At 52.1% G+C, this 130,613-nt stretch overlaps 7 protein-coding genes across 11 annotated transcripts in view; 4 read left to right on the top strand and 3 right to left on the bottom strand.

Moving 5' to 3' along the window:
* Positions 1-9,046: 9,046 nt before the first annotated feature.
* MAU2 (MAU2 sister chromatid cohesion factor) lies at positions 9,047-43,532 on the bottom strand. Of its 3 annotated transcripts, none has more exons than XM_082650892.1 (19): positions 43,243-43,532; positions 29,396-29,413; positions 28,744-28,809; positions 27,943-28,038; positions 26,356-26,450; positions 24,218-24,245; positions 23,694-23,849; positions 22,407-22,553; positions 22,229-22,319; positions 20,994-21,097; positions 20,327-20,404; positions 19,956-20,021; positions 18,531-18,617; positions 17,104-17,153; positions 16,826-16,903; positions 16,501-16,612; positions 13,517-13,607; positions 12,511-12,638; positions 9,047-12,133 (listed from the first exon to the last, which is right to left on the bottom strand). In XM_082650892.1, exons 1-19 carry the CDS (start codon positions 43,516-43,518, stop codon positions 12,059-12,061), a joined length of 1,842 nt encoding a protein of 613 aa, XP_082507018.1. In that variant the 5' UTR covers positions 43,519-43,532; the 3' UTR covers positions 9,047-12,058. The 3 variants fall into 3 exon arrangements, with proteins under 3 accessions (XP_082507018.1, XP_082507020.1, XP_082507019.1); XM_082650894.1 differs by having other exon boundaries at positions 9,047-12,126; XM_082650893.1 differs by having other exon boundaries at positions 18,534-18,617.
* Positions 43,533-43,814: 282 nt separating this feature from the next.
* On the top strand, positions 43,815-73,370 carry SUGP1 (SURP and G-patch domain containing 1). The gene is made up of 14 exons (XM_082651244.1): positions 43,815-43,930; positions 45,679-45,850; positions 49,623-49,723; positions 50,743-50,943; positions 53,204-53,327; positions 53,656-53,756; positions 54,703-54,826; positions 63,179-63,534; positions 69,846-69,952; positions 70,772-70,949; positions 71,333-71,439; positions 72,270-72,415; positions 72,761-72,890; positions 73,189-73,370. Exons 1-14 carry the CDS (start codon positions 43,822-43,824, stop codon positions 73,213-73,215), a joined length of 1,983 nt encoding a protein of 660 aa, XP_082507370.1. The 5' UTR covers positions 43,815-43,821; the 3' UTR covers positions 73,216-73,370.
* Positions 73,371-76,303: 2,933 nt separating this feature from the next.
* TM6SF2 (transmembrane 6 superfamily member 2) lies at positions 76,304-84,695 on the top strand. Its single transcript, XM_082651251.1, has 10 exons — positions 76,304-76,476; positions 78,108-78,211; positions 78,619-78,716; positions 78,786-78,889; positions 79,293-79,375; positions 80,018-80,142; positions 80,325-80,426; positions 80,757-80,849; positions 81,502-81,621; positions 84,158-84,695. The coding sequence occupies exons 1-10, from the start codon at positions 76,382-76,384 to the stop codon at positions 84,362-84,364; spliced, it is 1,131 nt and encodes a 376-aa protein (XP_082507377.1). The 5' UTR covers positions 76,304-76,381; the 3' UTR covers positions 84,365-84,695.
* On the top strand, positions 84,483-90,397 carry HAPLN4 (hyaluronan and proteoglycan link protein 4; the record flags this gene model as incomplete). The annotated part of the gene is made up of 7 exons (XM_082650386.1): positions 84,483-84,496; positions 85,808-85,920; positions 86,609-86,667; positions 86,933-87,053; positions 87,331-87,693; positions 89,283-89,615; positions 90,006-90,397. 7 exons carry the CDS (start codon positions 84,483-84,485, stop codon positions 90,395-90,397), a joined length of 1,395 nt encoding a protein of 464 aa, XP_082506512.1.
* A 7,889-nt stretch (positions 90,398-98,286) lies between these two features.
* On the bottom strand, positions 98,287-116,783 carry NCAN (neurocan; the record flags this gene model as incomplete). Its single annotated transcript, XM_082650682.1, has 14 exons — positions 98,287-98,432; positions 98,685-98,867; positions 99,621-99,765; positions 100,492-100,574; positions 101,706-101,864; positions 103,202-103,315; positions 104,325-104,441; positions 108,489-109,949; positions 110,147-110,743; positions 111,654-111,947; positions 112,499-112,626; positions 112,737-112,911; positions 115,422-115,829; positions 116,711-116,783. 14 exons carry the CDS (start codon positions 116,781-116,783, stop codon positions 98,287-98,289), a joined length of 4,083 nt encoding a protein of 1,360 aa, XP_082506808.1.
* Positions 116,784-126,624: 9,841 nt separating this feature from the next.
* On the top strand, positions 126,625-128,158 carry NR2C2AP (nuclear receptor 2C2 associated protein). The gene is made up of 5 exons (XM_082650722.1): positions 126,625-127,017; positions 127,211-127,301; positions 127,525-127,630; positions 127,703-127,771; positions 128,026-128,158. Exons 1-5 carry the CDS (start codon positions 126,980-126,982, stop codon positions 128,142-128,144), a joined length of 423 nt encoding a protein of 140 aa, XP_082506848.1. The 5' UTR covers positions 126,625-126,979; the 3' UTR covers positions 128,145-128,158.
* Positions 128,159-128,293: 135 nt separating this feature from the next.
* RFXANK (regulatory factor X associated ankyrin containing protein) overlaps positions 128,294-130,613 on the bottom strand; it is a 4,752-nt gene continuing 2,432 nt past the window's right edge. For 2 of the 3 annotated variants that reach the window (XM_082650719.1, XM_082650720.1), the window contains exons 5-9: positions 130,322-130,422; positions 130,016-130,141; positions 129,552-129,618; positions 129,060-129,140; positions 128,302-128,424 (exon numbers count right to left, since the gene is read on the bottom strand). In XM_082650719.1, the coding sequence (XP_082506845.1) occupies positions 128,354-128,424; positions 129,060-129,140; positions 129,552-129,618; positions 130,016-130,141; positions 130,322-130,422 (446 nt within the window). In that variant the 3' untranslated portion in view covers positions 128,302-128,353. Of the gene's footprint in view, positions 128,425-129,059; positions 129,141-129,551; positions 129,619-130,015; positions 130,142-130,321; positions 130,423-130,613 lie in introns of all 3 variants that reach the window. The other variant, XM_082650721.1, reaches the window with a different exon arrangement.

Here is a 130,613-nt window from a genome sequence, read left to right as displayed (position 1 = left end):
TTTCCTTCTTTTTTTCCTTGCACCAATGTCACTTTCCCAGTGTTCCAGGATGAAAGCTCTTAAATCTTTGGAAGTTTTAACATCATTCTTCAAGCTCAAACTTAGTTGCTAAATGTTGTGATTCGCCTGCTCACTTTTCTATCTACTCTTTTCAATTTCCATTGCTACCACCCATGCCTGGACTATTATGTGCAAATATCAGACTGATTTCTCTTAAATCATGGACCATGTGACACCCCTACACAAAAAAACTTCAATTTTTATGGAGGCTGTATTGTATTGCTTTTGTAATCAGGAAGAAAAAAAAAAAGAATTCCATCACCAAAATGTAAAGACTGAATCTTGGCCTAACGTTTGAAGCCTTCTCCTTGCCCCTCCCTTCGCTACAGTTTCTTCCTGGGATGCTTTCTTCAGGAATGATACCTTATGTTGATTAGTGCAAAATTTCCTACACTGAATTCCACAAGGCATCAGAATGACTCAAGATATCAGTAGAGATTCTGTGATGAGCTTCCCTGCTTAAAAAAATTTTTTTCAGGACTTCCCTGGTGGTCCAGTGGTTAAGACTCCGTACTTCCAGTGCAGGGGGTGCAGTTTCGATCCCTGGTCAGGAAACTAAGATCCCACATGCCACATGGCATGGCCAAAAAAAAAAAGTTTTCAACCAGAAGATTTCGCTAAACCTTTAATATTGATAATACATGTTGTTATGTTATATTACAATTCCCCTCCCTTGAGCACATGATGTTTCCTTTTTTTCTAAGAACACCCATCAATATCCTGGCGCGACTGTATAGCACAGGGAACTCTACTCAGTTCTCTGTGGTGACCTAAATGGGAAGGAAATCCAAAAAAGAGGGGATATATGTATACATAAAACTGATTCACTTTGCTGTACAGCGGAAACTAACACAACATTGTAAAGCAATTGTATTCCAATAAAAATTAGTTAAAAAGAAAAAATCCTGGTAAACTCACATTCAGTAGAATGTGGTTCATGGCTTGATTGGGGCTGGCTTGGCATGTTGCCCCTGTCTAAGCCAGCTTCTGCCTCCCTTATTGCATCTCCCTCTCTCAGGAGTTCTGTGAGATCAAGGTACATTGCCCCATTTTGGAGGGGAGACAGTTGAGGCTCAGGGTGTTTTATTCAGCTAGGGTCACAAATAAATAAAACCAGAACCTAGGTTTCAATTCCAATTCTGAACAAAATCCGACTCCCGTACAGCCTTTCCACCTGCTGGGGCTACGAGCATGTTGGTAACTAACATTTTCTGTTTATAATCCTCATTTTTGTGCATTTTGTATTAAGTCACCACACAAAGTGGGTAGGCTGGATTGTTTTTCTTTCCTTCTTTCCTTCTTCCCTTCCTCCTTTCCTTTCCCTCTTCCTCCCTCCCTCCTTCTCTCTTCCTTTTCTTTTTTCTTTCTTTTTCTTTCTCTTCCTTCCTTTCTTTCTTTCTTTCCTCTTTTTCTTTCTTTCCCTTCCTTCCTTCCTTTCTTACTTTCTTCCTTCCTTCCTTCCTCCCTCCCTTTCTCCCCTGTTCCTCCACTAGATAATACACTCCCAGAGGATAGAACTACATTCTTCAGTATACACATAGTAGATACACACACACATTCAATATATACACAGCGGACTACATTTAAACCATAAATGCCTGGGTCATCCGCCTTTTCTGAATGCCTGCTCATCTCTCCCCTTCACATCCCCTCTTCTTTTAGATAATAGCGTGTTAAGGACTGTCAGAACCGAGAGGAAGTTAAGCAATCAGCTAGTCCATCTTCAACATTTCCCAAATGCAGAGAGGGTATGACTGAGCAAGCCCAGCATCAAGGCGAGAGCCGAGCTGGTCTCTTGGCAAAGCCAGCCCGAATCTCAAAGGCCACAGAGACTCATTGCACTTTCGTGGTTGTTAAACCCCAGTGGCAGAGCAGGCAGCATCCTGTCTCCTGTCTTGAGTGGAATTCAGGAGTCCCCAGGGAGCTCTGGGCAGTCGCGGGCCGCGCCCCGTGGGTCACTCGTGTGCCTTTGTGAGGGCAGTTTCCTTGTCACTGCCCAGCTGCTTCCTGCCTCCATGTTAAGGCCTCCAGGCCAGTCTGTGGGGAAGCAGCCATCAGGGCTCTCTGCCTTTGCCTTCCACGCAGACCAGACCAGGCTCGTCCTTCCTGCTGCTGTTCAACCTCTCACGCATCTGCTCACCAAGACCCTGGTCCTCTTTATGAGAATTTTCTCCTGGATTGTTGCCAAAGCATAGACAAGTGAGCCAGGAGAGAAGGACATCCCCCCAGACATATAGAAACTATAGAAATGTGTCTGATCAGCACCATTCTCCCCTCTTCCTCCCCTGTGGTGGGCATGGGGCTGGCACTGGGTGGGTAGCAGGGTGAGTGGTGAGGATGGAATGAAAGAGGATACTTAGTGCTTCCATCTTATTTTGTTCTTTTGTACGAGTAACCTTTCAAAACTTCCCTCATTCATTGATATATTCATTTATTCCACAAATATTTAATGGGCCTCTAAGGAGGGCTGGGCACTGTGGGGTAGAGCGCCGTGGGCGAAGGTGCCGGGGATGAGGCATCTCTCTCTCACCTTGACCCTCAGGTCTGCTGTTCCCTTCCCCACAGGCAGCCACCATCACCAGACTCTCAAATGTCCCTCTATTAGAGAGGTTCTATTCCATGTGCAGATGCATGGGGTCCACTTTGATTTTGTGCACACACAGAGTCATGGCGCACGTGCTCTCATCTTTTAAACTGAAAGCAAATGTTCTGGTGGGCAATTCTCACCATGGAGGCAAGTTGCCACCCACAATCAGTGACCGGGACTGTTCTAGAATGTTCCTAAGAATGGAGCATCCTTAGCCCAACATGGCTGTTTGGTATAGAAAGCCCTAGAAACACCCGCATTGGGGCCTGAGGGGAAAAGGTCCTTGGATCCTTGGAGTAGGCATATTTCTACGTGTCTTGGGTTAGGAAAGGCTGAATCACTACTTTTGCTTAGATCTGGAAACTAACTTATCTTCTTCCTAGTGCAGGAGTCACTAGTGCCCCTGGGTCTGGAAACCTTCACTCCTGCTCCAAATGATGCTGAGAGCTAGGGGTCTGCAGCTTAGGGGGAGATGGGGCTGTCGCGGGAATTTCAGTGCAAGGGCCCAGGTTCTCCACTGGAGCCGTCAGAGACCTGTGGTCATAGTGACCGTTCTGGATGCTGCGGTGAGCAAGTCGAATGGAGAGGGACAGACTGACAACAAAGTGACCAAGGTGATTTCAACCCCTGGTGATGTTGATGAAGAAAAGTAACCAGGGATGTGACACAGTGACTGGAAAGGACTCCGGCCAGGGCAGGAGTTGGCAGCTCGCGAGCAGGTGGATTTGAGGAGAGAACTGAATCTTAACAAGGACTCAGCCTGGGGATGAGCATTCTGGGCAGAGGGGAGCAGTGGATGCCACAGCCCTGAGCGCACTGACCATGGGGCAGAGAGCAACTGGAGAGCTGGTGGGCAAGGATGAAGTGGGAGAGCTGATGTTGCAGGCCTGGGAGGAAGCTGGATTTTATTCCAATGGGAAGAAGTAAGCACGCTACAAAGCTCTGTGAGCTCTGTTTCCCACTGGTAAAATTCCTTGTTTGGATTCGGTAATCTTCCAGCTCTCTGGTTTCATGCCTGTGTTCTTTTATTCAAAGATGTTATTGAGCCTCCAGGGTGGCCAGATTTAGCAAATGAAAACAAAGGATGGGGCTTTCCTGGTGGCGCAGTGGTTAAGAATCCGCCTGCCAATGCAGGGGAAACGGGTTTGAGCCCTGGGCCAGGAAGATCCCACATGCTGCGGAGCAACTAAGCCCGTGTGCCACAACTACTGAGCCTGCGTTCTAGAGCCCGCGAGCCACAACTACTGAGCTTGCGTGCTACAACTACTGAAGCCCTCGTGCCTAGAGTCCGTGCTCCGCAACGAGAAGCCACTGCAATGAGAAGCCTGTGCACCACAACAAGGAGTAGCCCCCTCTCGCTGCACTAGAGAAAGCCCATGTGCGGCAATGAAGACCCAACTCAGCCAAAAATAAAATAAAATAAAATTTATTAAAAAAAAAAAAAAGAAAAAGAAAACCTAGGATGCCCAGTTAGGGTGAATTTCAGGTTAATGACCAATTCTCATGTAGTATAAGCCTATCCCACAGCGTCAGAGTATCTTCCATGTGCCACGGCCCGCTAGGAGTCAGCTCAGCTTTGAACGATTTTCTTCACACAACCCCACAGCCTACTGCCTTCGGCGGAACTGGTCAGACATGAAGGCTAGAGTCTGGTGTGACTTGGGAGAGAGAGATTAACCGGCTTCAAAAATCCATCTTGGCCCCAAATTGTGACCTTGAACTGGCGATTCCTTTGGGTGCCCCAACTCTTGTTAGATGCCCACATGGCATTGATGAAAATGCCTTTTCGACGTCCCCTGCATCACAAACATGTATTGTGTTGTGTGGGGAGGTTATTTGGGTGGCCAGATATAGGTTCTGGCCTTTTTCATGAGAATTATGAGAAGGGAGGGTAACGTGTTCGGCACTCACCCATTATCCTCACCGAGGGTGTGGCTGTGAGAGACCTGAGGTGAAATTTGAACGTTGGAAGGATCCAGAGAGAGATGATGTGGCCATGGGCTCCTCGTCCCATCACGGGGACTGAGTTGACACTGCCAGGGGGTCTGTCGGTGTGCAAAGCCCACCTGGCCCTGTACTCTGCAGACAAGGCATGTGGGTGTTTCCACAGGGCAACCCCGGGCATGGCCTTTGGCCTTTCCAGAACACAGTCAGGCAGGGGCAAATAATCCCTGGAAAACCACCTCCCTAAGTCAAAGTTTTGGGTCTCAGGAAAACTAGATGCTGTGAGAGAAACAGATCCTGTGAATGAGGGTTTCAGGTGTGGCCCTGGTCCTGCGGGGACTTCCTTCTGTTGGCGCCAGAAGACAGAACTTTCTGGAGGCAGGAAGGACTTCTTGGAGAGATGAAGTCCCTTTTCCTGGGGTGGGGGTGCCTCAGGAAACATCGTGGTGGCTGCTGGGTAGGGGGTACAGTACTCGGACTGGGGACCCAGCTCTGAGGGATCTACTCTGGTTAGTTCGTGGTGGTGTCAGGAGGGATCTGGCCCTTGGTCACCTGCTGTTGGAGTCCATGTTATCCAAGGGGGTTAGTGACCCCACCTCTGTCATTGTCACCTTCTGACCTGTGCCCTTGCCTCACTTCAGCCCTGTCTGCATCACCGCCACCCGAGTTCACTTCTGGGATGTAGGCCTAAGTGTGGTAGGGGGAGAAGAACCTGAGGAGACCGGGAGACTTTGATCCTTCCCCTGGATTAGGGGGGCTCAGTCACTTTCCCCATCCATCAATGTCCTCCTGGACATGACCCAGGTGTCAGCTGTGCTTGAGGTGGTGGTGGACACAGGTGGCAGCCGCTGCCCTCCAGAATGCCACAGGCAGCCCAGATGCCCACCCAGCATCCTCTCTGGGGTGGCCAGACATGAGGGCTGCCCATTCCCTTCCCACAGTCTTGGTGGCCACGTAAGCAGAAGTTGGAAACGCCGTCTAGCTGCCCAGCTCTGATTGGCTTGGCTGAGGGAGTTCTCCCCTGTGTCCTGTCACAGAGCTCCCCCACCCCCCAGGTCCCCTGGTTGTCCCATCCTACAGTGCACTCCTCCTCCCTCGCAGGCAGGACAGCAATCACTCCTATTTGAGGTCCATCATAGAGTTCCTGGTACAATGTCCACTCCCTGAGGGCAGGAACTTTATCTGGTGTGGTTCCTGCTGTGTTCCCAGCACCCAGTACGTGCCAAATAAATGTCTGGCAAGTAAATGAGGGAATGAATGGTGCAGCCCTGACACCTAGAGAACCATGGGGATCAGCGTCTCTGACCTACATGTTACAGGAGGGGAATTGAGAGGCCCTGAGGTAAAGGTCAGCCCACATACTTGCAGATAAGGACAGAGCCAGGGTACACTGGGGTCTGGTGACATCCAGTCCAGCCCTCCCCGCCTGCTTGCCCTGCCTGATGGGAACACTGCCCGGGGTGTCTGCGCCCCCTGGCGGCTGAGGAGCAGGCTGGGCCACCGGCAGCTGCTGGTGACACACAGATGACAGAGTGGGAGATTTACTTCCGGTTCACTTTACTTCTGAGCAGTTTGTACTTAACCCTTTAGGGGAGCGTTTGTGTTCAGAACCCTGCAGTAGCAGGACATCCTCCAAGGGCCACACAGACACTCGCTCTGGGTGGAGCATGCCTAACTGCAGATGGAGCCTGAACTCCAAGCTGCACAGACACATGATGCTCAGAATTGTGGTTAGAAACAACACGCAAAGCAAAACAAACACATGTTGACAAAGTGGTCCTCTTCTAAGGATCTGTCTTAGAGAGCTTTTCTGCACACACAACAGGGATAGGACGAACGAGTGCTGATCTCTCCCACAAACTCCTAATTTAGTGTAAGAATGTTGTGATTTTTAAAATGACATTTGTTGGACTTCCCTGGTGGTGCAGTGGTTAAGAATCCTCCTGTCGATGCAGGGGACACGGGTTCGGGCCCTGACCCAGGAAGATCCCACATGCCGCGGAGCAACTAAGCCCATGAGCCACAACTACTGAGCCTGCACTCTAGAGCCTGCGCACCACAACGAAGAGTAGTGCCCCGCTCGCTTCAACTAGAGAAAGCCTGCGTGCAGCAACGAAGACTCAACGCAGCCAAAAATAAATTAATTTAAAAACATCAAGCCCCCAATAAAAAAAAAAGACATTTGTTGTAGCAGCCATAATGCATTGAGAGTATCATATTTTTCACAAAGGGACTGTAATACTCCCTTTATTTTCGAGTCCTTGAAAAAAGTATCAAAAAATATCCCTTGAAAAAAAGTATCAAAAAATATCAAAGTGCTAAGAAAATCAAATTCACATAGAAACAAATCTTTTCCTTTTTTTTTCCCAACGAACTGCATTGTAATCTCACCAAGTGAGCATGAATTTGTGGTGAAATACTTTTTAAATTGTCGGCAATCCCCCCTTCCCCTCTCAGATCCTCTGAGGACCAGCAGAGAGGGCGGTGGGGAGTGGAGAGGGTTGGGAGGGAGGGGCCTCCACTGACCTGGGGTCAGCCTCCACTGGGCACCTCTGAGCTGACTGGGATTTTATTAGGGGAAGAAGCCACCGTGGTTCAAATGGAAGAAGCGATGCAAGGTGCTGCACAGACTAAACATGGCAGGAATCTCCCTGAATAGCTTTCTTTGTGGGGAATTGTAAACCCAAAGAGCTCAAGGAAGCCAAGGGGGAAGCCAATACACACGGGGAATACTTTAAATTCCCAGGCCCCCAGGAGCCCATCAGCCTGGGGGTGTAGGGTCCAGGCTCCCCTGCAGGACAGCAGGGACCCGCTGTTGGCATTTTGGTGGTGGAGGGGTGGGACTGGCCACAGTGACTGGGTGTTCTGACACAGGCACATTGTGGGCAGGTGTCCACAGTGGCATCTGCTGGACCTGTCTGGGGTTGGCCCATGCGCTCTTCCCTCTGGGATGCCCCATGGACCTACACACCCTATGTCAGGCTTAGGCCAGGACGTTTCCCCAGTGAAACCCAGCAGCCATAAGGAGAGTGCCCCTGGCAGGGGGACAGGTGGGAGTGAGCACACAATGTTCTGAGACCATTCAGGGAGGAGGCTGGGCAGCAGCCAAGTGGGAGACATGACTGGGCCTCAGACAGACGGAGAAGATGGCCAGGAATAGGCAGAGTGACCGGCAGGATTTCTGAGGATTGGGGATGTAGGTGTCAAAGGCTAGTAACAACCCCTTCCCCAGGCATTTGATGCTCGGGCCAGCTGCCCTGGCCACCTGCTAGCCTCTGTGAGGCCCATTCCTGTCTTCCCCTCAGTCCTGTGGCTGCCTCCTGGCTGAGTTCCTGTCATCTACTTCCCAGGTATGTTCCCTGCACTGTGTCACTGTGTGGAATCGCTCACACATCCAGTGGCCAGCAGTTCTGCCCTGGGATGACGGCCCAAAGGAGCCTTCAGAAGTGCCCCTGGAAGGCAGCAGTCAAGGCTACATGGGCATCACCTCGGGTCACAGGGACAAGAGCAACACGAGGGCCTTCATGCAGCATGAGTGGCAGCCCGTGCACCTTAAAAGCACCTTAAAGCACGGCACAAACCAAGAGAATTGAAAACACGTGTTCAAACAAAATGCACAGGCACATCCATAACAGCACTGCTCACGACAGCCACAAGGGAGAAGCAACCCAAAGCCCGTCAATGGATGACTAGATAAAATGTGGTCCATCCATTATCCAACAGAACGTTATTTAGCCATAAAAATGAAGCACTGACACACGCTACAATGTGGAAGAACCTTGAAGACGTCAGGCTGAGTGAAAGAAAGCAGACACAAAAGGACACATGATACGTGATTCCATTTATATGAAATACCCAGAAGAGGTAAATCCAAGAGTAACAGAAAGTAGATTAGTGGTTTTCTGGGGCTGGGGTAATGGGAATGGGGAGTGACTGCTAATGGAGATGGGGTCTCCTTTTGGGGTGATGAAAAAGTTCTGGAACTAGACAGAGGTGCTGGTTGTACATAGTGAATGTATTTAGTGCCACTGAATTGTAGATGTTTAAATGTTAATTTTATGTTATGTGACTTTCACCTCAAAAAGGAAGAAAAAAAAAAAACCTAGGCACATGAAGGCTGACCCATGAGTTTTCTAAGAACACAGGGAACAGAACACCAGGCAAGCAAGAAAGTCTGCCTGTAGTGAGGGCCAAGACAGACAGTGCTGTGGGCCTCGCATGCCATGTCTCAGGGGTTTCCTCCCCTCTAGGCAGGGCTGGACTGAGGAACATCATCATTAGAGGGGAAAAGATGCAGGTTTCCACCAGGTCCTCCAGTCCAGGGCATCGAGTTCTGCATCCTCACACTCTGTAGTCTATAGCAGAAGTCTCTGTGGCCCCACTGGCTGGGCGGGGAAGGTTAGTCTTTGGGATGGCACATGTGAGGGGCAGACGGCACAACAAAGACACAGTGAGTGATGGTTCCCACAAGTTATTTTACTTTGAATATATAGGAAAAGAAATCTACAAACGAGAAGCTATGTTCTACGGTTATGTCTTTTAAACAATTCTTGTATTTATAGAATTTTTTTTCCTGATTAAAAGCACCAGCTGAAGATACAGGCTGCTAAAAACATAAGACACTGCAAACCCATTAAAAGACGGTATGCCAAACATACTTACTGAAAACCCTTTAAGGAAACAAAGACAATGCAACCAACAAATTTACCAACTGTGCCAGGCAGCCCTTTCCGATTTCCCTGCCTGTGCTCCCAATAAATGGGATGGGGAGTGCTTACCCAAGGGGGAGGACCCTGGCCTCACCCATGGGCGACTGGGGGGATCCAACAGGGGAAGGCAGCTGGCAACTCCTGGACCAACGTCCCCAGAACCGTAGGCCCTGAGGGCCACCACTGCTCATAGGAGGAAGTGGGAGGCGCACACAAGGGGTTTGACCAGCTTTTTTGTTTTTTTGGCGGTACGCGTGCCTCTCACTGTTGTGGCCTCTCCCGTTGCGGAGTACAGGCGCCGGACGCACAGGCTCAGGGGCCATGGCTCACAGGCCTAGCCGCTCTGTGGCATGTGGGATCTGCCCGGACCGGGGCACGAACCCGTGACCCCTGCATCGACAGGCGGACTCCCAACCACTGCGCCACCAGGGAAGCCCTGGAGTTTTATTTATCTGTTTTTTCCTGAACACTTAGCTATATGACACTAGCTATAATGTCTCCCTGGGGGCTTGTTTCCGCTGTCTTGAGTTCTTATGATTGAGAAACTGTGAGGCACTGAATTTGGACTCACAGGAAGGTATTTATGACAGCTTTATGTAATTGAAAGGTGCTGCAGTAAAGGGGACATTCAAAGCTCACACACACGCACACAAGCAGTACACACGGGTTGGCTTCCATAAAGCTAGAGTGGAATATTAAACATCGAGTACTGAATTCTTAACTGTAAACTTAAGAACTTAACCTTAACTTTACATATACATAGATAACAAAGTGGTCACTAAAAGCACTTTAACATCAGGACAGATGTTAAGTCTTGAGGTTCTTATTTCAACTGCTCTACATACAAAATGTTCTAGAAGCAAAGAAAGGTTTAAATAAATACACAGAGACAAGCATGATGTAAAGTGTGATTGAAGAAATGTGGGTCTGGAGAGGTTCGACAGTGTGGGGTCCTGGCCTGCAGGCGCAGCTTGTAGCAAGACAGGTGCTCTGTCCCGCGGGTGGAGGGGAGGACCTGGGGGGCACCCTTGAGGGGGGAGGAAGACAGGATGTGGACAGCTTATGACCAGATGTCAGACCCACATTTGCAGACCTCACTGGCCCAGTGGTGTCATCAAGGGGGCAGCCCCAGGGAGCATGGGAGAGGACCAGACTCTTTCGAGTGACCCAGGATGACACAGAGAGGACGGGTCCTCTTAGGACAAAACTCTGCCAGCCCGTCCCTTCAACCAGCCTGTCCCTTCAACCAGTAGCTCACTTGCATGCCTGCTGCGGGCCCCCAAGAGGGCAGTGGCCCACAGCAGGGAGGTCTACTGACAGGCCTGCTTATGGCTAAGGCACACCCAGGCCTCAGGGCCCAGGCAGCTGACCTGAGCGATCCCAACATTCCTTCCTTCACGGACACCAAGGCTTTGAGAAGCAGCCTTCACGGTGCTGGGTGACTAGACTTGAACCAACAAGCAGGTGTGACTAGCAAAACCACTCACCACCCCTCATCAGGGGGATGATCCCAGGTGCCGGAAGCTAAAGGCGGCAGCTGCTTTGACTACCCCCAACGTCACCATCACCTGGGGCACCTCCTCAACTATCCAAGAGGAGCACAGAACCAAGAATGGCTGGTTGGGCCTGGCAGAGCCTCCTGGGGTCCAGCTCAGGAAAAGTTTTCAATGCTGTTCTGAGACCCAAGGCAGGTAGGTTTCCCCCTCCTTCCCTCTGAAAACAGGGCAGGGGGCCAAGGGAATGGCTGCCTGCAGGCTGGTGGAGCTTCAGGTGTCTGCAAACATTCTCCGCCAAGGAGGCTGCAGAGCTGCCAGGAAGCAAGCCCCTATGATCCGGCACCCCGAGTTGGGCTGAGGAAGGTCCCTCTCCCCTGCTTCTTGCCCCGCGCTATGGATGCTGACAGGGGGAGGGTGGCTGGTGCAAACACAGGAGTTTCTGCTCTGGGCGCCAGCTCTGTGAAGCCACACACACACACACACACACACACACACACACACACACACACACACGCACGCGCGCACGCACACACGTGCTCCCCCACGGCTGGACAGTGAATCCAGTCAAGGCTCAGATGTTTGGAAGCCAAGTTCCTGGGTCCCCCAGGGCCCCTAGCTAGAGGCCCCAGCTGCCAAAAGGATGGATGCTGGACAGAAAGGCAAGCTGAGAAAAGCATTGTGGCAGGACGTGCATTTTTTGTCCCTGACATGAGCAACAACTTCTTCCCTCTAATTTTGGGCCAGAAACTGGTGTCTTGCCTCTGGGCACTGGAAGCTGCCATGAGCAGAGGAAACACTCCAGCGCAGCATAGAGGCCCAGGCGATGGAAGTCATGTGGCACCTCGGTGGTAAGGACCACCCCTGCATGCAGAATCAGGAGCTGGCCGGTGGCTGGCACTCCACTCCCCGCCCAGACACACTCTCTTGAAGATGTGACTCAGTCATGGAAGCAGGACTGGCAGCTCAAGTCCACTTTGAAGGATGGCTCTGGAAAGTTGGCTCCAAAATCCCACCTGTGAGCCTCAGCACCTGGACTCCTGGTACTCGGCAAGAACGGCCAGCCGGCCCTTCCTGGGAAGATGGGAATTGGCCCTCCACACTCCCCAGGGACTTGGAAGCTCTGGAGACAGTCGGGAAAGAAGCCTGGGGACAGCCACGCCAGCACGTCTCTAAGGAAAGCTCAAGTGCCATCTGGGTGGAAGTCGGGGACACACCAGGCCCCACAGAGGCCCAAAGAAGCTGAGTGGCCCTGTCCAGGGGTCTCACAGGAGGCTGGCCAGGCTGGTGTTGGGTCCATTCTGAGCTTGGAACTGCACAGGAGGGGGGCCGTCTGTCCACTGTTGGGGAAGAGGACACACAAGTGAGGTCCTTCTTAGAGAGAAGCAGGGGTGTGCTGGGCCACATGTCTGCGCCTGGAATGCTGCCCTCCTCAGGCTGGTCACCAGCGACGACCCTGCGTCTTCCACACTTGAGTCAGATGGGCCCCCAGGAAGCAGCCTGCATCACCCACTTGGGTTGGTGCTATCTTGCCCATCCAAGGGGGCTCCTGAGGCCAGGCTGAGTTAGGGATTGTTGGAGAGATGGAAGGAAATGGTAGCCAAGTGTGTACTTCCCTCCTCAGGAAGCGTGTCCCCCAGGGGCTACAGACCAGGTGAGCTGGCCCCAAGGAGCCAACCAGCACCCTCATTTTGTCTCTCCCACCCTATGCCCGTACCGTGATGAGGTTGTGCTCAGGGAGGCTGCATGCCTCGATGTGGTCCTGGAGCAGCTGCTGCGAGAAGTTCTGGTGCATCTGGGCGGCTTCATGGGCATCCATGGCATTCCCGCAGGCTTTGTTCAGGTCTGAGGGTGGGATACGCACAACGGATGGGCCTGCTTTGGCCTGCCACTGCCCCCACATCCTCCCCTTGGGTGGAGCCCTAAAGTCAAACCCCAGCTCTGCCAGTGGGTTGCTGTGTGCCTGGCACATCACCTGCCCTGAGCCCTGTGTCAAGGTCAGCAAAGCCCACTTGCCAGCAGCCCTCACATGTGCCCTCCTATGTTCCTGAGTCCTTTGTCCTTGGAGGTGGATGAGCAACAAGGCCCATAGGGGCATATATAAGGGCTGGTAGGGCACTGAAAGTCCCTGGGGCTCCCTGTGGATGCAGCACTCAGCACTCCCAGGGATTTCCCGGCCAGCTAGCTTTTGGGCACCCAGGAGCCAACCGGGAGCAAGGCACCCAATGCTCATTTCTGAGGCAGGAGGACTGAATGGGTGCATGAAGTCCACTGCAGATAGGATAGTCCACTGCCCTCTACCTCCTCCCCAGGTCCCTGGGTGAGTCTATGGACCTCAGTTTCACAACCTGTAAATGGGAGAGCAGCAGTAACAACAATGACACCTGCTGAGCACCCCGGCTCGTCCTGCCTGACAGAAATGACTGCCATTCCCATTCATGGGAAAGAAACTGAGGCCAAGTGCCAGGGCTCACAGCTCAATTCTTCACTCAGATGCCAAGAACTAGCCTTGTGGGTCCCAGAGAGACAGAATCAGATTCTGCATAGATCTCACTATGTGAACGAGCCCACTGCCCTCAAACAGGGCCTCCTGAGAAGCCTGAGAATGTGCTAGAACTGGGGCTATGGCCTGCAGAGGCCCAGTCTGAAGCAGAGGCTTAGCAAGGCTTACCTAGGATCCTCTAGCCTTTGGCTCTACCCAGAAGCCCCAATCTCTTACTCACCTCTTAGCAGGGCCGATGACCACAGCTGCACTGACATGTCTGGGATCTTGCTGGCTAGCTGCATGGCCGGCACCACCATGTTGTTACTCTCCTGTCGATCGAGAGCAGTAGAGGAGTCAAGGGCGGGGGTTGGTGGTAGAAAGGGCTGGTGGCAGGGACAGCGTGGGCCCCACCTGTGACCTCCTGCTGCTTGGCATATACCCACTCCTACTTCAGAGCCTATCTCAAATAACCCTCTCCGAAGTACTCCTCAACCACCTTGGAAAAATAAACTGCCCCCACGCCTCAGCTCTGCATGTGCCTCCTCCCTGGGGTACGGCCATGGGCAACTCTATGTGCCTTTGTTTTTCTAGCCAGAGGAAAAGGCACTGGTGGCAGTCAGCCCTGGACCCATATCAGGAGCTGATTAGAAATACAGATTCAGGGGTCCCAGGGCTGGGCAAAGGCAGCAGTCTGTCCTGGCAGGAGCAACAAGGGCTGAATGGACAAGAGAGAGGAAGAGAAGTTTCTCTTCTATGTACGAGCCTGCTCTTGTGCGACGCCACCTGGGACACACAGGGCTGTTGAGGCAGCAGGATGTTTAAACCCTCCAACCCTGACTCCACCACGTGATTGCAACAGCGCCCCCAGGCCCTAATCCCCAGGAGGAGCTGAGTGAGAGCCGCTGGGGGCTGTAAACACCCATCCTTGACCCCACAGTGACCAGCAGCACTGCTCTGACTCCACCCAGTCCAGAGACCACAGCCTGCTGGCCTAAATGTTGGGTTCAGGGTGACACTGGGAAAACTCCCAATGCAGCAATACCTTGCAGCCTGGGGGACACTTGGCATGTAGCCCAGACACGTACAAATCCTCAAAACCAACTCCTGAGGCCCAGATTCAACATGGCCACGGTTGTGCAGGACATGCCACCACACAGACACAAAAGCCCAGTGACTTTATGCTGCCCTGTGGCCAGCACCTTGAAGATAAGCTTCAGGTGGGTCTCAAAACTTTTCAAAATTGAACCAAGCCCTTCTAAGACCTCAGAATGCACAGAACAGGAAAAACTACTCTCCTCCTCTAGGCCTGGGGCTGGGAGGGAGCTTCCCCCTTGGCTCAGGTTCCCCCATGACAGCTTGGGGCTGCCTCACAAAACCTGGGTTTGAAGAGCGGTGTGATCCTGAGAGCGGTCCTGTATGACACCACCCGCAAACTTGTAATGCCTAAGGACACTCTGGCCTGGCAGGCCCGGGGCAGGCAGTGTCTCCCCCAGACCTGGAGCTGCTTGAGGCGGGACCTGGGTTTGAGGACTCTTGGTGGCCCCATGTTACCCCACGTGGGCCCAGGCACAAAGGGAGCAGCAGAGGTTCCCAAATAAGCTCTATAATTTCCTCCGGGACTGTCCCAAACATGAACCAGAAGCTGCAGCTAAAGAGCTGCTCTGCCCATCCTAAAGGCGGCTTCTGGACAGACAAGAGCCAACAAGGTCTGGGTTCTAAGCCTAGGTTTGTAGTTTGGGGCTGTGTCACTTTTTTTTTTTTTTAACTTTATTTATTTATTTTTTGGCCACGCCATGCGGCATTTGGGATCTTAGTTCCCCAACTAGGGACTGAACCTGTGCCCCCTGCAGTGGAAGAGCGGAGTCTTAACCACTGGACTGCCAGGGAAGTCCCTTTTTAAAAATTTTTATTATTTTTTTAAAATTTGGGGCTCTGTGCCTTCAGTCTCCCCATCTGGCAACGAGGTAATCACAGCCACTGCACCAAGACACAAGGCAGTTGGCCTACACTCAGTGGAGCCTCACGTTGAGCACCTTGTCCCTGCCTAACCCCCAGATACACACTGAGGCCACTGTCCTCACTGTGCTCAGTGAGTAGTGTGACAGGTATTGTAGAAGAAGTGGAGCTACACTCAGAAGGGAGAACTTAGTACTGGTCCTCCTCCTTTCAGGGTGATGATACCCCACAGGGTTCAGGCCACAGCTACAGGGCATGTTGGCCTGGCAAATGCTTACCACATGACTGTGGGGAAGGGGATGCACCAGGCTCCTTAAAAGCACTCACCCTTCAGAAGCCCCAGGGCTTGATCAGATAGAACTTTATGGGCCAAGACAAGTACCCTGCACTATCTGTCCCCAAAAAACAGCTGAAGTGCATTTGGCTAAACTACGGAGTTGATGCAGCTTAAAAATTCTGTCATTAGAAAAAAGCTCCAACACAGTGGTGCACAGAAAGACCAGACATAAAATTATAAAACAGCCTGATAAACAAAACCTATGCATGGGCAGAGGCAGGCAATGGAAAAGAGCTGGAAGACACAAGACACGCGATGACTTTCTCCTTTGCTTCTCAGACTTTCTATGAGAAATAAAATACATGCCGTATTTTATACTGACAAATATTTTCTTTAAAAAATTAAAGACCCTGTATGGTCGATGGGTTAGAGCAAGTGAGATATACATACACCCCAGATGGGGAGACTCGGAGTCAACTGATCCCACCAGAGACCAGCTGGCATGGGTGGGGACTAGGCCTAGGGGGGCACTGTTGGTGAGGGTAAAAACACAGAGTGCACTGAAGACACCATGTGTGATGGGCAGAGATGGAATCCTTGGGATTGTGACTGAGAGGACACACTCCTTCTCCCCAAGTATTAACAGGAAAGGGAACCTGCCCTCAGCCTTGCCAGTTTTGGGCAGCCTGACCAGCTCTAGCTCCACTGAGCCCTGGGGCTTTGCCTGACGACTGCCCATGACCAACACTGGCCCTGTCTGCCCCACAGATGCATCCTCCAGGGATCCAAAGCTCCCCCAGCCCTGCCTGCCCAGGCTGGCTGAGCCAGAGTGCCTCTGCCCTGGCTGAGACTCACGGAGCAATGGTGGGTGAGGGGTCAGTGAGATGCGATCATTGTGGGGCACAGAATGGGAGGCACTTCCTTGCTAGGTTCCCCCCACTAAGCACCACCCTGGCCCCATGCCCCTCAGCCTGACCCCTGACACTCACCCTATGGTTTCCCAACACATAGAAGATATGGCCCAGGAGCACAAGGGAGCAGGCTGTAAGCCGGTTCAGGTCCTCTGCATTGGACATCTTCAGGGTTTCCCGCAGAAATCGCCTTCATGAGAAGAACAGATGATGAGGCCCCATTGGGAGGCCTTTGGGGAAGAAAAAGCAGCAGTGGCCTTGAGGTCCTGAGCAGAGGGCCACCCACCCCATCGGGCAGTAGGTGGGAAGGGCAGGGACAGGGGACCTGGGCACATGCTGCTGGGGGAAGAGAAACACCGGGAGGTGCCGGGCACGAGGCCACCTGCCCTCTCCCAGTACTCACTTGGCCTCGTTATAGCGTCCCTGGAAGAAGGAGAAGAGCCCACGCACGTAGAAAGCTGCTGCTCGGAGGCAGTGCGAGCTGAGGGGAGAGCGGAGCGTCACACCTTGGTGGGGTTTTTGTGAAAGCAGCAGATTTACAAAAGGGGAGTGGGTGGGGGTGTATGAGGTGTTGGGGTACATGGGGCAGTCTAGGGCCCCACAGGTGCTCACGCCACCCCAAAGAGCAGAGAAAACATAAGATAGCTAGTAAAGTAGAACTCAGGGCCTGGGGCAGCCTACCTGACAGGGAAGCTGTGGTCTGGATTGATCCTCTCCAACAAACTGTACAGCTGTGAAAGAAATGTCTGCAAGTTAGGATAATTCTGCATTTCTAAATATGAGAGCTCGGCCCCAGATATGCTAGTAAATTGACTAGGGCTGCCTGCAACTTCCTGAGGAACGTGCCCGTACCCCAAATCCCATGCCTGTAAGCAACCTGCCGGGAGAAGGGGCAGAACCTGCAACATCACTGACATCTTAGGTGCCCTTTGGCTGTCATATGGAGGGTGTGCTGGTGGATGAGGGCTGAAGTGGGCTGAGGCTTCACCCAGTACCCACACAGTCCCTTCAGGAGGCAGACAATGGGGTGGGGGTGGGGAGGAGACACAAGGGAACCAAACTCCTCCGAGACCACCAAGGCCACACCAGGCCCTCATGACCCTGCCCACTGTGCTTCCTGACTACTGGAGCAACTGCACTGGGCTTTCTTTCTTTTTTTAAATAAATGAGGTGTTTTTAAAAAATTAATTAATTATTTTTTTTTGGCTGTGTTGCGTCTTCGGTGCTGCGCGTGGGCTTTCTCTAGTTGCGTCGAGCGGGGCCTAGTCTTCGTTGTGATGCGTTGGCTTCTCATTGCTGTGGCTTCTCTTGTTGCGGAGCACGGGCTCTAGGCGGGTGGGCTCAGTAGTTGTGGCACACGGGCTCAGTTGCTCTGTGGCGTGTGGGATCTTCCCAGACCAGGGATTGAACCCATGTCCCCTGCATCGGCAGGCAGATTCTCAACCACTGTGCCACCAGGGAAGTCCTGCACTGGGCTTTCTACCCAAAGCATTCAAGCTAACCAATCACCTGGGAAGTCAGCTAGGCTTTTTGTAGCCAAGAGGTGATAGTAGCCTGAACTAAGAAATGAAGGCCACAGGGGTGGAGACAAGTGGCTGAATCTGAGATACTCTAGAGGGGTCAGGGCTGGGGGGGATTGCAGGGATAAGGGGATGTTGCAAGGGGAACCTAGTGGGAGGGACTTATCCTGCGAGGTCAAGCTCTGGCCCACCTCCCCGCCTCAGCAGGTTGGGGCACCAGAACAACCTAGGGGCCTAGTGCAGACAGCTGCCCAAGCTGTTGCTCCTCATAACTGAGCCATGAGGCCTCACCAATGTTCTAGAACAGATATCTCAGGGTACAAGAAATTGGGTTTTTTTCCTGAGGGATTCAGTAAAGCTTGGCTCATTTTCAGTAGGGAAAAGTGCTTACTGGCTATGGGAACGTTTCTGTCCTAGACTTGGCCTTCCCCCAGCCATGCCTACGCTCCGCTGCGTGGGACACCTTGTTGGAGGGCAAATACGCCAGGGCTGGTGAGATTTGCTGGTGCCCAGGACAACACTCCCCCCACGCCCCCCTCCAAGTAAGAGTTGAAACAAAGGATACCAAACATGAAGCATGTCACCTACTACCTCTTGGTGTCTATTTCCTTCCCGTATATACACACTCGCCAGATTGGTCACGATGAAGGCCCACAGCTCCTGGTGATTGGTGAGCTGGAATGGGAGACACAGAGCATTAGGGGGCTGGGCTGGGCAGTCATGTCACATGGGGGCCGCTTGGCGGCATCAGAGCCACCCAAACGCTCCACAGTGGCTACCTTGGAATCTCCTTATTATTTTCATTCAGACACACACCCCTTGCCTCCTAAACCCAAGGACAACAAAACTGTTAGTTCTTTTCATTATAAAACAATCACCCACGTTATGGGAAATTCCGGAAACAGAAAAGAAAAGCCAGTCACCCTGATCCTGCCCTCAGAACACACCACAGCTTGGTCTATTCTCTGCTGTCTCTCGGTCTGAGACCTGGCTGGGCCCTCCCTCTACACCACAGGTGGTAACCCCAGGACCCGTGTGCTGACACAGCAGAGGAGTACGCTGATCCTCGGGGAGGCAGGGATCCTGCCTGGAAGAAGCCGAAGCTGTTAGAGACCAGAAATGCTTCTAACGGCTGGTGGTGGACAGACCCTGATCCCCAGTTCTTCTGGGGGGACAAGAACGGCCACGAGAGGGACCAAGCTGAGCAGGCTGAGCATTCCCAATGGGGCTGAGGGAGCGCAGCTGTGAAGGGGGCCAAGGGTGCCTGGGAAGCACAAACTCCACCTGGAGGCCCCTGGCAGGTGCCAAGGAGGTCCAGAGGGTCATCTGATCTGAGCAAAGATGCTCCAATATGTTTGTCATGGGACCACAGGAACAGCGTGTGGTTGGGGGTCACGCGGGGTTTGGGCCCAAGTCCTGGCTGCACCACCACCCCTCCCCCAGCCAGTGGGGAGGACTTCCTGGGACAACACACCATCCGTCGGGAATTTTGATGTTGAACCAAACAAGCAGCAGCCACTTGTGTAGGAACTGAGATGGGGAAGGAGGGTCCAAGAGACCTCCATAGGGCCGCGGGCAAGGTGGGGTGGTCCTAGCACCACTGTAGTGAGCAGCACCAGCCGACCAGTAGCTGTGACACAAGTCAACACCACCTGGCAGGCTATCAGGAAGACTGGGAATCGTGAGCGAAAGTGGCTGAACAGGCCATGGCACCAGCCCTGAGTTAGCTGGGGAAGCCCCACTGCAGGCTAGCCAGGAGCCCCCTTGCCCACAGCTATCCCTCATTAAGCTGTGCTGCGAGTGCTGGCCTTGTCTGCAGCTGAGCAGCACAAGACGTGACACAGAAAGCCCTGGATAAATGGTGCATCACTGTCACCACTGGCATCAGGCTGAATGCTGGTGGAGTCACCCGCTGACCATGGTTTTGTATGGCTGTTGTCCTCATCACAGACCACGCCCGACTCCTTACTGAGCAGCACTGCCTGCCCCATAAAGCGAGGGCCGGCACCTTACCCGCAAAGCTGTGGTGAACTGGGCTTCAGCGTTGTCCATGCAGTTGACAGAGACACAATACAGGCCCTGGAAGAAGAAGATGCTGAGGGCTCAGAGCCACATGCAGCTTGCCCGGGGCTGCACAGCTGCACCCAGGTGAGCCTGACAAGTGACTCTACTGAGCTGGCTATATCTGAGCTTTACCCTGACAAACAGGGAGAAAGATGGCATGCTTAATTATTCCTGCCTCCCGGGACCTAAGTCAACTTGGACTTGATGACATGCTTGTCAGAGTGAAGTCCACAGGGAATGTTCTGAATTCTGCCGGGGGTGGTGGTCAGAGGGTTACTCGCAGGGGTGGGGTTGGGGGTGGGCAGCCCGCATGCACTCACCAGCAGTGTATGCAGCTGTGCTGCGTGGTTGGAGAAGAGCCGGGGGGATTGCTGGCACAGCTGACAGACCTGGGAGATCTGCCGGGAGAGAGCATGTCTGACATCACTTGGCCTGTAATGTGGGACCCAGTGTCCCCGCAGCATTGAGGAGAGACCCCAAAGCCGGTGGGTGTGCCCATGTCATGCCCACTCTAACTTGGGCACAAAGTCCCAGCGGATGTGCCCATTGTGAGGATTAGGCACAGCCTTGACCTCTTTGAGGATGGTGACCCTTATCCATTACCCGCCGTCTCTCTTTCCAACTTGTGTCTCAGCTGTACAGTACCTTCACCCTTATCAAGGCCCCCATGCCCTTTCAGGAAGGTGGGCATAAGGGATTACAGATCACAGGGCAGGAGGAGTGCTAGAACTGCCGTCAGGGGACCCTAGAACTCCAGACCCCATGTTCCTTGGGCATGCCAACTTTTAGGTAAAAGGCTCTGATCAGTTGTGTCCACACAGGGTCGTGGACTACCAAGTTATAGTCATATGACAGATGACGTCCTGCTGACACGCACTGGCGACACATTTACATTCTCCCACACGACACCCTCCGAGACCCAGCAAACTCAAACCACTCTACCCCTCAGCCTTCCCACCCTGTGTGTGTAGCCCCCAGTGGCCTCACCTCCTGAAGCGCTGTGGCCTTGTGTCCTGTGACGAGCCTGCACATGATGATGTGCTCGAGCAGGATTACTTGGAAGGAGGACAGAATGGGGCTGCAGTCGAGCACTGGGGGTGAGAGGCAGGGGTGAGCATTCAAAGCGTGAGCGGAGGAGACAACTGAGGAGACACTGACCCCTGCCTCCTAGGGGCTTCAAGCCCTCCGGCCACACCTGGCCCATAGCTACCTGGGTCTGAGCCCACTTGCTCCGCTGGACATTGGCCCAGCACCCAGTCTGTCACCTTGCTCGGTGTCCACAGCACCCTTAAGCGAGGGGGTGCATCTCCCTGTCTAGGTGAGGAAACAGGCTCATAGCAGGCTTTGGTGACCAGAGTATTGTAAGAGCAAGAAATTCTGGAGGGATCTGTCTTCCATCCTCACCACACCCCGACCCAGCTGAGTGCTCAAGGGCACTCTGGACACAACACATTCTAGAAATGCTGAAGTTGTCTGGGAGACTGAGACCACGTGATAGGCCTCAGGCAACAGTGGGGGGACCCGAGCTTCTGGCTGCCCCAAGCGGCTGTCCTCACATTGGAACCAGAGAGCACTTTCCCAACTCATCTGAAGGGAAAGAACCGCAGCCCCCGCGGGCGTCGTTGGTTCTCTGGCTCTAAGGCTCTTCCCCAGCAGCACTGACAAGGGCACAGGGAATGAATGAGGTTAACAGGCGCACAAGCCAGCCAGGGATGTGTGGGGCCCTGGGTTCCTACTAGTCAAAGGTCCTTGATCTCACAGGATGGATTAGTCAAGCATCCAGGAAGAACCCAGGGCCTCCAGAGGACCTGCTGTCAGTCAGTTCCAATCCCAACCTCACCCTGAACACAATCCACATCACGATACTGATAATAGACAGCAAAAGCAGCCAACACCTGTTTCAACTGAGCACTGCCGCCCCAGCAGCCCCCAGTGGAGTCCCGCTAACCCTCGTGGCTGTCTTGTGCAGTGAGGGGGACAGGACAGAGACGGCCCAACCACCCCACAACACAACCCCTTGGGGATCAAGGATCCAGTCCAGGCCTGGCCTGCTTTGCCCGAACCTGGATCGTCCCCATCTGCCAACTGGCGTAACAAGACCCATGGGGCAGGGACCTGTGCTGCAGTCTTTAAAGGTCCTTCAGGCCCAGCATAGGAGGTGGTGATCGGGCCACCCACCAGGGGGCTACTTGACCCACTGAGCCCCACAGAGCCTGACTTACTCTTGAGCTTCTCCAGCTGCATGAGAGCCTTGTCTGTGTACTTCTGTGCCTTCTCTAGGTAGCCGGCTTGCATGGAGTGCATCACAGTCACCTGGTGACAAGATCAGATGGTGGTGGTCACTGGGGCCCTCTCCTCTCTCACCTGGGCCACCAGGCCCCGGCCCCTCCAGGGACTCACCAGGTAGACAAGCACGCACATGTGCTCCTTGGGCAGCCAGTGGAAGAGGTCAGCGGGGTTGCTGGGCAGGATCTCATCATCGTGCAGTGTGGAGATGGTCTGGATGCACTGCTGCAGCTGCTTCAGGCATGGCTTCACACTCTTTACCTGCAGCAGGCAGACAGCAATGCACACCTGAGCACCCGTCTGCTCCTATCAGGTGCCAACCACCCTTAGGAGGCAGATCCCCACAGTGGCAGCTAGCCAGGTCCTGCCTGCCCATCAGCCCCTCAGCCCTTCCTTCCCGGGAACTCCTACCACACCCACCACTTGCAGGAAGCCCATCCCCCTAGATGGGTCAGCCAGCTTTCAAGGCACAGGGCAGGGCCAGGAGGGTCATCTGTGGCACTGAGGCTCCACCCCCCCCAGCGCAGGGCCCAACACCAAGGCCTGGGAAAGGCCTGTTCAAAGACCCTGCTCCAGCCACATTTTCTCCTTCCTGCAGTGACCCCAAGAGAGGAGGACACGGCTGGTTATCCTGGGGGGTGTGAAGTGGCCACTCAGAGTCCTGCAGGTGCCGTGGTTTATACAGACTGGCCTTTCTGCACCAGGAAGCCCCATCCCGAGGCCCTACAGGCCATCTCCACAGCCGTCAGCACCCTGTGAGAATTTGCACTGTGCTCCTATGTGTTGACTGAAGTGCTCGGCCCAACAAGCAAAGGTGGGTGTGCGTGGGGGAACTGAGGAAGCGTGACAGGGTGGGGAGGGTGCGTGGAGCAGCACCTGTCCAAAAGGCTGAGACGTTCCCCCACATACAGGTACAGCTGCTCCTCAACCATATGAGGGTTATGGGCTTTTTGTCTATGTGCCTCAAACACAGCTGATTTTGTTAGTCCCTACTCAACTCCCGCAAAGCTGTCATTAACTGGGGGGTGGTGGACAGACACTGCTTGAGCACCTGCTGTATGCCAGGCACCATGCCAGAATCCCCAGTGTATTTTCTTGGATTCCCCAAACTGCCCTCAAGGTCATTTGACCATTCACACACTGAGTAGATGTGTGTGAGGCCACAGCTATTCCCGCTATAAGGGCAGAAATGGGACAGACCCATTCCTTGAGTGCCCTCTGTCCACAGAGGCACAGTACTCATGCCAGAGCACAACAGGGTTGTGGGGGAATCGAGCCCCGAATGACAGACGTGCCCAGTGGTGAGGGACAGGAGGAAATCACAGAGCTGATGTGTTAGCTTACAGCCCACCCACCACCTGCCTCCTCCCCAGCAGCCCTCAGGTGAGAGGCACTACATACCTGCCCAGCATCCAAGTAGTGGGTCACCTGGAGCACCAGGAAGAAGACACGCAGAGACTCTTTCTGGATGGGGTTCCCTTGCCAGTTCTCAACTATCTGTCCACAGAGGGTCAGTAGTGGGTGGACTTCCTGCAACTTGCGCTCCATCAACAATAGCTGGGGAGGGAGAGGTGCACGTGCTGGGAGACCCTCCTGGTACAAAGGACTGCCACCCGCCTGCCCACGCGCTGTGGGACTGCTGGCACCACGAAGGGAGGGTGCATAGCCGGGCTGGAACCCAGGTCTAGGCAGCTCCAACCCAGGCTGCTCTTCCATCAGCACAGATCCCACAACCTGGAACCTGAGTTTTACCTCTGAATCCAGCTGGGGGACACGGGCCTGCCCCTCGTGGCTGCCTGCCATGTGTGAGGGTCTGGGCGCCTGAGGGGCCACAACATGGCAAGCAGGCGAGGCTTTGGCAGACCTCATGGGGACCCAGCCTCACGTCCATCATACCAGTCCCATCCCATCCAGCCTCCACTTACCATCCCTTTGCTGAGCAGGAACAGTGCCCTGGAAAAGAGAGGGGTAGTCAGGTCTGGGAGACTCAGGCACCCCCTGGGATGACTGTGCCATCTCAACATTCACAGGAACCTAACGAGCCACCTCTGGGACAGTTAAATGGATGACAATGGACCCTGGCCATTTAGGTCTGTTTTATTTATAAGAGGGCTCTATTTTGTTCTATTCTATTTGTCTTTAGCTTTTTCCCGTTTAGACACTCATGTGGTTCAAAAGCTCAGAAAGCAGAAACATGTGCTCAGAAAGCAGAGGGGCAGGGTACAGGACAGCACATCCACCATAACCTTACTCTCGCTGACACAGCAGATCACAGGTTCCATGTCTGGGCACAGCACAGGGTGAGGCAAGGAGAGAAGGCGGGTAAGTAATCAGCCTCAGGTGCCCGAACTGAAATCTGCACCTCACCGTGGCCCCTCTGTGCCCCCACTTCCTTGCCTATAACCAGCCAAGCCCCCTTGGGCTCTCCTGAGGGCTAAGGGGATGAAACCCAGGAAGCCTAGGCATGTCAGCAGCCTCGCTGCCCGCTGTCCCCACCCTCAAGGGTGGCGTGGCCAGGAGATTTCTACTGTCTCTCTTAAATCTTTCTGCACTTTCTAATAAACAAGCACATACTGCTGTCATCAGCAAGAAAAATAATAAAATGAACACATTAAAAGGTTTACGAGACTGCCAAAAGACAGAGGAGGGCAGCCCAGCCTCACCCCAGTGCCTAGGGGCTGCTCACGGCACTGGCGTTGGGACAGGCTTTTAGGATCGGCTGTTGGGCTGTCGTCACAGTTTGTTCAACATCTAAGTCTTTGTCCCGCCAGTCTGTGCAGAGTCCCCATGTGCTGCAGCTGACACCCCGTCAAATGGGCATCATTCCAGGTGAGTAGACTGAGGTGGAGGGGGGGGTCCCAGTCACACAGTGAGAGATGTCTATACTCCCAGCCACCTCGCCATTCCTTGTTGTTACCTCACGGTGTGGACACTCTAGGGTCTACTGTCTGACTGCTGAAATCTAAGGCCTCGAACTTCACGTCAAGGTTCCCATATTGTCACATCACTAGGCCATATGCCCAAGATCAGAAGTTCTATGTCAGGCGACCTGTAGGCGTCATGCCCTAGTGAGGCCCACCCAGGTCCCCCGCCCACAGTGGTACAGAGACCTGTTTGAGGACACTTGTGACTGAACATGTGCAGTGTGTGGCCATCCCCATGCCCTCCAAGGCATGAGTGTCACCCTGAATCCAGTGATGGCCACAGCACGAGGAGGATAAGACGGGCCAGGAACACAGACCAGACTGTGTGACAGTGTCCATCCCAGGGCAGGTTGGTCGAGGGATGACGGCCTGTGGGGAACTGTGTGGACCCCTGTGAGCACTTGCAAGTCCAGAGCTTAGAGAATGGAGTTAGGGACTGTTCTGTCCCAATAACCCCATGGGACAAGCTTAGATTTTGTGTTTCCAGAATCCCAATGCACAATAGAATAAGAGCGCTGCTACCTGGAGTCTGGAATCCTACTACAGAGGATTCTTCTCTTTAGGGGAAAAAGAGACAGACTGGAGGCTCTCTTAGAGGGCACACAGTGAAGCACTGGTGGCCTCTGACCCCTGAGCCCAACCCCAGGGCATTAGCCTCCAGGTAGTCTAAGCAGTTTCATGCATAACATGAACCTATGTCCCTTCTTTTACACAAATGTCCACTTACTCTGTCTCCTGTTATGTATCTAAAAACTCCTGGGTGTCCCCTGAGTGGGGACACTGGTTGCCAAGCACGCTGCCCACACTCTCTACAAGCACCACTCTCGCACTGCACCAGGAAGGGGATCAACCCAGAAAATCATACGAGCCCTTTTTATTTCAAGAGATACTAGAAACGTGCAAGTGCTGACAGTGCTGAGAATGCCAGCTGCCCCTCACCCTCACAGTCAACTCAACTTCTTACTTCATGAATCGATGGGGCACAGCATCTCAGTGCTGCCTTAATTTGCATGTCTCTTACTATGTATAAGGGTGGCCATCGTTTCATGCTGAAATGCCATTTCTATTTGTTGTCCAGGATCAAGATGGCCAAATTCTTTCCAAGTAAGAGGAGGAGGGGCCAGGGAGAGTGTGCCTACCGTGTGTACTCAGATCCCACCACCCGGGCGTACTCGGCCCCCACACCCAGGAGGTCACAGGCTGACACCAGGTCCTTCTCAAGTGTGTGCAGTTGCTGAAAAGAAGAAAGAACAATGACCCTCATTTCCAAACCACTTGCTTTACAGTACCTGACCTTATGGCTGGCGAGTTAAACTGAACCTCCCTACATCAACAAAATTGCCTCAGTGTCAGTTTTCAGCTAAACTAAGCATATTATCTCATCAACAGTGTTTGGGTACAGAACTCCACTTCGTTTATAGTGTACATCATCTAAGCTTAATGGTGCATACAGCCAGCAGTTAACACTCACAGGTGCAGACCCCTCCAAGGCTGTGCGAGTATGTTTGAATGCTTCCCAGGTCACCTTCAGGGGGTGGTCACTAGGGGAGCAGCCAGAGGAGCCTCAAACAAGGAGGGACTCTTTCAGGGGTAAGTACCTATGGGAGTTTCAAACCCAGGAGCCTTGACAGGCTGAAAGGCAGGGACACCTGTGGAGCCTTGGTTGAGATCTTGGGATCCGTGCTCACAGCACAAACCAATACTGTGACTTGAGGCAGGTGACTCACCGCCTGGCCTGCTTCCTCCTCTGCCAGCAGGCACAAAAGCACATGGAGGATAAAAGGAGGACAGTGCACGTGCAGGGCAGAAAAAAGCCTGGAAAGAAGGCAGGGGCCCAGGCTAGGTGAGCTCTTCTCAGCAGGGGACCCTCTGAGCCAAATCCTCCTGGCATTAATGCTCCCCCAGGGAGCAGGGGACACTTGCAGCCCAGCACCCACTGTGTGTTCAGGCAGGTGATGGAGCTTTATCATGAAGGGTGGGCGAGAGGTGGCCTGGTGGGTAGGCTGTGTCAGGGTCAGGAGAGGATAGAGGATGGCCAGTGCTGGGGAGGTGTGGGCAGACCCCAGGATGAAGAGGCACTCCTCATGAAGGAGTCTACCCAGCACCCGGCCCCCACTGTAGCCAGGAAAGCCCAGCCTAGAGAGCCCCTCACCACCTGAGCATCTCAGAGTGCAGGGACCAGGCACCACCTACATCTGAGGAGCTTAAGGGAGGCTGAGGGCAGAGGGGCTGTGTGGAGACCAGGGGGAGGCTATACCCCAGCAGGCCCCAAAAGTGGGCTCTAGGAGAAAAGGCTTGACTCCAGCATTTCTTGCCCAATAGGCAGTCCCTTGGAATCTCTGCACAGCTCTCAGAAAACAGAGTGGATCTCTGGCAAGAAATGCTCCCTAAATTTTGATGAATGCAGGCCAAAGGGAGCAACAGGAGGGAGGGGAACATGAAGACTAGGCCCCAAGTCAGCTCCAGGGGAAGGATACTCCCACCAATCACCCCAGGTGCTGCTGAGTGAGAGGCCCACCCTGGGAGTACCGCCTCCTGGCGACAGTCTGGAGGGGACTTGTGAGCAGGTCAAAGAAACGTTCCTGTGTCCCCATCCGCTCAGTACAGCAGCCTGAGGAAGACCCGTGTGTCCCAGAGTCTGCTTATTTGTACTTGAGGCAGCTGTGCCCCAAGGTCACGGCCCCCAACAGGCACCCACGCATCTCAGCCAGGCCCGCAGTACTCACAGCAAGCTGGAAGAGCAGGCGGCAGTGCCAGTACGGGGTCTGCTGTGAGATCTGGATTGCTTTCCGCAGCAGTGGCTTTGCTGCATCAACGGAATTCTGAAAGGAAACAGTGAAGTTTGGGGAGGAAAAAACAAGCTGGATTCCTTATGCAGCAGCTGCGGAGCCAGGCGGCCATTCCTGTTCACACTTACCAAAGGATTTGTGGGTTGCCAATGTGCTTGATTAAAGAAGAAAAGATATTTTATTAGACTCACTGGCTGGGAAGTTTTTGTATCGACCTTAAAATAACTCCCCACTCAACTAAACAGAAACTAGCTTTAGTTCAAAATCCTGAACAGTCAAATTGATAACAATTGCTGTCTTTCCTGTTCTGCAACCAGAGAGAGGGGTCAGGGGCGTGAAAAGGGGTCACTGCTCAAAGCTGGGAAATGCAGTTTTCAGCTACACCTGACATCAGGAACCAGCTTAAGGTAAACTATATAAACTTGTTCAGGAACTAATCATCTTTAGCCTAGGAATCATCTTTAGCCTAAGCCTAAACTATATAAATTTGTTCAGGAACTAATCATCTTTAGCCTAGGAACAAGGCTGTTTTCCAACAGTCCTCGGTAGAAAAAGATTCTGCTAGCCTTTGTTAGCAAGTGATCACCCATGGCTGCCCCATGCCAGGCGTGGGAGATAAGAAAATTATGAGAAGTCTTAAAAGCCGGAAGGGAATCCACTCTTGAGAGTCCCAGTTTGCCACTGTGCTTTGCTACAGGGAGAGGGAGTTTGCTTTCAGAAACCTTCATATGTTCTTACCTCTTGACAGTATAATTCAGACAAAAGACTTGCTGCTTCAAATTTAACATCTTCAAACTGCGGGATCTAATGACGTCCAGTTAAGGAAGTAGAGACACTGCAAAATGGTCAGTTTAAAAGGGCCACAGGGCTTCCCTGGTGGTGCAGTGGTTGGGAGTCCGCCTGCCGATGCAGGGTACACAGGTTTGTGCCCCGGTCCGGGAGGATCCCACGTGCCGCGGAGCGGCTGCGCCCGTGAGCCATGGCCGCTGAGCCTGCGCGTCCGGAGCCTGGGCTCCGCAACGTGAGAGGCCACAACAGTGAGAGGCCCGCGTACCGCAAAAAAAAAAAAAAGGGCCACAGCTCAGCGTTCTTACACTGCAGAGGCTGGCCGGACGGGCATATCCCCACCCACTCTAAAACCCCTAGTTCACATATTCCCCCAGTAATCCCTGAGCTTGCTGCTGGCTGGGTGTGGAGCTAGAGGCTGGGGCATGAAGAGGAGCACAGCACCCAGGGAGAAGCTACTGGTCTGAAGGGATGCTCCAGGTAATCTGTGGGGCAAAGCCCAAACCCAAGGTGTGCATTATAGGTAGGATTCAAATTTATAACACATTTTTTTTTTATTTAGAAAGAGTTTTCCTTAAAGGGAACAGTACCAAGAAAAGGATACTTGCTGTGATATCAACCACTGAAAGAGAAAGAAAAAAGCATTAATTCTCAACCATACGCTTTGCACCTGCTTAACTGGCTCCACTTTGGGGTTTACACAGGTTGCCTTGTCACCAGAGGCTGCAGGTGTTCGGTTAAGTGGGAAGATGGACTGCTCAGCCTAAGAGGGTGGGCTTGCTTTTCCTCTAATCCAGCAACCAGGGCGTGTCTGGGGGAAAGGGAACATGAACTTGCTCCCCCACTCATGGGCTTCCCATCCTGCCAGGCTCCGGAGTCAGAATTGGAGCCCTCTCCCACTACAGCAGCAACGCTTCACAAGGGGAAGGAGCACAGAGGGGCCACCACATGACACTCACTGTAGTACGCCAAGAGCAAATCATGACGTGAGGAATTAATTACAATTAGAGAGTAGGTCTGTGGGTGTCAGTCCTTCCTGGAGAAGTGACATTTAAAAGATGTTTGGAAATGAGCAAAGTTAGCCTCAGAGGGGAGGGAAGAGTACTCCAGGAAGGACTGGTGTGGGCAGCACCTGGCCAGGGGTAGCAGGGATGATTCTGAGTTCTGAGCTCACCATCCCTCTCTGCTAGTACACAGGCTGGGACATGGTTCAGATAACGACATGCTCCCACTTGGCCATAACTGTGCCCTGGAGTTTCACATTCCAACAGGAGGCGGTGAGGTCCCAGGACAGTCCGCCACACCACCACACTGACCACAGTCTGTCAGACTATCAAGGACTCAAGCATACACCTGACGCTGTTCCTGCTGACCCACTCGTCCTGCAAACATTCTCAGAGCCTCAGCAGTTGCTGGAAGGCAGATCCAGAGCCCAGAAGAAGACTCTTACTTGCCATGCTCTGTGGGAGAACAGTGTGTGTGGTATGTGTGTGTGGTGTGTATGTGTGCACGCACGCGCATGTGGAGGGAGGTGGTGGGGGTTGGGGTGTCTGGGGCTGGGCCTTGAAGGATGAGAATGTAACTATGGGTGTTACCAGGCAAAGAAGGAAGGGGAGGTGCTCCAGGCAAAGAGCAGAGGGCCAGGGAGGTGAGGCTGGAAGGCCCATTTGGTCTCTGTGCCACTCATGTGACTGTGGGTAAGAATGCCCTGATGTCACCCCTGGAGCCTGACCCAGTCAGACGCATAAAACAAAAGCACCCAATCAGATCCAAGTTTTAAAAGCATCTTATATGCAGCAAAGGACGCAGAGGGAGGAGGAGAAAGAGGAAAGAGGCTGAAGGCCCATGGGTCTGCTGGCCGCCAGGGAGAAAGGCCAGTGACGCCAGCGGGACAGCCTTGGAGCTCGAGATGTCTCTGGGGCTGAGTGGTGGCCACGGAAGTCACCAAAGAGGCTCGGCAAGACTTGGAGCTGGTCTGGAGACCAGCTGCCTCAGAGACACAGGTGGGCCAGGAGGGGGAGCTATGGGAGTAGAGGAGAGGGACAGAACAGAGAGAGAGAGGAAACATGGAGAGCCACCAGGCTCCTGTGTCTGTCACACACACATACAAGTGCACGTGCACATAGAGCCCAGGCAAAAGGCACTCCACAGCCAGCCCGGGTATCCCCTCCCAAGGCTCCCCTGCAACAGGGTCAGGAGGAGCTCAGGGTCCCAAGAGGGACATGGCCAGTGCCTGCTGCCAGGAGTGTGGCCCCAAGTGAGGCTCCTTGGCTGAATACCACCTACATGGACAGTGGGGACAGGCCTAGCTCCAGCCTCGTGTGACGTCATGAAGCTGGTAAACACATAAGTAGGGGCTTGCTTTCTACAGAAGCCACTCCTCCTCACTGGGAAGGGCAGTCGAGCTAGAGACACTCCTGAAGGCCACCAACTGGGAGGAGGGACAAGATACCGTGTAGGAAACTCTGTGACTAAAAAGCTGGGTTAGGGACATGCTAAGACCTGGTCCCACCTCAAGATTCTGTAGTTCCATGACTTAATCTCCACATGCAAGACATATCTCAGGCAAGGCCTCCATACTCAAGGGGAGCCCTTTAGAGAGAGTACAGGATGGATAAAGACACACATGAGAAGCATTTGCCTTCCACTCGGAGCGCCGTGTGGCTTGCTCTCAACAACCCAGCCTGGTAGCCAAGGCGGAGTGGGCTCAGTAAATCCACCACCTACAGCTGAGTTTCCAAGTCAAGCTGGGCCATGCCTCAGGACCTGGCGTAAAGCTGACTACATCTGTGTGTCACTGTTCCCCAACAGAGGTGAAGAGGGCAACAAGAGGTGAAACTCCTCCAGTGGGGCGAAGAAGCCTTCCTTATGAGTCTGTGGCCCAGGGATGCTCTCCCCACTGCACAAGGCATACTCCAAATTCACGAGAGGACAGTCCACAGAAGTATGTCCATGGTGGGCAGACTGTGAGGGGACACAGCCATTTGCCTACTGCCTGGGGAGGGCCCCACTATGCTGACTTCTCCAGCGCCTTGGCCTGTGCTGCTGGGCCCAGGCCCACATGGGCCCATCAAATGTCTCTGCATTTGGGGATTTTATGTGGTTAACATCTATTCAGTAGACATTTGGGCTGGACCCCACTAACACCTTTTTTCTATAAGTCAGATGTGTCTGTTAATGATCAGTTTCTGTCTCTGACAGTTCTGTTTTCTGACCTGAGGGCTGGAGAAAGAGCATCACATCCCCCTGGGGCCTTTAGTGACCACGGGGAGAGCTGGAAAGTAATGTGTAAAGTTTGAAGACTCAAACCTTCTGGAAGGCCTTGTCTGTCAGTGTGAGAGGCTGTCAGGAGCGCTGCTCTAGGGGCCAGAGGACAAAGTTTGAGGTGTGGACCCACATGGGAGTTAGCAACACTCCAACTCCTGGAGGAGCTGGATCCTAGTGGTCCTTAGCATCCATTTCCCAGAGCCATGATCTGCCACCATTCTCTCATGCATGCACTGTGGGCCACCAGCCCCCAACACACCCCCCAACACACACACAAATTGGGGATGTTGGATAAAGCCCCATAATGTGCCTCATCATGATTCTGTGTCCCCAGTGCCTAGAAGGGGCTGATACATGGGAGGCTCTCAGGAAACATTTGTTGCACGAATGATGACTTTATCTATCATCACAAGGAAATGAGGGCTTCCTCATGCACAAATGGCCACAGAACTGAGGCTTTTGCCTTTTTTTTTTTTTTTTTTTTTTGGCTGCATTGGGTCTTCGTTGCTGCGCGAGGGCTTTCTCTAGTTGCAGCAAGTGGGGGCTACTCTTCGTTGTGGTGTGTGGGCTTCTCATTGTCGTGGTTTCTCTTGTTGCAGAGCACGGACTCTAGGCGCTCGGGCTTCAGCAGTTGCAGCATGTGGGCTCAGTAGTTGTGGCGCACGGGCTTAGTTGCTCTGTGGCATGTGCGATCTTCCCAGACCAGGGATAGAACCCGTGTCCCCTGCATTGGCAGGAGGATTCTCAACCACTGCGCCACCAGGGAAGCCCAGGCTTACGCCTTTTAAACACAAAATTCTAATTCCTAAGTGGCATCAGACATCTCCTTGTCTTTAAACGTCACTGTTTCTTGCTCAGGCATCAGTGTCAGTGACACCTGAGCCGTCCCCAAGATGACCCATTTCTGAAGCTGTAGGACTAGCTCCATGTCACGGAGAGCCAGTCACTTCCCCAGGACTGTCAGTCAGAAGCCAATCAAATCACTTTGCTTTTGTACCTTTTTTAACTTGCAACATAAATTCATAATCAGAAATCTAGATATTAGAAAATACGTCCATCTCACAAATTACCCAAGGTTGCTACCTCAACCTATGTTTTACTTTGTAACATTAAAATATAGTTTTTACGTCTTCTTCCTGTCATGCGAAAGCAGCCAAAGTGAGAGTCCCGTCACTACCAGGAAGCCTGCAGGTGTGAGGCAGAGATGTGAATGACCCTACCAGAAGCCTCTGGGGTCACCTTGGGGTTCTCAGGAAAAGCAAGGGTCACCACAGGGCTAGCATACACCCTGAGGGGTGGAAGGGCTGGGATCAGCACGCTTCTCATTCCTAGGGCATTCAGTTCAGGGCTGAGTGTTTCAAGGCTTCTTGTACCTCATAACCAAGGTAAGTTTTTCTTAAAAATCAGGTTTTTTTAAGTCACCAAAATGTGTAAAAATAGTTATCAACTGAAACTCCTCTGGGATGGAAGCACAACATTTAGCAGCCAGCCTTGCCTCTCTCTGCCATGTGACCACGGCTACAAGCATCCCGGTCAGTACTGCCATCGGCAAGTCGGAAGTGGTCTCTACCTTGTGGGTTTGGTGAGGATCCAAAGAGACAGTGCTCCAAGAACCATGAACGCAGAGCCTGGCATGTGGAAAGCACCAAGAATACTATAATAATTCCCAGGCAGGAACCGGAAGAAGTACGGGTTGCAGGGGAGACAGGGGGCAAGTTGGTAGCATCACGAAGTAAAGGTTCCTAAACACATTTCACTTCCTGAAGTCAGGGGAGACTCAGAGAATGAGTGAAGAAAATGGAAATGCGAACAGGAGGAAGCACAGATACTCTTCCATGAAAATGCTTAACAGCAAGTTCTGCAAATGCAGCTTCTGTACCAGGTTCTGCTCCCAGCTGATGTGGCATGGAATTTACCAGGACACAGCCATGATCCTAAAGGATGAAAGATATGCTCCATCTGTGCCTGATGATGAAAGGCCCAGAATTGAGCCCTTTTAGGCCTTAAAATAAGAAAAGGAAGCTTTTAATCACTTGCTGGGAAGGTAGCCATAGACTCTCGGGCTAAACCTGGAAGCACAATTAAGGAGTATCTGACTGGCAGTTTGGAGCTGCTTTCTAAGTCAGACGAACAACCACTAAAAAGTAGCCCCATTGCAAACACATAGAGAAAGCAAACATGGCATCAACACAGATGCTGCAGTCACTAAAGACCACTGTCCAAAGAATGACTGCCTGGATTATAGCAAATAACGAACAATCCATTCCAGAGAAGTAGCATTTATTCCTCTGTGGCTTTCAAATCAGCAAAATCTAAGGATGATGATGCACTTTCCAGATAAATTAAGAAAGTTAAGGGGGAAATAAATACACATCTAAGTACAGATATAAAGATTCTCAGTTCCACAGTGGAAGCACAAATGACTGAAATGGAACTGTTTGAAAAACAGTAAAATATAAGAGAAGACTGAAAATTTACACAGGAATAGTATGTAGCAAGAGGAAAGACAACAAGGCAAAACTGAAATGAAAAAGAACACAATCTGACAAAACCTGTAGAAATAGCTTCACAAAGTATCTAGCCAAGAGATTTTGATGTAAAGTGACATTCCTTATAATCATGAATGATTTAGTCAGAGTCCCAAAGGAGTCAAGAATTCTGTTGAGGGGACTTCCCTGGTGGTGCAGTGATTAAGAATCTGCCTGCCAATGCAAGGGACACGGGTTCGAGTCTTGGTCCGGGAAGATCCCACATGCCATGGAGCAACTAAGCCCATGCGCCACAACTACTGAGCCTGCGCTCTAGAGCCCGTGAGCCACAACTACTGAGTCCACGTGCCTAGAGCCTGTGCTCCACAAGACAAGCCACCACAGTGAGAAGCCCTCGCACCGCAACAAAGAGTAGCCCCTGCTTGCCGCAACGAGAGAAAGCCCGTGTGTAGCAATGAAGACCTGACACAATAAAAAATAAATAAATTAAAAAAAAAAAGAATTCTGTAGATACATCCCCATCCCTGCCAAAACCATAAGCAAAAAGAGAAGGCTCTCTGGTGAAGTGTCTTGTCATGCACTGTAATAGTTACAGGACCTGCTGAACAGATCCAGGGAATGAGGCAGCCAGCAGGTACTCCGAAGGCCTGCAGAGGCAGGTATGACTGAGAGACCAATGGCTGCAACTTGGATAAAGCTGCTGAGGAAAGGGAGAAATACCCTCCGTCCCTCTGATGGGAACCCTTAACAAATGAACTGATGAAGCAGATGGGTGAGTATATTACACATTCCTTCTGGAAAGCTTACAAATACAGTTGAGGAAACAGAAATAATAATCTACCTTTATATATATAAAAAAGTGATTACAAACGAGGTTAAAGTCTCTCATAGGGAAAGCAAAAGATGATGAAAATAATAGTTAAGGAAGATGAATGTAATACTAAGTTCAGAGGTCAATTAAAAGTTTTATCTATAGCACTTATATGATTCTTTACCTAGTAAAGAATGAAAGGAAAGGAAAGAATAAAAGTTGACAGCTCCGTGATTTGGAAAAAATGCACAGCTAATAAAGAATGAAGTTTAAAAAAAGCATGCTTGCATTGCAACACAAAAGGAGATCAGAAACAACCAAAGAAGGAAAACATTACAAAGAATGGCACTTTAACTGAAATCTGGATAAACTTTCACGTGGGGATGCACCTGACAGAAAGAAAGGTATTTCCAGGTGTAACGACAGTGCGACCTAGGAGGGTACCCTGTGGCTCTATGGAAGACCCCACAAGATTTAGGGTTCTGTAAAATCGAGGGAAAACTCTCCACGATGATAAGGATTTAAATTATGGGTCCAAAGCCAAGCAGCTACAAGGAAGCAATCTGAGGCATGGCTGCTTCTCCTTGACGGCACTGAGTGGGCAAAATATGATAAGGACAATATACACAGTGACTGGACTTCCCCGGTGGCGAAGTGGTTAAGAATCCACCTGCCAATGCAGGGGACACAGGTTCGAGCCCTGGTCCGGGAAGATCCCACATGCCACAGAGCAACTAAGCCCGTAGGCCACAACTACTGAGCCTGTGAGCCACAACTACTGAAGCCTGCATACCAAGAGCTCGTGCTCCGCAACAAGAGAAGCCACTGTAATGAGAAGCCCATGCACTGCAACAAAGAGGAGCCCCCGTTCACAACAACTAGAGAAAGCCTGCATACAGCAATGAAAACCCAACGCAGCCAAAAATAATTAAATAAGTTTATAAAAATATATATACATATATATATACAGTGACTATGAACCACTGCTAGAAACAGGCTGAATGGAAAGGAAAAAGTAAAACTATCACTGTTTGCACATGACATGATACCATATACAGAAAATCCTGGAGTTGTCACCAAAAAATATAATTTATAAATGAATTCAATAAAGTTGCAGGATACAGAATTAATATACAGAAATCTGTTGTGTTTCCATACACTAATAATGAACTATCAGAAAAAAAAATTGAGAAAACAATCCCATTTACAACTGTATCAAAAAGAGTATGGGCTTCCCTGGTGGCGCAGTGGTTGAGAGTCTGCCTGCCGATGCAGAGGACACGGGTTCGTGACCCGGTCCGGGAGGATCCCACATGCCGCGGAGCGGCTGGGCCCGTGGGCCATGGCCGCTGGGCCTGCGCGTCCGGAGCCTGTGCTCCGCAACGGGAGAGGCCACAGCGGTGAGAGGCCCGTGTACAGCAAAAACAAAAAAAACAAAAACAAAAACAAAACAAAAAAAAAAAGAGTAAAGTAGCTAAGAATAAATCTAACCAAGGAAGTAAAAGTCTTATACTCTGAAAACTCTAAGACATCAATGAAAGAAAATGAAGACTACAGAAACGAATGGAAGCTATACTGTGCTCATGGATTGGGAGAATTAATATTGTTAAAATGACCATATTACACAAGGCAATCTGCAGATCCAATGCAATCCCTCTCAAAATACCAATAGTATTTTTCACAGAACTAGAACAAATAATTCTAAAAATTTTATGAAAACACAAAGGACTGTGAGTAGCCAAAGCAATCTTGAGAAAAAAGAACAAAGCTGGAGGTATCATGTTTCCTGATTTCAAACTATGCTACAAACCTACAGCAATAAAAACAGTATGGTAATGGCACAAAAACAGACACATAGATCAATGGAGAATAGACAGCCCAGAAATAAACCCATACTTATACAGCCAATTAATCTAGGACAAAAGAGGCAAGAATACATAATAGGGAAAAGACAGCCTCTTCAATAAATGGTGTTTGGGGCACTTCCCTGGTGGTCCAGTGGTTAAGAATCAGCCTTCCAATGCAGGGTACGTGGGTTCGATCCCTGGCCGGGGAACTAAGATCCCACATGTTGTGGGGCAACTGAGCCCACGCACCACAGCTAGAGAGAAGCCTGAGCACCACAACTAGAGAGAAGCCCACACACTGCAATGAAAGATCCCGCGTGCTGCAACGAAGACCCAACTAAACCATAAATAAATAAATAAATAAATAAATATTTTTAAAAAATGGTGCTGGGAAAACTGGACAGCCACATGCAAAAGAATCAAACTGGATTACTTTCTCACTCTATATAAAAAAATAAATTTAAAATGGATGAAAGACTTAAAGACCTGAAACCATAAAGCTCCTAGAAGAAAACATGAGCAGTGTACTCTTTGATATCAACCTTAGCAATATTTTTCTGGATCTGTTTCCTCAGGCAAGGGAAACAAAAGCAAAAATAAACAAATGGGGGCTTCCCTGGTGCCGCAATGGTTAAGAATCCGCCTGCCAATGCAGGGGACACAGGTTCAAGCCCTGGTCCGGGAAGATACCACATGCCGCGGATCAACTAAGCCCGTGTGCCACAACTACTGAGCCTGCACTCTAGAGCCTGCGAGCCACAACTACTGAAGCCCGCGCACCTAGAGCCTGTGCTCCACAACAAGAGAAGCAACTGCAATGAGAAGCCCGCGCACCGCAATGAAGAGTAGCCCCCGCTTGCCGCAACTAGAGAAAGCCCACGCAGCAACGAAGACCCAATGCAACCAAAATTAAATAAATAAATAAATTTAAAAAATAAATAAACAAATGGGACTACACCCAGCTAAAAAGCTTTTGCACAGGAAGGAAACTATTAACAAAACAAAAAGGCAGAATGGAGAGAATGGGAGAAGATACAATTGTCCCTCAGTATCCTCAGGGGATTGGTTCCAGGAGCCCTTGAGGATGCCAAAATCCACAAATGCTCAAGCGCTTATATATTTTTATTTTTTAACTGAAGTATAGTTCATTTACACTGCTGTGTTAGTTTCTGGTTTACATCAAAGTGATTAAGTTACATATATTCATACATATATTTTTTCATATTCTTTTTCATTATGGCTTATTACAAGATACTGAATATAATTTCCTGTGCTATACCTTGTTGTTTATAGTACTTTGTACCTGATAATCCCAAACTCCTAATTTATCCTTCCCCTACCTCTTTTCCCCCTGGTAACTATCAGATTGTCTTCTATGTCTGTGAGTCTGTTTTCTGTTTGAAATAAGTTCATTTGTATCATATTTTAAATTCCACATATAAGTGATCTCATATGCTATTTGTCTTTCTCTGTCTGACTTACTTCACTTAGTATGATAATCTCTAGGTCCATCCATGTTGCTGCAAATGGCATTATTTCATTCTTTTTTATGGATAAGTAGTAGTCTACTATGTATACATATACCACATTTCTTTATCCATTCATCCATTGATGGACATTTAAGTTGCTTCCATGTTGTGGCTATTATAAACAGTGCTGCTATGAACATTTCAGCGCATGTAGCTTTTTGAATGAGTTTTCATCTTTTCCCGATATATGTCCAGGAGTGGGATTGCTGGATCATACGACAACTCCACTTTTTTCTGTTGTTTAATATATACATTGCTGCCGGTATCTTTTGGTTTTTTTTTTTAGATTTAAAAAAAAATTTTATTTATTTTATTTTTGGCTGCACTGGGTCTCTGTTGCTGCCCATGGGCTTTCTCTAGGTGCAGCAGGTGGGGGCTACTCTTCGTTGCAGTGTGCGGGCTTCTCATTGCGGTGTCTTCTCTTGTTGCAGAGCATGGGCTCCAGGCACACAGGCTTCAGTAGTTGTGGCGCATGGGATCAACAGTTGTGTCTCGCGGGCTCTAGAGCACAGGCTCAGCAGTTGTGGCGCACTGGCTTAGTTGCTCCGAGGCATGTGGGATCCTCCCGGACCAGGACTCCAACCCGTGTCCCCTGCATTGGTGGGTGAATTCTTAACCACTGCATCACCAGGGAAGCCCAACAACTCTATTTTAAGGAACCTCCATACTGTTCCCCATAGTGGCTGTACCAATTCACATTCCCACCAACAGTGCAGGAGGGTTTCCTTTCCTTTACACACGCTCTAGCATTTATTATTTGTAGACTTTTTGATGATGGCCATTCTGACCGGTGTGAGGTGATACCTCAATGTAGTTCTGATTTGCATTTCTCTAATAACTAGCAATGCTGAGCATCTTTTCATGCACCTATTGGCTATCTTCTTTGGAGAAACGTCTATTTAAGTTAAAGTCCCTTTTTAAAAAAAAATAATTTTATTTATTTCATTTATTTTATTTTTGGCTGTGTTGGGTCTTCGTTGCTGCACATGAGCTTTCTCTAGTCGTGGCGAGCGGGGGCTACTCTTCGTTGTGGTGCATGGACTCTAGGCACGTGGGCTTCACTAGTTGTGGCTTGCAGGCTCAGTAGTTGTGGCGCACGGGCTTAGTTGCTCCGTGGCATGTGGGATCTTCCCGGACCAGGGCTCGAACCCATGTCCCCTGCATTGGCAGGCGGATTCTTAACCACTGTGCCACCAGGGAAGCCCTGAAAAGGGGGCCCTTGTGCACTGTTGGACTGTAAATTGGTGCAGCCACTATGGAAAACAGTATGGAGGTTCCTCAAAAAATTAAAAATAGAACTACCATAAGGCTTCCCTGGTGGTGCAGTGGTTAAGAATCCGCCTGCTAATGCAGGGGACACGGGTTCGAGTCCTGGTCCGGAAGATCCCACATGCTGTGGAGCAACTAAGCCCGTGCGCGACCACTACTGAGCCTGTGCTCTAGAGCCCGTGCTCCACAACAAGAGAAGCCACCGCAATGAGAAGCCCGTGCACCGCAACGATAGTAGCCCCCGCTTGCCACGACTAGAGAAAGCCCGCGCACAGCAACAAAGACCCAATGCAGCCAAAAATAAAGTAATTAAATAAAAATTAAAAAAGACCCTACAATATTTCAAATTGAAAAAAGAAAACAAAAAAGAAACAGGTTGAATGGCCTGAAGACAAGGGAAAGGAGGTGGCAGGATTTGTTGTTAACTGAGAGAAGGGAGAGCTTCAGAACCAGCACATCCACTAAAGGCACTGGGAGTCAGGCCTGGGCAGTCACAGCCTCCACCCTTCCCACACCCAAGGAAGCTTGACACTTCGTTTGATCTCAGCCTCATCACTGCTCAGGAGAGACCCTGATATCAACCAGTCACCAACAGCTCAGGCACTCCTCGGGATTGACCTGAAACTCTGAGCGCTTCTCAAGGCTTGCTCCCCCACCTCATTCAGGACTCTGTTCAAATGTGACTCCCACAAATAGAGACCCCCTCATTACCTTTGCTAAAAATAGCTCCCTGTCAACTCCAACCCTCACCCTGGTTTTCATGGTTCTTCTATCGCTGCCTAACCTTTTACTATATATTCATTGTTTGTCTCCCTCACAAAAACATAAGCTTCTGTGGGCAAGGACTGCTTTAGTCACTGTTGATCCCCAGCACCTAGAATAGGTCTTGGCACCCAGTGTGAGCTGATTAAATATCTGCTGAATGAATGAAAAAAAGAACTTCACAAAAACAACGACGTGGACTTCCCCGGTGGCGCAGTGGTTAAGAATCTGCCTGCCAGTGCAGGGGACGCGGGTTCAAGCCCTGGTCCGGAAAGATCCCACATGCTGCAGAGCAACTAAGCCCGTGCGCCACAACTACTGAGCCTGCGCTCTAGAGCCTGTGAGCCACAACTATTCAGCCCATGTGCTACAGCTACTGAAACCCACGCTCCTAGAGCCTGTGCTCCACAACAAGAGAAGACATTGCGGGGCTTCCCTGGTGGTGCAGTGGTTGAGAGTCCGCCTGCCGATGCAGGGGACACGGGTTCGTGCCCCGGTCCGGGAAGATCCCACATGCCACGGAGCAGCTGGGCCTGTGAGCCATGGCCGCTGAGCCTGCGCGTTGGAGCCTGAGCTCCGCAACGGGAGAGGCCACAACAGAGAGAGGCCCACGTTCCGCAAAAAAAAAAAAAAAAAAAAAAGACACTGCAACGAGAAGCCCGTGCACTGTAATGAAGAGTAGCCCCCGCACACTGCTCCTAGAGAAAGCCCGCAGCAGCAATGAAGGCCCAACACAGCCAAAAATTAATTAATTAATTAATTAAAAGAAAAAAACAACCACCACCCACGACTTATCGTCTTGGCATGGACCCTGGCGATCTTGACCTTAGATTTTTTGTTGTTGTTGTAAATTTATTTATTATTATTATTTTTTAATTTTTGGTTGCGTTGGGTCTTCATTGCTGCGCTCGGGATTTCTCTGGTCGCGGCGAGAGGGGGCTACTCTTTGTTGCGGTGCGCGGGCTTCTCATTGCAGTGGCTTCTCATTGCGGAGCACGGGCTCTAGGTGCACGGGCTTCAGTAGTTGTGGCACGGGAGCTCTAGAGTGCAGGCTCAGTAGTTGTGGTGCACCGGCTTCAGTGCTCCGCGGCATGTGGGATCTTCCCGGACCAGGGCTCGAACCCGTGTCCCCTGCATTGGCAGGTGGATTCTTAACCACAGCACCACCAGGGAAGCCCTTGAGCCTAGGTTTGAGCTCAATTTTGTTAATAAGTTGCTGTGTGGCTTTGGGCAAGTCACTTTACCTCTTTGGGCCCATACTGCCTCATTCGTGAAACAAGGAAGTGGATCAAGAAAGAACTAAAGTCCCCTTCCAACTCTTTACAGTCTGCAAAACAAAGATCTGATTATCCTACCAAAGGCAATTTGTTACTAGCCACCGGTGGGTTCAGATTTACCTCAGGATCAACACATTTTTAAAATCGAAGTTGACTGTATTCAAGAAGTCTTGGGCTTCCCTGGTGGCGCAGTGGTTGAGAATCTGCCTGCTAATGCAGGGGACATGGGTTCGAGCCCTGGTCTGGGAGGATCCCACATGCCGCGGAGCAACTAGGCCCGTGAGCCACAACTACTGAGCCTGCGCGTCTGGAGCCTGTGCTCTGCAACGAGAGGCCGCGATAGTGAGTGGCCCCCGCTTGCCACAACTAGAGAAAGCCCTCGCACAGAAACCAAGGCCCAACATAGCAAAAATACATAAATAAATTAATAAACTCCTACTCCCAACATCAAAAAAAAAAAAAAACAAGAAAAAAACTCACCTCATACCTCTGGCAGGAAGAGAGGAAAGTAACCATTTAAAAAAAAAAAAAAAAAGAAGTCCCTCCTCTAAGCAGAATAAAGCTGGGTGAACGGCAATTGGACACACCGTATGACAGGAGCGCGGTGTTGCTCTGAGTAGAAACAACTGCACAGCCAGAAAGGGCAGAATGATGGCCACTTTCCCACATTTTTTGAGGCACCAAGATCCCACAGGTCAACATGGGAAGATAGGGCCTGCCCTCTGAAGGGGACGGTTGAGTGGAAGGTGGGAGGAAAAGAAATCACAGGTAGATACGGAGAAAGCAGGAGCCCTGAGCCCTGGAATTCAGACACCCCCCCCACCCCCCGCCCAGTTCTGCCTTTTGCAGGACTTCAAACGACTGCTTCTAGACTCTGAGCCTCTGCCTCTCACCTATGACTCCCCTCATCATTGATGGGGGCACAACCCTGTTGCTCCTGAAAGACGCAACTCTCGGAGTACCCGGACCGGAGTCCTAGGCCTCTGCCTGTCACCAGAAACATTAAGTACGGTACGGGGCGAGTTCCCTCGGGTCCCCTGAGAGGCTCACGTCTTCGGGGTCTTGCTGCTGGTGCGGAAGTCACGCCCCAGGTCCCGGAGGTGCGGCGCCGGCGGCCCCCGCCCGCCAGGGTCGCGACCCCTCAGCCCAAGCTCGGAAAAGAGCCTGCACCTCCACCCTTGCGGCCCGGCCCGCGCTCACCGCCTTCTCCAGGTGGCTGCGCGCCTGCTCGCTGTTCTTGGTGTGGTGGTAGAGCACGGAACCGAGCTGCAGGTGTGTTCGGGCCTCAATGCGCTGCGGCGGCTTGAAGGGGAACACGGCCTGCAAGCAGTGCACACATAGGCGGATCTTGGGCGGGCTGGAAGTGCGGAAGTGTTCGGCAAAGCCCAGGAGCGCCAGGTACCACGACTCAGCCGCCTCGGCCTGCGCTGCCTGGGCCGCCGCAGCCTGAGCCGCCGCCGCCGCCTGAGCCGCCATTTTGGCCTCCCCAACAACAAACTGCCGCCACAGGGAGGCGGAAGCAGGCGCACGGGGCGGGGCCGGGAGCGCCTCGCGTTTCTCGCGAGAGCTTCTGTACAAAGCATCCTGGAACATGTAGTTTGTATTTGGAGTGGCCGCGGCTCCGGGAAGGTCTGAGAAAAGGCGACACCATCTGGTCCGCGGGACTGTGACCGGAGATTTCCGATGGGCTGAGGTTTGCATTCCTAGGGTGAAGACCCCAGGTGTCCAAGCAATGGCAGGGCGTGGCTTGCCGACGCGGACTACATCTCCCATCAGGCCATGCGTACTATAACAAGCTTCCCCCGCCACCACCACCCCTCCGCCCCCGGTGGCGCCGGAGCATTGTGGGATTGGATGAGTCTCAAGATGGACAACCGGGATGTTGCAGGTAACAGCCCCCGCCTCCCCGCAAGCGTCTGCCTGGGTGTTCGGGCTATGAGTCTTTGCTTAGCCCTACCGTCGGGCCTACCTCAACCCACCGGCCCTTAGCCTCAGCTTCCCGGTGGCTGGAAGAGGCGGCTTCTGCACCACCCCCGTCTCCCGAGACCCCAGACCAAGTTACCCCGCCCCCGCCCACCCCACCCCCCAACCGCTGGTTTGCTGAGGACGCCAGGCTTTCCTTAAAGGCCGCCACCGGGATCTGCCCTGCGCCTGCTTTCCGAAATAACTGCCTTCAGGGCTGCTCAGACCTCCGCTCCCCGAGCCAGTGGCAACCTTGGGCTGTCCTGCGCCTCTCTTCGTGGCAGCTGCTGACTGGCCTGTATCCCGCTTTCTGGAAAAGCTGTTTTTCCGAACTGCACTTGGCCTCCCTGTACACATTTTCCTGGGTCTTTAGAGCCCCTACTTTAGTACAAGCCTTATTCTTTCCCCACCCCAGCCCTAGCCCTCCACCCAGACTGGGATACATTGAAGAAATATTCATTGTGTGCTAGGCACTGTGCTAGTTGCTGAGGATGTAGTGTAACCAAAACGGGGCCATGCCTTCCTGAAGGCTACTTTCTACTGGGGCATCACAATGCACAAAAAAGGAAATATTTACAGAGAGTGAGTTATAATGATACGAGAGAGTGGAGGTGCAGGTTGCTGATATTGGGTGGTCAAGGAAAGCCTTTTTGAGCAGAAGATACTTGAGATGAGAAGATGCCAACTATTGGAAGGCCTGGAAGGCAGAGCCTTCTATGCAGAGGGGGACAGCAAGTGCAAAAGCCTTGAGAGCTTGTCATTTTGAAGAATGTCAGGGATGAAGTGGAAGTGGGGAGGGGAGCCATCTCTGGCAGCGTCTTGAAAATCGGCTTTCAGAATTTGGATTTTATTTTGAGTCCCATGGGGAACGTTCGAGGTGTCTTCTCCATCTCCACAACTACCACCCTTGTCTGAAGACACCATCATCTTTTGCTTGGAGCCAGTAAGCCTCCTTGTTGGTCTCCTTGCTGCCTATGCACTCTGTCCAATCAGTAGACAGAATGATCTTAAAAATAAAAATACCAGTTGGATCTTATCAGCTTAATACTCCCCAGTCACTTCCTAAAACCCTTTAAGTAAAACTCAGACTCCCTATTTTGCCCTACCCCCGCTAGCCCCACCCCTGGAACCGCCTGCTCTGACCACATTGGACCTCTGCTTCTTACTCTGCCCAGATCACTCCCCATGTGGCTTTTCAGGAAGCCACCTCTTTATCTTTCTGGTTTTAGCTTAAATGTCCCCTTTTTTAACGGTTATTTTCTGGCTAGCTGTATAGGTGGTCCTCTGTTATGCTTTCTCATCTTTTTTTTTGTTTCCAGCAGAGAGCTCTTATCATGATTTTGCAACTACTTTTTTGTTACAAGTTTTTTGTCTCCTCAGCCAGAGGTGAATCCCACATGGGCAGAGGCCCCTTCTGTCTTGATTAGCACCAAGTACAGCATCTGGTGCATAACTCAGTAAATGTTTGCTAAATACAGCATCTGATGCATAACTCAGTAAATGTTTGCTAAATAAATGAAGGAACAGATGTGTGAATGTCAATCTGAATGTTAGTTGCTGCCTGAGAGGGCAGCTCTGGGCTGCTCCCATAGCAGCTGGGCTGCTCCCATAGCAGCTGCTGGGCACGTTTTTGGAGCAAAGGTGATTTCTGATGTACTTCTTTTACCTCCCCAGGAAAGGCTAACCGGTGGTTTGGGGTTGCTCCTCCCAAGTCTGGAAAAATGAACATGAACATCCTTCACCAGGAGGAGCTCATTGCTCAGAAGAAACGGGAAATTGAAGCCAAAATGGAGCAGAAAGCCAAGCAGAATCAGGTGGCCAGCCCTCAGCCCCGGCATCCTGGCGAGTAAGTCTACCCTGAGACTGGATTAGGGTCTTTGAGGGTCACCAACAGAGGGTTTTGCTTGCGAGAGTAGTCGAGGTGTTTCTGCATCTAGCCACAGCCTGATGGTGCAAGGAGGAACGCAGGTGCACTTTCAGGAGGCTGTGTGGCAGGAGAGAAACAAGGGGTGTATGGGAGCCCAGAGGATGGCTGCCAACTCTTTCACTCAGTGGTTATTTACTGTTGACCTGTTGTGGGCCAGGGACCAAGAATACAGCACGGAGCAAAAACCCAGATTCCATCTCTGCCTTTATGGGGCTCACAGTCTACTTGTGAAGGGATGCTCTGGTAGGTAACATGAGGCAGTGTGCTCCCAGATGCAGCAGCTGCCGTAGGAATGCAGAAGAGGCTCTGCATTCTGAAGGCCCCAGGCAGAGCCAGCCCTTTGAGGAAGCAGGAAAGGACAGCAAAGGGCAGAAGGGAGGCGAGCCCCTGTGTGTCAGGCAGCTCGAGCTGCTGCACCAAAGGGGCTGTTTCTGAACCAGGAGAGAGGGTTTCCTCCTGACTGTCCTGAGAGGCTCTGAGGGCACCCAAGAGTTTTGAGCAGGGGTGGTGTGATCATGAGGGCACCCAAGAGTTTTGAGCAGGGGTGGTGTGATCAGGGCGACAAGATCCAAGAATTTCAGGCTGGAGGTTGACAGAGACAAGCCCCTTCCTCTGCGGTCTGAAGTGTGGAGCATGTTAGCCCTCGGCTAAGGCTCTGTTCCAGCTCCCACCTTTTCTAAGAGTCCGTGGCTTCTCCTTGAGGGCGGGACTTAGACTTTATTCTTGTTGGAACCTCCAGGGTGTTCAGGAACATGGGGACTGGATGTTGAGTGATCTGTGGGTGGGCTTGTGGACTGTCACCCCTGGGGTTATGGAAGGACTTGCACAAAGATGGGAAAGGCCTGTAGGACTGCTTCCAAGAGGGCCCCCTGGAGGCTGCTGGATCTCAGCGCCAGGATCAGGCAGCCAAAAAGGAACATCAGGTGGGTGGGTGCAGAGTACAGGTAGCTTTGAAAATAAGGTTGTTTTCCCCATTGTAAAAGTTTAGAACACCTTAGAATTTGGTGCTGCAGAAATAAGAAACATTCAGGTTGCCTCAAGAGAAGCATTTTGATATATTCCCTTCCCATGTCATTGCTTTGTTTCACTAAATTGTGGTCAATTTCATATGTCGCTTCCCCCGCCCCCCACTTTTTAAAGGAAAAACTTCCCCCCAACCCCCACGTTACAACTCTTTAGAACCGCCACAGTGTTAAAGTTTTATTTATTTATATTAAGATATGACTTACATGCCATAAAATTGACTTTTTAAACTATACAGCCTAGTGATTTTCAGTATATTCACAGCATTGTGCAACTATTATCACTAATTCCAGAACATTTTGTCACTCCAGAAAGAAACCCCATGCCCATTAGCAATCACTCCCCATTCCCTCTTCCCTCAGCCCCTGACAACGACTAATCTACTTTCTGTCTGTGTGGATTTACCTATTCTAGATATTTCATGTAATACGCGGCCTTTTGTGTCTGGCTGTTTTCACTGGACGTGATGTTTTCAAGGTTCATCACTTTGTAGCATGTGTCAGTACTTCATTCCTTTTTTTGGTGGCTGAATAATATTCCATTGTGTGGATGGACCATGTTTTGTTTATCTGTTCATCAAAAGCCATCATTTAACAGCTGTGTGATAACCCTTGCCATTTTAAAAAAAATAGATTTTATTTATTTATTTGTTTATTTATTTATTGGCTGCGTTGGGTCTTCGTGGCTGTGCGTGGGCTCTCTCTAGTTGCCGAGGGCTTCTTATTGCGGTGGCTTCTCTTGTTGCAGAGCATAGGCTCCAGGCGCAGGCTTCATTAGTTGTGGCCGGGCTCCAGAGCGCAGGCTCAGTAGTTGTGGCGCATGGGCTTCGTTGCTCCGCGGCATGTGGGATCTTCCCGGACCAGGGCCCCATGTCCCCTGCATTGGCATGCGGATTCTTAACCACTGCGCCACCAGGGAAGCCTCTGCCATTTGTTATGGGTGGTTTTCAAGTGGGATTCGTGTGCTGACATGCTGCTGACCCGAAGTGTTTTTGGGGGGTTTTTTTTTGGCCGCACCGTGTGGTTTGCGGGGTCTTAGTTCCCTGACCAGGGATTGAACCCAGGCCCTTGGCAGTGAAAGTGCGGAGTCCTAACCACTGGACCGCCAGAGAATTCCCCCCGAAGTATTTTCTTGTCCTTCATTGTCCCTGCCTTCTTTCTGTCCCTCCTGAGGGAGGTGCACACAGCATGAGGACAAGGCCAGGGTCACTAGAAGGCCCTGCTTGTTTAATGCCAAGGCTGGTTATCAGCAGAACTTTCTCTTTCATATAAAATAACTTTTACTGCCTTCTCTCTCTCTTTTGTTTTTTAACTTTAAAGATAATTCATATATGTGGTAGAAAACCTGGGAAGTAGAGGAGAAGAAAATGAGGAAGAAATAAAATCAGTTGTAACCCTGCAACCCAGAGGCAAGTGCTGGTTGCATTTGATGGATTTTTGTAACAATTTTTCAGTCAAATATATTTTTACATAAGTAGGACCACCCTGTAGATACTGTTTTATATCCTGCCTTTTTGTTTTTCATTTAACGTTATGCTTGGTTGCTTTATTTATAAGAATTTAACTTTTCAGGGCCACTCCATCTGCCTTATGGATGTCTCGTAATTTATTTAACCAGTGCCCTTTGTTGACTACTTAGTTTTTTTTCCACTTTTACTTCATTAGAACGGATTTCTAGGAGGATAAAACTTCACTTTAAAGGAAAAAGTTCAGACCTGTGGGCTCCCTGAGCTTTTTCAGTTATTGGGTGTGTCTGTATGATGGATGTACCCCTAAAAGCAGCACATACGAGGAGTTTCTGAGGTTAGAGCAAGATAGTATGCTGTAGGAAAAGATGAAAGAAGTAGAACATATGCTATGATCACAGCCTTATTTCCTCTATTTCTAATCTAAGGGGCAAATCAAAGAAGTATATCAAAGTATTAATTGTGGCTCTTGTGAGGTGAGGAGACTTTTTTAGGGTTTTCTCCTTGCTTTCTACATTTCTGATTTTTTCCACGTTCCCATTTGCTCATAATGAGCCTCTATCACTTTTTTGATAAGGAAAGATGAATTTGAATTAAACATTTAGGCCCCTGGGTTTGCTTTTGTGTTCGTTAAAAATAAATTTTTCTTATTTCAAAATAAAACATATTCTTTTCAAAAAGAGAAAGTAATAAAAATATAAAATTCCCCTGTAATTCTCCCACCAAGAAATTGCTTTGGGTATTTTCCTCTGCAAATGTGAAACCCACAGAAGCGCTGGCTGACCCAGGCATGGAACTGCGGTCACACGCAGGTACAGACATAGGCCCTGCCTTTGAGAACTCTGCAGTCTAGCTGGGAAAACGGACGTAAGAGTCAGTGATAGCCCAGATGATTTGTTAACAATAAGTATGGCAGGTGGTTCTGAGCCATCTTCTTGGGGAGGCCCTTTGGACCGGGAAGGTCAACAAGCGGGTAGAGAGAACACCAGCACAGGTGGGATTGCTTTGACTAGAACAAGATTGTTCCATCTTACTTCTCTGAAGACTGCTCTGTGCACTCAGTTGTTCCCTGGCATCTTTGGGGGCCTGTTTTGGGTCCCCTTAGGTGAGAACACAGGGATGGGGGTGGGACTGAGGCCAGCAAGGCGTGCTCCCTCCCCTCTTCTCAAGGCTTACCCTGTCTGTCCTCTGTCTCGGGTCTAGAATTGCAAACGCACACAACTCTAATGTTTCCAACAAGTTTGCCAACGACGGCAGCTTCTTGCAGCAGTTTCTGAAGTTGCAGAAGGCACAGACCAGCACAGGTGAGTGCAGTCCCCCCGTCCCATCTCACCTCCTCCTAGAGCTCCCCCTGCTGGCTTTCTCTCCCAAGGGTCCCTCAGCACCTCAGAAATGGCAGGTCCCGCCTTAGACTTGTTCCTCTCACCCCTCGTTCATTGAGCGCCCTCATTCTACTCGTCCTCACACTAAACGCCCAAGGGGCGAGTGCAGACCTTGCCCTCTAGATGCTTACCCCCAAGAAGTGGAGACAAAGAAGCCAGGTTTCGATCCAGGGGGTAGGAGCCAGGACTAAGCATGCCCCAGGGTTGTGGGACTGAGGCTTGAGTCAGAGCGGCAGCCCAGGTGCAAGGAACAGGACCCTCTTCGGGCGGGGGCGGGGGGCAGGTGCGCTTGGCCCACAGGAGCCCCATGGGACACGCCAGGTGTGAGAATCACCACCTGTGGGAAGCCCACCTGTATCTGTGGTTGTGCAGTTTACCAGTCTCATTTTTACTGTAAGAAAGTTACTGGTGAAACAGCTGACCTTCAACCTTTGTCAGGTTTCCCAGGTAACAGTGAAGACAGTTAACCCAAGGCCAAGTTTGCCCACAGAGAGGGAGAAAGGGCTATATGAGCTCTTCACTGCAGGGTCTCATGCCATGAGTCGTGTTTGAAAAGTCCCAAATAGACTGGCTCCAGCCCACTACTGACAAGCAGAGGGAGTGAGTGTAAGCTGGACGTGGGGGTTCAGGTCTCATCCGGAAGAGCTGCAGCATCCCTAGTCTATGGATATAGGCATCAGAGGCACCTACTGCCAGAGTTGCCGCCTGCAGAGTCCCGGGCTGGGTGACCACAGTAGGTTCTTCTCTGCGCCTCAGGGGTCCTCATCTGTAAAATGGGGGTGGCGTCCTCCCTGAGTGCTTCTGGTCACCCACTGCCTACCAGTGCTATGCGAGAAGTTAAGAACCCAGCCACTTGGGGCTCAGGGTGTGCAGGTTAGGCAGGAAGATAGGAAACCTGCACCACAGACCTTGAGTGTGGGTATCCTTCCTTGTATCCCAAGATGCCCGCCCGAGTGCGCCCGCTGCCCCGCCTCGTGTGCTCCCGCGCACCGGGAAGAGGCCTCCCCTCATCAGTAGCCCGCCGGGCCAGATGAAGAACTACGTGCATGCCAAGCAGCTGCCCGTGGCCAGCCGCCCGAGCGTCTTCCAGTCTCCTGACGAGGACGAGGAGGAGGACTATGAACAGTGGCTGGAGATCAAAGGTGAGGGGCCAGGGCTGCTGCCCCCCTTCCACGGCTGCCCCTCCAGCTGCTCCAGCAGGGTCCACGGGCACCGGGGACAGCGCAGCCAGGGCTGTGGGGTGCTTGGGGCTGTGGTCAGGGGGTGCCTTCAGGATGAGCGAGGTGAAGGAAGGGATGGGGAGCATGGAGGGGCTGCAGAGTGTGGGCTTCATCCTGGGAGCTGTGGGACCCACTGTCCACTTGTGTGGGGGCTGGCCTCCGGGGGGGCGTTCTCAGGGGAGCATTCACTTGTGCCCTCCTCATCCAGTACTAGAAGAGGAGCTCCTCAGTGCGGGTACTTGTCTCCACGAGTTTGGGCCAGAGGTATGAGCGTGCCGGTTGGAGGGCGTGCTCTCCTGCCCAGGGAAGGACAGTCATTGGCCTTGGGTGAGCCAGTTCCAGCCCCATGGTGGAGGAGGGTGGAGGAGGGTGGTGATGGTGGCACTCCTAGTGCATCCAGCCATGACCATATTCAGAACGAGACTTCGGTGCTGTGTGGAGAACGAGCTGTGTGAAGTCCTGGCCCTAGGCCACCTCTGCTCCAGGATGGCTAGCACAGTCATGTCTGCCTGACAGGACAGACTGAAGCGACCATATAATCATGCCATGACAGCCTCTAGGCCTCTTGTTCTGGATGAGGGTGCCAGCTTCAGGCCGTTTATCTAAACAGATCAGGGACCAACCTCGAAGCTTGGAGCATTAGTCAGAATGGAGTCAGTGAGTGTGGTGTTTCCTCAGAGAGGGGCCCTGGCAGTTCAAGGGTACCCTGCTGGGAACTGCTACTTTATGAGGGGCAGTGGGTGTCTCAAGGCCCTTGAGGCTTTTATGGCCTGCTGTTGATACAACCTCAGAAAAGCACCTGTGCTTGTAAAGTGACCAGGTCAGGGTCGTTGCCAGGCATGTGGGAGGAGGATGAGGCTTAGGAAAAAGGTAGACACAGAATGTCTCTGAGACCTCTTATAGGTCCTCCTTAGGCCACATGTTGTACCCCGCCACCTCAACCCCGCGAGCTTCCTGGCAGTACAAGCAGCAGGGGGAATAAGAGTGGCCACAGGCTCAGTGTCTGGCCCCATTGCCAGGAGGAGCAAACATTCCTAAACACTGACTGACATCAAGAAATTTCTTCTGGGCGTTTTCATATGAGGGATGTGAGCTGTATGGTGGCTGACAGTCTCAGAAACAGGCCAGCAGTAAATACAAAAGCAAGTTCCATGTGGCTCAAAGTGGAGGCTAATAAAAAAATATATATATGTATATATATATACACACATATGTATGTTTTTTTTGTTTCGGTTTTTTTGTCGGTACGCGGGCCTCCCACTGTTGTGGCCTCTCCCGTTGCGGAGCACAGGCTCCGGACGTGCAGGCTCAGCGGCCATGGCTCACAGGCCCAGCCGCTCCGCAGCATGTGGGATCTTCCCGGACCGGGGCACGAACCCGTGTCCCCTGCATCGGCAGGCGGACTCTCAACCACTGCGCCACCAGGGAAGCCCCCAAAATATATTTTTTAGTGGTGTTCACTGAAAGTGCTCTGAGGTAACAATTAAACCCGTTGCAATGAGTGTCCCTAGCTCCCAGATGTTGGTCTGGAAACACATGTTCTCACTCATGGAAACCAGGACTTCTTGGAGAAATGGCTGGCTCTAGGTCTGGGCAGGAAGCGTCTGAGATGATCCTGAAGTGCCCTGTCCCAGCAGGTATCGAGGAGGCCATCAGAGACTGGGGTCATGTCCAAAGGCCTCGGGAGCCAGCTTGAAGAGGCTCCACTGGCCACAGAGGGGGTGATTGAGCTTCTATGATGATATTAATTGTGTTGGATTGAAACCCACTGACATCTTAAAATCAGAGTTTGTAATGATATTTAAAAAAAAAGAATTTGTCTTTGAAGGATGAAAGGGAATTGATTTATTGTACTGAACACTGGTAAAGAAAGGGATTGAGCATTCCACAAAAGGAGGGGGAGGGTGGCTATGTTTTCCAACATCTCCCTGCCAGCCTGGGGACTGGCTTGGCCTTTGGGAGGCTCACACACTTTTCTCCCTCCAGCATGTCTCGCAAAGGCTGTCTAGACCGACTCACCCCTCATCATGGTGCTTTGTGCATGGACCCGGGACGCCCGACAACCTCCCGCATTTCACCCTCTTCTCCCCCGACCCCTCTGTCCTTGTGGTCCGTAGAGAGAGTGTGCCTGTTGACTGTGGGGTGTGTGAGTTGAACCCCAGTACTGACAGCCTCCTTAAAGTTTCACCCCCAGAGGGAGCCGAGACTCGGAAAGTGATAGAGAAATTGGCCCGCTTTGTGGCAGAAGGAGGCCCCGAGTTAGAAAAAGTAGCTATGGAGAACTACAAGGATAACCCAGCATTTTCGTAAGTACTTTTGGGAGGGGAAGACCACTGCTACTTAATGTTCTTGCCACATGTTAGTACATGCAAATGTTCTTGTAAAACCCTGGTGGTGACTGAAGCTGCCCGGGGCTGGGTGCTTACTTGCGTGGGCCAGATACTGTTCTGAGAGCTTTCTAATTCACACCAGAGGTAGCAAGGGGCCCCAGTGTGGTGTGGAGACTTATTTTTGGGCCCCATCGAGGTGTCTCTGCTCACCAGCTTGCTTTTGCACAGTATGTGTTCAGAAGCTGTATGGGTCCACCCATCCCCGTTGCTCATTTTCCACTCTTTGTTTTACAAAACTCTCCAGGTTTTTGCATGATAAGAATAGCAGGGAATTCCTCTACTACAGAAAGAAGGTGGCTGAGATAAGAAAGGAAGCACAGAAGTTGCAGGCAGCCTCTCAGAAAGGTAGGTGGCTGAAGGGGGTGGGAGGTTCTAGGGAGGCGTGTGGACAAACCACGCCCCAGGTGGAATCGGGGTTCCTTTTCTGGAACCCGTCGTGGTGTGGGGTGGCGTTGACAGTGCAGGTCTATGCCCTCCCAGGGGGCTGGGGTCATGCTGGGACCAGCACTGCCCTCCCTGCCAGTGCTCTGAGATGAAATCTAAGGGTCAAGGTAAAGGTCAAGGTCATGTCCAGGAGCTCAGCCCTGTGCATGTAAACGGGGCACAGGGGAGGAACATTTGCCCCTTGGTTCATGGTCATTTTCACAAGTGCTAATGAGCACCTGATGCGTGCTGGGCACTGAGGACACCTAGAGACAAATGCAGTGACTGACACTTGTCGAGGGGGGCCAGGAGACAAAAACGGTCAGCTGGTGGGATGAGTGTCGGGAGGGTGAGATGCTGCCTGGTCTCCAGCTGTAATGAAGTGAAACCCCAGCCAGGTGCTGGTGGGCAGCAGGGGGATTGATGTTTAAGCCAAATGTGGGCCACAGACGTTGGTTCATCATGTCTGTCACTTGCAGTCCCTTGCCCTGACCTTCTTCCCAGGAGAGGTGGGCCAGGCCCATCCCCCCATGTGACCTGGGGGGACAGCTGCCAGCAGAAAGACTGAGGTGGGGATTCCCATCTCTCCAGCTTGGACCCAGACTCTCCCTCACATTCTGTTCCCATGTCCCAGTGTGGGTCCAAAACCCCCAGGGGTGGGAAGGGGTCGGGTGTGGGGGGCAGAAGCTCAAGATATATTATTATATTAATTCAGGTGTTTGGTTCCAGTGCAGTAATCTGATTCCCATTTGCCTGTTTTTCTTTGTATTGTTCCTAAAATAAACCCCTCTTGTTGCCCGGGGTTCTTAGCAGAAATTAGGCTGTTGGGTGTGGTGAGTTGAGCTCAGTACTGACAGCCTGCTTAAAGTTTCACCCCCAGAGGATGAAGAGGTCAAGAACCTCGCAGAAAAGTTGGCCAGGTTCATAGCGGATGGGGGTCCCGAGGTGGAAACCATTGCCCTCCAGAACAACCGCGAGAACCAGGCATTCAGGTAAGTGGTGGGGGGGAGCCCACTGGAGAGGTAACCTCTCACCCTAGTCACAGCTCCCCCGCTGAGAAAATGGGCTTGGTGTGGTATTGAGACGTGCTAGGGTCCCATGGCAAGAAGTTGGCAGGGCCAGGACTCAGGTCCAGGAGTTTCTGACCACAGAGTTTAGGCGTGCCACCGCATAGGCATTCCCCAGGTGCACATCGGTGCCCTGAATCATCTCTGAGGCAGGTGTGTGGGGACCTTTGGGGCCTTGTGTTTTCCAGGTGCCTCATGGAGAAAGTCTCTAGCACTTGCCTTGCTCCCTTGTAACAGAATAGGCCAGGCTCTCGAGCAGAAACTCACAGAATTGTTGTTCACTGTTTGCATCCTGAGGGTCTCATCTTTACGACAAGGGAAATGGCAGGAAAGCAGAGAATGTGATACCTCAGGCTCTGGGGTGGGGGAACCCACAGCCTGTGTGCAGGTTCCACAGAGTGGGTGGGACAAGCATCCTGGCCTCCCTGCTGTTCCCAGCCACAGAGTCACACACCACTCCCTCAGGCTGGGTCTGTGCTCCCCCCGCTCTGTCATTCGTTGGGTGGGTTCAGCCCCAGCTCTTTGTGGGGGAAGGCGGGTCGGGGGGCTGGATGTTGGGGTGTGGGAGAGGTGGTCACTGCTGCAGGGCGGGGGCCGGCAGAGGTTTGTGAGGTGGACGCTGAACCTGTTGTGGAGGTGATGCACCCATGAGGACACTTGGCCACGAGTAACACAAGTCCCCATTCAGTCAGTGAGGAGATGCGATGGCGCTTTTAACGAATGTGCTAGAGCAGCAGCCATCTGGGCTGGTCGATTCTGCAGCTCTAGACACCATCAGGGACTCAGGAAGAAAGAAGAAGGTGTGGATGCCGGGCAGGCGGCCAGTCGCATCTACTACATGTGAGCCAGCCTGAGCTAGACATGGAACAAAGTGAAGGGCGTCTGGAGGGACTGCCACGCAGGAGTGAAGTGGCAGAGATGGCGGGCGCTGTGCCACCTTGGCGGGGGAGCAGGGTGAGCGTTGACGCAGTGCAGATGGGCCTTGGAGCCGGGCCGGGCTGGGTCCCAGAGGGCTCAGGTGTCCACTGAGAGCCTTTGGAGGGTCTGCATAGGGAGTGACAGGGTCAACTGTTCTTCCAGGATCATCTGGCCACAGTTGTGGAGGGTGGTCAGGCACACCAGGTTGAGGCACATGGGGACAGAAGGGAACCATCGCGTGGGGCCGGGGGTGGGGAAGGGCTGCTGAGGGTTTCAGGTGTCCCTGTGTCTGGTACCTGGGCAGCTAGGAGCTTTCGTGGGGGCTGTGGGGTGTTTGGGTCTAGAGTTCAGGAGACCCAGGATCTCCTCACAAAGTAGTGATATCGGCCACCACTCTGCACTACCCAAACCAGTGTTGCAGTGTTACGGTATAAGTCACTACGTCTTTTTTTTTTCTTCTTCATTTACCTAAGTAAGTTTATTTAAACAGGAAACTTAGTGTACTGTCACTTAGCGTGACAAGAGCTGACAAAAAATCTATCTCAGGCAAAGTGGGCGAGGTAGTGGAATTCTGTACAAAACCCCCAGCGCAAGTGGCTCTCCCTGGTCACAGGGGTCCAGGGCTCAGCAGCTCCAGCCGAGCCTTTTCCCTGGGGTCAAAGCGAAGAGACATTATCACCACAAGTGACTCCAGGCCCTCCCTGCAGCTCTTGCGCCTTGTGGGGGCATTACTGGCAGGCATCCAGCTTGTTGGGTGTGGCTTTGATGGAGGCTAGAGGGTGACTGCCACGGATGAGGACAGAGCCTGGGGGTGTCTGGCAGAGAAGTAGCTGAAGGTGACCAGCGTGGTCTGGGGGAGCTCATTTCAACACCAGAGCTGAACTACAGTTGGCACTCCACACATTGGACCTGGGCAAGGCATGCAGGTTCATACCAAGCAGACTGTTTCATCTTCACATGGGGTCAGGTGCAAGGCAGCTCCTCTCACCCCAAATCTAACAGCCACCCGTGTTCCTGCCGCTCTGGGCCCTTCCCTTCTGATTTCCCAGCAGCTGTGAGTTTTGGGAAACAATTGTAATAGCTGTGCTCATCCGTAAAGAAGCTGGAAATGTCTGTTCCTTTGACCAGTCATTCTACTTCTGAGATGCCATCCCCAGAAATAATGTTATATATATAGCACTGTCATAGTCTTGAAAAATTAGTAACACAATGAAAGTCCAGCCCCAGTGGGCTAAACTCCTATAACTGCATCTCCCCAGTGGAATCGTGGCCATTGGAAGGCAAGTTGTTGAAGGTGGTAGCAACCAGCACACCTCAAGCCACGTGTGACTCTTAACACATCACCCGGGTGAACCATGTTGTTCTTTACAACCGCCTGGCGTGTTGGCCTTTAACAGGTGAGCAAGGCAAGGAGGCCAGTTGGTGGAGATGCCTTTACCACCATGCTACACTGCATTCTGACAGGAAAGCCTTATGTTGTCGGGTTAAGAAATTCTTAAAATATCAGGATACGGAAAATAGAATCACAGCTCTGTTCAAATAAATCTGCAGTGGAAAAAGTCTGGAAGGAAAAGACACTAAAGTGATAACTTTGGTTAACCCTGTGGGTGGGATTACACCAGTCAGAGGGGGTCTTCGTTGTAGAATCCCCTGCACCTGTGCCCTGGGCCCATAGTGAGCTGTTATGCTCCTCGCAGACAGGCATACCCATGGGGGGCTCTTGGGTGCTGCCTCTCAGAGAATCAGCATGAATCAGCAGCTGAGGCCAGGAAGAGGCAAGCTTGTGAGCCTAGAGGAGACCCACCCCGTTAGGAGCTGCCCCCCTGCCCCAGTGGGCGAATTCCCCAGTCTGCTTTTCTTGGAGGAACCAAATCACTTTAAATCCATGTCCTGGTTGCTACGAGTCTTTTTTAAATTCAGCCATCTGCTCCCTTCCCTCTTTGAACGACTTCTTGCTTTCGTCTCTTAATTTTTTTTAAGATGTTATTTTTTGAGCAGTTTTAGGTTCGCAGCAGAATTGAGGGGAAGCTACAGAGACTTCCCATGTGCCCCCTTCCCCGAAACATGCACAGCCTCCCCCATTATCAACATCCCCCACCAGGATAGTATATTTGTTACAATTGATGAACCTACATTGACACATCATGATCACCCAAAGTCTATAGTTAGGGTTCACTCTTGGTGTTGCGTATTCTATGGGTTTGGACAAATGCGTAATGACATGTATCCATCATTATGATATCATACAGAGTATTCGCACTGCCCTAATATTCCCTGTGTTCTGCCTGTTCATCCCTTTTTCCTCCCTAACCCCTGGCAACCATGTAGTTTTGCCTTTTCCAGAATGTCATATAATTGGAATCATAGTATGTTGCTTTTTCAGATTAGCTTCCTTCACTTAGTAATATGTATTTAGGGTTGCGCTGAGTCTTTTTGTTTTTGTTTTGTTTTGTTTTGCAGTACGCGGGCCTCTCACTGTTGTGGCCTCTCCCGTTGTGGAGCACAGGCTCCGGACGCGCAGGCTCAGTGGCCATGGCTCACGGGCCCAGCCGCTCCGCAGCATGTGGGATCTTTCCAGACCGGGGCACGAACCCATGTCCCCTGCATTGGCAGGCGGACTCTCAACCACTGCGCCACCAGGGAAGCCCTCTGAGTCTTTTTTTGGCTTGATAGCCCATTTCTTTTTAGCACTTAATAATTTTCCATTGTCTGGATGTACCGCAGTTTATTTAATATTCACCTCCTGCAGGACATCTTGGTCGCTCCCAAGTTTTGGCAGTTATGAACAAAGTTGTTGTAAACATCAGTGTGCAGGGTTTTTGTGTGGACATAAATTTTCAACTCTTTTATACCAAGAAGTGTGATTGCTGGATTGTATGGTATATTTAGTTTTGTAAGAAACAGCCTAACTGTCTTCCAGAATGGCTTGTACCATCTGCATTCCCTGCAGCAACGAATGAGAGTTTCAGTAGCTCCATATCAACATTTGATGTTGTCAGTGTTTTGGATTTTGGCCGTTCTTATAGATGTGTAGTGATATTCATTGTTTTGATTTGCATTTTCCTGATGACATGAAGGGAAGTATCTTTTCATAATGCTTACTTGCCATCTGTAAATCTTTGGTGAGTCATGTGTTAAGGTCATTGGCCCTATTTTTTTTTTTTTTTTTTTTGGCGGTACATGGGCCTCTCACTGTTGTGGTCTCTCCCGTTGCGGAGCACAGGCTCCGGACGCGCAGGCTCAGCAGCCATGGCTCACGGGCCCAGCCACTCCATGGCATGTGGGATCTTCCCCGACCGGGGCACAAACCCGTGTCCCCTGCATCGGCAGGTGGACTCCCAACCACTGCACCACCAGGGAAGCCCCCAGTTTTTAATTGGCTTGTTTTTTTTATTGTTGGGTGTTAAGAGTTCTTTGTATATTTTGGATTTTTTTGTTTGTTTTTTGGTTTGTTTTTTTCTGGCTGTGTTGGGTCTTCATTGCTGCGCGTGGGCTTTCTCTAGTTGTGGTGAGCGGGGGCTACTCTTCATTGCAGTACGCGGGTTTCTCATTGCGGTGGCTTCTCTTGCTGCGGGGCATGGGCTCTAAGCTTGCGGGCTTCAGTAGTTGCAGTGCATGGGCTCAGTAGTTGTGGCGCACGGGCTTAGTTGCTCCATGGCACGTGGGATCTTCCCGGACCAGGGATCAAACCCGTGTCCCCTGCATTGGCAGGCGGATTCTTAAACACAGCATCACCAGGGAAGTCTTTGTATATTTTGGATAACAGTCTTTATCAGATGTGTCTTTTGCAAATATTTCTCCCAGTCTGTGGCTTTTTCTCCTCATTCTCTTGATGTTGTCCTTTGCAGAGCAGAAGTTTTTCATTTTAATGAAGTCCAGCTTATCAGTTGCTTTCGTGGATCATGGCTTTGGTGTTGTATCTAAAAAGTTATTGCCATACCCAAGGTTATGTAGGTATTCTTCTATGTTTTATAGTTTTATGTTTTACGTTTAGGTCAGTGATACATTTTTAGTTAATTTTTGTGAAGGTTATGAGGTCTGTTTCTAGATTCTTTGTTTGTTTGTGGTTTTTTTGCATGTGGATGTCCAGTTTCAGCACCATTTGTTGAAAAGACTGTCTTTGCTCCATTGTATTGCTTTTGCTCCTTTGTCAAAGAACAGACTATATGTATGTGGATCTGTTTCTGGGCTCTTTATTCTGTTCTGTTGATCTCTTTGTCCATTCTTTCACTAATACCCCACTGCCTTGATTACTGTAGCTTTACAGTAAGTCCCGAAGTCATGTAGTATCAGTCCTCCAACTTTGTTCTTCTTCTTCAGTATTGTGTTGGCTATTGTGGGTTGTTTGTCTCTTTATATAAGCTCTAGAATGAGTTTGTCAGTATCCACAGAATAAATGATTTTGACTGGAATTGCATTGAATCTAGAAATCAAGTTGGGAGTAACTGACAACTTGACAACATTGAGCCTTCCTATCTTTGAACAAGGAATAGCTCTTCATTTATTTAGTTCTTCTTTGAATTCATTCATCAGAGTTTTTTAGTTTTCCTCATATAGATCTTGTACATATTTTGTTACCCTTTACCTATTTTATATGGGGGAATGCTAATGTAAATGGTATTGTGTTTTTAGTTTCAAGTTCTACTTGTTCATTGGTGGTATATAGAAGAGTGATTGACTTCTGTATTTTAACCTTGTATCCTGCAACCTTGCTATAATACCTTATTAAGTTCCAGGGTTTTTGGGTCTATTCTTCCATCTGTGTTTTTTATTTTTATTTTTTGTCGCGCCGCATGGCTTGCAGGATCTTAGTTCCCCAGTCAGGGATTGAACCTGGGCTCTCAGCAGTGAGAGTGCAGAGTCCTAACCACTGGACCACCAGGGAAGTCCTTCATCTGTTTTTTCTATGTAGACGATCATGTTATATTTCCTTCTTCTCAGTATACCTTCTACTTCCTTTTCTCATCTTATTTCATTAGTTAGAACTTCCAGAATGATGATGAAAAGCATTGGGGAGGTGGGATATTCTTGGCTTGTTTCTGTTCTTAGTGGAAAAGCTTGAGGTTTCTCATCATTAAGTATGATGTGAGCTGTAGGTTCTTTATAGATATTCTTTATCGAGTGGAGGAAGTTCCCCTGTACTCCTAGTTTACTGAGAGTTTTTCTCATGAATGGGTATTAGATTTCATTAAACGCTTTTTCCACAGTGATTGATATGATCATGTGATTTTTCTTTTTTAGCCTGCTGACCTGATGGATTACATTAGTTGATTTTCTTTTTTTTTAATTTATTTTATTTTATTCATTTGTTCATAGTTTTTGGCTGCATTGGATCTTCACTGCAGCACATGGGCTTTCTTTAGTTGCGGCGAGCAGGGGCTACTCTTCGTTGCAGTATGCGGGCTTCTCATTGCAGTGGCTGCTCTTGTTGCGGAGCACGGGCTCTAGGCACGCGGGCTTCAGTAGTTGTGGCACATGGGCTTCAGTAGTTGTGGCTCGCAGGCTGTAGAGCGCAGGCTCAGTAGTTGTGGCGCACAGGCTTAATTGCTTCACGGCATGTGGGATCTTCCCGGACCAGGGCTCGAACCCACGTTCCCTGCATTGGCAGGCGGATTCTTAACCACTGCGCCACCAGGGAAGCCCACATTACTTGATTTTCAAATGTTGAACCAGTCTTGCCTGCCTAGAATGAATCCCACTTGGTTGTGGTGTCTATTCTTTTTATATATTAGTGGATTAGGTTTGCTAATATTTTGTTGAGGATTTTTACATCTGTGTTCATGAGAGATGTTGGTCTATAGTTTTCTTTTCTTGTAATGTTTTTGTCTGGTTTTGGTATGAGGGTAACTGAGTAAGTTAGGAAGTATTCTCTCTGCTTCTATCCTCTGAAAGGGATTGTACAGAATTGGTATAATTTCTACCCTAAATGTTTGGTGAAATTCACCAGTGAACTTTTGGAAGGTTATTAATTACTGATTCAATTTATTTAATAAAAATAGGCCTGTTCAGATTGTCTGGTTCTTCTTGGGTGAGTTTTGACAGATTGTACCTTTCAAAGAATTGGCCCATTTCATCTGGGTTATCAAATTTGTGGGCATAGAGTTGTTCATAGTAATCTGTAGTAATTTTAATGTCCGTGGGATCTGTAGTGATGGCCCCTCTTTCTTTTCTGTTGTTAGTAGTTGGTGTCCTCTCTCTTTTTTTCTTAGCTTGGCTAGAGGCTTAACGATTTTGTTGATCTTTGTTTCTTTTAACTTTTACAAATGTTCCACACTGGGTTTTCTGAAGGGTGTACATGCTTGTACCATGACCCAGGAATACAAAGAAGATGACACAGTCTCCCCATCCCTCCATCCCACCCTAGGATGTTAGCGGGATTGGGAGTCCTCCATCCCTCTCCCATCTCTGACGTAGACATGTAGAAATAGTATGTGGATTTGTTCTCTGCTAATTTCCTTTTATACAAAAGGAATTTACAGCATCCTCGAGCCTGCATTTTGCTTTTGTATTACAGCATTGTGCCGTGACTGTCTTTCCAGGTTCATGAGTGCAAGTCTAGCCCCTTCTTGTCAAGGGCTTTGTAATCTCTGCTGTGCACAGGTTTTGCTATGTGGAACTGGGCTGTGACTCTTCACTCTAGAAGTGGAACTGTTGGCTCAGTACATGCATAGCCTGAGAGATGCTGGGCAGGTGCAGAAGGAGCTGCAGCCTCTGCCGGCTCTGAACCCAGCACCTCCTGCTCTGCACTTGGGGACCAACAGCTACCAGCAAGGCTGCTAGTGAGCTCCCTGTCTGTTCTGATGTTTAGTGTCTTTGTTTTGTCTCTGTGCACTGTTGATGCCTCTCAGGGGTGCATCAGAAAGGAGCACAAATATGCCCAGCTGTCAGGTTTGGGACAAATCCTGCCCTTTTTGGCACCAGGTGTCTCTCGCAACTCAGGATTTCTTGGTTTGTAGGCACTGGTGCACTCATCTAGGACAGCAGGGGAAGAAGCCTGGCAGAGCCTGGGGAAGGTCTGAGAGAGCCCGCTCCTTTTCCTTCGAAGCAGGGAATCAGTGATACTGTGATGGGCATCCAATAAAGATGGGGTAGGGGCTTGCAGTGGCCCTCAGCTCACAGGAACAGCATCATGACAGACTGTGGCCATGTCACACTGTTCCTCTAGTTTGGGCCACCAGCACCAGCAGCCACTGAGGCCTGGCAGGGCAGGGGTCACGACAGAGACCTCCATCTTAACATGACCCCGAAGTGACCTAGCTGGCCCCAGTGTGCCTACACAAGGCCCAAGCTTCTTCTGCCCTAAATCAGGGGTAGGGGGCTGAGGCCCAATGACGGTGTGCCCCCCACTCTCTTTTGCAGCTTTCTGTATGAACCCAACAGCCAAGGGTACAAGTACTACCGCCAGAAGCTGGAGGAGTTCAGGAAAGCCAAGGCTGGTCCCACGGGCACCCCCACGGCACCTGACCTCGGACTGAAGCGCAGATCTCCTCCTGAGACCCCCTTGGGGTCCATGCCCACCGCCACTGCCTGCCCTACCTCATCTGCCCCCTTGCCCAACGTCAACCCATCTTCAGCTGCCCCAGGGAAGCCAGCCACCACAGCCAACATGAAGAGGAAGCGAAAGAGCCGGTGGGGTCCTGAAGAGGACAAGGTGGAGCTCCCGCCTGCCGAGCTGGTGCAGAGGGACGTGGATGCTTCTCCCTCACCTCTGTCAGGTGGGCCGACCCCCTCCCTCAGCCTCCTGGGGAGGGTCTGGCATCTTTCACTGAGCGTAATGTTTTCAAGGTTCATCTGTGTTGAAGCACATGCCAGAATTTCATTTATTTCCACAGCTGAATAGAATTCCAGTGTACGGATAGACAGCATTTTGTTTATCCATTCATCAGTTGTTTAGAAGCTTGGGTTATTTTCACTTTTTGGCGATTGTGAGTAGTGCTGCTGTGAACACTGGCCTACAAATACCGTTCGGACCCCTGATTTTGATTCTTTTTTGTATATACCTAGGAGTGGAATCACTGGGTCTTACGGTAATTCTGTTTCACTTATTGAGGAATTGCCAAACTGCATTCTGCAGCAGCTGCACCATTTTACATTCCTATCAGCAGTGCACAAGGGTTCCAGTTTCTTCTCATTCTCGCCTTATTGTATAGCTATTCTAATAAGTATAAAGTGAAATCAAATTGTAGTTTTGATTTGCATTTCCCTAATGACTAATGGTGTTGAGCATCTTTTCATGTGTTATTGGTCAGTTTATAGTTTAGTTGGAGAAATGTCTGTTTTAGTCCTTTGCCCATTTTTTAATTGGGTTGTATGTCTTTTTGTTATTGAGTTGTAGGAGTTCTCTAAATGTTTTAGATATTAACCCCCATTCAGATACATGATTTGCAAAAATTTTCTCTAGTTTTATGGGCTGTATTTTCATCCCCTTAATGTCCTTTGATACACAGAAGTTTTAAATTTTAATGAAGTGCAATTTATTTTTTCTTTTGTTGCCTATGATTTTGGTCTTAAGAAACCGTAGCCACATCCAAAGTCTTGAAGATATGCCCTTATGTTTTCTTCTAAGAGTTTTATAGTTTTAGCTCTTAAATTGAATTAATTTTTATATATGTTATAAGGTAAGTGTCCAACTTCATTTCTTTAAATGTGGAGATCCAATTTTCCCAGCACCATTTGTTGAAGAGACTATTGTTCTTTCTCCATTGAATGGTCTCTTGACACCCTTGTCAAAAATCCCATAGAAAGTTTATTTTGGGGCTCTCTGCTCTATTACACTGGTTTATATATCTATCCTTATGCCAGTAGCACACTGTTTTGATTACTGTAGCTCTGTGGGAAATTTTGAAATCGGGAGTGTCAGTCTTCCAACTTTGTTCCTCTTTCTCACGCTTTGACTATTCGAGGTCCTTTGAATTTTTGTATGAATTTCCAGATGGGCTTTTCCATTTCTGCAGAAAACATTGTTGGGATTTGATAGGGACTGTATTAATCTGTAGATTGCTTTGGGAGGTATTGACATGTTAACAACATTTTAAGTCTTCCAATCTGAGAACATGGGACAGCTTTCCATTTACTTAGGTTTCCTTTAATTTCTTTCAATGTGTTTTGTCTTTCTGTTGTACAAGTCTTGTACCTCTGTTAAGTTTATTCCTAAGTGATTTACTCTTTATGATGCTGTTGCAAATGGAATTTTTTTTAAATTTCCTTTTTGGATTATTTGTTGTTAGTATAAGAAATACAACGGATTTTTTGTGTGTTGATTATGTATCTTTTATCTTTTGCTAAATTCATTTATTGGGGTAACAGTCTTTAGGGTTTTCTACACATAAGATCATGTCATCTGCAGATAAGGATAGTTTTACTTCTTCCTTTCCAATTTGGATGCCTCTTATTTCTTTTTCTTGCCTAATTGCTCTGGCTAGGATTTGCAGTACTGTGCTGAACAGAAGTGGTGAAAGCAGGCATCCCTGCCTTGTTCCTGATCTTAGGGGGGAAAGCTTTTGTTCTTTCACCATTGAGTATGATGTTGTTGTATGTTTTTAATAGATGACCTTTGTCATGTTGAAGAAGTTCCCTTCTGTTCCTAGTTTATTGAGTGTTTTTATCATGAAAGAGTGTTAGATTTTGTCAAGTGCTTTTTCTACATCAATTGAAATGATCATGTGGGTTTTTCCCTTCATTCTATTAATGTGGAGTATTACATTGATTGATTTTTGTATGATGAAACCACCCTTGCATTCCTGGAATAAATCCCCCTCCGTTTTAGTAAATAATTAGTTTACTAATTATTTACATGCTGATGGATTTGGTTTGCTAATATTTTGTTGCAGATTTCTGTCTGCATTTATACTCATAAGGATTATTGGTCTGTAGTTTTCTTATATTGTCTTTGTCTGCTTTTGGTATCAGGATAATGCTGACCTCATAGAATGAGTTAGGAAGTGTGTCCTGCTTTAACTTTTTGGAAGAATTTGAGAAGAATTGGTGTTAACTCTTCTTTTAAATCTTGGGTAGAATTTACCAGTGCATTTATCTGGTTCTGGGCTTTTCTTTGGTGGGCTGGAGGGGAGAGTTGATTATTGATTCAGTCCCCTTACTTGTTATAGGTCTATTCAAGTTTTCTGTTACTTCTTGAGTTAGTTTTGGTAGTTTGTGCCGTCCTAGGTGATCCAGTTTGTGCCATTCTGAGTATTGCGAGGAAATCTCGTGCTGTCTGTTCCACCCTGCCTGGGATGTGAATCATCCCTTTGACCAGCATATCCCACGCATTAGTCACCAGTAGTCACTCCGTTATCAGATTGACTGTCATGGTATTGCAGTGTTTATGTTCAAATAATCCTTATTTTACTATTTTACTTAATAATGGCCTCACAGCACAGAGTAGTGATGCTGGCAATGTAGACATGCCAAAGAGAAGCTGTCAAGTATTTCCTTTAAGTGAAAGGGTAAAAGTTCTTGACTTAAGCTGAGGTCTCCAAGATCTATGGTAAGAACAAATCATCTATCCGTGAAATTGTGAAGAAGGAAAAAGAAGTTTGTGCTAGTTTTGCTGTCGTACCTCAAACTGCGAAAGTTATGGCCACAGTGTGTGCTGAGTACTTAGTTAAAATGGAAAAGGCATTACATTTGTGATAAGATATTTTGAGAGGGAGAGAAAAACCACATTCACATAACTTTTATAATAGTATGTTGTTATAAGTGTTCTATTTTATTATTAGCTATTGTCATTAATTTCTTACTGTGCCTAATTTATAAATTAAACTTTATCACACGTATGTATGTATATATAGTATACACGGGGTTCAGTACTATGTGTAGTTTCAGGCTTCTACTAGAGGGATCTTGGAATGTATCCCCTGCAGATAAAGTGGACTGCTGTATCCCCCTGTTGTTTTAGTAGTTGAGTCTTTTCTGTTTTTTTCTTAGGCAGTCTGACTAAAGATTTGTCCATTTCGTTGGTCTTTTCAAGAAACCAACTTTTGGTTTCATTGATTTTTCTCTCGTATTTTGTATTTCCTGTTTCTTTTGTTTCCATTCTAATCGTTATTTCCTTCATTCTGCTAGCTCTGGAATTAGTTTGCTCTTCTTTTTCTAGTTCCTTAAGATGTACAGTTAGGTATTGATCAGAGGTCTTTATTTATTTATTTAACTATCTATCTATTTATTTATTTATGGCTGCATTGGGTTTTCGTTGCTGCACGCGGGCTTTCTTTAGTTGTGGCGAGCTGGGGCTACTCTTTGTTGCGGTGCACGGGCTTCTCATTGCAGTGGCTTCTCTTGTTCTGGACCTCGGGCTCTAGGCATGCGAGCTTCAGTAGTTGTAGCACACGGACTCAGTAGTTGTGGCACGTGGGCTCTAGAGCACAGGTTCAGTAGTTGTGGTGCACGGGCTTAGTTGCTCTGCAGCGTGTGGGGGCTTCCCAGAGCAGGTCTCGAACCCGTGTCCCCTGCATTGGCAGGCGGATTCTTAGCCACTGCACCACCAGGGAAGCCCTATCTTCTTTTTTAACGTGAGCATCTACAGCTATACATTTCCCTCTTGGCGCTGCTTTTGCTACACCCCAGAAGTTTTGGTGTGTGCTGCGCTGTTGTGTTCATTCATCTCTAAGCATTTTCTGATCTCTTGTGATTTCTTCTTTGACCCATTTGTTGTTTAGGAGTGTGTTTAATTTCCATGTTTGTGAATTTTCCAGTTTTCCTTCCATTACTGATTTCTGGCTTTATTCCATTGTGATCAGAAAAGATACCTGGTATGATTTGTCTTTTAAAATTTATTAAAATTTGTTTTGTAGCCTAACAAAGGATCTATCCTGGAGAATGTTCCATGTGTACTTGAGAATACTGTGTATTCTGGTGTTGTTGGATTGCATGTTCTAAAGATATCTATTAGGTCTGGTTGGTTTATAGTGTTGTTCAGTCCTCTATATCCTTACTGATTTTCTGTCCATTATTTAAAATAGGGTATTGAAATCTCTAACAGTTACTATGGAACTGTTTATTTCTCCCTTCAGTTTTGTCAATTTTTGCTTCATTTATCTTGGGGCTCTGTTGTTAAGTCTGTGTGTATATTTAATTGTTATATCTTCTTTCTGTATCAAATCTTTGTAAATATATAACATCCTTCTTTGTCTCTCATAAACCTTTTTTGATTTAAAGTATATTTTGTCTGATAGTAGTATGGCTAGTGCAGCTCTGTCTTGGTTACTATTTGCTTGAAATTTCTTTTTCCTTCCTTTGACTTTCACCTACTTGTGTCTTTGTATCTAAAGTAAGTCTTTTACAGACAGCATATAGATAGTCCTGTTTTCTCCCTTAAGCTTTAAAGTACTTGGATTCAGTTTTGTCATAGAAAGCTCAGGAAACGCACAGTGATAAGAACAATTATTGCTACAGTCAATTTTGCACAATGATCTCCAGCGTCTCCCTCCTTGACAACAGTTTCAGGGACAGCCAACGTGTGGCCTCATTTCTCATTTTCTACCACAAACCCATAAGGGTGGGGGTCTGTTGTCATCACATTTTGCAGATGATGTTGGTGACTGTTAATTGGCCGTCTCATGCCGTCTGTCTGACTCCCTCACCACACAGCCTGCACCATGGGCAGAACTCTCTCAACCTCCCTCACCCCTGACTTCACTGGAGCTGGACACACAGGCACAAAGAAGAGCCATATATGCCCTGGCGCCAACACCCACATTTGCCACACAAGGATGGGCTGAGGGGGAAGGCATCTCCCCCAGGTCACAGGGCTGGCCTGGCCTGTTGGCCCTGCCCGCCCAGCTCTGAGAGTGGTCTCTGGCTGAGTGCCTCCCTTGGCCAAAGAGAAAAGCTGCTGACTGAAAAGTCTGGTACTCCCTGGGGCTCTAGATAGCACTTCTACCCGGGGTTGAGGGTGCCTAGGGTCGGACTGCTGCTCAAGTGCCAAACCTGGTGCCCGCAGTAAAGGAGGGTGCTCAGATGTGAGGGCTCTTCTGACGCACGCACACCCCCGCCTCTGAGATCGTGTCCGCAAGGTCCAGCCCCAGCTGCCAGGTCCTTCACATTCTAGGGGACAAGTACAGGCTCCGAAGTCTCAGGTTCAGATTCAAGCCCCACTGGCCCACATTGTCCCCAGGGGAGCGTGGGCAGCCCCCACCTGCCTGCTCACTGGTGAAGTCGCCCAAGGAGGAAAGGGACTGTGGACGTGATCCAGGCACACAGCAGGCTGCTCAGACCTTGGCTCCCTTGCTCTCTCCATGGGGCTCTCCAACATCTTTCAGAGCCCCCATAGACCGAGGAGGGATTGGTGTGCAATCTTAGGGTCCAGGAGCACCTGCGGGTGGTTCTTGCAGGCGACAACACAGTCCCGTTGAGCTGGGAAGACCTGGCTCTTTCCATCCCCCCAGAGGGGCCTCTGCACCCCGTTCTGCCTGGCTTCTTCCCCAGGAAGCCACCACCTGAGGGGTGGTTGTTTCCACCACCCAGATGGGGCCATTGCAGCATCTTGATGTGAGTTAGCGTTGCAGGCTCCAGCCAAGCTCCAAAGGGGATGCCAGCTTAAATGTCAGTTGCTTTAAAGATGGTTGGCTGCTTCCCCAGAAGGAGCTAACAGAACCACGCAGCTGAGTCTTCTGCCAGACTCCAGACCTGTGTGTCTACATAAGGTATCTGCTCACCGTGGGGCTTACTTCCAAGAGCCTGTGTGCAAGCATCTCTGGCTTTGCAGATTCCCTGCCTTGTCACCCATTAGCTGTGTGACCTTGAGTGAGGCCCCAGACCTCCTGAGTTTTGGTGTCAGCATTTGCAGTGTGGGGTCACAGAGCCTGCCTGGAGCAGTCATGTGGGGATGGAACTGAGTACACACGATAGAGCGGAGCAAAGCCCCCCGAGGTCATCAAGTGACATGCGTACTAACTGTTCCAACTTAAGTGTCCTGCCACATGGGCCACGTGCGTCAGGTGTCGTCAGCACATGGACTCTGCCTGGGACACAGATGCACGGCCAAGCCCACGTGTCTGTTGCTGACCAGCCTGTGTCTTGTTTCTAGTTCAGGACCTCAAGGGTCTAGGCTACGAGAAGGGGAAGCCCGTGGGTCTGGTGGGTGTCACAGAGCTTTCGGATGCCCAGAAGAAGCAGCTGAAGGAGCAGCAGGAGGTAAGGCCCTGGGGGGCAGGGCAGGCAGGCTCCGAGGGGCTGGTGGAGTATCGTCTCCCACCCTGCCCTGTGGTGCAGTGGTCACGTGTATTCTTCCTGTGCCTCCCTGTGCCGGGTGAATCCACAGTCAGGGGAGAGGCTCTTGGGCAGGTGGGTCCCCCATCAATGGCAAGCCACCCCCTGAGGGCCCTCCCAAGCCCACAGTTGGGCCCAGAGCCTTCTCATGCTGCCTGGGCAGCCTTCTCAGCTGATGCTCCACAGCTACTTCCCACTGCACTCGCGGGCTGGTCCTGACTGGATAGTCTCCATTTAAGTTTTCCTTACAGTTCCCTGCAGCACTCAGTACAGGATAAGCCTGTCTGGCACTGGGTGCCCTGGATGATGCGACAGCTGTTCAGTTGGTGTTGGGCAGTTTGGGAGTGAGGGCTGGCTCAGCAGGGAGCTCTGTGGCCAGGATATGGACAGCTGGGACAGCTTACCTGGGCCACCTCCTCCAGGCTGGCAGCCCCATCACATCACCCTCGACCCTCCCAGTGGTCAGGAGCCCACGTCACCCTCATTTGGTCCACAGTGATGGTACCCAGGATATTCCAGATTCCAGGCCGGGGTCCTCCCTGCTCAAAATAGAGATTCAGGGAACCCAGGGCATGTCCTGACACAGGACTCGGTGCCTTCCTGAACACTTGCTCTGAGCCCTGCTCTTGTGCCTGCTCCAGGGAGGGGGGAAAAGGGGTGCCCAGCATGCACAGGGGAGGTGAGGGGGCTAGCTTCCTGCACGCACAGTGCACGGCCTTGCTCACTGGCGTGTGCCGCCCACAGATGCAACAGATGTATGACATGATCATGCAGCACAAGCGAGCAATGCAGGACATGCAGCTGCTGTGGGAGAAGGCGCTGCAGCAGCACCAGCATGGCTACGACAGCGACGAGGAGGTGGACAGCGAGCTGGGCACCTGGGAGCACCAGCTGCGGCGCATGGAGATGGACAAGACTCGGGGTGGGCCAAGGAGCGAGTTACAGGGGTGGGGTGGAGGGTGCCCTTTTCTTCAGGGTGCTGTGGGCTCAGGAAGCCCACTCACCGGCCCAGGAAGTGCCTGGAGACACCACATTGGGGTCTTAAGCCACCTATCCAGCCTGTAAGGCCTTGAGCAAGAGACTTGGCCTCTTTGTGCCTGTTTCTTCAGTGGCAAAAGGATGGTCCTCTGAGTGTTCACTGGCGTTTGAACACGGTACACAAGGGCTGCGTGGGAGAGCAGGGCTCGAGGTCTCAACCAGCTACCTCATTCCCCACGGACCCAGACTCCCCCTGGGACTCATACTTCTGCTGTGGGGCTGCCACACCCTCCTTCCTCCTCTCACCTTTACCCCATCTCTGGGCAGAATGGGCGGAGCAGCTGACGAAGATGGGCCGGGGCAAACACTTCATCGGAGACTTCCTGCCACCCGATGAGCTGGAGAAATTCATGGAGACCTTCAAGGCCCTGAAGGTAGGCTGGGAGAGGCCCCAGGCACCAGCCCCTGCTGTGAGCATGTCTAGCAGGCAGCCTGCGCAGTGTCCCAGCCCCTCCTGCAGCCTCCTCAGGTGGCAGGCACCTGCGGTGGCCTCAGGGGCCTGCTCGCTCACAAGAGGGGTAGGACCCTCTTGCCACGGGTGGCACCTGCTTATGACAGGTGCCATCTGTGTAGGGAATTAGCAAATAGCATCTCAACTGCCGCTTTAGAGACATTTGCTGAGGCTTTAGGGAAATTCTGCTTCCAGTGGAGCCAATTAAGTGCAGTTTACAGGCAAAGCATTTCTCGGGCAGACGCCCCCATGTGTTGGGCTCTCCAGAGTGAAATTGTTCTTCCCATGCTGTTTTCATGCTCAAGAGGAGAGGGCTGACAGAACATTCCACATAGGTTTTTGAGGGTTTTTTTTAAACTGCTTTGTACCACATAATCTCACCAATGTGATGGTCACCTCATGTGACCACAGCACTCTTTTTAGCACTCTGTGTAACAAATTGCTCTTGGAACATGGGATTTTTCTTCACTGGTGAACCATTAATCTTTCTCATGGTAGACAAGGCCTGTGTGACCTGTCACCTTGCCCTCTTTGACTTGGCCACCAGGGAGCTCAGTACTGCTTCTGGTCCTGGGGCCTCTGAGAAGGGGCAGCTTGATCTCTTCTCAAGGAGTCTGACTTAGTGGTGGGGAGGCAGGTGGGCAGGTGGTCCCAGCGGCCAGTGAAGCCATGTGGGGGTGGGGTTTCAGGCCAGAGCTGGGACTGGGGATGGCTGCAGCCCTGGTGGATGACGGCTACCTCCTCCCCCTGCAGGAGGGCCGTGAGCCTGACTACTCAGAGTACAAGGAGTTCAAGCTGACGATAGAGAACATCGGCTACCAGATGCTGATGAAGATGGGCTGGAAGGAGGGCGATGGCCTGGGCTCAGAAGGCCAGGGCATCAAGAACCCAGTCAATAAGTGAGTGTGGCCTCCAATGCCAGGGGGGAGGGGGGAGAGGAGAAGTCCCACACGGAGACATAGGCCCAGGGCCTGGGTCCAGCCCTGTCACTGGGCTGGGAGTCAGGGATTTGGACTCTGGTGGCTGGGCCGTCTTAGGCTCTCCGCCTTCCCACAGTGCCAGGAGTGTCCCAGACAGATGTCACCCAGCCCAGCATAGCCCCCACATTGAGCTGCATTGGGGTGCTGCTGCTGAGCCCAGCCACGGCGGGTGAAGCCTCCCTGCCCCAAGCTCAGGTCCCTCACCCCCCCTCTTGCCGGCACCAGCCTGCTCCCCGGCTCACACCACCCGTTGCCCCAATGCAGGGGCACCACCACGGTAGATGGTGCTGGCTTTGGCATTGACCGGCCAGCCGAGCTCTCCAAGGAAGATGACGAGTACGAGGCCTTCCGCAAGAGGATGATGCTGGCCTACCGCTTCCGGCCCAACCCCCTGGTGCGTGTGTCCCTATCCCCCTATATTGCTTGTGGCCGGGCCGCCGCAGTTCTTCCGCTGTAGGCGGGTGGTGGTGCTGATCACAGAAGTGTCCCTCCTTCCGCAGTCCGGCTAGGCTCTCTAGCAGACCCACCCCACCTCTCCACCTTGTTCGAGCCTGCCTCGCCTCCCCAAAGCCTGCCCTCCCTTCTAGAGGATGTGGGCTAGCTGCCCCCACTAGGTTCTAGACGGAAGGAACTGCTAGCTCCCTTTAGCACAGCATAACCACCTCCCCTTTTATCTTTCTTGCTTCCCACAGAACAACCCCAGACGGCCTTACTACTGAGTATTCTGGAAAAATGCACAAATGTACTTTCCAAAAGACCGACCATTCCTGGACTGTGGAATGTTCCGGCCTGCTTTTCTGCCCGCCCTTCCCATTGTTGCGAGTGTCGTGCTGTGTATTAAAATCCCGGTGCTTGCCTGCCACGGCAGCCTGGTCTTGCCATCACCAGAAACCCCTCCTGTTCCTTAGCAGGGCCAGGCCGGACAGGTGGGGACAGGATGCTGCTCTGAAGGCTGCCCAGCACCAAGGAATCCTGGAAAACCACCTGGACCTTTTGTCTGCTTATGGGGTCCCCCATCGGCCTGGGTTGGAGTTGAGGGGAGGACCTTTGGAGAGGGGAGGGGCGGCCAGCTGGCCAAGACCTGGCTGCACCTGGGCCAGGGGCATCAGGGACTCCCCTCCTAGCCTAGCGCACTGCACTGCAGAAGGAGGCTGGGGAGGGGTCTCCAGGCAGGGCCCATTCCTCCCTCAGACCCACAAAGCAGGTGGACCCAGGGCACACCTGTGCCCCTCAACCTCTCTTGACAGGTGGCATTGACAGGGCCCCCCCCCCCCCACACACGCACAACAAACCTGGCTAGTGATGGCTGCAGCCCAGGCTACCCTAGCTGCCCTGGGTCCTACAGCTATAGTGGACACACGAGTCCCTAGGGCTCGTGCCTTTGGGGGACAGCTTCATGGACGGATACACCGTACTAAGACATCACACGCCTCCTGGAGGAGGGGAGGCTAGTGGGTAGCCCAGACCAAGGAGAGCTTGCCACGTCTCCAGCGCCTGTGCGTCACACTTGTGCAGAAACCACCTGGGGATCTTGTGCAATTGCAGCTGCTGAGTGAGCAGATGGGGCAGGGTCTCGGAAATCTGTGAGCCATGCTTGGAGTATCAGGGCCTGGCAAACTGAGGAGCCTCTACCTCTCATCCCCCTGCCTCATACAGGTACCCAGTAGGTCCTGCTCAACCCCTGTGAGCTTATGGGGTCTGAGGACTCAAGCTGGCGTCAGGCTCCTGGGCCAGCCTGCAGTTCACACAGTCATTCAGCAAACACTGAGCACTGACTGTGAATCACATGGATGGGATTTGCCCCTGGGCACCCACAGTCTGCTGGGGCTGTGGCCATTAACCTCTAACACAATCTGAGACTGATAAATGCCATAAAGAGGAAGTGGGAACTATGGTGGAGGTGGCCTGGGGGGTGTCTCAGTGAGGGAGTTCAGGGTCTGGAAGTCTCAGCAGCAAACCCCTGGCTGGCATGACACGTACTACCCTGTTTCCCCACCATGGACGCTGTGCCCAGGGCAGGGCAAGGGGGTGTGGTGGAGCCTGCCCTGGGGAGCCAGAGTCCTGAGCACAAGCGTATAGGTCTGGGCAGCCAGAGGTCCCAGTGATGGGGACCCTGGGCCTCGGTCCCAAACACCTCACTAAGTCAAGGTCACCCCTCCATTTAATTCTCAGTGACCAGAAGGCTCGCCAGACTCAGACCACGGACTTTAGCCCCAGCCACGGGGACAGTTGGAAGAGGAGGCTTCCAAATGCTGTGTGGGTGTGCAGGTATCTCCCAGATACAGGATGCGAGGCCAGACCCGTAGACAGAGCTGCACCAGACACCCCTGGCCCTCCAGGGGGAGAAGTGGGGCTGGAGTGGCAGGGAGACCTCCCTGGAGGAGGGGACACTGGGGCCTGCTTTAAGGGGTGAGGAAATACGAGAGGGTCCATATTGCAGATAGGAGAGAGGCATGTGGCATATTGGCACCACAAGAATTGAGAAAAGTCAAGAAATGAGGCTGGAGATTCAGATCAGCCCAGAGAAACCTGAGCTTCACGCATGAGCAACAGGCACCTGGGGAAGGAGGCTCTCAGGTCAGTGGCCAGAAGATCATCTTGTCACCCAGCCTCAGAGATGGGACCCAACTGCCCCATGGAGAAGGCGGGGGCTGGGCCTGGTGGGAGTTGCGGGGATGTGAGGGTTAGAATTTCCCCCCAGGGGATTCCCTGGTGGTCCAGTGCTGTGGCCCAGGTTCAATCCCTGGAACTAAGGTCGCGCAAGCCACATGGCACGGCCAGAAAAAAAAACTGGGCCCCCTAGGGCAGGAAACAGGTGGGCACCGCTCACCCTGTTTCCTGCACCCACAAGTACCACGTGGGCAAGAGTCCGAGGCTCCTTGGAGGGGTTGACAAAAAGTTGCCTCCTAATTCTCCACCCTGCAGCCCCCTCCCTGGTCCAGCCCTGCCCCCTTACATATGCCCCCGAATGGAGCCCAGCCTCCTCCAGGCTGTTCAGAACGCTCCCAAGCCCACCCCACCTTGCTCCATGACCCCACCACCAACCCCAGCCTTCAGTGCTTCCTTTCTGCAGCTCATCCCCAAGCCTGAGCTATTTTTTCCTGCCGGGAGCACCATTACGAAACTCCTCACCAAACTGACTCCATCCCCACTTTATAATCTCAGCCACCCCTTGGACCCCATCCCTTGGACCTCGCCCACATGAGCAGGGGTTCAGGCTACACGGAAGGAACACAGCAGAGAATCATGGAGTCCTTCAAGGTGTCCCCAACCCTGGTCCCTGACCGTCTGCCTTGAGTTGGCCCCCGGGACCAGTTAAAACTTCACACCTGGACACATTTAAATTTGTCTGTGGCCACCGCATGAAAACTCAAATCTAAGGGCACTGAAGGGAGCTCTGCACCCAAGCGGATGAGGTTCCTCTGTTAGCGCGCACATACAATGCCCACTTGATCCTGGGCTGGAGGGAGGTCTGCGGAATGTGAAGAGTTAAAAGGGTCCCCCTTCGGGGTCGAGGTCGAGGCTAGGATGCCTGTGCCTTAGGGTGAAGAAAGAAGTGCAGAACGAGGTCCGGGGAACGAATTCCCTTAGACCGAAGTGGCCTCCAGGACGCAGAAGCGGAAGCATCCTGAGGCATCGTATTCTAGCATTAGTAGAGAGGGAAACCGGTTGGGCGACGGGGACTGCCACTGGGGACAGCGCAGAGTCCGGCGAGGCTATCAAGGCGGGGTGGGGCCACTGCGAGAGGGAGGGGCCTCGCAGGGCAGTCACAGCGCGGGGGCGACCTTTGCGCAAGGCGGGGCCGAGCCGGGCTGGGTCCCTGGCAGCTCCGCGCCCAGAGGCACCGCCGCGCAGAAACCAAGCCGGGGTCCCGGCACCGCCGCTATGGACATCCCGCCGCTGGCGGGCAAGGTCGCAGTTCTGTCGCTGGGCGCTCTCCCGTTGTCCTACGCGCTCAACCACGTCTCGGCGCTCTCGTAGTGCGTGCGGGGAGGGGCCGGGGCGGCCTCCTCGGGGGCTGCGGGGCTGGGGTGGGGTGTGGAGGGGGCGGGATGGAGGATGCGCGGGCTCCCCCGAGCCCAGCGGCCCCGCGCCGCTCCGGCCCGCGAGGACAGGGGCTGGGTCAGAAGAACCCCCCCAACCTCCGACCGGAAATCGCCTTCCAGCAGGCCCGGAGCTGTGTGGTGGAGCTGGGGGCGCTCCTGGGACGTTTGGGGCCTGGGGAGGAGGGACTTTGAGAAGCAGAGCCCCTAACAAGGCAGGGTTTTGGAGGGTTTCTGGTGTTTTCCCAGGGATGTGCCCAGCACAGGTTCCAGAGTCCCCAAGGGTCAAAGTATTGCCCCAGATAATGCCCCAGTGACCCGGCTCTTGCCACACACACGCTCTGCTGCACCACCCCTACCAGACTGTCACTCCATTGCCTGTCTCAGACCTGGGACTTTCTTCTCTTCAGGGCTGGCCCACCCTGTCCCTAGCCTCAGTTTCCCCTACATACCTCGACCTCCCCTGTCCCTATCTCCTAACCCTAGGCCTCAACCCTGTGGATCCAGCTACTGGGTACCAGGCAACCACAAGCCCCTCACACTCCCAAACCCAGTGCAACCCAAGACATGGGGTAGAGGGAGTCTTGACTGTGGAGTTGGTTCCTTGGGTACAAATTCCTGGCTCCATCCTCCTGGACCCTGAGTGAGACAGGTTGCCCCGGGAGCCTCAGTTTCTTCCCTGTGTAATGAACATAATTCTAGAGCTCATCCCATAGTTACAGTTTGGGATTACAAATTGTGTGCCAAGATGCTGGTGTGGTCTCATGTGATTACTATAATTGTCATGTTGGTTAGATGGGGCTAGGAATGGGGATCCTAGGGGTTAGAGGGGTTCAGGAGAAGGTTGGGGCCTGGAGAGAGTGTGGGGGGGAATGTGTGACCTTGGATATGTCTCCCACCCTCCCACCCTTGGCCTTGGTTTGCCAAGAGTTGGGGGCTGCCCAGAGACCTGGCTTCTGTTATCTCTGCAGCTGGTTGACTTGCCTTATCAGGTTGATGGGAACAGATCAGGGCAGGCGTGGGGTGGAGTTGATGGAAATATTTGCACTTTACCTGAGGAGTCAGGAGCTTCAGACCATGAGGTGTACAGAGCTGAGCACTAGAGACCCTCTGGCAGGTGTGGGCACTGGGACTGGCCACAGAGGGTCTTGGAGCTGTTGAATGACAGAGCAAGCAAACTGTCACACACATCAGCAAGTGACTGGATAAATCATATAGTCAGAAGTGTTGACAGATGCTCTCTCTATGCCTGGCCCAAGTCAGGCAATGATCCTTTCTGAGGAGTCAGGGAGGGCTTCCCTGGAGGAGGAGCAATGTAGATGGGCCATGAAGGATGAGTAGGAGTTTGCCAAGTGGAAAGGAGACTTTTGGAAGGAGTTTCCAGAAGAGGGAAACAGCTGGGGCAAGAGCCTGGTGCTAGGAAAGGGGAGTTTCGGGGAATGGCTTTCCTGGATGGACAGATGCTTCAGCCTCCTCACTTGGAGCTTCCTGGAGTCTGCTCTTGCCCTAGGGTGGGGCAGGACCTCAGAATGAGCCTGGCCTCCCTGACTTGGTTTTCCTGTCCACAGCCCCCTGGGGGTGGTGTGGATGAGCGCCCTGATCCTGGGTCTGCTCTTCTTGGCTATATACAGCTTGTCCCGAAGTGACATCTACTATGACCCACTCTATGCCGGTGAGTTGGTGGGAGGGTCTTAGGGAAGAGAACTGTCTGGGCAAGGGCCTCCTCCATCAGACTGGCAGCCCTTGAAGGGCCTTCATCAGACTGGAGAACCTCAGAGACTGGAGAACCCCTACTGATTGGGGAACCTCAAGGGGCCTCCCCCTTCTGACTTGGGACTCCTGAGTGCAGGGACAGTGCCTTTCCCATCAGCCTGGGGACCCCTAAAGGCAGGGACTGTGCCTCCCTCTGAGGTGGGCTGTGGGTCATGTGACTTGTGGGGTGGGGCCTGGGAGCAGGTTTGTGCAGAGGCTTTGCCCAGAAACTGGGTGGCCGGTCACCGACCTGCAGTCTCAGGCCCCGCCCACACGTGGTCTGTGCCCCGCCCACACCCTGCCCATGCCCTGCTACTCTCCCCGTAGTGTTCGCGGTCTTCTCTTTCACCTCCGTGGTGGACCTCCTTATCGCTCTCGAGGAAGATGGCTACATGGGGAGCTTCATGGCGTTCTACACCAAGGAGGTATGTAGGGAGCTGTCTGGGATGCCCGCAGCCCTACTGCCCGTCTGAGCCCTGCCCCTGCCCCTGTAGGGTGAGCCGTACCTGCGCACGGCACATGGGGTCTTCATCTGCTACTGGGATGGCACTGTTCACTACCTCCTCTACCTGGCCATGGCTGGTGCCATCCGTAAAAGGTGCGTGGGGTGGGCAGCATGGCACCTGGACCCTGGGAAGGAGGTGGAGTCCTTAGGTGGGAGGTCCCAGGTCAGGATGAAGCCAGAAGTATCTGTAGGGGAAATCAGGAAGCCTCTCTAGGGCTCTAGACAGGAGTGGCCAGGAGAAGGATCCAGGGAACATCACAGGTGTCAGTGATGGTCGGTTCTCTTCTCTACCACCCTGTGCCTGGGCAGACACTACTGTCCTTGGACAGAGCATCTGACTGTTGATTCCCTCATTCAACTTCCTGTTGTCCCTTCTGTTCTGGGTGACACTGAAGGGATCCAGAGCTGGGGATCCCAGATTGGTCTCTGGACCCTGTCGGGGGCTCTGAGACTGGGGGACAGGGATCTACTGGTCACCCCTCCATCCCCTGCCCAGGAAGAGGTACCGGAACCTTGCACTCTACTGGCTGGGATCCTTCGTCATGAGCATCCTGGTGTTCCTTCCAGGAAACATCCTTGGTAAGGACTTGGCTCTGAGGAGTCGTGTCTCCCTGGGCTGGGTCACTGCCCTGTGTCTGGAAGTTCCCAGTGGATCCTGCATACCCTCTCCAATGTCTGCAGAGGGCAACCTCCTCCCCACCACATGCCTCTCCATTCAGAGCCTAAGCCAGCAGCCTTTCCCCACCTCCCCCCCATTTTCCTCTTGGAGGAGTGGAAGCACATTCCATTTCCTCCCCAGCTAGCTGGTTCCTGACCCCAGGGGCTTGGCCCAGAATGCTCTTGACACAAGAAGGGAATTTTAAGGTGGATCCAGAGGGCAGAGTGAAACCTTTGTAGGTAGGTCTTAGGAGGCGGGGCAGAGAAGGCAACCAGGGATGTGGGGATGGCTGTGCAAGAGGAATATCCAGGGTGTTTCTAGGGGGAGCAAAGAACAGCTGAAGTGTAAGAGCCATGTCCAGAAGGTAAATTGAGGCAGGCCAGGCTGAGGAGCATGGACATCATCTTATGGGCACTCGGGAGTCAGACGTGTTAGGGCTGAGCTAGGATGGCATTTGTGAATCACAACTTCCAGCCAGGTGCTCTGACATGGCCCAGCTAAAGGGTCCGGCCGGGCCTGGGGGATCCTCGCTGCGTGACACCCTGTCTCTCCTACCATGGCAGGCAAATACAACTCAGAGATCAGGCCTTCCTTTTTCCTCACCATCCCCTACTTGCTGGTCCCCTGCTGGGCTGGCTTGAGGGTCTTCAACCAGACCCAGGCACCAAGCTGCTGCACTCCCAACATGGTGAGTCCCTTGCCCCCAGATAGGCCTTGTGCCAAATGCCTGAATGTCCCCCATTTGAGTTGCTTCTGGTCAAAGACGTTATCTCCTTGGAAAGATCTCCTTGGTAATTAGGGAAGAAGGGATGAGCCTTCATTGAGTGCCTGTTGGATACCAGACTTCTCATGCTGTTTCTCATGGGGCAGGTGGAGGAGGAACAAAGAAAGGGCCTTCTGCGGCGCCCAGTTGACCTGGCCCTCATCATCTACCTCCTCTTTGCTGCGTTCTTCACCCTCTTTCGGGGCCTGGTGAGTCTGCACTGGCCAGCCTACCTGCCTCCAACTCCCCGTCCCCAGCCCATCCCTCACTCCTTTATCTTCATTATCCAGTGCAAAAAGGCCACTGCTCTCCCGTCTGATCATCCAGGGAAGTTCATCGAGTCTGACCTGAGTGTTCCATCACAAAGCCCCATTCCCTGTAGCCTTCTCCCCAGCTCAAATATCTGTGGATTCTCAGCCAGAGGAGAGAACCAAAGCTGGGGCAGGCCAGAGCCAGGGGTACGGGCCTCTCCTGGGAGGCTGGGGAAGGCTTCCTCTGGGAGGGATATTTGAGGCTGTTGGTTTGTCTGTGGGCCCCAGGTGGTGCTTGACTGCCCCATGGATGCCTGCTTCGTCTACATCTATCAGTATGAGCCATACCTGAGGGACCCCGTGGCCTATCCGAAGGTGCAGGTGAGAGGGCAGATGGGAGGAGAGGGCGACGGTCCTGCCGTGGGTAGGGATCTACTGGGCCCCTTTGAAGCAGGTGCCAACAACACAAGTCAGACTGGTGGAAGCGCAAATGGAATTTATTGTCCTACCAAAAAAGTAGAGACATTCTCTTCAGGTATGGCTGAATCCAGGAGCTCAAGGATAGCTCTGTCTCTAGACTGTGTTTTCTTTACATGTGCTCCACTCCCAGGTAGTGCCTTTGTGGTATGGCAGAGACAGCCTTGGGTAGCTCTAGGCTTCCATTCTTTCTACTTAGCCACCACAGAGGAGTGTGAGCCCTTAATTCCTCAGCTTAATATAAGTCTCAGGCAGGCTCTGATTGGCCAAGTTTAAATCACATGCTCATAGCTGATTATTATGGTGTTCTGATTGGCCAGGCCAGGGTCACATGCTATTTCTGGAGTAAGGTGGGTGGGCTCAGTGTGTGGGAGTGGGATGGGTGGGGAAACCCAAGGGAAATAAAGGAGCAATTTGCACAGGGTAGGATGTGCAGAGAGCCCCTGTCTTGGGGGGGGTCTGAGGCTGGCCAGATTCTCCTTGGGTCCACCACCTGAGGGGTATCAGGAGACTCAACTGGGGCAGCCGCTCAATCCATCAGCTGTGTGTCCCCCAGATGCTGGTGAATATGTTCTACGTGCTGCCCTTCTATGGCCTGGCCATCTATGCCCTCATCTTTCCTGGCTGCTCCTGGCTGCCTGACTGGACCTTGGTATTTGCTGGAGCCATTGGCCAGGTGAGGTGGGGTGGAATGGGGTGGGGTGGGCCAGTGCGTAGGGAAGAAAGTTTCTGCCTGCTCATCAATTGCTTTTGTGCTCACCCTGAGCAGGGTGATACTAGGCCCCTGACAGGCTCCACCCCCAGCTCAGTACCCCAGGATTCCCTAGTGTGGGGGAGAAAGAGCCAGACACAGGCACCCCAAACCCCATGAGGTTAGAACTGAATAGAGGGAGGTAGAGAGTCTGAGAGGGATTCCAGAGGGGACAGATTTCTTAGAAAAGGGGGCATAGGCTTTTTTTTTTTCTCTATTGTACTTTACTATTTATTTTTTACTTTGTTGCAGCATGATTGTATATTCAAAGTACAATAAAAGAAAATACTCATTGTCTATTTCTCTTCTGGATATTATTATCATTGTTATTATTATTAGTTGTTTCATTAACGATGACTGTCAAAAATAATTTTGTTGTACAGAAGAGTGCTATAAAAATCTCAGCCATCTATCAAAATTGCTAAGAACGTCTCATTTCCATCCAGCTCTTTAAAGGCAGAAGAACTACTCTTAACTTGGTTTCTTTGTTCTATTTTGCTTTGGAAGCTGTGTTCTGAGTCCGAAGGCTCTGATTACCAACGTTTAAAGTCAAGCTTTGGAGATATTTTTGCTATTTCAAAAGCTTTCTCATGCATAGGCTTTAAAAATTCTTACACACAAAATTTGCCTCTTTATTCCATCTGTAATTTATTTTTTTATGTGACGTGAAGGAAGAATCTGAAAATTATATGTTTCTCCTTATGATACTCAATGATACTCAGTATCCGAGGTATTAAAGAAGTTGGACGTATCTAACTTGACAAGTTCAAGAAATTGGAAACCTTATTTCAGGAGGAGGGAAATCTTCTAACATTGTAAACCAGAAGGACTGGATTGATCTTGCTGAGCCCCCGCTATCATCCTACTCTCTGTTTTTATTTTGTGTATTACTATCTAATTATAAAGGGTTATTATTAAGGGAGAATAGTCATTCAAGCATATTCAAGGCTTTGTGTAGAAAATTTCTTTACTCCTTTTAAACATAGATTTTACTTTTTGCATAGTTTTAGGTAGCAAGCCAGTTAGGACTGTTCAGAATTTCTGAAGCAAAGAAAATTGCCATGAAGGAATGTTTTGGGTTTCATGAGGTTTCTGAACTCTAAACCCCTATACAGAAAAAAGGGTTTGGCTGGGCTTCCCTGGTGGCGCAGTGGTTGAGAGTCCGCCTGCCGATGCAGGGAACACGGGTTCGTGCCCCGGTCCGGGAAGATCCCACATGCCGCGGAGCGGCTGGGCCTGTGAGCCATGGCCGCTGAGCCTGCGCGTCCGGAGCCTGTGCTCCGCAACGGGAGAGGCCACAACAGTGAGAGGCCCGCGTACCGCAAAAAAAAAAAAAAAAAAAAAAAAAAAAAAAAAAAGGCTTGGCTAACACTGTGCTAAGAGAGTTGACCAAACTTCAATTTGACTTCCACTTGAACTAGGTTGTAGTTTGTGTCCATAAAGATGACCCCAGCCCTCATGCTGAGTCTTTGCTCAAGAAAATGTGATCCTGCCAAACCACAAAATGTACATTGTCTAACCCACCTTGCCAAACCATTTTCAGTAATTTTTCTACTTACCCCTTTTGTAATTTTCCATTTCTTTTTTTTCAAATAAATGTTTCTTTTTTTTTTTTTTTTTTTGAGCTCTGGAAAGATATTACTTTTTTTTTTTAATTTTATTTTATTTATTTTTTTATACAGTAAGTTCTTATTAGTTATCCATTTTGTACATATTAGTGTATAAATGTCAATCCCAATCTCCCAATTCATCACACACACCCCCGGGGGCATAGGCTTTGATGTATGGGTATGAGTTCTTCAGGCAGGGAAGGGCATTCCAGGAATGGTAACAGCATAAGGATATGCACAGAGGGGGACAGTGATTTAGAGTCCCATAATGTGGGTAAAGGCAGAGACAAGATAAATTGACAGTTAGGTGCTAAGGGCTTTGAACTCTGGGCTTGGGGGCTTGTGCTGAGAACAATGGGGAGCTGTAGAAGGTGTCTGAGCAGTGGAGGGCCCAGTCAGAGCTGGGGGCATGTTTCTGGGTTTCTGATGGGAAGTGATAAAGGCTGGGTCCTGGCCAGGGCAGTGGGACCAGGGGGACATCCATTAGATATATTATTATTTTATCGATTAGGGGTAGAATTGAGAGGATTTGTATCGAGGCTGCCTGGGGTGAGGAAGACCGGGAGCTGGACTCAGGGCAGAGAAATAGGGTTCAGGGTCCAGCAGACCCTGAAGATCGTTCTAGTTAGGCAGCTGGGGAGAGGCTTACAGATAGATGGACGAGGATAGACAGGACATGTGGGGACAGGAATATTTAGAGACAGATGGATTGAAGAGGGGAGACAGGTAGGTCAGCAGAGCCAGTGAGATAGAGAAGGGGATACTTTGAGCTCCCCAGGGTGGGATGCTGGTGACATTGGGGCTTGTTCTCTCCTGGTCTGTGACATCCATCCTCCCTTTTTGGCCACCAGGCACAGTTCTCACACATGGGTGCTTCCATGCACCAGCGCACGCCCTTCACCTACCGTCTGCCTGAGGATGCCTGGGCCAGCTTCTTCGTGTGCAACCTACTGTATGCTCTGGGGCCTCACTTGCTGGCCTACCGCTGCCTGTGGAGCCCTGCCTTCTTCCTACGCCCGCTTCCTGGCCCCCCAGCCCACCATGAGAAGCAGCACTGAGGGCGCTGTGGGACTCCCCAAGATCCTGTTTACATACCCAGCTGGCCCTGCCCCTGGAAGGGGGGGTTGGGTTTTTTAGAGGCAGGAGGTGTGTCTCTGGGTGCCTTCAGTCCTGGCTATGGTGATTTCAGGGTGGGATGGGGGGGGCCCAAGGTCCAGGTGTTCCAGCAGAGAAGGCCATGGCCATGCTCAGCTGTCACCTCACCCAAACTCCACACTGGCACCCTCCCGGAATTTATCCATCATCTCCCCATGGATCCTTTCAGTAAAATTCCTTTTGATGCATAAAATGTTGCTCTGAGTGTTTCAGGGGGCAGGGGCAAGGGACCCTCTCCTCCGAACCCACGAGGGCCCACTCATCACTGCCAGCATAGTCATCAGGAGCGGGAGGTGCCGGACAGCAGAAGTCTACCTCTGGTTGGTGTGCCCAGCCCCATCTTCCAGGTAGGGAAAACTGAGGCTCAAAGAGGACCAGAGACCTGCCTGAGGGCACAATCAGGAGAGAAGGGTCCAAAGTCTAAGCTCCACCAATAAATTATAATAACTAACAGTGTGACACAGTTATTAAGCACCTACCATATACCAGGCCAATGGCTAACCTCACATGCTACATGCTGGATCTCACCGCATATTCCAGATGGGGAAACTGAGCCTGCAGGAGGTGAATGTCCTGGTCCCAAGTCACGCCTCCTGGATGCAGCTGAGTTAGGCAACGAGCCCCAGCCCCTTCAACCACAGACCCCATAAACCTGCCTCTGCTGTCTGACGGGCTTATATTTGGGGGAAACTGAAGCTGGGGAGGCAGCCAAGAAGCTGGGAGAAGGGCTCATTGCCTCCTGGTTTGATTTTTGAACTTGAGTGCAGGTTCAGGTTCAGGGGTAACTCCTGCCCAGACCACTCTGGGTCAGGGGGTTGATCCCCCTGCTCCCTGCCCTTACCAACACTTATTAGGCACCTATGTCTAGCCATTAGATCTTCACAAAAGACCCAGCACTCCATATCTCAGATGTGGAAACTGAGGCATAGAGTGAGGGGCAGAGTCCCTCTGCAGAGTGTATGATTGTTGTAGGGCCCGCATCCCGCAGAGTGAGCACCCTTTGGCTGCTGGGGCCCAGGACCCTTTGATGGTCACCCAGTGACAGATGGGAAAACTGAGGCGTGCAAGCCAAGCCCCTTTCCCAGGTTACTCAGCTCCCCTGCCCACGCAGGGCATCATCAGGCTCCCCCCTCCTCCATTTTAAAGAGCGTTAAACTGAGACCCAGAAAGTTTCCTCCGGTGGCCCAAAGTCAGCCAGCAGGGAAGCTGGTACCTGGCTCTGAACTCACTGTTCAGGGCAGTCCTTCCTCCGTCTGTGCCCATCATCACCTCTCTCCCAGCAGGCGCCACCACGTCCCCTTTAACGCCCCCCCCCCCCCCCGTCCACCTCCCTCCTCCCCTTGCAGGCAGACGCCGGGATTGCGCTGCCTGCAGGGACCTGCCCAGTCCTTCCTGCGTGTGCAGGGAGCGCAGTCCCGGCACATAGGGGCCGCTGGTCGGGGGCCGCACCGGCAGAATGGTGAGTGGGGCTGTGGGTTCGGTAGGTCCTTCTCTGGGATTCTGTCTCTGTGTCTCTGATCTACCTCCCTCAGTGTTTCTCTCTTCAGTCCCTCTCTCCTTCTCATCTCTCCCATCTCTCTGTCTCTCACCTGTATCTCTTTCCCTCCCACTCTCTCCCTCTCTGCTTCTCCTTCTCTTATTCTATGTCTCTCCCTACTTTTCTCTCCCTTTTTTGGGGGGGGGTCCCTTTACTCTCCCTCTCTCTGAGTCTCTCTGTCTTTCCCTACCCCCCCATCTCCCTCTATCTTTGTGTCTCTTTCCCTGTTGCTCTCTCTCCTTTCTCTCTTTCAGTCTCTGTCTCTCCCTCTCTATCTCTGTCTCTCTCCATCTTTCCTTACTCTTCTCCGAGTCTCCCTCTGGCACTCTCTTCTCTCTCTCCCTTTGTATCTCTGTCCCTCTCCATCTTTCCTTCCTCTGTCTGTGACACTTTCCTTCTGTCTCCATCTCTCCCTGCCCTTCTCTCTGTCTCAGTCTCTTTCCCCGTTCTCGCCTTCTTTCTGTGTGTCTCCCCCTCTCTGCCTCTACCACCCCCACCTGCACGGGTTTGCTGCAGTCTCCTGGCGCACTGATAACCTTGCTGCTGCCGCTGCTCCAGCCCCTCCTCCCTCCTCCCTCCTCCCTCCTCCCCAATCCTTGGCCTGGGCCAGAAAAGAAAGAGAGAAAGGTGCGGAGTTCCGAGGCTCTGGTGTTGGGGTCAGGGGGTCAGGTGGGTTGCCCGTGCAGAACTAAGGGAGAGTGAGTCCAGGGGCGTGCACTTTGCCCAAGGGCAAGTGTGTGAGATCCTGGGAGAGTGGGAGGGTCTGTGGGTGGGAGGGTCTGCTAGCCTTCTCCTTGGGGGAATCCTCTGGGATCCTGGCTGGGCTGGGGACCTGGGCATGTAAGAAGTCCTCGCCGCGGGAAAGGAAGGCCAGGGAGTTAGTCTTTTGAAAGACAAAGGCCAGGAGGCTGCACTGAGCGCACTGTGCCCCCAGGTGTGTGCTCCGGCGGCGGCCCTCGGTCGCGGGGCGCTCTGGGCAGCTGCATGGGGAGTCCTGCTGCTCACCGGCGCCGCGGAAGCGGAGCACGGCCGGAAGAAGGTCGTGCACGTGCTGGGTGAGTCAGGGCCGTGGAAGCGGATCTTGCCCCGCAGAAGCCGTGGCCAAGTAGGATCACCAGGGTGCATGGAGCGGGGAGGACGGAGGGTGCTGGGCGGTCCTGATGGCCACAGTCCCCGCCCCCTCCCTAGTCCCCTTACGGAGCCCCTTTACCCTTCTGATCTCCTGATCCGCACCCAAGTTTTCTTCCCACATCCCTTTCCCTGGGTCCCCCTCCCCAGGTTCCCCTGCCCCGCCCCTAGAACCTCTTCTTAACCCTCTTTGGTTGCCCATAGAAGGGGAGTCGGGCTCGGTGGTGGTGCAGACAGCGCCGGGACAGGTGGTCAGCCACCGGGGTGGCACCATCGTCTTGCCCTGCCGCTACCACTACGAGGCAGCCGCCCACGGCCACGACAGCGTCCGCCTCAAGTGGACCAAGGTGGTGGACCCGCTGGCCTTTGCCGATGTCTTCGTGGCACTGGGTGCCCAGCACCGGGCCTTCGGCAGCTACCGCGGGCGGGCTGAGCTGCAGGGCGATGGGCCCGGGGATGCCTCCCTGGTTCTCCGAAACGTCACGCTGCAGGATTATGGGCGCTATGAGTGCGAGGTCACCAACGAGCTGGAGGATGACACTGGCATGGTCAAGCTGGACCTGGAAGGTGACTAGCCTGTGGGCAGGATGAGGCTCATTTCTAAGGGAGAAAAGAGGAGGGTATTGCAAAGGACAGAAATCAAATCAAGTTGGCCTGAAGGAATTCAGCGGCTTGGTGGGGTAGGATAATGGTTCTGATCTGGGATGATTTTGCTACCTGGGGATATTGGCAAGATCTAGAAGTAGGTTGTGGTGATATAGTGGGTAGAGACCAGGGATGCTGTAAACAGCCCACAACACACAGGACAGTCTCCCCACAGCAAAGAATAATCCAGTCCAAAATGTCAATAGTGAAGACGCCGGGAAACCCTTTGGTAGGATCCAGGCACAGTGAGATCCAGGCATTCACATCATGTCAGAAATCCTTCCTTCAGCTCTGTTTCCCTGGGTGGGCTCTCCTTGGACAAGTTTCCCCTGATGGAACCAAAAAGTAGTGCCAGGCTTCCACCCTCCCAGCTTGGCAATTGATTTCCTAGGAGTGCTAGCTAGAGTTCCAGAGTTGTCCTTCATTGGCCCAGCTTGAGTCATTTGCCTATCCATGGGCCAATCACTGTGCCTGGGAGATGGGATGCTCTGATTGGCTGACTGTGGAGCTGGGAAGTAGGGTTTCTCTCTGAAGAATTCCCTCACATGTGGTTTGCCTTCTTCACTCCACCTCAGAAGATGCTAGAGAGATTTCAGAGCCCTCACTGCTAAACTTCCCAACAATAGCGAAAAACAACAACAATAACTGAAGCAGCTCTCCTTTATTGGGTGTTTTCTATGTGCCAGGAGCTTGACTGAAGAGCTCTCTGAGCTTTCATTTAATTTTCCCCAAAACCCTGAGGGAGACGGTATTACTCACAGAGGGGCAACTGGCTCAGAGAGGTTAGAGCCTTGACCAGGGCACATACCAGTGAGTAGCAGAGCCAGGACTGGAACTCTAGTCTGTCAGGCTCCAGCTCTTCTCTCCGGCTGCTGTTTGATCCTTCCTGCATCTGCTGAGAGAAGCATCTGCACCTGCACCCCCAAGGTCCAGCCCACAAACACAGACACACAGAACGCTAGTGAGCGGAGACGACTGTGATTCTGATAAGGGACGAGTTATAAGAACTGAAGGTAGAAGGGAAACCAATGGGAATTGTCCTGGACAATGCTGGAGATCAAAGAGGTCTTTGCCCCGGGTCAAACTTTCGTGGGCTCCCAGTGTGAGGGAGTCAGTTTTGTGGGCTCAGGATTTGACAAGAAGGAAGGTCCCAATGCTGGAAGAATGTCAGAAGCACGTAGAACTGAATGGAGGAGGGTTGTGGGAGCTGGGTTTTGAAGGATGCATAGTAGTTCGACAGGTGGAAAGGTGGAAAGAACATGAACAAAGGTCTCCAGTGGTGGAAAGGAGGTGGACATGATTAAGTATGTCAAGGGGGAGGGTCAAGTGAATCGTAAGCTTAAGGCACAGCGAGTATGAGGGGTGTGAACTGGGGAAAGGCATGGTCAGCTCTGAGGCCATAGTGAGGGATGACCTGAAAGGTCTAGGTTGAAGAGTCACACGGCACCACAGATGTCAGGTAGGTGGGTGAGAGTTGGGGGGTCCGAGCTGACCCTCGTGTATCCTCTCAGGCGTAGTCTTCCCTTACCACCCGCGTGGAGGCCGCTACAAGCTGACCTTCACGGAGGCGCAACGCGCGTGCGCTGAACAGGACGGCATCTTGGCGTCGGCTGAGCAGCTGCACGCGGCCTGGCGCGACGGCCTGGACTGGTGCAACGCGGGTTGGCTGCGCGACGGCTCGGTGCAGTACCCGGTGAGCCAGCCCCGGGAGCCCTGCGGCGGCCTGGGCGGGGCCGGGAGCGCCGGGGCTGGCGGCGGAGCCTCGGGGGGTGTGCGCAACTACGGCTACCGCCAGAACGCCGAGGAACTCTACGACGCCTTCTGCTTCACATCCAACCTCCCGGGTGCGTAGGCTCCACCCCTGGGAGGATGGTCCTGCCCTCCGCTGGCCCGGGCCCCGCCCCGCGTATGAGACCCCACCCACACACAGGTACCCCTCCCTCTCAGAGTCTTTACCACTCCGCCCAGGTCTCCCTCCCTGTCCTTCCTCTCCACACCCGCCCTCGGGGGTCCGAACCAGGAGATCCCTTCCCTAGTACTGCCTAGGCACGGCAATCAAACATCGCCTGGCACCAGCACTGCTCTAGCCGAGGCTGTGGTCCCGGGCTTCAGGGGAGGGGGTGTATCTGAGCCCTGAGGCTGAGGTCCTAGGCTGCAAGCGGGAGGGTGTCCTGAATCCCGAGGAAGCCGGGTCCCAAGAGCGGCCCTAACCACTCCTCCCCACCCCCCTGCAGGCCGCGTGTTCTTCCTGAAGCCGCTGCGGCCCGTGCCCTTCGCGGGAGCAGCGCGCGCCTGCGCGGCGCGCGGAGCGGCCGTGGCCAAGGTGGGGCAGTTGTTCGCTGCGTGGAAGCTGCAGCTGCTGGACCGCTGCACCGCAGGCTGGCTGGCGGACGGGAGCGCACGCTACCCCATCGTGAACCCGCGCGCGCGCTGCGGCGGCCGCCGGCCAGGTGTGCGCAGCCTCGGCTTTCCTGACGCCACGCGCCGCCTCTTCGGCGTCTATTGCTACCGCGCGCCTGGTGCACCGGACCCCGCACCTGGTGGCTGGGGCTGGGGCTGGGCCGGAGGCGGCGGGTGGGCTGGAGGTGCGCGAGACCCCGCCGCCTGGACCCCGCTGCGCGTCTAGGCCCGGGCCGTGGACCGCTGGGGCGCTTGGCGGCTGGCCGAGTGCCCTACGGCCACTTGGAGATGGACCACACCCCTGGAGACTGGCCATGCACCCTGCGGTGCCCTGCAAGTTGACCAGGCCTCCTGCGGTCCTTAAACCCTGGCCACACCCTCTGAGGTCCCCAGAGTCTGGCCAGTCCCGGAAGCCAAGTCCCCTGGAGTCCCCTGGAAATCGACCAAGCCCCGCCTCTCCTGGACAGTGGATTCCTCTCCTCTCCCAACTTTCTCCAGGAGACAGGGCACACCCTCTGAGAACCACTGGAGACCAACAGAACCCGAGGTCTCCTGAACACTGGAAACGTCTCGCGAGGTCTTCTGGAACTACCCCCAAGGTCGCCTGGAGGCTGGACCCCCGGGATTATCAGGAGACTGGGCACACGTCCTATGCATCTCCCTGGAGACTGAAGACTGGTCCCCTAAGGTCACCGGGACACTGAACCCTCCTCCCTATCACCTGTAGAGAAACCAGAAACCTCAGAGTTCGTCAGTTGACCATGCCACCATGGTCACATGAAGACTGTGGGCTCCTGTCCTCTCCTCTAGGGTGACCTGGAGATTGGTTACTCCCATTCTCCCCCCTTCTCCCACGAGTCCCCCACTTTCCATAGTAACAGGTCGTGTCCCCAGGTCACTGTGGAGAACAGCTCCACCCCTCCAGTTTCAGGGGACACCACCCTTGTCTGTCACTGTTAAGACAGATTGACACGCCCCAGCTGGCTCGCATTACTGGCAGCCGTGGCCCATCCCTTAGGTATCTCTCTGAGGGAGGAAATTCGTCTTCACCGGACGGCCCCTTTCCTGGCTGTCGCCTAAGAGACCATCTCCCAGGCCCAGAGACCCATAAAATCTATGTCATTCACTACAGAGAGAAGCTGCCCCACTTCCCATTGTTACCAAGGCGACCAGCCCAGCTTCTACCTGTCACCTAGAGTCACACAGCCCTTCCTTCATCAGTCACACCCATGGAGTTAGTACCTCCCTCCTCCAGCTGTAACCATGGACACCGCACGTTTACCATCTCACCCACATTCACCCCAGAGATCTACAACTTCACTCCCACTGTCCTCACCCTGACCAACAGCCATGGAGACCACCCCCTCCCCTAACTGTCCTGAGAGTGACCCAACATTCGGTTCTCCAGCTCTCACCATGGAAACAGGCTGCTCCTTTCCGCGGGGTGCCCCAGCTCCTTGCTACCCTCCAAGCTCCGCCCCCAAGCGGTTTGGACCCACCCCTCCGCCCCCGGCAGCTGTTGCCATGGAGACCACACTCCGGTGTCTGAGGTAACAGAACACCTGTCCCCCTAGGCTTTCCCTTGTCGGTAGGGCCCGCCCCTCCAAACTGTCACCATAGAGACTGTCAACGTCGTCCCCAGGACAACTGACTTCCCAGTTCTCAGGAACTTCTTACCATGGGCCCGAACTGTGTGCCCCATAGGGCTTAATGGCTGCCCCTTCACCAGATGGGCCCAGCTCCAGGCAGCATCTCAGACCCAGGTGGACTTCTGGAGCTGCTGGATATCCTCCGTTTGCACGCTAACTATATCCCAGACAACAGCTGTTCACGAGACACCCTTGCAGCACCCAGATGAACAAACTGAGGCTCTGGCGTGCCCCTACCCTTTGTGCTATGCAAGCAGTAGGCTCCCGCTTCCTCTCTGAGACCACATCCCCATTCTCACTGAGTTCCTCTCTCCTTTTCTAACCTCCCTCCCCCCACATTTTCCTTCTTAGAGGTCCAAGAGAGGTTGAATTGTCTTTAAACCTCAAAATCCTCTCTGAGCTCCATGTTCTAAAGGGTAATTTGTGCTAAGAAGTCAGGACCCAAACTCCCCAGTGTTAACAGCTAGCTCAGGGAGACTGTCCATGAACAAGGCCACCCCAGCTTTTGGAGACCCCAGTTTCGAGGTCTTGCCTGGAGTGGCACTGGGGTCCCTCCTGGAGCCCTCCATATTGTCACATCCATCTCCAGGAAACCCATCTGTGGGTTTTGGAACCAGGTGTGCCTGGGTTCGAATCCTGCCTCTATGACCAAGTGACAAAACCCCTGATCCTATTTCCTCCTCTGTATCAAGGCTGTTCTAAGATCCCAGTGAGTACAAAGTGTACAGCAGGGGCTCAATAAATTTTTTTTTTTTGATGAATGAGAAAATGAGACAGCTCGTGGGTAGTTACTTCAAAAATGCACTTTGGTGGACAAAATGTTTTTCAGCTGGGGGTGCTTGGTGATGATTCAGTTGGGAAGCGTCTCCTCTCATTCCTCAGGACCATTCCCTATCCCCAATCTCTCTCCCGTCCCTTCCCCCCGCCATCGTTGTTCCCTCACTCTGTCTCTCGAGCCACCTCCCATGGGTCTGGCCCTTCTCAGCCCTGTCCTAATTGGGTCACTAACCAATCCAGCGATTCCTCTCAGTCCCCTGGGAATGAAGTGTGTGAAACTGGGTGTTGAGTTCCTGCATCAGGAAGGCAGAGAAGTTGCAAATTTTCCCTGGGGTGGGTGTGGAGGTGCGGGTAGGGAGAGTGTGGGCCGAGGAGTATTGAAAGTTTCGTTTCGGGCATACAAAGAAAGGGAGAAGAGGAAAAAAGTGTAAATGTCTGATATGGTTGTAGAAGTGGGGTGGTCGTTAACTGCTCATGCTTCAATGTCAGATGGGACAGAACTCCTAGAGATTCCAACCACTCATCTGAAGCCAGGGTCCAGTCCCTTGGTTAGGCTGCCTTGGGCTCCAGCTGTGCCTTAGCTTCCTTGACTAGAGGAATGGTAGGGGCATTTTTCTGGAGATGAGTGCATGAGATGTATTTCATCCCGCCTTTTCCCTGCTGACATCCTTTCTCCCTTCCATGGGTTCCAGCATCCTGATTTTGCCTCGGGTATGTAAGTTTCCCTCCTCTCATTCTGTGAGTCAGAGGGGCTGACTCCACTGGCCAATGAGGGCTGTGGCTCATCTTCCTGGGCAACCCTAATTGGTCCAGGGGTAGACATGGACCCATGCAGACCAATGAGACTGCCTGGGATTTTGATGGACCAATAGGACCAAGGGAACCCTCTTTCTGCTGGGTCTCTGCATTGTTGGATTGCAGGTCTTTGAGGGTCCACCTGGAGGAGACCTAAGGATGGCAACCAGGGTAGAGCCACTCCTGAAGCTAGTTATTCAGAAAAATGTCTCACTCCTGTCTTCCAGCACCCAGTGCACTTCTCAGAGACATCTAAAATTTCTTACATGTCCTTCAAAAGATGTTTTATATTCATTCAATCAAACATTCCCCCCATTTCTACACAAATGAAAATATGCAACATATATTTTTTATGTTGTAAAACTTCACATAATATGAAATTCACCATTGTAAACATTTTAAAGTCTTCAATTTAGTGGCATTTAGTACATTCCCAGTGTTGTTCAACCATCACCCCTATCATTTTCATCACCCCAAAGAAAATCTCCTACTCATTAAGCAATCACTCTCCATTCCTCCCTCCCCACTCCATGCCCTGAAAACTCTTCATCCACTTCCCATCTCTGTGGATTTGCCTCGTCTTGATATTTTGTATAAGTGGAATCCTACAGTATGTGTCCTTTTGTGTCTAGCTTCTTTCATTCAGTATAATATTTATGGCTGAATAATGTTCATATATATGTATATATATCACATTTTCTTTTATCAGTTAATGGACATTTGGGTTGTTTCCACCTTTTGGCTATTGTGAATAATGCTGCTATGAACATTTGTGTGCCATATATACTTTATTTTATAAATTTATTTATTTATTTTTGGCTGCATTGGGTCTTCGTTGCTGCGCTCGGGTTTTTCTCTAGTTGTGGTGAGCGGGGGCTATTCTTGTTGCGGTGAGCGGGCTTCTCATTGCGGTGGCTTCTCTTGTTGGGGAGCGTGGGCTCTAGGTGCACGGGCTTCAGTAGTTGTGGCTTGCGGTCTCTAGAGCGCAGGCTCAGTAGTTGTGGCGCACAGGCTTAGTTGCTCCGTGGCATGCGAGATCTTCCCAGACCAGGGCTCGAACCCGTGTCTCCTGCATTGGCAGGTGGATTCTCAACCACTGCGCCACCAGGGAAACCCTCATATACACTTTTGAAGTAACTCTTATTTAACAATATATTTGGGGACTGGTTTCCTTCAGCATGTAAAAATCCGCCCCCTTCCCCCACCAGCATTCTTTTTTTTTTTTTTTTTGCGTTACGCGGGCCTCTCATTGTTGTGGCCTCTCCCGTTGCGGAGCACAGGCTCCGGACGCGCAGGCTCAGCGGCCATGGCTCACGGGCCCAGCCGCTCCACGGCATGTGGGATCCTCCCAGACCAGGGCACGAACCCGTGTTCCCTGCATCGGCAGGCGGACTCTCAGCCACTGCGCCACCAGGGAAGCCCAACCAGCATTCTTTTGAAGTTTGGCAAAGTAGTCCCTGTTTGGATGCACCATAATCTTTGTAATCAGTCTCCTAATGGTGGACATTTACATTGTTTCCCATATTTTGCTGTTAGTAATAAGTACCATGGTCATCACATAAGTGCAAGTATAACTGGAGGATGATAGCAGGAATTGTTTGATCAAGGCGTCAAAACTTGCCGGCCGTTTTGTTAGTGATCTCCAACTCTTCTTAGAGGTGGGGCCAATTTATAGCCCATCAGTAACAGATGTACCTACCTATTTCCATATGTCCTCAGTAGCATCATGTGTTATCACTTGTTACCTTAGCCAACCTGATAGGTGAAAAATAATAACTCATTGTGGTTGTCACTTGCAATTCACCTGTTATATGAAGCTGACTATCCTCCACTTTGACTTTAGATGCAGGAAGTTGAGTAAATCATAAATTATTCTCAGTTCAGGTACATTGTCATCATTGAAATATGCAAGGCCCCTCTCTTGTGAGATTTATTCGTTTATTCCCTTTTATTTATATGTCCTTATTTGTGTATCTTGGTGATCTGAAAATTGTGTATTATTTTGTTGAGCATATGTTGTAGTTTAAGAGCCATCTGTCCTTTTCTTTGAGCTTTTTGTTCATATCCTGTGCCCATTTGGCTATTGGATTATTGGGGTTTTTCGTATTGATTTGTAGGAGCTCTTTATATATTAAGGCAAAATTCCTTTATCTCTGATTTGAAGAATTGTTTCCAAGCTTGGCATTCACCTTTTGTCCTTGTTTATGTTGCCACTATTGCTTTAGAATAAAACCCAAACTTCTCATTACAGCCCATATTGCCCTGAGTGATCCATCCTCTGCCTCTCTGACTTCATCTCCCTCCACTGTCTACCTCTGTCACTCCGCTCCAGCCGCTATGGACTCTTTGCTGTTTCTCAAATGAACCATGTTCCCTTCTGCAAGAAGATTTTCACTTTTACTCTTCCCTCTGCCTGAAACTCTCTTCCTTTCTTCCCTTCTTTGTCTAGTTAATGCTATTCATCCTTCAGATTCCATTCACCTCCTCTAAGAAGTCTCCCCTGACCACCTCCCAAGGGTCACATCTGTTCTGTCCACCACTATCTCCCCAGCACCCAGCACAGTACACGGCATATAACAGCTGCCCAGTAAGTCCTTGTTGAGTAAATGAATGAAGGAAGGTGTCAGGAGGCAGGTTGAACTGTTAAAAAATTTTATTAAAATGTCCAAGGAGTACATTAATGTCCATAGTGTCAGATACCACAGACCCACGGAACACGGCAGCTGACAGCATAACCAACAGAATCCAAAGCTGTTCACGCGCACACACACTCACACGCATGCCACACACGCGGCACACGCAAACACACACGCACATCTCAAAGGGAAAGACCAAGAGACAAACCACCCACCTTAGAAAATATCAGAGCCCCCTCCCACCATGGAGCTGGGGTGGGGGCAGGGCGAGGGGCTGAGGTGGTCAAGGGTAAGGAGCATAAACCAAGACACCCCCAAAAAAGTTGCATCCCCAGAGCCCCCCACTCCAAACAAAGGAAAATTCTTTTGTGACATGGATGACTGAAGATGTGTTATTGTTTTTATATTTCTTAAACCAAGAGGAATTATCAAACCTAGAAGGCAAACCTATATCCCTGGGTTTTCTCAACAATAACCATAACATGGGACAGTGGATAATGTCTATAGCAGGGGACACTAAAGACCATGGTCAAGGATGCAGGTCTAGTTTGCACTTCTCAATCTTTTCCTAAATCTTCCTGTGTGTTAGAGCATGATTATGTTTCAATTCCTTCCCCCCAGAATAGAGAGCAGGGTTAGGAGTCAGCCAGAGGCAGGACCGAATCCTTATTCCTGTCTTGCAAGCCAGTGCCTTTCTCTTCTCTGAGCCTCAGTTTTGTCTTGTGTAAAATGGGAAAGTAATGGTTCCTAAGTCACTGGGCTGTTGAGAAGATTCATGGAGGCAGTGTAAGTCCTTAGCATGGTACCTACTCCATAGTTGTCAATTATGATTAGTACTTCCCAGGAGGAATATAGGCTAAGCCAACACATTTCTTTCTCTACTGAACCCTTAGATGGACTGTATATTTGCTTATTTTTCTTTCCTGCAGAGGGCCATTCTCCACTGTGGTTTTTAACACTAATCCACAGATGTTACCCAGACTAGAGAGGTTGAGAGTGGACAAAGGATGTGGAGGAAAAGCTGTGGCTCTTTCCGCCAGAGATCAGGAAGCTGAATCCCGACTTCCGGCTTGGGGAAAGTTTTTACAGGTTTCAGATTCTGGGGAGGAAGGCAAGGTGAGTTCTTTACTGCTTAAAAAATTAAAAAACTAAGAGAAAAATGTGTGTGTGTGTGTGTGTGTTTCATCTCTCTACATGACCGCAGGTAGATGTCACTACTTCAAGTTTTAAGCATTTCTAGTCCACCAGGCGATGAATGGAGGAGACAGGAATAGAGTAGGGGTAGGGGTGGGACCCATGGCAGGGGCATTACCAATGTCTGCTTGAGGGATGGATATGGGCAACGAGCTAGAAAACTTGGCACCTCCTTGGCCCAGGAAGGAGGTTCTTTGTCTCCCTGAGAGATGGAGGGGGAAGAAATCTGGGTTCGTTGAGCCCTAAACATCCTCTCATCTGTCTGTGTGTGTGTGTGTGTGTGTGTGTGTGTGTGTGTGTGTATAAAATTCACCACACATGCAGAACCACCAAATCTCAGCACTGGACTAGACCTGAGAGGGCAAGCAATACAGCTTCCCCTCATTGCCCACAAATTCCTCTGACTATTCTGACCCCTAACTCTGAGGGCACGGAGGGATGCTGTTCTAAAAACATTCCTAAAATTCAATACATAGGAATTCCACACTCAGTTCATCCACCAAGACTAAGGACTGACTTAGGCTGAAGTCCAAGGTGAAGGAAGAGCTGTCATTAAGTTCAAGCCTTGTGCGTCCATGTAATTTTCTACTCCCAAAGCCAGTGACCTTCACTATAGGCTTCAGCCTGCATTTAGGACATCTGACAGTTTACTAAATCTGAACCTCTGGTGGTAAAAGCAATTCCTTAGTGCGAATCCAAACACACATTCTTGCACCCTTATCACAGCCTTATTTCCACAACTGGCAGTCAGCCTTGCCAACAAAAGACTAAACCAGTGCAAAGATTAATCTTTGCCGATTGTGCTTCCCTCCACTGAGAGATGCGCCCAGAGTTCAGCCTGACTAGAACTGACTTTTCAGACACATGGCTACACCTGCCAAGAGGACCTTGTATATGTAAGAAAAAGGAGAGAGGAGCTTTTTACAAATGGTTATGTATGGGGGTATGCGGTTTGGGACTCAGGGGCTTCCGGACCCTCTTGTTTCTCTCTGGGCTCTGCCTCCCCAGGTGAAGGCTCCAGGGCAGGTGTGGGAAGGGGATTGTGCTTTCTTTTGCCTGGTTCTTCAGCAGAAATTCCCTTCTTCCTTCTCCCAGTCCTCTGCTGGGTGTTTCTTGTGTTTTCTGCGCTCCTTGCGCGATTTGTGGTGGTGATGCTGGTGGTGGTGTTGGTGGTGGTGATGGTGTCGCCGCATCCGATGGGATCGTCTGGCTGCGGGGAAGTGAGGGACGACAGGGACGTGGCAAAAGCTGATGAGAGGTGGGTGGCCTGATGGAACAGGCTTCCTCGGGGGAGGGGGAAATGGAGGGAACACCAGGCAAGCTAGTAAGTTCTCACTTATCTGCAAGGCCATATTATCAGGCAGACATTCAACCAGATCAATGTGTGTAGTCATGAGATGCTTAATTGGAGACTACAAGTAGCTGGAAACTTTTGTTGGGGTGTCTGGCAGAAGCCACTTACGTTTGGTGCAGACAATTTGGGGCCGGTCCCATTTGCCATTGCTCCGGCATCGGATGATGGCCACATGGTGCTGGGCAAATCCTTCGTCGCACTGGTAGCGTACAGTGGCGTGGACATTATACTTGGCCTTGCGGGCACCGACGGGCAAGGCGTTCTCCACTGCTGGAGGGGGACCACACAGCACTGGGGACAGAGGAACCTCCAGTTAAAGAAGTGTATGGGACTGGGGCTGAACTGGTTTCATCTCTCGTTGAGATGAACCCTCAACAGGTCCCACCTTTTGCCCAGCTGTGACCTCAAAGGGCTAAAAGTGAATGTCTCCTCCACCCAAACCAGGAGATGCTGAGGGACACATCCTCCTGGACACATCCCACCCCCTAATTCTTGTGCATGATGGGAATGAAGGAGATGGGAGGCAAGAATAATCTGAGCAAATGAATGGAAAAAAGGATATGAAAATTGGCAAAGAAACAGAAGCAAGAATGAAGAAAAGTATAAGAAAGGTGGACTTGAGAATATACCTACCTATACATATATATGTTTCCTTAATATGTAAAGAGCTCTTACAAATCAATAAGACCAATGAACTGATAGAAAATTAGGCAAAGGAAATGAACTGGTAGGTCACAGGAAATCAAATACATATAAACAGTTTATCAACATATGAAGAGCTGGTTATTCTCATCCTCGAAGACGTGCAAACTATGATGACAATGAGATACTGTTTTTCAGGACTTAGATGAACAAAGAACAAAAAGTTTGGTAACACAGGGTTGGCAAGGGTGGGGGAAAAACGGGTACCCTCACATAGTTCTAAAGAGTGAAAACTGGGCTGGACTGACTCCTACATTTACAAACTTAAATAAAACAACGAACCAGTGACCGGCAGGAGGGAAGGTTGGGGGAGAAGGGGTGGGAGGGAGAGTAGCAGCATACCTGTGCCCTTCTTACAGACATAGGGGAGGTTGTAGTTGCAGGGGACATCATTCCAGTGCCCACTCTCATGTGACACCATCACCACACAGTCCTCCCCACCCGCGAAGAAATTGTCGGGCTGGTTCTCCCTCCAGTTCTCATATTGCTGTAAGAATGGGGAGCAGGGGGTGCTCAGGGGACATGCAGCCTGTCCCAGGCTCTGGCACTGGTACTGTGGGATTCCCCTGGCCAGACCACTCAAACTCTTAGGGACTCAGTGTTTCCATCTCTACAATGAGCACTGTTCTGCCTGCCCTGAGGGTGGCTGCCACTACAGTCCAAGTCAACCCTCCTCTAGCTGCGAGGCTGTGGTGCCCTCTTCCCTGGTCCTCCTGCCCCAGCTCACTCCCTGACAGTCTGTTTTCCATATGGGTCACTCATTGTTAGATAAATAGTTGAACAAAAAGGTGACCTCAGACTGGAAGTCCAGGAGAGCTTCCCTGAGGAGGCAACAGGAGAGCTGAAGGAAGACTCAAGGATAAGAACAACGCAGGCAGGGAACAGAGTTCTAAGCAGAGGGAATAGCTAATGCAAAGGCCCTGAGGCAGGACTGAGCTTGTCCTGTCTGAGGAACAGAACAGAGGCCAGGAGGGCGGGGCTGCTTGATCCAGTTCAAGTGTAGTCAGAGAGTGGGCCGGGGCCAGTTCTCATGGCAGAGGAGAGGAGGTGGATTTCTTTTCTAATTGTGGTGAAAAAGATCTAATATAAGATTTACTAAAGTGAAGTCAGAGGGCCGGGTCATTGCAGCTTACCCAGAACTCTCCATTCTAGGCAGGGCCCAAGTCAACAGTCTGACGGCAGGGACCCAGGCCCCCAGGCTGCCACCACTCACCAGCCCCGTGTTGTCCGTCCACTGGAAATCCCTCTCCACGATCCTGTCGTTTAGGCCGATCCACGTGTTTTCACGCCCAAAACCTGTGGGGTGTGGGGTGTCATGAGGGCTGGGTACTTGCACCTCCCCCAGCCTAGGTTGCTGGCTGGAGGCCAGGTGGGGGGTGTGGGAGGGGAGACTCAGCCCCCTCCCCAGCCTGAAGGTGGGCTGGAAGGGGAAGTGGATGAAGATGAGAATGGAGGGGGGGGTACCCAGAGCCCCTCCCCCAGTTTTGGGTTTGAGCTGGAGGGGAGGACCCCAGCCCCTCTGCCAGCCTGGGGGGCATGGGCTGGAGGCCACATCCCCCCATTTCCTAGCAGGCTGAGGCTCTGGCTGGCCTCATACTTGGGGAGTGGGGTTGGGGCATGGAAAGGGCTGGAATTAGGCTCCTGGCCTTGTCACAATTTGTGGCTTAAACAAAAGGCCAGAGAAAACGATAAAAACAAGTCAGATCTTTGCAAAAGTGAGAGAGCAGGGGCTAAGAGAGCCAGCGAGCAAGGCTGACAGGGCAGGCAGGTGAATCTAAATGAGCCAATCAGTCACTGAGGAGGAAGCAGCTGGATGCATGTGTGTTTGATTACATAGAGGAAAAAAGCCAGTGAACCAGGGAATGAACAAATTAAAGAATTAACAGGGGATGGGATGGGGAAAATGTGAATAAATAAATGGATGAAAAAGGGTAGAAGGAATAATGAGTAAATCAATAAATGCTGGATTTAATTTATGGGACACCCCTCTTTCTCTAAATCTCTGCTCCTCCCTCATTTCATCCCCCGCACCACAGATGCTTCTCCATCACCCTCTGTCCCCTGGCCCTGTTTTAACTGTCATCAGTGCCCTGAGAACCAGCTAAATTTTAGGATAGACTTATTTAATTAGATATTTACTTGTTTGACTATATCCTCTTCAAGAACGTCACTCCCTAAGGACAGGACAATGTGTGTCTCTGTGCCTGGAACAGTGCCTGGCACATAGCAGGTGCTCAGTAAGTAGTCAGAGAATGAATGAAGTGAATGAATGAACTAACAAGTGAATAAATAGACACTTGAATTAATAAGTGGTCAGGGCTTGCATTAATGAACATAGCTTCAGAAAGGTAGCGTCTTCAGGACCCGGGGGGGATCCCCTGACAAAGGGACTGTAAAGGCCACCCCTGCCCACCCCAGAGTCCCTACTGTTGATGAAGCCGTGTTCTTCGGATGAGTGGATGCTGGTCAGGTGGCCGGCTCGACGGCGGCAGTCCCTCTCGGCATCCTCCCATGCCCGCCGATGGGCGAAGTAGCGGTAGCAGTGGCCCTGAAACTTGTGCCAGCCATGGTCACAGCCCTCTGTGTCTGGGAGGTGGAAAGGGAGCATGAAGGGGGCTGGCCTCAAGCCGAGGCCTGCCTTGCCAGCCGTGAGCACAGCAGCCCACCAGAGAGAGGGCCCAATCCAAGGTCACTGTGGGGCTAAATCAACCCTCTCCCTGGGCCCATCCCCCAGCCCCCACTCTGTCCCCCCACCTTTTCACCTCCCTCCTCCCATATTCACTTCTTTTCTCTGTTGCAGGAAGAGATTCAACTGGAAGACCATTACACCCATTCCCTCTTATCCCAACTCTAATATCTCATTCTCTGATCTGGCCGCATCCTGGGACCTCAGGAAATGGTCTCAGGAAGGCCTAAAATTTCCCTCCTGGGAAAAAACTCAAATAGACATTTCTCCCAAAAAGATATACAAATGGCCTACAAGCACATGAAAAGATGCTCAACAACGTGAATCATTAGGAAAAACAAATCAGAATCACAATGGGATACCACCTCATACCCACTAGGATGGCTATAATTTTTTTTAAAAGGAAAATAATAAGCGCTGGCAAGGATATGGAGAAATTGGAACCATCTTGCGTTGCTGGGGGGAATGTAAAATGGTGTAGCCCCTGTGGAAAACAGTCTGGCAGCTTCTCAAAAAGTTAAACACAGAATTACCATATGACCCAGCCGTTCTATTCCTGGGTACACCAAAAAGAATGGGGGGAAAATCAAAAAGAATGGAAAACAGGTATTGAAACAAAAACGTGTACATGAACATTCATAGCCGCACTATTCACATTAGCCACAAGGGGGAGACAACTCAAAGGTCCATCAAGTGATGAACGGATAAACAAAATGTGGACCCTCCAATGGAATACGATTCAGCCATAAAAAGGAATGAAGCACTGACACGTCCTACAGCGTGGATGAACCCTGAAAAACATCAGGCTGAGTGAAAGAAGGCAGATACAAAAAGACACAGAGCGTATGACTACATTTATATGAAACATATAAAATAGGCAAATCCATAGAGACAGAAAGTAGATTAGTGGTTGCCAGGGGCTGGAGGGGAGGAATGGGGAGTGATGGCTAACCGGGACAGGATTTCCTTTGGGGCTGATGAAAATGTCTTGGAACTAGCTAGAGGTGGTGGTTGTACAACACTGTGAATGTACTGAATGCCACTGAATTGTACACTCTAAAAAGGTTAATTCTATGTTATGTGAATTTTATCTCAAGAAAATTATTCGCCTCCTGCCTGTCTGACTCACGGCCATGGAAGCAGAGGCAGAGACCTGGAGCTCCATGTGTGGGAAGCCTGTGGTCCAGCACCCAACCCTGCTCCTGGAACTGTTTCTGGGGTCTCGGCAGAGACTCACCTTTCTCACAGAGGCTGCCCCCATAGCTGGGGAGGCAAAGGCAGACGAAGGCGTTGACCTCGTCGATGCAGGTGCCTCCATTCTCACAGGGGCTGGAGAGGCAGTCATCTATATCTGGAGGGGAAGGTGGGGCTGAGTCAGAGGTCAGCCTCCCTGTGGCTCCCAGTCCCCATGAAGAACCAGGCAGAAGATGCGTTCATGACCCTACCATCTATCCCAGACCAGAGTACAACAGCGGTGGTCTGCACTGATGGCCCAATGACTCTGGAGGTCAAGGGGGTGGAACCTCACACAACTGATGTGAATTAGCATCAATGAGAGGAGATGCCACTGGGCTGGCTGAAAGCCAGAGTGTGCAGGACGTTCCCCCTGACTCCAGAACAGTGGGTGGGTCTGGCAAACAGAAGGTGGGTCTGGCAAACAGACACATAGAATGTCGAAGCTGAAGGGTCTTCAGAATGTGGAGCACTTATAAGGATTTGCACAGAATCACGAAGTTGTTTGTAGGTACAGGGAGCAATCAGTTGAGCACCTCTTCTCCCAATCCCTGTGTAGATAGTGCCTGAAGCATGTACGATGCCAGGCAAGTCACTTGCCCTCTCTGAGACTCAGTTTCTTTTTTTTTGCAAAGTGGTGATAACAATAGCACCTCCACAGCAGTGGTTGTGAGTAGAGTCAATGGAAGAGCTCAATAAATTATATCATTTATAATTATTGTTATAATTTCATAATTTTTCATATGTCTTGTGTTGGGCTTTGGAGCTAGCTTCCAACAGTTCTGGTGGTGGTGCCTATACCCCTGCCTACCCAGGAGAGGGTAGGCGATCCCCTGGGGCCCTTTGCCGGTGGGAGTATGAGCCTTACCATCCTTTTGTCTTCCCCTTCCCCACCCCTGCCTGGTAGTAATGGGAGGCAGCACACCAGAGCCTCAGCCCTGAGGATAAAACCTCAGATGGTTGTTGCTGAGGCTGATTTACTGGAACCAAGGAGTGAGGGAGGGGAAGGGAGCATCTGAAGCCAGCATTTTGTGATCCCTGATCCTCATGGGGATGGCTGCTGGGATAGACCCCAGGGCTCTGAGTCAGACAAGTCTGTGTTCAGATCCTGAGTCTGGCGTACTCACCGATCTCACAGTTCTCTCCAGCAAAGCCCTGGTCACAGCTACAGCCATACATGGTGCCATTGGCTTTACACGTGCCCCCATGCAGGCAAGGGTTGTTCTCACAGGGATCCGAGGGAACTGCAGGATGGACAGGAGTACGGAAAGGAGTCAGACCACCAAGTCTGCCTCCCAGGGAATCCAGACCTCAGACCCCTAAAGGCCCTCTCGTTCCACCCCTCTCTGTGGAGTCCCCTCTATAACTTCCCAATAATTGATTGCCAACTTCCTCTCACATGTCCCTGTGATGAGCTTACTCTTTCCAGGAACTGGCCAAAGCACCTGTGGGATGCCCTGGCTATGGCAAAGTCCTTCCTTGGACTGAACTAGAATGGGATTCCTGCAGCTTCTCTTAGGAAGTCTTCTCATAGAACACGGTTTAAGTGCCCTCCTTGACTTATCCCCATTTTTCTAGAAATACCCAACTGGTCATTGTGCTTCTCATACTTTGGAGCAAAGAAGTGGACATAGGTTCTAGATGGGGTATGAACGGCACTGGGACCAGTGGGAACCATCACTTCCTTCGTCCTTGTGGCTCAGCCTCTTCTGATGCAACCTCAGTGGTTACAGTGTGGAGAAGTGGTGGATTATAGCAGTAATAACCATAGGCTGTGCAGTCAGAGAGGCTGGTTCAATTCCTGCCTCTGCCACTCACTAGGGAACCCTGGGCAAATTACTTCTGTGAATCTCAGTTGCCTCATTTACAAAATGAAAATAAAAATAGCTCATCCTGGGCTTCCGTGGTGGTGCAGTGGTTGAGAGTCCACCTGCCGATGCAGGGGACACGGGTTCGTGCCCCAGACCGGGAAGATCCCACATGCTGTGGAGCAACTGGGCCCATGAGCCATGGCCGCTGAGCCTGCGTGTCCGGAGCCTGTGCTCCGCAACGGGAGAGGCCACAACAGTGAGAGGCCCGCGTACCGCAAAAAAAAAAAAAAAAAAAAGTAGCTCATCCTGCTCTCCCAGTCCTGACCGTAATGCCATGACTGGCTCTCTGTATATCAGCCTGGGGCCTCTTGAGGGGTCTCAACATTGCTTAACACGGATAGGGTTCTCTGGAGGCAGGAGGGTCACCCCTCCCCATCTCAGGGCCTCAGAGGCCTTGGTGAGTGGTCTCTGGACCACCCTGGAGTCTTGGAGGGGCAGAGCAAGAACCCCCATGTACCCCAGATGACCCCTATCCCTTGTCAGGACAGTGTCAAGTCTTCCACTGCAAGATACCAGAAATGAGACCCAGAGGAGGGCAGGGTCTAGCTCAAAGCCACTCAGCAGGACAGTACAAGAGCCAAGACTGGCCTACGGGGATCTGGAAGCCATTTAAGGCCCTCTCTCCAGGCCCTATAACGTAGAATTTGTTTCTGTTTTGTCCTGGTCTGGAGGCCCACAAGAAACTGAGACGATGACAAGCAGTCACCTCCTCCCTGATCTTCTGGACTCCGCCCTCACCCTTAACAGGTTGTTCTCCCCACAGCTGCCAGAGGGAGGCCATGTAAACCTGAGTCAGGTCATGTCCCTCCTCTGCCTAGACTCCTCCATGGCTCCCCATTGCCCTCATAGGAAAAGCCAAAATCCTTACCTCAGCCCACAGGGCCCGGTGCAATCTTCCCCAATATCTCCCTGCCTGATCCTCCTCTCCCTCCTTCACTTACTCCGCTCCAGCCACACTGACCCTGCTGTTCCTCCTACACACCAAACACGGTCCTGCCTCAGGGCCTTTGCACAAGCTATTCCGTCTGCCTGAACTGCTTTTCCCCTAGATCTCTGCATGGCTCCTCTCTCACCTCCTTCAGGCTTGCTAAAATTCATCCTAACCCCCCTTCCAAAACCAAAACCCACCCACTGGCATCCCTCATCCCTTGCTTTACTTTTCTCTTTTGTCTTTATTACTTTCTAACCTCCAATATAATTTATTAGGACCATCATTTCTTATCCATGCCTCCCCCCAGAGCAGTGATGTTCCACATGGCAGCCACGCACAGCTATTTAAGTTTAAATTAATTAAAATGGAATAAAAGTTAAAACGCAGTTCCTCAGTCACACTAGCCACATTTCAAGGGCTCAGTAGCCACCAATGGCTTGTTGCTATTGTATTAGACTGCGTAGCTCGAGAACATTTCCATCACTGGGAAAGTTCTAGAGCATTGTTCTAGAATGTCAGCTGCCAGAGGACAAGGGACTCGGTCTCAACATGGTGCCTGGAATACAGCAAGCACTCAACAGTTGCTTGCTAACTGCATAAAGGTAGCTGCTGGCCTGCCCGCAGTGACTGAAGCCGGTCCCTGGGGCAGTGGCGTGTACCACCACGGATGGCCAGAGAGGCCTGTGGCTATTTCTGTGCCTGGTGCCACCCTGGCACGTGCGGGCACATGCGTGGGGCTGCCAGGCGCCAGGACGTGTAAGCCCCACCAGGTGCCCCAAGCTGCTGACACCTGCCCACGGACTGGCGGTGACTCAGTCGCTTGCTGGTGCTGCATTTATTTTTGGCTTCATTAGCATTTCTGCTGCAAGCAGTAGGTGAGTAGGCGCCCAGGTCTCCCCCAGCACTGGCTGCCTCCCTCCACCCCGGCTGCCCATGGCTTGAGTCTGGAGCTGAAAAACCAACAAAGTCCAAGACAGATCCAGCCGTGGCCCTGGGGGCTCCTCTCAACACACTTTCCTTAGCACACTTCTTCGTGGTTTCCCTCCCACCTGACCATTCCTTCTTTAGTTCCTTTGGCCTTGGGCAAGCTTACCCCCTCCCCAAGACCTCAGGGCGTTTTATTTTGTTTTATGTCAATGAAATAAACATCTTAGAGCCCAGTGATTGAGACAGAGACTGTTGTCAGACAGCCTGGATTCAAACGTTATCCTTGACACTCCCCAGCTGCATGACTCTGCACAAGTCACTTGACTTCCCTGTGCCTCAGTATCCCCATCTGTAAAGTTAGGATCGTACTAGAACTTGTTCCTCAAGGACATTAAAAAGATTAACCAAGGTGATTCCAGTAAAGTGCTCAGACCAACCCAAGCACAAAGGCAGTCACCAATAAACATAAGCCTTTATTGATGCAAGTGCCCCTGCCCAGGGTCCACCTGCCTCCTGGGCATCTAAGAAAAGAAGATGCAGCCCCAGACACAACCCAGAGATGACAGGGTGGGTGATAAAACCCTGCATCCGCTGTTTCCATCACCACGACACTCTGCCTTCAAAAAAAGGAGCAAGTGTTATTGATTGATTGTAAAACCAATCCTGTTAATAAGAGTGTTTTGCAACTCGGAAAAAGTGTGCCTCTTAATTAGTTTCTTCTTCTTCTTTGTTTTTTTTTTTTTTTTTTAACGCTCACTTGACCGAAAGAATAGCTCAATATGGCAGGACCTAAAAACTAAAGGGCTGGAATTTGCAGGCTGCCCATAACGGGCAGACCTGGCCCCAGGAGAACAGGGTGATGGCTTTCTCTGGACTCCGCTGGGCATAGAGCAACCAAGGCACATGTGGATTTGGGTGCCAGTTGAGGTTTGACCACTGACTAGCTGGTAGTGACATACCTCCCTGAGCCTCAGTTTGCTGTCTACTAAATGGGGGTGATGCCCACCACTCCCACCCCTTCCCAGCACCCACTTTATCTGTGGCTTGAGGCCCCCCACGTTTTGCACCACTGAATTCCAGCTACGATTCAACACTTGTCCAGGAAGGCCTCCCTGCCACGCCTCCTCCCTCCGGCCCCACCCCAGGGGGGTTGCCTGTAACCAGCTCTGTCTTCCTCAGACTGAGGCATCGCTGAAAGCAGGACCCCAGCGTCACACAACACTGTCAGCTGAGAGTGGTCATGAACATGATTTGCTGACTGTACTCGTCCCCAAAACCAAACTCTGCCCAACACCTCGTCATTGCCTCATTGCTCGCTGTGCCTAAAACACATCAAACGCAGCTTCACCTCCTGGCCTTTGCCCAGGCTAGTGCCTCTGCCAGGAATACGCTTTCTGTAATTCAACTCTGCCTAATGACCTCCCGCCTTCAACATCATCCCCTGCTAGAAACCTTCCCAGGCACCCAAGAACAATCCTTCCTCCCAGCTCTGGCCTACCCCAGCCCCTGGTTCCTGAGCACAAACACAGTGACCTGGATGAGACCACGAGCTTCCAACTCACCCTCCTCTGCACTCCCATTTGCAGGGGTTCCTGGCAGGGCTGGCTCCTCTCCACTTGCTGCCTCCGCCCAGAAGCTCTCCACACCCGGGCTCCCCGCCAGGACCTCCAGCTCAAACTCCTCTGGGCCCAGGGAGGCAGGCAGCAGGGTGCTGGGGGAGTCCCACGGCACTATAGGCTCCCCCGAGGAAACTGAAATGGGCTTGTCCTTGCTGGCTGCCGTCGGTGTCCAAGGAGGAAGAGTGGGCTCCCCTGAGGGGCTGCCCTCACGTGGAGGCTCCAAGCCTCTCAGGGTGCCCTGGGTCACCATCTGGCCCTCCGGCTCTGGATGGGGTTGGGAGTTTGAGGAGGCCATTGTGGACATGGCCAGGACCCCAACCTTGTCCCCCAGGTCCAGGGACATGAGGGACATCACCACACTTGTATCCACAGCCATTTGAGGGTTCAAGGTGGGGCTTTCAGCTCCCTCAACCACGTGGGATCCAGGTTCCCAATTCCCACCGGCACCACGGGTGTCTAGTGTGGCCATGGAATTCATGGGAGCCACTGTGGCTCCTCCATCTGTAGCAGCCGAAGGCTCCGAACGCGGGGTGACCTTGAGCATCAAGGAGACCCTAGGGACCCCCAAGGGCGCAGATGGGGAATGGGGGTCTAGCCCTTCACTGTGCAGTGACCGCCACATGCCCTGTGCCTCATCCATGTTGGCCTGCAAGCTGGAAGTGGGGGTCTCTGCTGTGTTGAAGACCGCAGACTCAGACCCCAAGACGCCTCTGGCTCCCATGGGCTCAGTGGCCGTCTCAGTGGGAGTGACGGCTGCCACCACATTCCCATCCACAGAAGCCTGTGGGTTGGATCTGGGGGGCTCAGCTTTGCTGAGCCCAGTAGGGCTGGTCCCCCCAGTTTTTCCGAAGTCTGCTCTGAAGGAGTTAGGACCAGCTCCAGCTCGTGTGTCTGTAGCTGCCTGCAAAGGAGCCGTAGGACTTCCTTCTCCAGGGCTGCTGAGTGTCAGGGATGTGGCCTCTCCACCTTGTCCCATCAGGCCCGAGGAGGAGGGCAGGGAATACACTTCTGGATGGATGGGATCCTGGGGGCTGGCCTCGATCTCTGAGGCAGGGGAGGGTGGGGCAGCGGCCATGGCTTCATTATACCCCTTTACCTCACTGGCATCGGTGGGGAGGGGCGTAGGGTGTGACAGGAGCCACAGTTTGTGGCCACGAAGCATGGCCATGACAGGGAGGTCTGGAGAAATGACTGTGGGAGAAGCCTCCCAGCGGGCAGTGCTGGGGCCCTTCAAGGGGTTGGGAGCCAAGGCAGTGGCCTCCGAGGAGGACCAGGGCAGGTCGGGGGTGGCTGGCCTCACACTGGGGCCCTTGGCTTCCTCTAGTTCCAGGCCAAGGGTGATAGGTGGGACCATGGTTGGGGGCCACAGCCAGGGCTCTGGGGGGCTCCTGCCACCAGGGGAACCTGAAACAATACCAACAGTAATTATAATTATCTCTCAGCAGCTTCTTCTGCTGATCGTCTCCTTGGCTCCAGGCCTGAGGAAGAGGGGTCTTCTGAGGCTTGGTGAGGCCAGGGGACCCAACTGTGATTCGGAGCCTCCTCCCCTGTCCCCCTTGCATCCCCAGGCAGGTCCCATCTCCCCCTTGGACCCCACTCACCAGCTCCAGGCACATCCACCTCATTGGTCAGCACAGCCCAGGGGCTTTGGCTCCGGCCACTCCCCAAGGCGTCAGTGGCTCCTGTGGCCAGGGGAGGCTCCACGTAATTCCCAGCAACCTCTGGGGTGGGGGGCTGGACGCTGGCCTGGAGCGCGCCCTTCAGCCCTCGCTGGGGTTCCTGTTGCTGGAAGTGGCGCCCGTTCAACCCTTTAAAGCGCCCCCTCCTCCTGGGCATGGGGCTGGCTGGGGTTGCCTCTGTGTGCCTGCCCACCGCAGTGCCTGCCTCCACGTTGCCGGGGGCGGGGGACACCGTGCTCAGCCACACCTCCTCAGCCTCCAGAGCAGGCCTTGAGGCTAGTGTGAGGCCCCCAGTGGCAGGACTGGGGGTCTCTCGAGACTCCTGCTTCTCTGCCAAGATCAGAGGCTCTTCTTCCCCACTGGACACCAGAGGCTCCTGTAAGTCTGGGGTGACCACCTCCTCCTCCTCCAGGCTGGGCTCCAGTTCTTGGGCAGGGGGCCCTTCTGCTGACAGAATCTCCCCCTCATCCCCAGACGATGGGGTCTCTGGGTTTCCATGTTGTGATGTAGGGTGATGAGCTGTGGGAGAAAGCAGAAGAGGCTGTGTTAGGCCCAGGGGCTGGCTGGGAAGTTCTGCCTGAAGTCTACCCACATTCCAGCATGCTACAGCAGAGATCTTCTATGTACCTCTGTCTCTCTGAGCCCCTCTGTCTCTCTGGGTTGTTTCTGGGATCCCCCCTGACTGAGAGACAGAGGCGCAAAGTTATCATCCTCACTGTTCAGGCTGGGGTCCACTGTCAAGGTCAGAATCAACTGGTCGCAGTAAAGGGTCAAGAGACAGCTTGGCTGGTGGGTGAAGCTGAGCAGTGGCCAGCTCTCAGGGGGCAGGTCAGACCTGGGCCGTGGCTCCTCCCATGGAAGAGAAAGCGCCTAATGGGCATGGCCTTCCTACGAAGAGATTCTCCCCCCCCCCCCCCCCCAGCTTACACATAAGACTCAGCTCCTTGGACTTGAGGTTTGCAGCTTCTGAGGGTGTGGCCCCACCCCAAGGGTGAAGGCCATCCCTGGTCCCATCCCTGGGGGTGTGGCCTTGCTCAGGGGTCATGGCTAGTTGAGGCATCACTTCCTCCCCAGTGGGTGCTCATGGGCAAGGCTCCAGGTGAGAACTGCTCCATCCAGCGGCGTGTCTCTCAGAGATCTCAGGAGACATAGCCCACCCACTAAACAGGACTTCCCCCCAGAGCTTGGTCTTCTCTGGGGTTCGTCCTCCTCTAAGGCGGGGCTCCTACGGAAAGCTTGTCTCAGGGGTACGACCTTTCCCTGGGGGCGCGGCTCACCGCGCAGCAAGTTTTCTTGTGTCTCTCCCCTGCCTGGCCTCCACCTCTACTAGAAAGCCAAGCTCCCGGGGGCGCGGCCTGTATCAAGGTGCATGCCCTTGGGGCGTGGCCACCCGGGGACGCACACTCAAAGGGCGTGGCCTCACGCGCACCTCGGAAGCAGTAGGCGTCGTAGCGCTCTCTCGGCGCCGGGAAGCGGGTGCGGTTGGCGAAGCTATAGACGGTGCGCACGCCCGGGACTGGGCCCCCGCAGCGCCGGCGCGGCGTCTGGATCGGATAGCGCACGCTGCCGTCGGCCAGCCAGCCCGGGTCGCACTGGTCCAGGCCCTCATGCCAAGCCAGGTGCAGCTGTCCTACCGAGGCCAGCACAGCGCCCTGGCGGCGGCACTGGGCACGCGCGCCGGCCAGTGTCAGGCGGCGGGCCAGACCTACGTAGAAGACCTCGCCTGCGGGAAGGCGCGGGAGAAGGTCAGAGGGGCCCCAAGAACCCTCCCACGGAGCCCGGGAAGGGGGTCCCACCCCAAATAGCCCTGATCTGGCTAGATCTGGGTTGCAGCAGCCGCAGCTGCGTGCCCCCATCGCCAGAACATCACTGTCGTTACCTCTCATGCAGTGCTAAGAGGGGGCTTCACTTTCCTTTTCAAGTGAGGTAACTCAGGCCCCTTAACGAGTTGAGCTTCAGAGAGAGGGAGGGCCTTGATGAGGGGGGATCAGTGAGGAGGGAAGTAGGAAGAGGGAGGGGGGGCAGGAAGGGGGAGAGACTCAGAGAAGGGGACAAGGCTTCAGAGAGGGAAGAGGCTCAGAGAGAGGGAAGGGGCACAGAGGAGAGGGGCTCAAGGAGTGGAGGAAGGCTCAGGGAACCGGTGGGCTCAGATCATGGCTGAAGGTTTAGAGAGGGATGAAACTTAGGAGAGCTAGGAAGGACTTAGGGAAGGATGGGGGTTAGGGAGGGTAATGGGGCTCAGGGAAGGGGGTGTTCTGCCAGCCCCAGACTTACCCCCCAGCTCACGGGCAAAGCAATACACATCGTAGAGTTCCCGTGGGTCTCGCCTCCCATAGTTCCTCACCCCTGGAAGGCTGCTACGGTCACCATAGCAACCAGGACGGGACTGGGTGATAGGATACCTGACAAGACAAGGTGGGGGTCCCTCTCAGATGTGTGCTCCTGGGGCCCCCAAGGACCATCTTTCTCCAGGGGCTAGCTCTCCATCTCCCTACCCTGTGTACCCCCTCACCGAACAGTGCGGTCAGAGAGCCACCCGGCATCACAGTTGTCAAAGCCATCCTCGAAGGCGGCCTGCAGGTGCCGCGGGGCTGCAATGGTGGCTGAGTTGAGACGGCAGGCGTCCTGGGCCTCAGCGAAGGTCAGCGAGTAGCGATCCTGGGCTGCTCGGTAGTGGAACACAACACCTATGGGGAAATATCCAGGATGATTTATGCTGTAATCTTCAAGAACAGACCTCGCTCTTGCAGAATGCCCCCCCCCCCCGAGTCTGATAATAACAGACCTGCTGCCCTACACTGCCCTGTACCATGTCTGTTCACTCAGCAACAGGCATAGTGCTAGGGTGATGATGACGGGGGGTGAGACAGATATGCCCCCATTTTACAGATGAAGAAATGATAGCAATGGCCATAAAGGGCTAGAATTTGTTAAATATTTGCTATGTAAAAAGCATTTATAAGCATTATCTCATTGAAATCTTACAACAACCCTATGATTATCCCCATTTCCAGAGGAGCAAACTAAGGCTCAGAAAGGTTGAGGGACAGGTCTAAGGCCAATTAACCTGTATAAGGGAGAGCCAGAAGTTATATCCAGAAAGATCTGACTCCAAAGATAGCACTCTTCATGCCTAGGGTTAGGCTCTGGAGGTGACAGGAGGCATGGAGAAGAGTGAGAGAGAGATTCTGCCTTTTAGGAATTAAGTACATGCATACAGAGGGGAAGCAAAGGCAGCAATGGGTGATCAAATGTGGTGGGTTTTTAAAAAAATTGTATTTATTTATTTATGGCTGCATTGGGTCTTCGTTGCTGTACGCGGGCTTTCTCTAGCCGTGGCGAGCAGGGGCTACTCTTCGTTGCGGTGCACGGGCTTCTCATTGCAGTGGCTTCTGTTGTTGTGGAGCGTGGGCTCTAGGTGCGCAGGCTTCAGTAGTTGTGGCACGTGGGGTCTAGATCACAGGCTCAGTAGTTGTAGCACACAGGCTTAGTTGCTCCGTGGCATGTGGGATCTTCCCAGACCAGGGCTCAAACCCGTGTCCCCTGCATTGGCAGGCAGATTCTTAACCACTGCGCCACCAGGGAAGCCCCCAAATGTGGTTCTTGCTCAGCTTAGAAATGGAGTCACCGAAGGCTTCCTGGAGGAGGTGACATGTAAGCCAGGACATGAAGCATCAATAAGCTCACTGTGACTCAAATTCTGATTCAGGGATGAGAGAAATGGCTGAGCAAAACAAAGGTGTTAAACATTTTGCTCCATTTTATCAAACTGAGAGCTCCCAGAAGGCAGCAGCTGTGTCTCACTCATGGCTGTGTCTCCAGCACCAGGCTGGCATGTGGTAGCTACTCAATAAATGTTTGGCTGAATGAACGAACTAACCAAACCCAGAGGTGGAATTCTCTTCTTTCACGACTTATCAGTTTTCTTTGAGGTTTATCAGTTTTGAGAACAATGCCTTGGAAAGGGGATGATTGGTTGACTCCATAAAATATGCAGTGAGACACTGTTGGCTGGGCAAAGACTGTGCCCCAGAACAGAGGGTGCAGGGACTTTGCTCGTGGCCAACATAGGTTAAGGGAAATTGACTTCCCAGTAGGAGTCCACAGGATATTCTCCACACAACAATCCATTCATTGGGCTTCCCTGGCGGTGCAGTGGTTAAGAATACGCCTGCCAATGCAGGGGACACGGGTTCAAGCCCTGGTGCAGGAAGATCCCACATGCCTTGGAGCAACTAAGCCCGTGCGCCACAACTACTGAGCCTGTGCTCTGGAGCCTGCGAGCCACAACTACTGAGCCCATGGCCACAACTACTGGAGCCCATGCTCTGCAACAAGAGAGGCCACTGCAATGAGAAGCCTGCACACCGCAACTAAGAGTAACCCCCGCTCGCTGCAACTAGAGAGAGCCCACGCGCAGCAATGAAGACCCAAAACGCAGCCAAAAAACCCCACAAATCCTTTCATTGATTCATTTGTCAAATATCAATTGATCGTCTTCTGTGTGCCATGCCCTGTCCTAGGACTTTGTTTAATAATTTTTAAAAAATTGTTTTTTGGCCTTGTTCATCTTGATTGGTTAGGAAAACAGAAACTACACTGACTATTTCAACAGAAACAATTTAATATAGGAATTGGTTACATTGATGACTTATTTACTTAATCTATATTTTCAATCCACTTTTTAAAAAGAACTTTACTTTTTAAAAACATATATTTATTTTAAAAGGAAATTTGTATTCCTATATTAAATAGAAAGCCAATATCCTTTGCCTTATGTGAAAGTAGGTAACCATGAAATGGACTTAAAACAAGGTTATGAAATCCTATGAAATGCTGTGGTCCATAAGAGACTGAGCCAGAGGCTGCTCTCTCTTAGCTAAAAGAGAAAGAGAGAGATGTTAAAGAGAGAGGCGTACCCATGGAGACTTTGTTCCTGACTTCATCAGAAGAACTGAAAGCAAATCGCTGTTCAGGGAGTGATTTCTTTTTTTTTCTTTTCTTTTCTTTCTTTTTTTTTTTGCTTGTGGGATCTTAGCTCCTTGACCAGGGATCCAACCTGGGCCCTCGGCAGTAAAACTGCAGAGTCCTAACCAGTGGACCACCAGGGAATTCCCCAGGGAGTAATTTCTAAGGTGACATTCAGTGGATGGGCTTCCCCATCCCAGCCTTGGCCCCTCCCCTTCCCCCAACTGACCCGTCACTTCCAGGGGCACCAGGTCCTGCTCATCCTCGATGCCCCTCACCACCTGGCAGCGGTAGAGCCCGGAGTCGCTGGCCCTCAGTGGCCCCAGTAGCAACGTGGCGTTGACCCGGTGCCGGGGGTAGGCAGGTAGTGACACGCGTCCCTGCCAGCCCTTGGCCACTCGAACCACGTTGTCCTTGGCCACTAGGATGGGCAAGTCCTGCCGTTGGCCTGATGCAGTCCGCACCTTGGTCCACTTGATCCGAGGAGCTTCTCGGGCTGCACCTGGCCGTGGCCACAGGGTGAAGAGACAGGGCAGGGCCACCAGCTCTGCCAGCGCAGCCCGCACCGACCCAGACCCCACCTTCTGCATGTGGAGCCCCTTCTCGGCAGTGGCAGCAGCAGTGGCGTCCTGTGTGCCTGTGGTGGAGAAGGTGGAGAGAGGGCCTGACTGAGAAGCAAGGACCCTCTGACTGAGGCCAGAGAGGTTAAGTTGCCTACACAACATCACAGTGTCGTACACAGATCTGTGACCTGCAACCCAATCTGTGAGCAGAAGAGGGGTAATGGGGTCGAATCCCTTCATAGTTCTGCCTCCTCTCAAAGTCCAGACCCTGGAGGCCAGGGATTTAACTCTCAGTGTCACTGACTCACTACGTGTCCATGGGAAAGTCACTATTCTGCTCTGAGCCATGGTTTCCCCAAAAGTTAAGTGATAGGCAGCCATTGGAAGAGAAACAGTGTTTGTGGAGTACCTTCTATATAACAGGCACTTTATAAATAGCAATCAGCTCATTTGATTTTCATAACCATCTGCAGAGGTAGCCATGTCTCATCCTCTTTTGGGGGAGTTGAGGAAATTGAGGCTCAGAGACATCATTATAATTGCGTAAGGCCACAGAGCAAATCAGGAGGCATTGCTAAAGTCTGGGCTTTTGACCGCTACTGGGGAGATGCCAGGGAGAGGCACACAGACCTTTATTTCTATTGTCCTACCCATGGCAGGCATCACTAATCAATCTTCATACTATTCTCTCTCCCTCTTTTTTTTCTCTCTCTCTTCAGCTCATCTCAGCAAAAAGTGAGAGGCGGGAAACTCTAGCCTCCGCTGGCAATGACTAAAAATAACCTCTCAGGTGTCTTGTTCGCTTTTGACTGTTCAAAGACTTTTTTCATCTATTCTCATTTTATTCTCCAGACCAAGCCAGAGAACCAGCAGGAGAAGGCTCTCAAGTTAAAAAGCTGCCCCATCTTGTCAATTCTCCAGACCCCAACCTCTCCCAACCCACAAGCCAACTCACCCTGTTCCCCAGCCACAAAGAGCAGCATCTGGAGAATCAGGAGGCCTGAGACCCAGACAGACATGGCCCCCATCCTGGACCTGAAACAAGATGGAGAGGAAGGAAGGGGTGAGTACAACCCTCCTAGACATTTGGCATGAAAGGACCAATTCCTCCCACTCTACGGATCTGGAAACTGGGGCTCAGAGAGGCCAGTGTGTCACTCAAGGTCACACAGTCAGCAAGCCAGAGCTGAGCCAGAATCCGAACCCAGGACCAACTGACTTCAGAATCCGAGCAGTGAAGTCCTATGGTCAGAGCATGGGTTCTGGAGGGAATCAAACCTGGGGTTGTCTTTTGCCTGTTCCTTGCTGGGTGACCTTGAGCAAGTAGCTTAGCTTCTCTGTGCCTCAGTTTCTTTGCAGGTCAGATGGGGATAATATGAGGTAGTTGGAAGGGATAGATGAGTCAATATAGTCAATACATATAAAATGCTTAGAACTGCCTGGCATGAAGGAGTAAATTTCAGCTGCTATTATTATTATTGACTTTAACATAGCCAAGATCAAAGTCCCATTTTTCAAGTCAGCCTCCCAAATCAAATTGGGGGCTCCTAGAGAGCAGCAGCCAGTCCTAGTCTGCCTGGGGTCCCCAGTTCTGGCAGCAGACTGGACTCCAAGCCAGCCTGTAATCTGGGTTTGCTGACTGACACGATTCTCAGCTTCAATTCCAGGATTTGGTTGTCGCCAAGATTCTATTCCTGGTTTCTGGGATTTTTGAAGAGCTGCCAAGTCCCAGCTGGAGGAAGGGACCTCGCCCTCGCCCACCCCATCCTTCCCCTGAATCCATACTGACTGGCGAAGATGCCTTCTAGGTCCACAGAGAAACTCCAGTTGCGGGTCTAGACTCCTTTAGGGGTTGTGGCACATGAGCATAAAGTGGACAAATAGTGAGCACTACCTGTAAGCAAGGCCCATTCCAAACACTGGGATACAGCAGTGCCCTCCCAAACCTCACATTCTTCCAGAGACTAGAAACCCTGGGGTGGTGGTGCGTCCCACCCCTCTGGAGCCCCCTTTCCCTTCCCCCTCTGGGGGGGCTCAGAAGGTGGGGGCAGATGGGAAGTTAGAACATCACCTACAAACCCAGCCCTTGCACCCTCCTCCTGATAAAAGAAGAGCCAGTGTGGATGGAGTCCAGAATAGGGTCCTGTGGGGGACAGCTGGCCCCACCTTAGGGAGGCAGGCCAGGGACCTGTCCGTGGTGCTGAACTCTGGGGCAGCAACGCAGTGGCACTACCCACCCCCTTGGTCTCCTTCTTGCCTTCTTAGGGCAGCATCTCGGGGTCCAGAGAGGGTGAGCGGTTTTCCTGGGACTGCACAGCAGGGCAGAGGCCAGCTTCTGGGACGGTGCCCCTAACTACCGACCTGTAAACCTCAGCAACCTCTGCCTCCATCCCGGGCTGTCCTCATTTCTCCCCCTCGGAACCCTGAGCGGGGTGGGATCCCCTGATGGCTGTCCAAGGCCTGGATGGGTATTAGAGGGTGGGGCAGGACTCTGGGCTGCGCCTACCCCAAGAGAGTTTTAGGAGGGGGCAAGTTCAGAGAATTCTCATGCACGTGCACACACACACATACTCTGTACGGTTAAGAGCTCAGACTATATCCACATGACTTGGCTTCAAACCCTGCCTCTACTCCCTACATGTTGCATGATCCTAGACAGCTGCTTCATCACTCCGTGCCTCAGTTTTCCCACCTGTAAAATGGGGATCAACCAGCACATACTTCAGAGTGTTACTGTGAGAATGGAATGAGCTAAGACTTGTCAAGTCCAAGAAATGTTCACTTAAACAACAGCTTCTTATACACAAAGCCTTGTGTACACACTCAAATATGCGATGGTGGTCCAACAAGGTGACACGAAAAGGTTCAGTTGCACTCCCCCCCCATGCCCTCCCGCACACACTCCATCCCCTCCAGTTGCACCTCACACACCCACACCCCTTCTCTTAAAATACCTCTTCCTCAGGGCCACAAGAGGTGAGCATTTACACAGCTGTCTGGGGCTTGTCCCCTCATTAATAATGCATGAGACTCATACATATGCAAGTAGGGGCCTGTGGGGCTTTGTGGGAGGGGTGGCCCAGGAGCGGGGGGGGGGGGGGGGGGGGAGAGAGAGAGAGAGAGAGTGTGTGTGTGCGCGCGTGAGCGCGCGTGTGTCTCCTCCTCCCTCACATCCACCTCCTGCCTCAAGCCACTGAGTGAGGGTGAGTTTGCCAGTAGGCATTTTTGTGTGTTTGTGCCTGGGTGTGTGTCCAGGCAAGGATATCCATGAGGTTGCCCCCTGTGGTGTGTGAACATGTACGAGGGTCCACAGCAGCAATATGCACTGGGTGGGGCGTAGGGGACCCAGTGTAGTCTCTGGATGTGTGGGTTCAAGCACCCCTCAGCAAGGGCTATGAGCACACGTGTGTATGTGTTACTGGCCTGGGAGTCAGAGCGTATTTGTGTGCTCCTTGGAGAAGAAAGGAAACTGGGCTCAGTAAATCATCCCAGGTTGTCCCTTGGAGACCTGAACCCCTGTCAATGTCTCTCCCATTAGCTCCCCAACTCTGTACACAGACCACATCTCAAACTCACCCACTCAGGGTCCACACTGCCAATCACATGGAGAGGACCCTTGCTGCACACACGGGACACATACACAGCCACACACTCTAGGCTCAGAGCCTAGGAGACACACACACTCACAGATTCACAGTGACATTAACAAAGAGAGACAATATGGGCACTTACAAGCCAGGCAGCACGTCTTCTGCACAAAGACACACACCCACAGTCTCAGGCTCCCCACATAAACCCCTCGATGAGGCCACTCTGTCAGACACAGTTCCTCACACACACTCACTCACGTAGCTGCCAGCCCCTGGCACAGACCAGGCTGGATAAATTGTGGCTTTGGTGACTGGTGGGCACACATCATTTTGCCTGGTGAAGTGGCCCCCAGCACAAGTTTCCTGACAAAGACACAACCTTGGTCACGTTAGAGTCACAGAGGACCCCGGGCCCCCCCATAAGCACATGCCTTCTCCCAGTACGGGGTAGACACACACACACACACACACACACACACACACACAAGTCCCTACCTCCTGGGGGACGCCTTCTGTTTGGAAATGTCCACAGGCCAACAAGGCTGCTGGGGTCTGGGGTCCCATGGTCTGCCCAGCCCTCACTCCCGGCCCTTGCCCCACATCCCCCGCTGGGGCCCAGCGCCAACCCTCTCCTCAGCCTGGCTGTCTCCCATTAATGCTGCTGAGAGGAACAAAGAGGAACAGGGATGGGGATTGCTCCTGCCCAGGCTGGGCCTGGGGTCCCAGCCCCCTCCTTCCCAGCGCCTGTGCCCCCAGGCCAAGCCAGGACTTCCACATGCATCCATGTGGCCAGATGGAACGGAAGGCGTGAGGCAAGGATCTGTGTCTAGCTGTGAGAACGTGGCCAGATGTGGAAGCACTGGGGTGGCTCCCCCCTAGAGACTGGGTGCTCTTTACGGGTCCGTGGGATCCATAACTGGGGGCTTTAAGAGGCTCTCAACTAGCATTAACCTCAGAGACACAACGTGCTCCCTGGGAGAAGGGACAGCACCCCAACTCCAAGTCCCAGGGAACAACAGGGACCACCTTGGGATGGAGCTCCCAGAGCCTCCTCCCTGAGTCAAGATGTGGTGACAAGACTTGAGCCAAAAAGACAGGGAGACTGCAGGGCACCCCTTCCCTGTTGGGGTTTACTCTCAGGGCAGACCCCGTCCATTGGGCTCAGGCTGGTCTGGGGGCCTCCTCCCCGCTGCAGTCCAGCCTGGAATCCTGCATTCATCTGCAAATTGGGAATCCCCACTTAAAATCTTGGGGTGTCTCAGCTCAGACACGGGGTGCCCTGTTCCAGAGTCCCCCACACAACGTGTGGATGTCCCCCTTTTCTCTCTAAACTCGGGGTGCCCCTTCCCTAGCCTTGGTTCCCAGTGCCTCCCCAATTCTAAGACCCACCCCCAGCCCGGCCCCTTCCCCATCGCGGGGTCGTCTCCGAATTCCCCAGACAACCTTGCCCCCAAATCCGAATCCCCTTAACATTCCCAAGCCCTCTCCCAGTGTGGGTTCCCTCCCCAACACGGGGCTTCCCTCCCCCTCTAAACCCCCTCCCCATTCTGGGGGCTTCTCTCTGATCCCCCCTCCCCAATCTCGGGCTCTGTTTCTATTTTCAAGGACCTCTCCCTCAACGCGGCCCCCTCCCCACGACGGACCCCCACCTGGCTCCTAGCTCGGACGCATCCCGGGGCGGTCAACCGGCACAAAGGACGCGGTGGCTGCGCTCAATCCGCGCCGGGTCCACCCTTGAGCCCTGTGCTCCGCTCGCCCCAGCGCCGCCTCAGCGCTTATAAAGGGGCTGCGGGGCTGCTCTGCGCATGCGCTCCCGTCAGCCTGACGCCTCCAACTGCGCGAGGGAGGGTGTTCCCTCTGCCTAAAACCCCCTCCCTCTTCCTACGACCACTCACCCCACCCCGGGGAAGACTGTTCCTGACTTCCTCCCATTCACTTCGCCCCAGGTGCCACGTTAAGGGTCCCCAGACGCCCCGCAGTGGGGCCTGCTCCATCTTACAGATGGGGAAACTGAGACCCCAGGGAGATGAAGTCTCTCCCAAGGTCACGCAGAGGGGAAGGACTGAGCTGGGATTCCAACCCTGGTCTGCCTGACTCGGCAGGTTCACACTGGAAGCAGTTTTGGCTACAGTTACTGTTTTACACCATGTATAGAGAGGAAGCTGAGGCTCAGAGAGGACAGAAAGCTCCCTGGTTCACACAGCTGGTAAGAGACTTGCAGAGTCAGAGCCCAGGTGTGTCACACCCAGAGCTGTTTCTGCCTGCGCCACCTAGAACTATCATTCATTAATTCATTCATTCCCTTATCTAGTCAACTTCTATGGAGCACCTGCTGTGGACCGGGTACTGTTGTTACAGAAATACTTTTGCTTTGAGCAGGCAGCATGTGCGTGTCTTTGCAGGGAGACCCCTGATCTTAAAAGGTCTGCAATAGAATATTATTCAGCCATTAAAAGGAATGAAGTACTAATATATGTTACAACATAGATGAATTTTGAAAACGTTATGATGAATGAAAGAAGCCAGACACAAAAGGTCACAGTATGAGTCCATTTATATGAAGTGTTCAGAACGGACGAATACAGAGGCAGAGAGTAAATTAGTGATTACCAGGGGCTTGGGGGAGGGGGAACAGGGAGTGATTGCAAATGGGTACAGGGTTTCCTTTTAGGGTGATGGAAATGTTCTAGAACTAGATAGTGGTGATGGCTGCACAATAATGTGAGTATAGTTAATGCCACTAATTGTACACTTTCAAATGGTAGATTTTATGTTCCGTGTATTTTACCACAATGAAAAATGGAAATGAAGGAGAACAGATACTTTAAAAAATCAGCCCTCTACCCAGCTGGCCTTCCTTCCCAGGGTCTTAGTTTCTCAGCACTGAGAATGGGCTGTGGTAGTTGGAGGGTCTGTTCACTCCACCAGTGTCCTGCATCTGTGTGTATGTGTGTGTGTGCATCTCTGAGGGTGGGTTTCAGTCTGGTGGGGGGACAGACAAACAGGGAACTAGATGATTTCGGCAAGATTACCAAAAAAGGGGTGAGAATGAGTGAAGGACGAAGACCCCAGGGGAGCAAGGTTGCCCTGGAAGGTCTGTAAGTGTCAGACTGCTGTTCTGGGGGTGGGCTAGTGGTGGCCCTAGGGGTCAAAGTGACACAGTGGGGAACTATGCTCACTGTCCAACTTCTCATCACAGAGGAGGGATGGAAGTCGGGGATCACACTGATATAAGTGTCTGCAGGTGACAGGCGGTGGGGACAGGGATCTGGGTGACGTGTGTGGGAGCTGCAGCTTGGCCTCACAAGTCCACAGTTCAAAACCCCTCTCTGGGGAGTTCCCTGGGGGTCTAGTGATGAGGATTCGGCACTTTCACTGCTGTGGCCAGGATTCAATCCCTGGTTGGGGAACTGAGATCCTGCAAGCCGTGCGGCATGGCAAAAACAAACAAACAAAAAACCCCCAAAAACCAAAACGCTCTCTGCAACTCCTAACAGTGGTGTAACTCTGGGCCAGTCATTTCGTCTTTCTGTGCCTCAGTTTCCCTGTTGAAAACAGGGACAATTAAGAGTAACCACCTTACAGGGTTGCTGGGAGAATGAAATGGGAAGTAAACACACAAGCTGGGGGCTGCTATTGTACTGCTGCCCATTTTCCAGATGGGAAAACTGAGGCTCGGGGAGGTAGGACATGCACTTGAGGTTGCAGAGTATGGGTAGGGGCCAAGTGGGAGTCCAGGTTTGTGGCTTCAGAACCAAGTTGATCCCCATCCTGACTCCCCCCACCCTTTCACTCCCCCACCCCCTGGCTCCCCTGGCTGGTGCCAGGGCTGAGCTTAGAGGGGCTGGCCTGGAGCCCGGGAGCAGGCTGTTGCTGGGGGCTTGAATGAGGCAACCTTGCCTGGGAATCTGCCGGGCTCAAAGAGCTATTTATAGGCCGGCACTGGGAATGGGCCAACCACCCCCCTCCTCCAGCCTTGAGTGCTCTCTCTGTCTCCTCTACACTGGGGCCTGGGCCAGGGGCTGCTGCGAGTGCGGGGAGGGAGCAGGGGAGGGGACTTGTGAGCCAGAACCGGAGCAAGGAGGCAAGACCCTCCAGGACATCTGGGCATCAGGGGTGGACAGTGTCCCCCGAAGTGCTTTTCACACACCCAAGGTGACGTACTGACAGGGCACATGCAACCATATTCACTCCTGTCACATACAATGTTACCAATAACCACTGATACAAAGCCATATGCCAGAGACACAGTGACAGTACAGGCAGCTCATATACAACCATACCCAGCCAGGCCACATATAAGTCACACTGGCCATACATAAGTCATGTCTGCTGCACAACCAAACTCACAGCTGTGAGCCCAGCTGCACCTAGTCCCTTCACACTCAAACACACCCATTGCTGTGCACACCCATCGGAACTTAGCCTTCCTGGCAGCCACAAACAGCCCACATTTGCCCCATGTCGTTTACACCCTACTATGTTTACAGCCGTGGCATTACCTACAGACAGCCAGCACCCAACCATGATCACTTGATACCAAGTTACCAACAGGGAGACAGTCCCCCCGGGGCCATGCTCACAGCACAGCCACTCATACTCAATGCTCAGCACGGCCAGTTGGCCAGTCGTGGCCCTAGGTGTTCTCACGTAAACTCAGCTCAATCCCTTCATGCTTGGCCGACCTCTCTCATGCCTATTGTCATCTCCACTTCCCCAGGCTTCCAGGCTCCCAGGCTTGCCCCCTGCCAGGACCAACAAGTCCAGTTGGAAACAAGTGAGCATCCGTTTACTCTGAGCTGGGCCCTGTGGTACTCATGCAGGCCTCGGTGGATAAATCAGACACGGACCTGCCCCATAGAGGGGCTGCCAGCCCAGGGGACTCCATCACCCCCACCCCACAGACCCTCCAGGCTGGAGTCTTGGGGCAACCATTACACTTATTCCGCAGGGGGAACTGAGGCCTGAAGCAATCTGAGGGCTTTTCCCTGCCCTACTCTGGGATGACAAACTCATGGGAAGTAGGACCTGTTTTCTGCCATGAGTGTGGCTGCCTCCCCAGAGAGAGTCCCTGCTGACCCATACTTGCTGTGTGACTTCAGCAAATCCCTGACCCTCTCTGAGCGTCCAAGTCCTCTCCTGAAAAATGCAGAGCTCAGCTCAGTGGAGAGAGTGAGCTCTGGAGAGAGCTCCAGAGTCAGACTGGGGTTTGTATCCCGGTTCCCCTCGGTGACCTTAGCCAAATGACTTCTTTGCTTCAGTTTCCCTCAGCCAACCAGAGTTACAGCTCCTGGCTCTTCTAGACCTCCCTCTGCCCCATCCCCTGGGGTGAGGGAGGAGGGAGTGCCTAGTCTCTTCTCACTAAGGCAAATGAATGGACCACTTTTGGCTGCCCTGCTGGGAGCTTAGAGTTGCTAATTCCCTGGAGAAACAGGAGGCTCTTTCATGACCAGGCACCGGTGGGGTGAGGAGGCGGGAAGGGGGTACAAGCTGGCTTTATCCCAGTGGGCAAGGTGGCTCCATGCCAAGACCAGGAGTGGCAAGGGGGGCCCTGGGGCCATGCGTATCCTCCCTGGGGAACCTTGGCAGCCAAGTGGCTGAGTGGCCGTATCCTCAGCTGTAAAATGGGAGTGACAGAGACCAGAACAGCAGATTTAATGATCCTGTGGATGGAGACAAACGTGGCTTCAAGTTAAACACAGGGTAGGCTCTCAACAAATGTCAGCCACTGTTGTTATGTGTCAGCCTGAAGAGCCCCCTGAATTCTCCAGCAGTCCTATAGATTTCCGTCCATTTCACAGATGAGGGAACTGAGACTCAGAGAGGTCAACATATTTGTCCAAGATCACACAGCCAATGAGTGAGTGGCCCAACCAGGATTAGAACAGGATCTGGGCCCTCCAGGGTCCATGCTCTTCCTAAATTCCTCTAGGGGTAGGGAGGTGTTTTTTGACACCCAGCCCCAGCCCTGAGACCAGTAGAGCCAGGTCTGGATGGCACCAGGCCATGACTGAATGCAGGAAGTCCTGGCAGGCAGGGGCTGATGGGGCGGCCCTTCCGCTGGTGTCCCAGTTTCCCAGCCAGCCTCCACTCCTGGTGTGGACTTGGGCAGACACTAGTAGGATGCCAGGAGAACCATTCCCCTAGCCCTTGAAGAAAGGGACTGGATCCCAGACCATTCAGTTAAAGCCAGGAACTGCAGCCTCCTGCCAGTGGCTGCTCTGTCTCAGAACCCTCCATTCATGCAGATTGGATGGGTGTGCTGCCCTTTCTCAAACACCTTCCGTGACTGCTTTAGGCCCAGCAGGATCTGGCTCCACATATTTTATTCAAATTCATGGTCTTTCATCCAACTAGGCCTTTGCTTATGCTGTTCACCCTGTCTGCCCCGCCCCGCCCCCCAATTTTTCTCACCCTGGTGAATTCCTGCCCACCCATTAAAGTGCAGGACAATATCCCCTCTCCCAGGAAGCCCTCCCTCCAGGTAGACCCCCTGCTTCCCTAGCCCTATCTCTCCCCCTGGCTCAGCCCTGGCCCCATGGGTCTCTGAGTGTATGTGTCTAGTTCTGTCTTCCCCAGATTGGGAGATCTTCAGATATGGGGCTGGAACTGAGGCCTCTCACAGTCCTCAGAATCACTCAGTGCAGGGTTGGGCGGTGGGGAGTGGCAGTTGTTTAGTGAATCAGAGAACCAAACTTTTAGCCGTGTATCTGAGGTTTTGTATAATCTGGTTTGGCAAACTCCTCTTCATTCTTCAAAACCCACCTCACATTACCCCTCCTCCAAGAAGCCTGTCCCAGGCAGCATTTACTAAGAAGACAGATTTGGAAACCGGGCCTCCTGTGTCCCAGTGGGGACACGCGAGGCTGATAAAGACTTGCAGTACAGTACTCGCACCATCGTAGCCTCTTCCTCAACTCTTCCTTTGGCCTCTGGGAGGCAGTGAAATGCAGGGGTTCCCAGGCGGCAACTGCAATCAGAGAATGAATTCGGCCGAGTTCATTCTGCCGGTAGGATGGCATCATTATAAGAAGGCTCTCGGACACCAAAACTAGGGCTCTATACCCGCGGGCACCAAAGGACAGCTCCCCGCACACAGTGGACATACAATTGCTTTAGATGCCGGCCTTTTTCCTCCAGCTCCGAGGGATAGGCAATCACTGGACGAGGACCTTTTAAGAGGCGGGCGCTGAGGGGGCGGGGCTCAAACTAAACCGCGCCCCGGGAGCGGGGGCTGGGCGCGCCTGAGGCACTCTGCGCCTGCGCGGTGTTCACGCGGTTCCGGGTACTGATGTTGGTTTCCCAAGCTGTTTGCAGAAAAACTGAGGCACCGAGAGGGAGCGACTGCTCCCGAAACCCACAGGAAACCCGTTTCCCTTCCTTGGACCCACTGTGAAAGGCTTGGCCTCGGGTCATCGGCAGTGTCCCCGAAACTCCAAATTTTTCTGGCAAGGGGGTGGTCAAGGCGACATTTAGGACTGGAGTGACGGGGCAGTGACTGTTCTTGTGCCGTGCTACAGGTGAGGACGTGAAGACTCTGAGACTCTGAGCGTGAACAAGGTCGCGCTTTGGCGGCCGGATTTGAACCCGGACTGAGCCCAGCTCTTAGTCCTGCGAGGCTTTGTGGAACCGAGATGACCCACTCTTTGGTTTGTCCAGAGACAGTGAGCAGGTGAGAGCCCCGGGCGGGGGTGGGGTGTGAATGGCGGCGGGCAGTAGCGGACGGGGCCGTTGGCCTGGGATAGTCCCTCCCTAGTGGACAGAAATGGGGGAACCGGTGGCGAGGGAGGGGTGGGCCCAGTAGTGGGCGGGCCCTCGCCGCAGGGCTCAGCACCTCTCCACACGCCGATTCTGGTTGCCTCTAGGGTGAGTTCGGTGCTGAATCGTAACACTCGGCAGTTTGGAAAGAAGCACCTGTTCGACCAGGACGAGGAGACCTGCTGGAACTCGGACCAGGTGAGGCACCCTCTCCCTGGATCCTCCACCCCTAGTGTGAATCAGAATCAGGGGTCTGGGGCACCCTGAGAATTTGGGTGCACCCCAGCTGGACAGTTAGGTTGGCCAGGGAGGGAACCCGTGTTCACTGTGCTCCCCACCCACCATGGACTCTGTGACTGAGAGAGGCACAGCTGGGCTCTGAGTCTGGAGTGATCATGGACCTCTATTTCTCTGCTTCCAGGGCCCCTCCCAGTGGGTAATACTGGAGTTTCCCCAGCGCATCTGTGTCTCCCAGCTGCAGATCCAGTTCCAGGGGGGCTTTTCCAGTCGCCAGGGCCGCCTCGAAGGTACTGGAAGGCCCTGGAAGATGGGGGATTAGAGGGGGTATGCTGGCCTCACTGCTCCTTTCTCTGCTGCAGGTTCTCAGGGGAGTGAGGCTCTTAGCAAGATTGTGGACTTTTATCCTGAGGACAACAACTCGCTTCAGATATCCTGCCTCAGCCTCTGGGTGGGGTGGTCTGTGCCTCTGAAAGCTGTGGGCCCTGGCATGTGACCTCGAGCAACTGGCCTCTGGGTCTCCATTGCTTCACCTGTGAAATGGGCTGATGATAATCTGTTCTGTGTTAGAGTTTCAGAGGGACCCACAGTGTGCTGGGTCACCCAGCACATTTGTAGTACTTGAGCTGGGGCTGGTGGGTGGGAAAAGATAAGGCATCTGTTTCCCTTGACTGCCCTGCTTACACTTTCCCTGTGCCATCTGCTGAGGTGGACCGGCTGAAAGTGACATTTGAGGACACCACTGATTTCTTTGGCCGAGTGGTCATCTACCACCTGCGGGTGCTAGGGGAGAAGAAGGTGTGAGGCCACTGGGTGGCTGCCTCCTCCAGGAAGTTCTCTGGGAAGCACAGTGAAGTCCTTCAAGTTCTGCACAGAAGGTTTATTGGTTCCTCTTGGAAAGGGCCCCCTCCCACCGTCTGTCCAGGAGCTGCCTTTGAAGCCAGTTCTGGGTTCCCCCAGCTCTGGGTCGACCATTTTGTTCCCTGAGTGTCTGAGTCCCTGGCAGACGGCGTTCACTCAGGGGTGGCGGGCACCAGGTTGCTCTGGAAGAGTTTAAGGATGTGGTTCTCGATCACCTGTTGCACTGGAAACAGAACAGGGAAAAGGTGGGCCATGAACTTAACAGCGGCTGCAGAGGCACAGGCCAACCTGTACCTTCCCCTCAGGGTAAGAACAGGGGCCTCAGCCCTGGGACCTGGATGGAGGACCCATTTCATACACAGGGAAATCCAAGCCCTTGCCAGAGCACAGCTGGGAAGACAGAGGCCCCCCTCTTAGGAGCCTCTATTTCCCCTGAGTTTGTAAAGATGCATTTTTGGAGGCTTTTCAGAATTATAAAAATATTCCTTACCAAATAAAATTGTCCAATTGGAACTTTTATGAAAAGATGAGAGGGACTGTGAGGAATTACTTGTCTCAAATGGAATAAAACTCCTTCAAGGAAGGAGTGGGATATTTCCCACACACCCCCACATGACCCCAGGGGGTCAGTTCTGTTAGGATCCCCCCATTTTCTGAAGTGGGGAGTCAAACTGGGGTCTGCCTACAGCCCCTACTCATACCCACCTCTCGCCGTGGAGGGGGCTGGGCTCCATGGCCATGTGAGCTGTGGCCCTCCTGGTATCCTCACCCTGCCAGGGGGCCTCCTTTGGGCCTCTCAGTGCCTACATGTCCCCCCATTATGGCCCCTGTCACTAGCCCCATGTGCCTCGGGCTGACCTTTCCTATATCCCAGGGCCACGGCGAGGTCCATTGGGGTGTAGCCAGAGTCTGCCTCAGTGGTGAGATCAGCTCCTCGGGCTGCAAAGCAGAGCAGACACTGCAGAGAGGGCTGGGCCTGGGGACCGGGAGCCCGGGTGGGGCACGGGGACTCGGGAGGTCCAGTGACTACCCACTGTGCAGCCACAGGTCTGCTGGTTGCTGTGTGGTCTTAGACAAGAGCCTGACCTCTCTGATGAATGTGGCCAATAGAATCTCCACCTCCGGGGTCTCTGAGGCACGCAGGGTGTGGGTTCTCAACCCAGTCGGCCAGATCCCTGTGCTATTCCTGCTACCTCCTGTCCCCACATCAATCCTCTGGGCAAAGCAGGCAGCAGCCACCCATCCCAAGAGCTGTTCAAGCAGAGCTCAGACCCTTCCCTGGCCCTCAGGATTCCTGCAGAGCCACGTGGGGCTCTAGGGCCCCTCAGGCTAGCCTCTACTCCTACTCACCCAGCAAGGCCTCCACGCACTTCACATGGTTCCCACGCACGGCATACAGAAGTGGTGTCCCTCCATTCTGTCAGGGACAGGGGTAGGGGGCAAGCAACACTATCTTTTCCAGATTCTCACGACACCCCACACCCACCAATTTAATATGGTTCCTCCTGCTTGTCACTAGGCCCATCTAGCTTCTCCTTTGGGCCTCAGCTTAGATGCCCCTTCTTCCAGGAAGCCCATCCTGACTTCCCTTGGCTCTACAGGCAGCCTCTGGGCTCTTGCAGCTAGCTGTCTGTGTATCTGCCAACATAGTGTTATTCACTATACCTGAGCTGTTTATGTGTCGGCTATCCCCGCCCCCCCCAAAAAAACTGGGAGCTCTGTGAGGCTTGGGGATGGGTCTGTCTTGCATTCTTAGCGCCCAGGGCCAGCCTGGTACCCTGTGAGGTGCCCAGGGCCAGTGGGTGGCACCTTACCCAGTCATAGATGTTGATGTCCACGTCGCGCTCCAGCAGCAGCCCTACAATGTCTGTGTAGCCACCTGTGCTGGCCAGTGACAGGGCGCTCTCCCGCTCTTTGGCCAGGATGTGGGGGTCGGCACCCTGGGGGGAAGAGAGGGGGACAGTGACAGAAGGGGGGGCAAAAGGAGGAGTGGGTGCATCCCCTGCAATCTTGGGGTCTCCATGTTAGCTCCATCTTACAGACACAGCACCAGCAGACTCAGCTGAGACCCTGGCCCGCCCTCGAGTCCACAGGAAGCCCCCAGCTGGGCTGGGACGCACCCATTCAAGCAAGAAGCGGACGGTCTCGATCTCTCCAAAGGCGGAGGCCCAGATGAGGGGGGTGAAGCCTCGCTCGTCCGGCTTGTTGATGAGGTTGTCTCCTGGCAGGAGGGGGGTGGTACCACTGGGATGCACCCCTGCCCACTCTCCCCAATGCTGCAGAATTGGGGGCAGGGCAGGCAGCTGGGGTCAGATGTGGGGCGGGGAAGCATACATGTGGATGCACGCACGGACATGCTCAGACACACGTACAGACACAGGTACACATGTGGAGACTCAGGTCATGTCAGCA

Source organism: Grampus griseus, assembly GCF_964374135.1.
Source record: "Grampus griseus genome assembly, chromosome: 3".
In the NCBI taxonomy this organism is placed as follows: domain Eukaryota; kingdom Metazoa; phylum Chordata; class Mammalia; order Artiodactyla; family Delphinidae; genus Grampus; species Grampus griseus.
This window is presented reverse-complemented; position numbering and strand designations above follow the sequence as displayed.

Bases quoted from the DNA above. Each gene is read 5' to 3' on its own strand.
- TM6SF2 (XM_082651251.1), top strand. From the start codon at position 76,382: ATGGACATCCCGCCGCTGGCGGGCAAGGTCGCAGTTCTGTCGCTGGGC. The intron at 78,212-78,618 runs GTGAGTTGGTGG...CTCTCCCCGTAG, and splicing joins CTATGACCCACTCTATGCCG to TGTTCGCGGTCTTCTCTTTC. The intron at 78,717-78,785 runs GTATGTAGGGAG...CTGCCCCTGTAG, and splicing joins TGGCGTTCTACACCAAGGAG to GGTGAGCCGTACCTGCGCAC.
- MAU2 (XM_082650894.1), bottom strand. From the start codon at position 43,518: ATGGCGGCTCAGGCGGCGGCGGCGGCTCAGGCTGCGGCGGCCCAGGCA. The intron at 20,405-20,993 runs GTGAGGCCACTG...CTCTCCCGGCAG, and splicing joins AGGCCACAGCGCTTCAGGAG to ATCTCCCAGGTCTGTCAGCT. The intron at 20,022-20,326 runs GTGAGTGCATGC...TTCTTCTTCCAG, and splicing joins CACAGCTGCATACACTGCTG to GGCCTGTATTGTGTCTCTGT.
- SUGP1 (XM_082651244.1), top strand. From the start codon at position 43,822: ATGCGTACTATAACAAGCTTCCCCCGCCACCACCACCCCTCCGCCCCC. The intron at 70,950-71,332 runs GTGGGCCAAGGA...ATCTCTGGGCAG, and splicing joins GGAGATGGACAAGACTCGGG to AATGGGCGGAGCAGCTGACG. The intron at 72,416-72,760 runs GTGAGTGTGGCC...GCCCCAATGCAG, and splicing joins ATCAAGAACCCAGTCAATAA to GGGCACCACCACGGTAGATG.
- NR2C2AP (XM_082650722.1), top strand. From the start codon at position 126,980: ATGACCCACTCTTTGGTTTGTCCAGAGACAGTGAGCAG. The intron at 127,018-127,210 runs GTGAGAGCCCCG...GGTTGCCTCTAG, and splicing joins TGTCCAGAGACAGTGAGCAG to GGTGAGTTCGGTGCTGAATC. The intron at 127,631-127,702 runs GTACTGGAAGGC...TCTCTGCTGCAG, and splicing joins TCGCCAGGGCCGCCTCGAAG to GTTCTCAGGGGAGTGAGGCT.